This window comes from Euphorbia lathyris, chromosome 8 (assembly GCF_963576675.1).
Source record: "Euphorbia lathyris chromosome 8, ddEupLath1.1, whole genome shotgun sequence".
Classification (NCBI taxonomy): Eukaryota; Viridiplantae; Streptophyta; class Magnoliopsida; order Malpighiales; family Euphorbiaceae; genus Euphorbia; species Euphorbia lathyris.
In genome coordinates this window covers 66,829,550-66,973,728 of record NC_088917.1, presented here as the reverse complement: position 1 = coordinate 66,973,728, position 144,179 = coordinate 66,829,550, and positions in this window count along the sequence as shown.

The window sequence follows — 144,179 nt, the reverse complement described above, 5'->3', positions numbered from 1 at the left end:
CAATTTCTGCACGAGTCCTGTAGCCACTGAATCTGGTTTGTTCGCCTTCTGGCTGAGCACTTAGCATGAAAATAGTCGGTGTTGCGATCCCCTCCAATTAGCCATTCAGACTTGGCTCGTTGTCTCCATTTCATCTCCTCGCACTTTTCTAACTCAGCGACTTTAGACAGTAGTTCCCTTTCACGTTCAATATTCGCGCCTGAATCGGACCTATGTACCCTTTCAATTTCCCGTGACACACTCTGAATCTGTCCATGCAGATCATTAAAAGATTTCTTGCTCCAAACCTTTAGACGACGCACTACTGCTGCAATTTTACTAACAGCTGTGTTCCCCGACGTCGGACTAGCCCAACACTGTTCAATTAACGGTTTACATTCATCGCTGCGCAACCACATGGATTCAAATCGGAAGATTCAGCGTTGGTTGTGCCTTGCGCTATTAGGCGAGCAGTTTATTAGCAGCAGGTTATGGTCCGAAGTAATTCGTGCGAGGGTGCTGACCCAGACTGTGGGAAATAAATTAATCCATTCGGCCGTGGCAATCGCACGATCGAGACGTTCCCAAATCGTTGCTGAACCCGCTCGCTTGTTGCACCAAGTGAATCTGTCGCCAGCTGTATCAATTTCCTCTAGGTTACACGATTCTAAGCAATCATGAAAAGCTCGCATTCCCCTGTCATCCCGGTGTCGGCCCCCCTTCTTCTCAGATTGCCAAAGGATCTCGTTAAAATCACCAAAGCATAACAGTGGCAGCGTATCCATATCATAAAGGTGTTTCATTAGATCCCATGTATGCTTCTTATTCGGCTGTTTCGGCCACCCATAGATTCCCAAACCTCTCCAAAATGGGCAATTATTTAAACTACAACTGAAATAAACACAATACAAAGAAAAATGCGTAATTGAAATATCCAAAAATTTCTTCCAACCAAAAATAAGGCCACCGCTCATACCTAATGCATCCACCACAAAGAGATTGTAATCTGAATAGGTTCGGTATAGGCTGGCACAGTCGTTTTTCTTCATTCTAGTTTCCATCAAGAAAAACACGTCTGGATAATGGTCCCTCATTAACCATCTGAGGTTACGGAACGTCCAAGTATTACCCAGACCTTGGACGTTCCAATTGAGAAACTTCATAACGTAGGGTGGGGCCTCTCCAAGACCTCCACCCTCTGTTCACTGTAGTAAGCTCTTTTCTGCTTTGTTGTAGTAAATTTGCCCCTTAGCTCATTTGTTACTTCCTCATCCCTGCTTCTTTTTGTACCCAACTTTTGACCCCCCTGGTAATCAGAGTCCATAGGTTCTGGTGTGTTGCTATGAGGGTTCTGCTTTCTGGCTAAATTTTTTAGCTTAATTTTTCTACCAGGTCCCACCCTAATGTTTATTGTTTATTGTTTCCAAATAACATCAATTTTAATATTACGTTATTAAAAATTTGAAAAATTTAGTTATATATGACACTTATTATAATCGTATTTGTCTAAAATATTTTTTTATATCATTAATATAAGGCAAATGATATATACAACCCTAAGGGTTGTATATAAGCATTAATTCTCCACATGTTTTCAATAAAATAAAATAAAAATCTTAATTCTAAAGCATTTATTTGTATTGAAAAGATAATTAATTTACTAGTTTTTATAAATATTTAATAAGGTATTAATAAATTTTATTATAAAATTATCTTGAAAAACCAAATTAATACTAATAATAATAGTAATTAATGAATTTTTATTTACAGCCCTTAGGGCTGTAAATATCAGGACCCTTAATATAATTACAAATAAACTAAAAGAACAAATACAAAATTAATTCAGTTTATTAATAAATTTATTTGAAATATATGATAGTTAAATAATAGACAATTAATATTTTTTAAATTTTTTACAACATAGAGTTATAACTAATCTTTATTTTAATATATTAAAATTTAATGTATTTTTATACGTTAAAATTAAATATTTATTTTTTTAATTGACGTTTCAACTTTCATGTGTCTATGAATACTACATTCAAATATTTTCCAAAATGGAAAATATATCTCCTCATGAATGGATCTGAATCAGATCATATTAAACATCAAATAATATCCAAATCCAAGCCATGAGGGGTGGATTTGGACATATTGGGAACATGTGTAACGATTACAAGCAATCCGAGCTTATATCAAACTCGTTAAGGGTTATAATGATGTGGAGCATTTCCGACACGGGCCAAAGAGAATAACCATTACGTCGAAGCCAACGACACGCCCCAAGCAAACCCATGAAAGGTGGTTTTTCAGCCCGACACGCCTTGTCAAGTAGTGACACCCCGTGTCGGGTTCCTCCAAACTTTCTTCCTAACATTTCACACTTGACACGCCGTGTCAAAAAGGTGACACGTCGTGTCATCTAACTCCGACCATTTTCAGCGATAAAAATTTCTCTTTCTGTGACAGAATGCTAATCTTTAGGATGACGAACCAGATTTCAGCATTAGAAGAAAATAAACAAGATTATAGGGGACAGGGGGGACCATGGCTGCCTCAATCTCTTACACCTCTTATTTACAATTATGTCATTTTTACTTTATTATTTATCTTGTAGTGTTAATTACCTAAGTGCCATTTTGACATTTCATTCCTATCTTACCACTATCACTCTTAGTTAATTGTAACCCTAGTTAGGACATTTATGTCTTTTACATTTCCCTAAAAAATGCTATATAATGCCCCTTATTTGTAAGAATCACTAACTTTTATCAATACAATTTCTAATCTTCTCCTTTGTGAAGTTTGTTAAGGTTTTCTAACCTACAACAATGGAGATTTCATTATTCCTACAGGTTTAGCCCGTAAAACTCGGGATTCACTTCTTCAAGTTTAGCTTGAAAAGAACTTATTTGTTAGTTTAAGATTAAAACTAACACATTCCGAGACCGATCCATATTATATAATTTTGGATGTGATAAAATCTTATTATGCAATATATGTTTTATATGATTATACATAATACATATGTAAATGATAATGTCTAAATTTGTCCCTCTCGTTTTTTTAAGTTCAAAATTAGAGCATGTTTGGTTCAGCTGTTAGCTAATAGCTGTTGCGGTTGCTGTTAACTGTTTGTAGTTGCAGTAAGCTGTTAGCAGTTGCTGTTAGATGTTTAATTACTAGTGTTTAGTAAAATTATATTGAACGGTTGTTGTTCGGATTTAAAATGTCTAAAATGGACATGTTTTAAATTAATCAACGATTAAATTATAAAATGAAAAATGTGAAAAAATGCTCATAAGGTTTACAATTAGGAATAATTTTACTCTTAACATCTAAAACTGTGCAATTTTACCCCTAATATTAGCAAGTTGGGTCGATTTTTGTGATTTAATAATAAAATTGAAAATTAATATTATAAATTTGGTAAAATATTTGAATTTTTTTTGTCCAACTCTTACAAAAGATAATATATATATATATATATATATATATATATATTTATATATATATATATATATATATATATATATATATATTATTTTCTTAAAAAAATCACGTCTAATCATATGTTTGTGATCTGTTACTAATGATGATAAAATGGTGCACGTGTGAAGTGTAGATGACAATATTAATGACAAAAAAAATAGTTTAATAAATTATTTCTCAAATTGACACAACTTGTCGATGTTAGGGGTAAAATTGCTTTTGGCCACCAATATTAGGGGTATAAATGCACCATTTTAAACGTTAAGGGTAAAATTACTCCTAGCTATAAATGTTATAGGTATTTTTTGCACCTTATTCTACTATAAAATAAAAAATGTGTTACACAAATTAATAAAATTAATCTATATAAAAAATAAAAAAATTTATTTAACACAACAAAACTTTATTCTTCCGATATTATGTTGTAGAAATATAAATAATGTTAAAGAATAAACATATTTTGTGGAAAAAAGAAGGATAATATTGTCAATAACAAATAACTACAAACAGTTGTTTATGAAAAGCTCCAAATATGAGCTTTTCGTAAAACGCTCCAAAACGCTGCAGTTTTCAGAGAAAACGCTAAACACTGCGGTTATATAAACCTAACCAAACGCTATATTTCCTGCGGTTTGGAGTGAAACGCTAAACACTCCTCCGAAAAGCTAAAACAAACACCCACTTAATCCATAATGCACGAAATGATATAAATTTGACTAAACTCGTTAGAGTTCATTCATAGGAAACTATTTGATTTTCCGTGAATGTATAGTCATTACTCTCTTGATATGTGCAGTGTCTGACCAATCTACACATGTAAAGTTGAGTGATTTTTATATTTGGTTTTGAAGTTTAGTAAATATGATATTAGTTGAGATAAAGTTAACATGGCTTAAATTTACCTCCTAAGGATTAAAGATGTCATTTGGCTTCCTAGAATTCGAACCCATGACCCTTACACTAAAACATAGCGTATTAAACTATTATAAAATAAAACATATATATTAGACCAACTCAACTATTTTAAAATATTATAATTATGATAAGGGTAAAGTCCAAAAGAAACTTATCTGCTTTCATTTTTTCCAAACTGGTATCTGAAAAAAAATTTGTCCAGACAAACACTGTGATTTTCGTTCTGCTAAAAACGATGATCGTTTAGTTTGATACTATAAAAATGACTGTTAACGACCTCAAAATGGAAAATTCCATAAATTAAAGTTGTTTAGTAACACATTTACTATGAACCAAATTTTTTATTTTCCAAACATGATTTTCGGAGCTTTCTCTCTCTAAACATTCATTTTCACTTTTCTCACCAAAAAACACTTAAATGACCGCAAAATTAAAAAGTTGAAGATTTAAAGTTGTTTAAAATATCATCAAGTCTTCTTTGAATTTTTCAATTTAGAGATCGTCAACGCTCATTTTATTTTTGAGGTTCTTGTTCTTAGTAAAACAAAAAAAGCCGCAATCATCTCCTGGTCGCAAACGAAAATCACAGTCTTCGTCTAGATAATTTTTTTTGTTTCAGATACCAGTTTGACAAAAAGTGCAAGCATATGAGTTTTTTTAGACTTTATCGTCATAATAATAATAATAGGTATAGAGTGGGCACCACGGTCTAGAGTGGGTGGTGTCGGGGTAAATGAGTGATCTAAGGAATGTTGAGTGACATGAATGAACTAAATTCCAATAAAAAAAATGGAGAGAGTGACATAAATGAGTGATCTAAGGAATGTTGAATGACATGAATGAACTGAATTCCACGTAAAAAAAATGGAGAGAGTGACTCAATCTTATTACTAGTAAAGTGAATTTTTATACGTGTAAAATGCATTTTAAAGTCATGAGTCAAAGATGTTAGATTTGGATCAAAGCGGACAATATTTATGTGATGTTGAATCATGCTGTTACTATTGGTATTCGAGCCGACTCTCCACTGTACTCTATCTAGAACGAACCAAGAGGAAGCCGGTGACCTGTAACGATGTGGTCCAAAGTCTTGAGCAAGGAGCGGGAATCCCTCATTGGAAATGGAGAGTGAGTGAGCGAGGCTTAATAATCCTTGACCAATAAATCCATGTCATATGTATATTTTTTTTCTTTACACCAATCATCTCTTATATAGTGATATGCAAAACGATTTTTATTGGTCAGATATATTACTTTCGGATTACTGTGATAAAATTTCTCTGAGATGGAGGCATCAAATTCAGGTAACTATATTATCCAATCTAAGGTCCCTGGCTGTAGTTGTATTGAGATTGGTGCTTTCATGCTGGTGATGTTTTACACTATTCTGCAACATAAATTATCAATTACTGATTGAGGAAAATGAAATTTTATAGAGATTATGTAAATAAGTACTAAACCTATTAAAAATCTATGTTATTTAGACTACCAATTAAAGAAATATGATACTTAAACTAACTTATAAACAAAAAAAAAAAACACTTAAAAATAAAGTTATACACTTGAAAATATGACGTTGGAACTCAATATTAATGGAAATTAGGACATTTGGTTTCACTTCAAGTTATTTATTCTCTAACGAGCAGGGAGGATTTAGAGGGGGACCCCACTGGTTGTCAGAAAACACTAAAAATTCTATGAAAATTGTGTACGAGTTTTTAATTTTTTTATGTAAAAATACAAAAAATATCAATTTAGCATATATAAATATCCGGTTTCAAACCCTTGACCGCTTAGTGTAGGAGACTCTGATACCATGTCAATGAATCACTTGATCTAAAAGTTTAAGCTAATAATTAAGGTCCAAGAATATCTTTTATATTAATCACTAATATATTGAAGGCTAAAAAAAAAATTAAGAGTACTCCATTTAAAAGGAATAGACATCTTTGATGTTTTATAAATTCCACTGTTAATTTTTTTAAAATTACAAAATTTTTATATTTTTGTTATAAATTTCTTAACAATGAAATTATTTAGTTATTTCAGTTTCTAAATTAAATAATTGATTTGAAAAAAAAAATACTTTAAAAGGGTTAAGAGGATAAAATGTGTATAAAAAATATTAACAATGATAACATAGTTTATTTAGAAAATAAATTTCTTATAAAATAAAAACTTAATAGCATTTGAATTTATAACCTTTTACATTAAAACATACATTTTAAATCAATTTAATTATTTTAAAATATAAAAATAATATTACAAATATATTAACATAAACTAAAATTATAAAAGTCTGCTAAGAAGAAAATTGTCGTTACTTAAAAGGTGGAGCGGGCAGCCGGAGGGGCTCCGCCTTGGCTTGGAATTTTTGCTACATATTTTCTTGAATTTTGGCTTAGTTAACCCATGGGCTTTATGAGTTGGATTATAACTCGGCAAGCCATCTTTCGGTTTTATATAAATATCCACAAATAAGCCCAAACTTATTGAAATGTCTAAGAAAACATAAAAATAGGCTAAAAAGGTTACATGTTTGCATGAAATTATACTAAAACTAGTAGAAAACCCGTGCGATGTATGGGATACGAAATTTTTATATAATTTAGATAAATAAATAAATTGACATATTTACTTTAAGTAATTTTATATCATGCTATGAATTTTTTTATATTATGTATATTTGAAATTAATATATATTTTTTATTGGTAATTCAAATTAAATTACTTTTGAAAATAATTGATTAATTTTTTATAGAATTTTAATTAAAGGTGAATGATTTATTTATTTTTACAAAATTCAATGATTTGTACTTTTTAGTAATTTTAATACATTTTCATATTTTGGAATTTTATGAAACAATAATAATAAAATAGGAGATTAATTAAAAAATATATTAGAATATAATGAAAAACCAAAAATTAAATTAAACTACAATTAAAATTAAATAATATATTTACGATACAAAAGAATTACAATATATGTTAAACAAAAATTGAATTAAACTACAATTAAAATTAAATATTATATCTACGATACAAAAGAATTATAATCTATGTTAAAGTGGAAGCAACATCAATATATTATGCTATAAACTATTACAATCTCCTACAAAAAAAAAACTATTACAATCAATACTTTTCTAATGTTGCACATGAAGAAACTTTATCAATTCAATATGTTACCTATAAAAAAATAAAATTCATAAGAATTAGGGTAAATTCCAAAAACAACCCCTGTGGTTTCATGTAATTCAAAGAAAACCTGTGGTTTGTTTTTACCAAAAAAAAGGACCGTGTTATACGCCGTTACACGAAATAAGGAAAATGACTTAAGAGTGTTAAATCTGATGACGTGGCAAGGGATAAAAATGGAAAATCAAAATTTTTTTTTCTTTCTCTCTCTCCCTTCTCTCTCCTTCTTCTTCCATGGATGTTCTTCTCCTTCTTCTTCTTTCTCTCCTTCTTCTTCCATTCCTTGTCTTCTTCCTCTTCCTCCTTTCTTTTCTTCTTCTTCCTCCTCCTCTCTCTCTTCTTCTATTTTTTTTTAATTCTGATGAAACAGATTCCGGAGATTTCCCGATTTCTGGACAGTTTTCTCTCGATCTAGAACCGTTTGGATTAAAAAGAAATCGTTTATTAGTTTTCAAAAAGTTGGAAACCGTTTGAATTTTTATGATATTGAATTTGAATTCCATCTCTCATTATTTCATTTAGAGCAATCTTTATAATCCTTTGATTTTGAAATGTGATGTGTATTAATTTTTGACAGAAGAAAATCGTGAAACCCAGCAGAGAAGATGAGCTAGAACAGGGACCAGCAAGAGCTCGAGCTTCAATTCATACGACAGCTTCATCAGTTCAAGAACTCTCAACCATCATCCATGGAAACCAAACCGACGACGTATTAAGCGGAAGAAAACGGTAAAGCATTTTACCAGTGAGTTTCGCTTATTCATCTAAACTAAGAGATTGGTGGCGACGAAGAAGGGAATGGTGGCGACGAAGAAGGGAATCGGCATGGATGGACGGAATTAGGAATTTCCAGAAATCTGGAAATTTCTAGATTCCGTCCATGAAGAAGAAAAAGATAGAAGAAGAAGAAGAAAATGGTGGAAGAAGAAGAAGAAGAAGAAGAAGAAAATGGTGGAAGAAGAAGAAGAAAAAGAAGAAAAAGAGAAGAAGAAGAAGAAGAAGATGGTGGAAGAAGAAGGAGAAGAAGAAGATGGTGGAAGAAGAAGGTGAATTTTTTATCTACTTTAATTTTAATTTTATTATTTTGTTTTTTTTATTTTTTTATTTTAATTCGGACAGTTTTACCCCTTGCCACGTCATCAGATTTAACACTGTTAAGTCATTTTTCTTATTTCGTGTAACGGCGTATAACACGGTCCTTTTTTTTGGTAAAAACAAACCACAGGGGTTTTTTGTGAACAACATGAAACCACAGGGGTTGTTTTTGGAATTTACCCTAAGAATTAGTCACAAATTCATCTTGATGATAGTCATCTTGCTTGATGGAATTTCATGATAACCAAGTATTCGAATTCAATTATTCATTCTGCTACAATAACCCAATATATCCAATTGAATCAGCTGAAGGTGATGATTTCTTATATTTTCATCTCGTAATATCTCATCAAGACATTCAATCAATTTGTTCTTCATTCTTTCACTATATAGAATATCAGTCACGCTCACAGATATCACTTATTTGATTTCATTAATATTTTCTAATAATTATATATTCTTGAATTTTGTAAGCAAGAAAAACAAATAAAAGAATAGAAAACAAAAATGAATGGACAAAAAAGATAATTAGGAGAGAACTATCCTCCTCTCGTTTTTTTTTTTTTTGAAAATAAAAGAGAATGTCAAGATAGAAGCATATAAAGAGGAGAGTGGAAATATTTTTGCCCATTTATTAAAAAAATTATTTTTTCTTAATGAAGTATTAAGTCTACTCAATACAAAAAAAAAACGTTTTATCATTAATGTGAAATTAATGCTATTAATTAGAATCATTATGTTCAATATTTGAGAATTTAAAGAGATTCAAATAATAATATTTTTTTAATTAATATTTTCCAACAGCTTGTCCTATGACCATGTTTCATTTTTATATGTTAAAAATTCTTGAAATACTAACAATTTTGTACAAACCATAATATAATAGTTAGAAACTATATAAGCCAATGTTGCAAAATCAATTATCTCAATATTCCATAATTAATGTACATTTTTAGGATTTTGAGCATCAAAATTTATTTTTATTTACCTTCATTTTGAATTCGTATCTAGCATAATCCAAATTCTTCAAGAATAAATATCTTATCAAGTGTATTAGACGCTCACAATCTCTTTGTCCAGAGAACTGGAAAAAAATAACTTCTTGCTAATAATAATAATAATAATAATAATAATAATAATATAACATAATTTATAATTGAAATAAACTTTCTTGTAAGTATAATATTTCAATACCTCTTTAATATTTTATTCAATATGTCTCAAACTTCAATGAACAATTATTGTGTGAAACTTTATATCTATTTGTACCAAAATACATAAAAATAAAAAATACAATCCATATCAGTTAGATAAACTTAAACTAAAAGAATGAGTGGATTTCAACAGGTTTCGAATTAGAAAAATTAATCTAACTTCAATTAAAGCTAAAAATTGAGTTCATATAAATCCGAAAATCTAAATTTAGTTAGAGTTAACAATCGAAACGATAACACCTAGCAACATATACTAAAAAAGAATGCAAATATACAAAATCTTTATTTTAGTCATGTTGAAAAAAAAAAGACAAATAAAAAAGAAAACATGGATAAGGTAGCGAGAGGTATGGAACTTGGGTAACGACAGAAATGGAATTTCATCTCTAAAAGATGAAACTATAACAACTATTGTTTAATAAAAATAAAACAATAACAAAATTGAGAACAAAAATAACAACAACATGTGAAAAAAATCGAATAATTACCTTGAGAAACGTAAGAATTTCTTGTAATTTTTGACACTTTTCTGTTTTCTGATTTTAGTTGTCCATGCATCTTCTATTTCTATCGGGTTTCTTCAATTGGAGATATCAGTTGAAAAAAAAAGACAAATAAAAAAGAAAAACATGGATAAGGTAGCGAGAGGTATATAACCTGGGTAACGTTAGAAATGGATCTGAAAGATGAAACTATAACAACTATTGTTTAATAAAAATAAAAGGCTTAAAACATTATGTGGCCCCTGATCTATCTAAAATTGTCATTTGGCCACTGACCTATTATTTGGTCACATTTGGCCCCTGATCTATCCCAAATTGGTGAACTTTCACCCAATTTGGATTCAAACTTAACCGAATCATGATCTCATTGATAAGTAACGATATTTTGACACTTAAACTTGAAATATGATATTTCTCAAAGTTTTTTTTCCACATTATGTGGAAATAATTAATTAGATTAAAAAAACCAAAAAACAAAAAATAAATCCTAAACTAAAATCTATTAAGTTTAAGTGTCAAAATATTGTTACTTATCAATGAGATCATGATTCGGTTAAGTTTGAATCCAAATTGGGTGAAAGTTCACCAATTTGAGATAGATCAGGAGCCAAATGTGATCAAATAATAGGTCAGAGGCCAAATGATACAATTTTGGATAGGTCAAGGGCCAAATAATGCTTTAAGCCAAAATAAAACAACAACACAATTGAGAACAAAATAACTACAACATATGAAAAAATCGAATAATTACCTTAAGAAATATAATACTATCTATCATGACCAATGAATATAATGGCGGAATACTATCTATCATGCTTTATATAGAAGTTTATTTGTGACTTTTGGATTTCCTTTGCTTTGTGTTTTTTCATCTTCCCGTAACTCTTACTTTCTTTTATTATTTTAATTAATGGGCTAATAATTGTTTAATTTATCATAAATATAAATATGTTATTTTTTTAATTAAATCTTTTTAATCTTGATTTTTTACTACGTTGACAACTCATCAAAAATTCCTCTAAAACACTTCTCCTTATTTCTCTCTGCTTCCGCTATTATATATATAGTATAGATAAAAGTAAAAAAAAAATATGAATTATCAGCTTAGTCATACGTTTAAGTTTTGATTGTCTTTAAACAAGAATCCAAACATGGAATTCAAAAACAAAAATATTAAAACTTTTTCTCTCATAAAATACGCAAATGTAAATATTCTCAAGTAACTAACAGTGTGAACCACATCTCTCTATTAGAGTTATTAAATTAGAGCTCGTTTGGTTCTCTTATTTCCTATTTGATGTTTGCTATTGTTGATATCTAATAGATATTAGTTTTTTTTTCTTTTTTGTTCTTTTTTACTAAAAGAAGTTATTTCGAAATTTTACTAAATAAAAAAATAACCATGTGATAAAAAATCGAAAAGAAAAGGAATAGATAAACTGACAAACATCGAAACTCATGCAAAATTGCAAGGGTTAGTGGTACAATAAGTTGTGGGAATTGAAAATGGAAGGGCATAATTCCAGAGCATGTAAATAGCCTTGTATCCAGTCTAATGTGTTGTGCCATTCCATTTAAAAAGTATATCCAGTCTAATTTGTTGTGCCATTCCATTTAAAAAGTAATCATCTAATCCTATTAGTGGACTTAAACGAGAAAAGCATTCATATCTCTTTGCAGTAAATCAGAGGTACATATATTATAACACCACAATCTCTACACTAATTTTTGAACTTGCTTCTATTGCATCTTTTTCAAACAGTAATTTGAATCTTAATCGTTTTTATTGGATTTGCTTTCTCCAATATCTCTGTATAATCGTAATACAAGGGCTTATATTGTTCCTTAAAATCTCCTTCAAAATATGTGGTTGCACTTCTCTTTGCCTTATAACATCTGGATGGTCTCAACTCTGCCCCCAACTCTATCTGAATTTTCATTTGCATTGACTCCACATTCCAGTCTCGATTTTCTCTAAAATCTTCCATATACTTTTCTACTAAATAGGATGAACCAACCAATCTATTTACATTGCCCGCCCTAGTACACGTATGCTTTGGTTTGAAAGTTTTTATTTGAAATTTCTTTGCCTCCTCATTATGGATGCATGAACTTTAAAACCACATTTGACCTTACATAATGTAGTTACATGCCTTGTTGTGTTCTTCACCAAAACATAATCAAATCTTTGTCTAATTTGCCACTCTTTCAAAGCTTCCTTGAAGAGGTACATATTTGAGAACCTCATTCCTAAGCATGGTTAAGGATTGCCCATGCCTGTTACCTTATTGAATTCATCAAACTTAGGTTGTCCTTCATCAAATGAGCCATTTATACTATGTAGATCATGTTCATTACACGGGTTCCCATTAGATCATCTTGATGGAATACTCCTTCATCATTTCTATTTCCCCTCGTACCTCTAAAGATGTCATCATCATGTCTTCAAATTCCTCACTCACATCCAAATCAACATCAGTATTTGCACTATTATCAATAACATCATCTCTCTTATCATAATCTTTACTATTTGAGTCATCATCCTCACTACTTAAATCGGTTCCAAGAGGTTGATGTGTTTTAGGAGGTGCATGTGTTTCTATTGTCTATGTTTCGGGAGGTGGATGTGTTTCATTGGGTGGTTGTATGCAATTTACCCCATCAATAGAAACATGAACTATCTCAATGAAATGTAATTCATATGACTGGTATGACTTATTATATTCCAACATGTTGACCACATCCTTGTCCGTAAGTATCTCCTTATATCCTAACTTCCTAGAATTTCCTAAATTTTAAACCACACCTGACATGTATTAACATATCCTAAAACTAAACCAATGCTTGTAAAGTAAACAACAATAGATAATTAATATATGTCTTCTCAATTATCTTTATTTTACCACCAACGTATATCATGTCTTTCCAACTCATCTCCCACTAACGACTAATTTCATAAATTCGGTCATTCTTGCAACCTATACTCATAATATAAAACACTTAATGAAAACACAACCAACTATTGTAATTCAATACAAAACAAAGAAATCAAACAAGAGAATTTAAAAGACAGCAAAGAAGAGTAATTAAAATAAAACGGTCAAGAGTGGAAGAATAAAAGAAGCACACTATAGTCGAGAAACCAAAACAAAATTAACTTGTAACTCAAACAATGTTCCCCTAAATCTAACTCCTTCCTCCCATAAACCATATCCAACAATCCGTAAGTTCACTTATCGCCTTATTTTTTTCACAAACTAAAAACCCAACAGCTCAGTTTTACAATGAAAATAAGTGAAAAAAAGCGAGGATGTGTTGATGTTCTTCCACCTTTGCTCAACTCAAACCATCCGCTATTCCAATTTGTTCTTCGTAAACATTGGGTGGGCTTGTTCATCGACTTGTCGAAATACTAAATTTTTACTTATGATTTACAGATTGCAGTCTAAATTTGTTTGAATTAAGAGAGAAATGGGTTAGGGTTCTAATTATTGAACTTGAAATGAGAGAGGAGATGAAGTTTTGTCTTTTCATTTTCCATCTGAATTTTGGAAGGACACAAATACCCCTCCATCTCGCGTGATATTTTTTACCACGTTAGCAAAATTTAACATCGTTGCTCATTTGGACTGTATTTACTAACATATTAAATCTCATATTTCGTTCTTAAACTACATAATTTATATTTGAAAATCGATGAACTCACGAGGTTTATTTTTATAATTTTGTCTTAATTAAATGATGGAATGATTTAGTATGTCGGTTGCATATCTCCCAAAATGCATGGTAGGGACAATTAGAGGTGTTATTAGCCTTAGAGAAATAATATAGATATAGTTAGTGCAATTAGATAGGAAATTGACCTTAGAGAGACTAGTGTAGTGTGTGAGTGTCCACTATAATGCAATTGCTTATTCATTTCATGACATAATTTCTTATATGGATTTTACATGTTCAACCAAAATTGGATTTATGTCACTATTTCATTCTTTAAAATCCACCACTTTCATTTATAAAGTTTCATATATTTTTAACTTGTTTTTTTTCATTGTAAAGTTACTCAAAATGTTTGGATTTTTTAGTCAAAAGTACCTTTATTTAAAATAATCCAAGACCCTTTTTTATATAGTTTTGTTTGTTTGTCTGTTTTTTAATAACAATATATTATTATTATTATTTTCTAAAGTAGTAGATCATGGGTTAATTATATCTATGATTCTCCAAGTATCGGGAATGAAACAATAATATCGCAAAACCTAGTTTTGTAATATAAAAAATTATCAAACTTTACATTTAGTTTCTCTTATGGTCCTTTTACTCACTGGAAAATACACATAGACGGCACATAAATCATATTTTTATATATGGATCAAAAAGTAAATACATATCATTAAACCCGGCACAGTCAATTTCATGTAACCCGTCCCATTCGATTTCTCACATCAACATAGCGTAGCAAAAGCTAAACTGGATATTTTTTTTATCTTTTAATCCACATACAAAAATCTAATTTGCATGGTGTACATGTGTCCTTTTCGGTGACTGTTATTTACAGAATCTGGATAAAATGACTACATGAGAACTAAAATACAAAGTTGGATGATTTTAGTGTTAAAAAATTAAGTTTTATAATATTATTATTCCATTTACGATACTTTGAATACCATCGGTATGATTAACCAAGTAGATCATACATTGAATATTAGGTTTTTAAATTTCTGAATTCGTTATATATATTTATATTTCAGAATGTGTGTCTTTGTTTTCTTCTTTTATTTGTGGTTCTTTTCTTGTTCAGATCTAGTTTTGTTTCACACAACTTTTGTGGAAAAAAAATTACATAACAACAATCAACAACATACTCAAAATCTTCATTGTTATTTCAATTAATCTACTTAGAGTTAATTATGAGCTTAAAGCTTTGTTTTTTTTTTTTTTTTTTTTTTTTTTTTTTTGTCTATTTCTAGTTTTGGTATGATTGCATCTGATTGTAAATCCATATTATTGGATCTTGAAAATAGTAATGTATCTTTTATCAAGCGGTTGTTCTATGTCAGATTGGTCTGCTAACAATGTTAAAAAAATTCGAGGTTGTGCTTAGCAATAGTGAAGGTCATTTCTGTGGTGCGTTTTCTAAGCTTGTCGCAGGAAACTATCAAGTCAGAGATGAAGAACTAGTGGGTATAAGGGAATCACTGAGTTGATTAAAAAATAAAGGTTTGAGAAGATGTGAGATTGAATCAGATGCTGCTACGGTAGTTAATTTTAGAAAATGACTTTTTAGATCTGCTTATGGTTCTATATTAGAAGAGTGCAAATCTTTGTTAAGTTTTTTAAATGACGTTAGTGTCAATTTTATTAGCCATCCTACGAATAGTGTAGTTCATGAGTTTGTCTATATCAGGACTAATGAAATGGTTCTTAAAACCTCCTAATTTTATTTGTTATATATTGTATTCTAACTTTGTCGTTATTTTTTATTTTAACATATAATTGTTTTAGAAGTGAGGTTTAATAAAAATAAGTCATCTTTATCTTCTCTAACTATCTTGTATCTAGACTACTTCATGTCTACATAGATCTCCATCTTTTATTTTTTTTTTATTTTTTTTTCCCTAGAAAATATGTGATCACTTTTATTATAGAAATGAAAAAGAAAATCTATAGATTAGCAAGTTGAAGGTTCTTTCAATCATTACATATCTTATGGATATAAAATGCTAATTACTAATCAAATTTTACATCATTGCCCACAATATTGTTAAGATAATATTGGTAACCACCTATATTAATATTTGGACAAGTCAAATAAGTAATACTTATATTTAATTCCAAATATCACCCATTCACAAGAAATTAAACATTAGTAATAGAAATTGGAATTGTTGGAATTGTTGGGAATAAAATTATCCAATTTTTACAAATAAAATTGGGAATTTTTATATCAGCTAAATAAATTTTGTGTTTTGCCATTTTAATGTAAAGTGATTGTGATATTTTAGTTATTTATTTTAGAAATAATGCTTATGGAAAGGTGAATTTGCTCTAATAAATAAACCATTTGATTGGACCCAAATGAGTCATTTGATGGTTTAAAATTCCAAAAGAAAAAAAAATCTTATTTAAACAAATCATATGTGTTTATGGGTTAATTACTTAAGTAATATACAAGTCATTCTTAATTTAGATATGACAAAAATAGCAGTCTACACTAAAGTAATTAACCCAATTTAATCTAAGATAAAAAGGTATAGCACTAATAATATTTTACCCTTTTTATATATAATTTTCACCTTTTTAAACAAAAGGGTTTTAATTAAAGAATTTAATTAGGCCACCATTAGTACTCAAAATAGAAAAAAGAAAAGAGAGAATTAAAAACTAAGATTCAAAGCCTAATTATGCAAAAAGCTTTCATTAATGGGTAAAAAACAGAAAAAAAAAAAAATTAAAGTTGTTATTGAGGTGATTTTATATTCTTTTGGGGGTAAGCTTTGCCGTATAAGTTTGGGGAAAAGCACTCTTTGCACCTTTTTGAGGAATTGAGGAAGAAATAACTTAAAAATGTTGAATCCCATAAGCAAACAACTTCAATTAATGCATGTCTAATGTAGGGAGGGATTGGGGAAAAAGGAAAGTTAAAAGCTTTGACATAAAACTAACAAAGATTTATGAAAAATCAAGACTAGCTATTAGGGTGCAAACGAGTATTGGTAGTTCGCAAACTATTCGAACTCGGTTCGGTGAAAGCTCGATCAAAGCTAGGTCGATAGGGCTCGACTCGAGTTCGGGATCGGCTCGAGCACTAATGAGCTGAGTCCGAGCTTCCTCAGGTTCGGCTCGAAAGCTCGCGAGCATGCTCGATTATTTTTAATTACTATATATATTTCATTATATATATATTTAATATATATTTCATTGGTTATTATTAGTTTTCATCACAACTCAAATAAGATTTAACACATACAAAAAAAATAACACAAAAAAAAGCTTAGACATTTGAGTCTTTAGCGAGATAATTAGATTCTGATAAAGAATAAAATATATTACAAAGTTTAATATATATGTCATTATTTGAAATTTTTCTTCAAGCTTGTGTTTTCCGGTCACAAATACCATATACTGTTATGGAATCTCGACAATAATATGATTGTTTTTCTTTATAAATATTTTAAACTCATATGGAGTATGTTATAAGGCTTTTCTATTTTTTTGTGCTACTTATTCTATGCATGTATGATGAATTTGGTTAAAGCTCGTTAGAAGCTCGATAAAAGCTCGGCTCGGTCAAAGCTCGGCCCGGTCAAAGCTCGTCAAAGCTCGATTCGAGAGGGCTCGGCTCGAGATATTAACGAGCCAATACCGAACCTACCTAGGGTTTGGCTCGGTTCGGCTCGGTTGCACCCCTACTAGCTATGGCTGGATAGGTCATCACACTCTTAGATAACTATCTAATGGGATCAAAATTGGTTAGAATGCTTTAAATGAGAAATTAGTTTACTTTAAAAAAAAAAAAAAAAAAAACTAAACAACGTTTATTTGGGTAAGACGTAGTAATTAGAGATAAAAAAAAATCCTGAAAAATACATGTTGTTTTAAACTAATTGAAAAATCTTCTAAAACTAGCATTTTCAAAATTAAAGGTTTGAACGTAATAAGCTCCTTCAAATCCCTTTTCAAAGTGGTCCAAACCTCTAATTTTATTTCAAACCTCTCTTTGTCAAATAAGAAAGTCGTTACCGGAGAAAAAAGACTTTGAAATCGAATTTGAATGGAGTGTGTTTTCCAAAATTGTGTCTACTATTGCTTATTGATCATCGTGAATCTATAAATTTGCAGATACAAATTATTTGTTGCAGTGGAATTAATTAAAGACAATAGAATTTCCAAGAGAATAAGAGTTTGTTTTCTCTGTATATTATATCATAGGAACTCAGATGCTTACAATTAAATTATAACAAATTTATACACAAATAATGTAACACCCTGCACAATCTAGGTAGATGTTGAACTCTTTGGTCCCAAATCCAATACCAATTAGACGGAAATTAGTGGGTCTGTAATGATCCGGTCTAGAGTGAGTGGCGCCGGATAGAACACCTGAGCAAGGGGATAGCAACGGGATAGGAATGAACTGAATCCCACGTCGGAAATAGAGATAGAGTGACCGAGACTTATTAGTAAGATGATGATCCAATACATGTAGATACATTTTAAAGCCGTGAGATCTAAGATGTTAGATTTAGACGAAAAGCAGAATGTTACATGTAAACCCATAAAATGAATTTATTTCAAACAAATGTGGCATGAATTAATAAATGGGTAAATTTCAAATAAAACTCATATGGTTTCACTAATTTTCAGATAAAGGACTATGGTTTACTTTTTGTCAAAACGAGGATTGAGGTTTTCAACTTTAGCAAAATAAGGACTTTTTCGGTTAATACTATTAAAATCACTCTTGACGACTTCAAAAATGATATATTTTAAGAACTACTAATATTCTAAGCAACTTTAATTCTTCAACTTTTTTATTTTGAGATTATTTAGATGAAGTTTGGTAAGAGAGAGAAAGTTAATGTTTAAAGAGAGAGTTCCAAAAAATAAGATTTTCGAAAATCGAAAATGTAGTTCCATAGAAAATATGACATTGAACAACTTTAATTCTTGAAATTTTTCATTTTTAGGTCGTTAAAGATGGTTTTAATAACATTAATCCCAATGCGAAACCTCAATCCTCGTTTTGACAAAAAGTAAATCAGAGTTCTTTATCTGAAAATTAGTAAAATCATAGGGGTTTTATTTGAAATTTATCCTTAATAATAATAAGATGTTGGAAATTGAGATGGTGGGATTTGATTGATGATTGCTTTAAGAAAGAAAGAGAGATGATTGGAAGGAATGGTGGAATCCATGATAACAATAATTGGATTTTTTGATACCAAAAAGTTCATACAAACTTCAGTGCCATTCTTTGCTGTATATCACCTCAACCTTATTACTATTAAAGACTTTGCATGTTTTCCTAACTTTTACGGTTTTTTCGAGTCAATTCAGGTTGTATTTCTATGCTTCAAGAACTCATTTTCACAATTTGGCTAGTGTGAGATGTGTGCGGGCGAAACAGAGAAGTGAATTCTCGGAATATCTATATTGAAGGCTCTAATAGTTGTTATATATTATCTTTAACATTAAAGGAACATGTAATGAACCAAGATCTATCAATAAATAATAGATTTAGAGTTACCTTTTTGTAGCGTAGTTCTGTTGAATAGCAGCGAAAAATTGATATTGGTTCTATATCACCGATCTAGAAGAATGTCACACCAGAGGAGCAATCAAAGTTGTTCCACGAACTAAGAACGTATTCCAATGATAGAGGGGGGAGGCGGCTAGAGTGTGTAGGGAAAGAGGAATTGTCTTTTATAGTATTCTTATTCTCCGTATCTTATGCTTAGGGTGTTAGGTTTAGCCTTCATAGCTATCTAATTATAACTAGGCTACACCTAAAGGCCTAATCCTAACTGATTAGGTTACGAACGGGCCTTAAATGGATCGGTAAATGGGTCAGACTCGTTTACTCCATTTAATCATACATCTCACACTCGCGCGTAACAGAAACATATATACTCCATTACACTGTCTCGTTTATATTCGCAAATAGTTCGTACGGCCGATATACAATCGAGAACTCAAATGATGTATACTCATTGGAAATATACAATCCCTCGAATTACATGTGTAATTAAGAAAAAATATGTTTTATCCTAGACTTTATATCATATCCACTGTAACCATTATCATCTCAACAACTTATCTATTTTAAGAAACGTGCATATATGCAAAACTCTGGATTTACGAAACATATAACTACAAGATATGAACTTAATAAAGTATTTCCCTTTTACTACGTTCTTTCTATATAATTCGTTTTACTTGCCTAGTCAGCCCTTTCCAAGCTGAATTAGCACCTAGCTCTTGAGAGCATATCCTTCTAAGGTAGCCAAAATGAATTACACTTTTTGAACTAGTTAAGTGTATCAACGATAACGTTTCGAGAAAAACATGATTTTTACAAAGTGAGTCTCACACTAGGAAAACATGAGATTGTCCTTTTTCCAGCTCTTGGTTACTAAGCACACATGGTATGAAAAATATGTGCTATGGTGTTCAAATCCTTCCATCTGAAGGAAGCACATGTCTGTGTTCCAAACAGAACAATACGAAGGTTTCAATTTTTATGTTCCATAACATCTAACCTTAGACTCTCTCATTATACGACTATGGCTGTAAATGAGCCGAGCCGCTCATGAGTGGCTCGGCGTTCGGCTCGATAAAAGCTCGACTCGATTTGTAAACGAGCCGCTTGTGAGCACAATTTTCAGGCTCGGTTTGTAAAACGAGCCGAGCTTGAGCAAACTAAAGCTCGGCTCGAAAGCTCGATTAGAGGCTCGTGAACAAGTTTATGAACAAGCTCGATTAGAGGCTCGTGAACAAGTTTATGAACAAGCTCGATTAGAGGCTCGTGAACAAGTTTATGAACAAGCTCGATAAAAGCTCGTAAATAATACAAATTATATTTACATACAATAAAAATGATAATTTAAGGCCCATCATCTCATTAAAAAGAATTAATTAAAAAGAGCAGCATAGGATCATGCCTAGGGCTGTAAATGAGTCGAGCCGCTCATGAGTGGTTCGATGGTCAGCTCTATAAAAGCTCGGCTCGATTTATAAACGAGCCGCTCGTGAACATGATTTACTGGCTCGGTTCATAAACGAGTGAGCTTGAGCAGACCAAAGCTCGGCTCGAAAGCTCGATTATAACATTTATAAACAAATTTTAGTTTTGTACAAAACTATATAGTTTTGTGTTAGTTCACAAATATCTAAACTTAATATTATTTCATTTGCTATTAGATTATTAGTTCGTTCACAAATATAATAAATGAGTAATAGACGAACTATTTGTAAGCATCTTGTTTATTTATTTACGAACTTTGTATGTGAGCTTGTTTATGTACACAATTAAAGAGTTATTTGCGAGCAAACTTTACAAATATAATTAACGATTTACTCACAAACAATTCATGGTTAGATAATTTTCTTAATGAACCAAGTCCAAAAAGGATTTTGGGCTCGAAGCTCGGCTTGAGCTCGTTGAGCAAGCCAAAGCTCGGCTCGGGCTTGAGCTCGTTAATTTTATAGCAAGCTCAGATTTATATTTTTATATTTTTCATTTGTTAATCAACAAATTGTTATATAAATTCAATTAAAATATGTATTATACTATCTAAAAGCAATAATATAAAATTATTTAATATAGAAAAATCAAATAGATTTGTAACATATATTTTTTAAAATATGTAAACCTCAACATTTTAAAAACACGTTGAAACAACTCAAATGTGAATTATAATAAAATATAAAATAAATTCACAATAAAAAAATATTTTTGTTCATCATTAATTAGGCGGCTAAAAATCGCCTAGGGGCCAACAAAACACCTAGAGAAACTAATCAGAAAAAATCAAAGCGGATTCTCAATTTCAAACGCTTAGACAATCTATGAAGCCTTGGTTTTGAACATTGTTTTTGTTACGGTGATGAATTTAATTTTTCTTATTCCTAATAATTCATTTATCTCTAGTATTCCTAACAAAATAACAACAATTCATACCTAAGCATTAACCCTACTTGACTCTCCCTAATTCCATCCATACACAGTATACTAAGTATGCATTGTGTAATAATGAATAATGAATAATTAATAATGAATGCTATATAATCATTACTAGTTACGCTAAATTCTTCCATTACAATGAATTTAGCTGCAAATATTAATAATAATTCAATTTAGGATGTAGAAAATGTAATCTAGATCACAATTATTCATAGAATGGAGCTTGATCCACAAATGCAACATGACAACATTCTTCATTTTTCTTTTAGGAATATCTCACATATTTTCACACACTATTAATTTTTTTTATTGCAATGATTTGAGGCTCGCCTTAAAATAAGAAAAGTTATATATATATATATATTGATTGAAGGCCGGTTAGCGAGAGAGTCAGGGCCGTCTTTAACATTTTTGGGGCCCTGTGCTAAATGAAAGAAAAAATTAGGCCATATTATTAAAAATAATTAATATTTTTAACATAATAAATAAAATAAAAATAATTAAATTAGATATTGTATAATAATAATAATAATAATAATAATAATTGGGCCCTTAAAAACTCTTAGAGCGTTAATTTTCTAGATAATTTAATATTCACTTAATTTTTCACATAATAATTAATAACAATAACTTATTTAGATTTATATAATAAAAAAAATTGGGTCCCTTTAAATTTGAGACCCTGTGCGGAAGAGTTTCTTGTACACCCTTCTCCTACTCCCCTGAAGAGAGTGAAAAAAAAAAACAGGCATCCCAGCTATGCTGACACCTCTGAAAATCACAGCAACCCCAGAAGAAAAGAAAAGTTACAAAGAACCAAACACAAAAGTTCAAAACAAAACCATGTCAAGCGAAGCGATAAGAACCACGCCCCACAAGATCATGCAAAAAAGTCGGGCAACAAAAATCAGGAATTAAATTCCACCAATGCAAATTATCAACCATACGACCAAAAGAGGCAAGAGAATCAGCAACCGCATTTCCTTTACGATAAGTGTGAGTATATATATATATATATATATATATATATATATATCATGGATACACAAGCCACATAACACGATCCGGGCATTGTAATAGATCTCGCCTAGAATCAAGCCCTTACAACACATCACCACAACATGTCACCACCGATCTCGTCCATAACGGAGCAAGAAGTTTGAATCATATTTATTCTCGTTCGGTGACCAACACAACTCAGCCTGTAAATAAGCAACATGTGTCTCCACTGTTGAAACACCTTTCCACATGATTTTGATTTGACAAAATTATTTAAGTAAAATTAAATATATTCTAAACACACTAAGTTTAAATGTTTTGATTTATTACACTAATGTGTTTATTCAATGTTGAGTTAAATTGTTTATAAGACATAAAGACTAAAAGGCTTAAAGCCCAATACGGAAGTCAAAGCCCAAGTCAAACAGATCAAGATCACTCGGCCCGCGTGTGCAAAACGCTGTCGTTGTGTACAAAACGCAGCTCAGTGAAAGAAGGATCGAGAAGACCTTCGTTGAACAACTTCGGAACGAAGCTGCTGAGTTGTATCGACAAAGAGTACAAGACAACAGCTGAGCAAGAACAACTTTCAGACAAAGTATTTCTACTTTGGGTAAAGTTCAGAAGACACAGAAAGCTGTCTAGTTGACCTTACCATAAATGGAGAGACATTCTGCCGGACTGACTAAAAGCTGCTCAGTACTGATCGAAGACAGAAGATACTTGAATCTGATTGGCCAAGAGCACTGAGCAGAACTGAGTGACAACGACAGGAAGCCGTTTCCCTCCAACGGTTATTTCGAAATTCGAAATGACTAATACCTCAGACGTCTCTATAAATAGGGCCTTTTAGTTGCTTCATTCGATGCAGATCTTCACCAAGCCATTACGATGACCAAAATTCTACTCGAAGTTCTGTAAGAAAAAGCAAAGCAAATACTTACACCAAATTCTATATCTTTCGTGTAAAAGTCTAGCGTGATTATTCAATCATCTAAGGTGTCTTAGCAATTGTTGTTTAGGACAAATCTTTATCATTTCTAGAGATTAGAAAAGAGAGGCTGAGTACTCGGTTATAGTACTCAGCGAGAGATTAGGAGTGAGTAGAGGTATAGAGGAAGGTACTCTTGTTATACTCAGCTTCTAAGTTGTAAAAGGTTTGATGCTCTACCGTTAAAGAGCTCAGTAGAGAATTCGAAAGCTCGGAACGTGTTCCGGGGACAGGACGTAGGCTTAGAGGCCGAACTTGGATAAATCTGCTGAGTAACATCTTTCTAACCTTAAACTCCTTAATATATATATTGCTTGCTTAAACAAAACTGACCAAGTAAAGAGGTCACGCTGAGTTGTGTGTATTGAGTATCTGAGTTCAGGAATAGACTCAAGTGCTATCTCCTGACTCAAAGAAAGAAGCCGACTTAGTCACCAGTTGACTAAGCGAGTGTCTTAATTTACTCAGCGCGTTGTGTAATCCTTTTTCAAAGAAAAAGAAGTCAGCCTTAACGTACTAAAATTTTAAATAGTTCCTATCCCCCCCCCCCTTGGAACTAACTTGTTACGTTATAAGGGACCAACAAGTGGTATCAGAGCTTAAAAGCTCACTATGAAAGGTTTAACTACCTTGAGCTGATCCCCACTATGGCTGAAAACAGCACTCGGTTTCTCCCAGGAAATCTGACAACTCAGATTCTACTTGAGGGTCTGTCCATAACTCGGCCTCCCCTATTCTTCGGGTCTAACTATACCTTTTGGAAGAATAGGATGAAAAATTTCATTCAGGCTACAAATATGAGTGCCTGGCTATCTATAGTCCAAGGCCCATTTGTTCCTGTTGAAACTGTTGATGGCCAAACGGTTGTCAAATTTGAGACCAATTGGACAGAGGATGATCTCAAGAAGCTACAAAATCATGCTTCGGCTATAAACATGCTTCACTGTGTGCTCGATGTTGCAGAATACAACAAGATTTCAGGTTGTGAGTCAGCGCAGGAGATCTGGAAGAAGCTGGAGGTCACCTATGAAGGAACCAACAAGGTGAAAGAATCCAAGGTGAACCAGCATATGAGATTGTACGAGCTGTTCAAAATGAACGATGATGAAAGGATCTCAGACATGAATGCAAGATTCACAAACATCATCAACGAGCTCAAGAGACTTGGGAAGATCTTCACTGAGGAAGAACAAGTCAAGAAGATTCTTAGGAGTCTTCCTAAAAGCTGGCAAGCAAAGAAGACCGCTGTTGAGGAAGCTCAAGACTTAACCACCTATAAGTATGATGAACTCATCGGCTCACTGCTGACCCATGAGATCTCGATGAAGAATTTCGAGGTGAAGGAAAAGTCTGAAGACAAGAAGCAAAAGTCTCTTGTCATGAAAGCTGACTCCACTGATGAGAGCTCAACAGACGATGAAGAGATGGCTATGTTTACCAGAAAGATGAAAAGGCTGTTCAAAAAGAATGACAAATATTCTAAGAAGCCTTATAAGAAGTTTGATAAGTGCAAAGCTGACTCCAGCGACATCAAGTACAAGAAGGACAACTCAAAGCCCATAACTTGCTTTGAATGTCATCAAACTGGCCATATCAAGTCAAGCTGTCCCTCGCTAAGGAAAGAAAGAAAGAACGGCAAGAAGGCAATGGTGGCAACCTGGAGTGATAGTGATGATTCATCTTCATCTGAAGCTGATGCCACTGAGTCAGCGAAGATTTGTTTCATGGCTGACGAACTTGCTGAGCCATGTGTTTCTGAGCATGCTGACCCTTCCATTGCATCTGACGATGAGGAACATTCAACTGAGGTAATATCACTACCCTTGCTCAGAAATGAAATGGTTAATGCCCTGAGTGATCTCTACACACTTGTCAAAAAGTGTAATAAAAAGGTTAGAGCACTCAGCAGATGATGTGACGAGGTTGAGGAGGTCAAACTGAGTGACCTTCGATATCTTCTTCAGGACAACTCAGATTTGCATAGTAACATTGGAATTATGCAAAAGCTTGTTTCTGAGGTCCAATTAGATTCTAAGAAACTGAGAAAGGACGTCACATCTATTCAGAACCAACTAAAGGTTCCAAACAAAATAAATATTCCTCTGAATACTCAGTACCGAAGTACTGGTCAGCAGAGATGGAATCCTCAGCGGAATGTCCAGTGTGACTTCTGTGGGAAGAACGGACACACCACAAAGGTGTGCTTGCATGCTCAGCACTGGGGTGCTGACTAGTCAGTGAGATATCCTAAACGAAAAGTCAGTTGTGACTTCTGTGGAAAGAATGGCCATACCGTCCAAGTATGTCGCCATAAAATCAAATATGATGCTCTACCTGTTGAACCTAACAAACCAGGACCCAAAAAGAATTGGGTACCTAAAAGCAACTAGTTACATTGCAAGTAAGCCTGAGGTGTGCTGAGAAGTCAAAAATGTGGTATATTGACAGCGCATGCTCGAGGCATATGACTGGTGATGAAACTCAGTTCATCACATTTGAGCGTAAACGAGGAGGAAGCGTAAGTTTTGGAGACAACAAAAAGGGCAAGATAGTAGGGTCAGGAACCATTGGAGGTAATCCTACTATTGAGTCTGTCTCCCTAGTCAGCGGACTCAAATATAACTTACTCATCGTAGCTCAGCTATGTGACAATGGGAGAAAAGTTATATTTGATGACACTGGATGTAAAATACTCGAGGGTAAAACTAATGAGTTAATTTTAACTGCCCCTCACATTGATAATGTCTTCATGCTGAACTTAGAGAAAAAGTTTTCAAAAACTGTATGCTTAGTATCAAAGGAAGAAAATTCCTGGCTATGGCACATGAGACTTGGTCATGTAAGCATGGACCTCCTGGCCAAATTAGCAAGAAAACAATTGGTTGAGGGACTGCCAGAACTTAAATTTGAAAAAGATCAATTATGCCACGCTTGCCAAGCTGGAAAACAAACCAAACAATCTTTTCATAGCAAAAACATTGTCTCAACTAAGCGTCCATTAGAGTTACTACACTTGGATCTCTTTGGTCCAGTCCAGCCGCTGAGTCTGGGTGGAAGAAGATTTTCCTTGGTCATTGTAGATGACTTTTCTCGGTACACTTGGATCATCTTGCTGAGTAGCAAGGATGAGACCTTTGAGACATTTTCAAATTTGGTTAGAAAACTTGAAAATGATAAAGACCTAAAATTGGCTCACATCCGAAGTGATAATGGTGGAGAATTCAAAAACAAACAGTTTGTTGAATTCTGTGAAGCCAGCGGCATTGACCATAATTTTTCTACTCCTAGGACGCCTCAACAAAATGGGGTTGTTGAAAGGAAGAACAGAACCTTGGTTGAAATAGCCAGGACAATGCTGAGTGAGCATAGGCTTCCAAAGTACTTTTGGGGAGAAGCTGTTAACACAGCGTGCTATATTCTTAATAGGGCTCTTGTTAGACCTATACTAAAGAAAACCCCCTACGAACTTTGGAAAGGATGAAAGCCCAACATTGGATACTTTCGAGCCTTTGGCTGTAAATGTTTTATTTTAAACACCAAAGATAGCTTAGCTAAGTTTGACTCAAAAGCTGATGAGGCTATCTTTTTAGGCTACTCAACAAACAGCAAAGCATACAGAGTTTTCAATAAACGAACTCAAGTTTTAGAAGAGTCAGTACATGTTGAGTTCGACGAAACTAACCATGCAGGAAGATATCAGCCGCTGACTGAGGATGATCCACACTCAGTATCCGCTGATCAAGATCCTGCCGCTGAGTCATTCCCTCAAGGGCTGACCAAAGGTAAAAGTGAACCTCAAATTGTTTTCACTGACCAATCTACACCTGCAGAGATTGTTGAAACACAGACAGCACAAGACATCAATCTACCAAAGGAGATAAGGATACTAAGAGGACACTCAGAGAGTGCTATTCTTGATGCCGATGAGAATACCCTGATGACAAGAAATCAAATCAGGAGATACCTCAGCAACGTAGCCTTCGTCTCAGTTCAGGAACCAAAGAACTTCGCTGATGCTGAGCACGATGAATTCTGGATGAGCGCAATGCAAGAGGAACTTGATCAATTCAGAAGAAACGATGTATGGGAGTTAGTGCCACATCCAAGGAGTCAGAAGACCATTGGAACAAGATGGGTCTTCCGAAACAAGCTGGATGAACAAGGAAATGTAGTCAGGAACAAAGCAAGACTTGTAGCTCAGGACTACAGTCAGTAAGAAGGTATTGACTACGGTGAGACCTTTGCCCCAGTGGCAAGGCTAGAGGTTATTAGAATTTTATGCGCTTATGCAAGTTATATGAACTTTAAACTGTTTCAAATGGATGTTAAGAGTGCATTCCTTAATGGAGTTATAAACGAGGAAGTTTATGTTAATCAGCCTCCAGGGTTTGAGGATCCTAAATTCCCAAACCACGTTTATAAACTCAAAAAGGCTTTGTACGGCCTCAAGCAAGCACCACGTGCTTGGTATGAGAGGCTGACCAGTTTCCTGCTGACTAGAAATTATGTCAGAGGCAAAGCTGATACAACCTTATTCATTAAGAGAAAAGGTAAAGACACCCTGCTGGCTCAAATATATGTTGATGATATTATTTTCGGTGCTACTAATGAGTCAATGTGCAAGGAATTTAGCAAGCAAATGCAGACTGAGTTTGAAATGTCAATGATGGGAGAACTCAACTTCTTCTTTGGACGTCAAATCAAACAAGGGAAAAATGGCATCTTCATCAGTCAAGCTAAATATGCCAAGGAGATATTGAAGAAATATGATCTTGAAAATTACAAGCCAATATCCACTCCTATGGGCACTGACATTGTCCTTTGTGCTGACGAGAATGGTAAGTCGGTAGATAGCAAATTGTATCGAGGTATGATAGGCTCTCTACTTTACTTAACAGCGAGTAGACCGGATATTCAATTCTCAGTATGCTACTGTGCAAGATATCAATCTAACCCTAAGGAATCTCATTACATAGCTGTAAAAAGAATCCTTAGATATTTGCAAAGCTCAGTGAACACAGGTTTATGGTATTCCAACACTCATGGTTTTACACTCGTTGGATACACTGATGCTGACTATGGACGAGACAAGCTTGAATGAAAAAGCACCTCTGGAGGATGCCACTTCCAAGGAAGCTGTCTTGTATCCTGGTTCAGCAAGAAGCAGGCGTCAGTAGCCTTGTCTACCACTGAAGCTGAGTACATTGCTGCTGGACACTGTGTTGCTCAAGTCCTATGGATTAAGCAACAGCTTGAAGACTATGGTGTTCAAACAAAGACAATTGAGGTCAAATGTGACAACAAAAGTGCAATTGATCTATCAAAGAACCCAATTCAGCACAGCAGGATGAAGCATGTCAGCATCAGACATAACTTCATTAGAGACCATATACTCAAAGGTGAGATCAAGCTGACCTATGTCCCAACGGATGAGCAGCTTGCGGATATCTTCACGAAGCCACTGGCTCGTGAGCAGTTCAGCATACTGAGAGAAGCCATTGGTATGTTTAATCCTCTTCAGTAAATTCCAGCTCTTAATATATATTCATGCTGAGTGAATTACCATGCTGAATGACTTATGCTATTACTTGCTGAGTGGATAGATGTATGCTGAGTATTTAATGCTAAATGAATGAATATCACATACTGAGCAAATATTGGCACCGAGTAGTTATCTCAAACTGAGAAATCAATTACTTAAATCATCCGTTTGTGTAAAACTGACTACTCAGAATATAAAACGTTTAGAATTCTAAACGTTGAGTATAAGATCCGTTGCATTTAATGCTAAAGCACGCGAATAGCCACCTAGGATGACGTATGCGCCGAATGTGTCATAAAAGCCAGGATCCTTGTCGGTTGACAATCCCAAGGCAAAACTGACACATGGATTCGATAAGATCCACCTCTCACAGCTATAAATAATGGGCAAATCCCTATTTTTTTTATCTCTTTACACTTACCGAATTCTCTGGCATAGATACTTTCTCTCTAAAAACTCTCAAAACTTCCAAACCCCTCTCTGAAACTATGACTAAGATTTCCTTGAACATCTCCGGTGCCGGTCACTCTAAGACCAGTTCCGATGAACCTTCCAGGCATCCTACTCCTCTTGGAACGACTGAGGCCACTACACCAAGCAAAGGCAAAGCTGGCCAAACCACCTCCTCTAAAGGAAAGCCGGCCAAAGTCAGAACCTATACTAAGGTCTTCGAAAACGTTAGAGAGTGGAAGATTGACCACTCAAGGTGGTTCTCTGAGGCTTTCGTAGAAACCGAGCAACCATTCTGTGAATGGATATCGAAGAATGGCTGGACCGAGCTGTTCTCAATCAGAGATCCAACTTACCCTGACTTAGTAAGGGAATTCTACCATAATCTGTGGGTTGCTGACGATAACCAGGACCACCTAGTAACTGTGGTAAAAGAGAAAACAATTTTTGTCAACCCTACCTACCTTGCCAACTTGCTGAAACTGAAGAATGAAGGAACAAAACTGAGGAGGACTGGTGATCATGAAGGAACTGGGTACTCTGCCACCTTCTGCAAGCCCGATGGCCATTCTGGAGAAATCTCCAGTTCCTCAATGGGCCAGCACCAAAAGATGGCACACTACCTGCTGACCAATTATATCTTCCCAAAGATAAATTGCACCAGCTCAGCAACAAACTTTGAGCAATGCTTCATATGGCATATGTTGACCTAAAAGCCCATCAACATGCCAGTATTCTTAATTGCCGGCTTCCAAAGGAGCACTGGAACTCTAAGGCTGGGCTCACTCATTACCAGAATACTCATAGACCATCAGATTGACCTATCCGAGGAAACTGAGGCCCAAGGCTCTGAGATCACAACTGCTGCGCTGCGTGCCTTGAAGTTTGACCAACCGATTAAGAAAGCCAAAGGTGCTGATCAGCCTGCTGAGGAGACTGTCCCAAATAAGGGCAAAAGAACAAAGGCTCCAGCTGCCCGTAAAAGGAAAGCTGTTGGGACTCCTTCAAAAGATGCTGAGTCTCCGGCCAAGAAGCTGAAGTCAGTTGCTCAAAAAGGTCAGGAGAGACCTAAGTCAGCTGAGAAGAGAAGCAGGTAAGATGAGCCTGATACAGAAGAAAGAATGGATGCTGATGAGCAACCTCTGAAGAAGAAGAAGTCTTCAGAGCTGACCCCTATTGATGCTATCCCCACTGACTTCATTGTTCCTGGTGATTCTCACTTCACACAATGTCAGGGAACTGAAGCTGAGCATCAAGAAGACGATGTGCAACTGGATGATCAGTTCATCACACAGCTTGAAGAAGAGCTAGAAGAAAATGAAGGGAATGATCAACAGGAGGAAGAAGAAAGTGGTAAGGATGACACTGAGGAGACTGCCAGTGAAGAGGAAACTGCTGACCCAACTAATACTGAGTTGGCTGCAGATGAAGAACAAGAACAAACTGACCAGCTCAATGCTGATCAAGAAGAAATTTCTCCTCCTCACTCAGTAGAGTCTATCCCAACTGACATTACACCTCCTCGAAGAAGAAGACTAGTAAAGGCAAGTCAGACAACTGTCATTGACCTTCCTATCCAGAAGCCGACCAAAGACCCTTCTACACTTAAGCTAAAAAATTTCAGGAAACAAACTTCTTCTTCTCTGACATCTTCTCTTGAAAAGCAAGCCTCTGTTTCTTCACTACAGGAACAAGCCGACTTGAATGCTTCTGCCAACCCTACAAGCCAAACCGAGCAAGTTCTCGCTAATGTTGCTGCTCGAAGCACTGTGCTGACTCAGGAAATTCCTGCCCCTGTCAGCACTGAACCCATTCAGCCTACTTCTGCACCAACAATCATTCCTGCCGATCAATCATCTCTACAAGAGAACCAAGTGCAGATTGAAAACCCCCTTCCAGTCACTGACCATGTCGTCACGGAGAAAAATTCGACTCCTCCATCAACTGGTCACACTGAGGAAACTAGGCAACCTGATGAAGGATCACTCAGCTATCTGCATGCCACCGAGTCTGGTAGACAAATCATCAGCTCGGTGCAATCATTAATCAAAAATCTTCATCAAAATTCTGAACCTACTGCTGGGTCTACCAATAATAAGTGTTATGATCTCAATTCAATCACAACAGCCCAAGAAGGACTCAATAACGAAGCTAGCTGAGCTCCAACTGACAACGGTTCAACATCTCAACACTCTTCAGGGACAATTCCAAACCTTGTCAGCTGCGAACACTCAATATGCAACTTCTGCTGAAGTTAAGATGCTCTTTTCCCAGCTTCACACTGAGCAAAACAAGACCAACCATCAGCTGGCTTCCTACTCTCAATGCTCGGTGGGGCAAATTAGCGAAGCCGTTCGTTTGCTGAACTTGAATAAGCAAGAGATGGACACTGACCAAATGAAGCAGAATGAGATATTGGTCACTACCCAAAAGACTTTCACCCATGTGCGTCACTACAATATCCAGCGTCAATATTATGACTCAACCTTGCTGAAGACATTTCATCAAGTTTTTGCTGCACTGACAGATACCATTACTTGGGTGGGTAAGTCTCAAGCCTACATACTGAGCATGCTCAGCGCAGCTGAACTTAGTATACCTTAAGAGGTCTTGGATGATGGCGTTATTGTCTTCGACGGCATCAATGAAAGTGCCGACAAGCTTAAGGAGTTGTCCGCCTTACTGACCAACGCGGCCTTAACCGACTCTTTAAAATCTCCAGATGCTGACAAAACGGGGGAGAAAGAACAAGCTAAAACTCGGTAGGAGGCTGCTAGAAGTAGTCAGTCTAAGCATAAGAAGAAGAAATAGAAATAGGCTAACTCAGTCTTGTTTATTACTTTGTAGTTTCTATGTTTCTTTTTGCTTATCTTTTTGCTGTATATGCTGACTACTTTATTTCAATACAATACTTGCATCTTTTATCCAAACTTGAGTTATTTTATATGATGCTGAGTATTATGTTATTATGTATCTTCAAATACATCAATTGTGTTTACTGTTTATAATACTTGTTGATTTTATGCTATGCTGATAAAATGTTTGACATTATCTTGTATGTTTATTAAACACTGTCTCATAAGACCCATTGAACAATAAAATACTCAGCACTCTCTGAATGTTAAATCTTCCGCTTTACACTGAGTAAAATAGAATATGTTTCATGAGGTGACCTATATCTGAAAACTGACCTTAGACTTACTCGATTAAACCTTAAAATGTTTAGAGTAAAACTAAGTCAGTAGCTCAACCCTGACGGGGGAGTCTGCTAAGTAATATTAGGACAACTATCATGGGGGAGCTCAACACTGAGTTCTTCGCTGAATAGTTTTGCCAACATCAAAATGGGGGAGTTTGTTGAAACACCTTTCCACATGATTTTGATTTGACAAAATTATTTAAGTAAAATTAAATATATTCTAAAGTTTAAATGCTTTGATTTATTACACTAATGTGTTTGTTCAATGTTGAGTTAAATTGTTTATAAGACATAAAGACTAAAAGGCTTAAAGCCCAATACGGAAGTCAAAGCCCAAGTCAAACAGATCAAGACCACTCGGCCCGCGTGTGCAAAACGCTGTCGTTGTGTACAAAACGCAGCTCAGCGAAAGAAGGATCGAGAAGACCTTCGTTGAACAACTTCGGAACGAAGCTGCTGAGTTGTATCGATAAAGAGTACAAGACAGCAGATGAGCAAGAACAACTTCTAGACAAAGTATTTCTACTTTGGGTAAAGTTCAGAAGACACAGAAAGCTGTCTAGTTGACCTTACCATAAATGGAGAGACATTCTGCAGGACTGACTAAAAGCTGCTCAGTACTGACCGAAGACAGAAGATACTTGAATCTGATTGGCCAAGAGCACTGAGCAAGACTGCGTGACAACGACAGGAAGCCATTTCCCTCCAACGGTTATTTCGAAATTCGAAATGACTAATACCTCAGACGTCTCTATAAATAGGGCCTTTCAGTTGCTTCATTCGATGCAGTTCTGTGAGAAAAAGCAAAGCAAATACTTACACCAAATTCTATATCTTTCGTGTAAAAGTCTAGAGTGATTATTCAATCATCTAAGGTGTCTTAGCAATTGTTGTTTAGGACAAATCTTTATCATTTCTAGAGATTAGAAAGGAGAGGCTGAGTACTCGGTTATAGTACTCAGCGAGAGATTAGGAGTGAGTAGAGGTATAGAGGAATGTACTCTTGTTATACTCAGCTTCTAAGTTGTAAAAGGTTTGATGCTCTACCGTTAAAGAGCTCAGTAGAGAATTCGAAAGCTCGGAACGTGTTCCGGGGACAGGACGTAAGCTTAGAGGCCGAACTTGGATAAATCTGCTGAGTAACATCTTTCTAACCTTAAACTCCTTAATATATATATATTGCTTGCTTAAACAAAACTGGCCAAGTAAAGAGGTCACGCTGAGTTGTGTGTATTGAGTATCTGAGTTCAGGAATAGACTCAAGTGCTATCTCCTGACTCAAAGAAAGAAGCCGACTTAGTCACCAGTTGACTAAGCGAGTGTCTTAATTTACTCAGCGCGCTGTGTAATCCTTTTTCAAAGAAAAAGAAGTCAGCCTTAACGTACTAAAATTTTAAATAGTTCATATCCCCCCCTTGGAACTAACTTGTTACGTTATAAGGGACCAACATCCACAAATCCTAGGGTTTGTAGCCCCTTCAGTCAGCCCAAATACGCTATAAATAGAAGGAGACAATATCCAAGTTACGCTTTCAAATCATTAGGTCATTTTTCATAGCTTTGGATGATTATTGTGTTCATCCTCATCACATCCCTAAAAACTTACTTAGGCATCATAGTGGGATCGTCAATCCCCGACCTCTCATTTGATCTCTCTTTCTGTCTTATTTCATGCTTGCTCAATGGTCTGTGGGATTCAACAACATCAGTTTGGTGAGATGAGCGTGGACTGACAGGAAATCATGGCTCGCTTGAATAGTTAAATTGCCTTCCTCTCCTCTAACAAAATATATGGGGCCTAGAGTCATGAGGCAAAAGAGGAAACATGTCGACTCCTACAGGTCAATAACGACTTAGATCAAGAGATGGAAGATAATATTGACGCCCTAGAGTCACAACAACAAAAGGCTCTTGGATGAAATCTCTAAATGATAGGCAGCGAACTTTGGATCTGTCTAAGAAACTATCAATGAAATGCGAGAAGAATATGCCTTCAAAATGGCAGAAATAAAGCAAAAACTAGCGATAGCTGAAAAAACAACCGATACAAGAATATAGCTTGTTCCACTGTATACCACACTAGTGCAAAAACATGCTTTAGTGACACTTTATTTGTGAGGTTTTTAATAAACAACTGATGCCAATGGTCATTAGGATCGGTTGTTACTAAGAACCGGCCCCAATGATGCATTATTGGCCATGGTCCTTAAGATAAACAAAAGTCAAACACCATATTTTTAGATGCGTGGTAAATTAAGGTTCTTTACGTCAATTCTTTTTATATAAATAACGGTTTATTGGCGTCAGTTCCTTAACTGGTGTAAATAAGAAAAAAATAATCGTGCCTAAAGACAATTTTTATACTAGTTTTATACCATTCGTAGCTGCCAATGCCACTAGGATGGATGTCCAGTTTACCAATCTAAGGAGTCTAGTGGTCGGTCGAGAGAAAGAGAAGGCTCGTCCATGAGACAATACAAAGCAAGGACCCCATCGAAGTGTTATATAAAGAAAACTAAATAATCAATCCCCTCAAAGATCAAACCGGAAGAGAGATGAGAGGCATTCCTCCCCAAGTAGGAGGACCCCGAACTCGGGTCGTAGAAGACCTAGGCACAAGTTAGCTGAATCTTAATGCATAAATCATGAAAAGAAGAAGAAAGCGACCAAACCGAGACCTCGTGATTGATGGCCACCAATCACGAGAAGCACCCCAGAAAGAGTGGGAGATTCTGAACCCCATATCAGGCAATTCATAAGGAACTCAAGAACACTATACACAAAGCGAGCATTGACTCGAGAGTCCCCGAAGTGACTGAAATTTCAACACATATATCTACAAGCATCATGATAGAGCTGATGTCGAGAGGTTTACATACCCATTATTGAAGGAGTACAACGGAGCATGATATCCTACAACTCATGTGAAGAACTTTGGACGCTCCATGGATACAACCACAACCACTAATGTCGTGATGTTTCGCATTTTTCTTACCATCTTGAAAGATGTCCTTTCCTTCTGGTATGGAAAACTTCACTCATGTTTGATTACAAGCTTCATACAAATAGCAGTACAATTTGTAGAGCACTTTGTCACATCCATCCTATAGAGTAAAACCATGGAGGTCCTCAACCACCACGTCCAAAATGAAAAAGAAAAGGCTGAAAGAATAGAATGCTTCCAAGAGGTCACGATTCAGGTTAAAGTTCTAAACATGGAAGGTACATGACGCATCGTGGCAGCTAATTTCCTGAACAAAGAGTTGTAGTGGGATTTGACAACCAACCAACCCTGAACTTTCGAAGATCTGATGACCCGGGTCAAAGATGTTTAGAGATGAGACGCCCACAAATTTTATATATATATATATTGTAAGTGGACTATAATTATTTGACACTTCTTTGTCTTTTAATAAACCCGCATTGCTTATCATGTGGAGTGTTACGACTAACACTATGGGCAGGGCTTTTGCTATATCCACTCTCCACTTTCACATGCTCGGAGGATGATGTTTTGACTTTAGCTAAATAAGCCCATAATTGTTGATTATCATGTTGTAATTCTAGTTGTGTCTCAACCATTTGAGATTGAGTTTCCTGCTTGTGATATCTAATCTCTATATGAGTCTCAACAATCCCTTGCTTCACTTGTAACTTCTAAGCATGACACACAGTACACCTGACTAAAACCATACTTGGCACCTTGTTACAAGCTTGTTAGGCGATCAATCAAAGTACACTACAAGCCATCTAGGCCCTGTAGTGAACTTGGTCTAAGGATTCAGCTTAGAGTGTTACAGGAGAACCACCTATAATTGTTCTAACCATGTGGTGTTCTCATAGAGGATCAATCCAGAGTTTATTGTTTTATAAACCTTAATGCACTTGATTTGACATCTAATGTCTGCAATCGGTGAAACACCACTAGAATCACTATACATACTAGTCTTTAGTTAGGTATCGTTCCCACGACAGTAACATACAAAGGATATTCATATTAGTATCTTGTTGCCTCACGACTTCACTTGATCAGTTAACATAAGTAAGCTGACTTAACAAATTGTTATCTTACGGTTAATAGTTCCGTCAGATATAACGTCTCAGGACTACAACATACTCCAACAGTGTCATCCTCAAGGTTATGAATTTTAAGGTCTTTCTCATCACTAGTTGGTAGTCTTCTGCCCTCCTCCCCCCAAATGTAGAGTAAGTTACATCTTTCAAGCTCTCAAGTCGTGAGGTGAGTTTCTTTCTACTAGAGTCTTCAAACAATTTTTGCTCTATGCTGTCGAGAAATGTTTCAAACTTGGAAAAACTTAGATATGAAGGTTGAGAAGTAGGTTCCACACTCACCTCACTAAGTGTTGGGTCCAGTCCAACTTCTGAGCTAACTTTTCTAACTGTTCATTAACATGCGCCGAGATGGACCCCCTAGGTACACTACAATACTAAAGTTAGTGACCAATTAGAGTAAAGAACGTGATATATATCATAATAAAGAGAAAGAAAGTAAAAGTACATATTTAGGCCTAACCCCTTCCCAGCCCCTTAAACTTGTAACTTTTTTTCATTTAGCCACCTAAACTTAGAGTGTTCCCATTTAGCCACTTAAACTCAACAAAGGAGACACCTTTAGCCCTTATAAGCCTACATGGCACTTACGTGTCACTTGTTTCATTCCCAACCCTTTAAACTTGTAACTTTTTTTCATTTAGCTACTATAACGGTAAAATTTCACCACTTAAAGTATCACGAAAACCCTCAAATCCGGAAAGATTGTTTTATGGATGTCCAAATTATGGGGTTAGTTGTTTAATAACTTAATTGGTTATGATAAATTAATAACTGCATTTGACGAATTGCTAATTTTTAAAATTTTGATTTGGAAAAAGAGGCCAAAAGAGTTACAATGTTTGAGTTTAAGTGGCTAAATGGGAAGACCTAAAGTTAAAGTGGCTAAATGAAAAAAAGTTACAAATTTAAGGGGCTCGAAAGGGGTTAGGCCTTGAGTTTAAGTGGCTAAATAGGAAGACCTAGAGTTAAAGTGGCTAAATGAAAAAAAGTTAAGTGGCTAAGAAGGGGTTAGGCCTACATATTTATAAGCTTCCAGTAGCGTGAAAATACCATTTTATCCCTAACCTAAACGGTTGGATGATTTCTCATTCATTTACACGCCTTCCTAGTGGAATAAATTTTTAAGTATATATGTTTGGACTTAGTCCAAAACAAGTTGTATTTAATGGAAAAAACATATGATATTACGTGGAATTATAAATATTTGGATTTGAGGATTTTAAGTGTCCAAAGTGCAACTTCTCATTTATTTCATGAACAACATTGAAATTTAATTTAGTTTGAAATGAATTATCATACATAAAATAAATAGGAGGCAACCCAACTCAAATTGGCATGCCCTACACTACACCTGCAATACTTTTTAAATTTAGTGGATATGATATTCATGTGTGCACATTATTCTTTTCTTCTTAGAGAATATTCTCTTTTATTTTATTTTTAATTTTTTTTATATAACTTGATTTGGTTGGTATTAATGCATTTGTCACTAGTGATGTATATATAATTGTGGAATATTTTTAAAGGTTGTGATACTGATAATATATTTCATATATATATTTAGTTACTGGACTATTCAGATCTTATGCAGATTATTGGGGATATTATTAAAAATGTCTTATTTTTAGATATCATTTATTTGGAACATGTGATTTCAATAATTTCTTATCCTGGGTATTCAAAATATCAAATTTTATTTTTTATTTTATATTTTATATTTTTATTTTCTACACCATTGTTACTATTTTCTTCATTCTTTCTTTATTTTTTTTTCATACTTAATAAGCATAAACATATTCTATTTTTTCCTTTTTTAATTAATAAAAATGACAATTATCGAAAATTTAAACTTTTGTTCTAGTTGAGATATCTAATATAAAACAGTAACGATAGAGCTGATGTGTCACTTACTCCTTTTTTAGTGATAAAAAATATAATATAGTATATAATATATTAATTTTAATTATATTATTATATTTATCTATAAAAAAATTATTTTATCCGTACTATATCTAAGAGTTCTACAGAATTTAAATTAATCCCTAAAAGTTCTCTAATTCTTTGTATATTAATTATATTATTATATTTATTTATAAAAATATTATTTAAAGTAAATATGAAAATAAAATAATAATATTTAATTTATATAGCACCTTTATATCATTAATTATAATTATTAGATTATATTTTTATTAATATTTATATGTTAAGATGAATCCGTGCATCGCACGGGCCAAAAACTAGTTATATATAATATTAGTTAAAACTTTAATTAGGTTATAAGATTAGTTAATTGTATTAGCTCTACAATAATATTAATATCATACTATGAAAACACAAAATAATAAGATGGATAAAATTGTACATATAGGTTTAAAACTAACATACAAATAATCATTTTTAGGTAAGCAATGTAAGTTGAGTTAGTATTACTTCAAAAAAATTATACAAAAAATTGATTTAAAAAATTAAACAAATTGGAATTATACAAAAAAAAAAAAAAGGAATCTTCTTGATTTTTGGCAGAAAATTATAGATTCGAATGTGCTTCTGCTTGTGGTTTTGTTGTGGTGTGAGGTTTATGTTGTCATTTTTTTCCACTTACCTATATGCTCATCATTGCATATTTTCAGTGCAGGAAACTATTGGTTGAAATTGGGGACTATTGAGATTAATTTCTTAATACAAAATCAGACCATGGCTTGTCATTTTAAATGATTATTTGGATTTGGTATTCCTAGCCACATATGTAATATATGATTATTACTTTGTGTTGTTGCCCACAAATGAAAAGAATAGAATTATCGAATAGAATTATTGAATAAAATTATCTGGCATGAGTCGCAGATGAGATCATTCTTTTTTGACACTGTCTCTAATATGCGTAAACAATTTAGAAATCGATCGCTTCCAAAATGTAACAACCCGGTTAAGAATGTGATTTTGAATTGCACAATACAGAACCAGTCTAAATACACTAAAAGTATGGCTGAATTTCGTAATTTGATAAGAAATTTCGGAAAAAAGCCGGGAGAAGATAAATGAAAGCCTAAAACAAAAGTGTTGTTCTTATCTGGTTTTGAAGAAGAAGAAAAAGCGTTCAATTTTTTTCTGAAATCAAACGTGTTGATGAACTTATCAATAGGGAGAGAAAATAGGGTACAAACCCAGGAAGGGTTGTAAATAAAATGTTAAATATTAAAAAAAATTAAGTGTCTACACCAATATGTCCTGGTCCAATTCAATCGGATGGCGCCGGCGCATATGGTGGGCAATTATCGTGGGGATCCTCATTTTTTATAAAATTTGGGTACCCTTGAAGTACACCTAAATATATGAGGCGTCCCAATATAAATACTTGAAACAAGTTACAAGTTTTCCATGTGAACTTTGACACTTTTTATATCCTTTCTTTGAGACTCAAAAAAGACTTAAAATCTTTTTAGTCTCAATATGAAAATTCATATAAAGGCCTAGCCTAACACTTTGACATTTTATTACCTATAGTTATAGATCAAAGAGGTTACGAGAGAGAGTGGAAGACATGATATATAAAATGATTGGTAAAGTGGACAGTCGAGAGAAATCGAGTTATTATGGATATAAAATAAAGCAATTGTGAAACATTAAAGATTATGATAAGAACATTAATATGTGTGGTGTGATTAAAGAAACAGTCAGAGTGCACCAATATTATAACTAACGGATAACTTTATTGTAAAATTCATATGTTTGGCAATTATATTGATTTGGTCAGTAAGTGATCAAAAGAATTTAGTCAATCATTGTTAGATCTTGAGGAAATAACAATATGTTGAATTATACACACCAATCACAGATTGAGTTAATATATATAATGAAATTTATATTATAAACATATATTATAAATACATTTATAATTATTAGAAAATATAAAATACATTGATAATTTTATACACACCAATCACAAACTCAATGTATCTCCAATCCATCAATTTTTTAATCTCCATGCTTATTATCTTCTGCCTTTCAAGATCATGGTTTCTTTTCTTTTGGCAAACACTTCTACGGATTTGTCAATGTTTAGGAGTGCATCATGGCCTTCGAGGATATGTTTGTGACATCCGATGGGCACCAGTCGAATGTGTCACTATTGTCTTTTAGACATTTGGTGATGTTTGCTTTGACTGGTTTAGCTAGTTCTACCGCTATTTGGACGGATTTGCTTTCTGTTAGCCATATTGTTTCTAAGGAGCCTATGGGGTTTGCTCTTTCTCTCTCTTTCTCATCTTCCACCTAAGGTTTCATGCTTAAGGATACCACGTACGTTTGGTGAGCCACCAACTAGTTACCTTGAGCAATGGCCATGCCTTCCTCTGTTGGAACTTTCACGCTAAGTGCCGGATAGACAGAGCCCTTACTAAGATAAGGGTGGCCTTCCTACGATAGTATTGTAAGGCAATATGGTATCTACCATCAGGAATTCTGCCTCGCCTCTCCATTTTGATCCGCAGTCTCCTATCTCGACTTCTAGGTGAACACTACCTAGGAAAGGTATTGTATACCCACTAATTCTAACTAAGGGAGCCATATTTGTGTTAATTGATCTTCCCCAATAGAAAGGCTCTCAAATACTTTTCTCGTGATAATGTTGATCGAGCTACCTATATCAACAAAGACCTTTCGGACTTTGAAGTCTGCTACCATCATCTCTATCACTAAAGCATCGTCATGCCATTCGTTTGGCTTATTTTCCAAGTTACCGAAATAGAAGTCTGACCTCACCTCCTTCATACTTTCTAGGCTGGAAACTTCTTCCCTTTTCCTCTTGGGATATGATCCTTATGCTATAACATTTATAACCCCTTTGGGGACGCGCCCTTCGGTCTTCTTCTCTTTTATCGAGTCTTCTCTGTATTTTTTAAGAAAGCGGTCTAGCTTACCGCTTTCAGCCATTTCTCTAGTTCTATGATCAATTGCCTGTAATCCTCTATCTCATGACCTTTGCTTTTATAAAAGTGGTAGTACCTTTTTTTCCTTTGACTAATCTTGAGCTTGGGTGGATATTGGACCCGCATTTTATTGTTTTCTACCTAGAAGAGCATTCCTTTCCTGGGAGCATTAAAGATGACAGGGGCTTGGTCACTTTGTTCTCGATGTTTTGATTTTTCTCTTTGCGCTTTTTTCCCTATGGTCTTTTTCCCTTAATGACTTGTTGTCATTATTTGGGCTTGGCTGGTATTTTTAATAGAGGATTCAGTTTATGCTCATCCCAATGAGTGTAACTTCTTGCCCTCTTTATCAATTCTTGAAAATCTTTAGGCCTGAAGGTGATGATGCTTCATTGTAAGGCGTGACTACAACAATTGCTAGCCATTGTGTCTATTTCTCCTTTAACCCTGAATTCTTTTATCCGAATGATAGGGCCTGAAATAACTCAATGAATTAGGCTATGGTTTCCTCATTGGCCTGGACTGTTCTATTTAAGTCCTGCATTGTTTTTCCTTTCGATATGGAGGTTACAAAGTGATATCGAAGGATGTCGTCATTTAGTTAAAATTGTGGATATATCCTAGGAGTAGTTGCTCACACTAGAAGGCTTCCGAATCCTTTAGGGTTATGGGGAAAAGACGATAAAGAACATCGTTGGTATCTGTTATTACTTTTGTGATTCTTCTGAAATTTTTGACGTGGGTTACGAGATCCCTACTGCCCCTATATTGGCTGGAAGTAGGGATGTCAAACCCCCTAGGTATTGGTTGTCGCTGGATTACTATTGACATAAGTGTACATGTGCCTATTAAGGCCGAAGGTCTAGTGCTCGTATCAAATTTATCCTTGGTCTCCCGAACCTCCTTTTAGATGATCTCATACATCTTCTTTTTGCTGATGGGCTTCCCTTCATCATCCTCTTTTGGTTTATTTTTCTCTCCATGTCTTCTATGGGATGATTGATTATGGGAAGCTTGCTTATCGCTTCCACCCTTTTGTTTTGAATGATGCCACATACTTCTTTTAGAAATTCCTGAATCTTCCCTTCGCTTGGAAGGGCTACGCGATCTGGACTATTTCCTTTATGGGAATGGGCTTCTGCAATATTTTTTTGCTGGTCGAGATAGGCGGTAACTATATTCTCTGGTGTTCTCTTGGTTATCGCGCATGATTTCTTCTTCCTTTTTCAACTTTTATTTTAACTCGGTCATCTCCAATGCATGTGCTGCTCTAATGTCATCCATCTCTTTCTATATTTCATCTAAGTTTTGGGTGAAACGGCCGATAATCTCATCTACTAGCCTTTGATATTGAGTTTACAATGGCTCCTAGTGCCCAGATTCTGTCTCAGATTCCTCACTATTTCTCCATGGATTTATGATAAGATGGGCCTATTGACCGTAAGTTGTTTTGTGTGATTTCCTCCCAAAATCATTGCTTTTTTATGAAAGTCGTGTGTTTGTTTGTTCCACGTTCACTGCACCAATGTTATCTCTGTTTCCGAAGTGTCCTTCGTATCTCTGAAGTACCTAAAAGAAAGATTAGACAGTTTGGTGAATCTGAAGACCTCTGGTGTTCCATGTGGTTGCTGGATCTAAAGGATATCATCACTCCACGTGTCAATGTTTATTTCCTACGGTATCAAATACAAAAAAAAATCATATTCTATGTATCGTACGAGTTTTCGACTAGTTTAAATAATTAACGTGACAATTGCCTTCGTCTATTATTCCCACCCTAAAGATTGCAAACATACTATCGAATTCTCAAAATGTTCAATGTTGCTTTATTCTAACATGTGAAAAATTGGATTTATATTCAACCAATCACATGATTTTTTTTTTTTGTCGGAATTGTAAATCCACAAAGTATAAGCATGAAAGCTCATCGATGCGGAGAATCATATCTAATCGGAATTATTCCATAACAAGTTAGGCCAAAATGTTCATATATGATTCCTTATCAAAGGACCAACAAGTTTTAATAAAACTTAGGATCCAAGAATAAATTTTTCATGTTCTTTTGATGCCCTTGGAACAAGTTTTTTTGGCAGAAAAAATTATATTATGAAGTCATATATCTTTGTGCTTTTTTATGGTTGTTTTTATGTTCACAACTAAGATTTTTAGTATCATATATGACGTTCGAGTATGTGCAATTATAATGGATGAATAACTCAATATGCCAAATTAAAATATTAGAACAAAATTTTCAAATTCAGAAACCTCAACATGTTTTTTTATCTAAGATACTAAAAACCTTATTTGTCATTAAAAAAAAACAGCATGAAGAAGCTAGACACGTGGACCAATGCAATACCTTATGTGAAAATCATAATTGTCACGATATATGTCTCAATTATATTGTTGGATTCTAAATATATATTCACAATTCTTAAGAAGTGTTGTGATTTACGGTAAAGGGAGACATGCAATATAAAGCAATCAGGCATTGACACATGGAGAGTCAGTCATCAGTAGGTATCTTTTATTTGCATCTATAAATAGTCATTCTTAAATAGACATAAAGTACACAATCAATTTTGTCTTTACTCTGCTTTCCAAGTCTTATTTCATTCTTAGTAAAATCATTGACTTAAGCATCAATGAAAGGATGTGGTACACCGGTTCCTTTCTAACAGTTTGCTAAATCCTCATAGGATGACTCTAGCTCTGCCTATTAAGCCTACTTTGTAGATTGAATGACATTACCACCAAACTTGTTTCCAACCTTACCTTCACCTCTAAACACCTAACCAACATAGTGTTATGAATACTGGCGCTACTGGTCATTGTCTCCTCAAAATTATAAAGTATTGCTATTCATTCAGAGTATCAAGAACTTGAAGAATGAATAATTTGTAATGGCTATTGTGACAGACTGTTCCAATATAATGTACAAATCCAAATCTTATATATTGGATCTCACGTCTTTAAAATGTGTCTACCTTTATTGGTTACACGTTTTACTAATATACCATAATAACTTTCTGTCAATTTTCGATCGTGAGATTCAATTTATTTATCCTTCCAAAGTCATACCTTAGGATCACTTATTGTTAAGGTACTCTACGTATCCTGATGTCGTGCACTCTAAAAATAGGTTGTGACAGGCTCACAAGATTCTTCCTAGTTCATCCGTGGGACAACACATTGTACATAGAGGGTCGCATTTGATACCAATTGTAACAATCTGGTCCTATATTATATATATTGCCCGCTTTGACCAAATCTAGCTTATTAGGCCTCGTGCTCTAAAATGCATCTACATGTATTGAAAACACACCTTACTAATATACTCCAACGACTGTCCATTTTCGATTTCAGATTCATTTCATTTTTGCCCCCATCACCGTTCCTTAAGATCAATCTTTGCTCAAGTTTCTAATCCCGGTGCTACTCACTTTAGACCGGATTGTTAAAATTCTAAACTCCTAATTCATTCTAGTGGTTCGTTTAACTATTTCTTTCCTGAATAGTAAAGCTTATATATTATTTGTTTCATCAACATGTTAAAATTAACAACCCTACATAACAAGATAGCAATCAACAAGTTCTCGGTGTGTTAGTAGAAATTTCTTTATTTTTAAGGAAAATATCAATTTGTATATAACTATAAAACAATTGTTAGATGATGATTTTAAAATTCAATATGTTAAACAATGACATTAATAGAAAAAGAACAATGAGGTATCATGTTTTGACCAAGTGATGTTGTAAACCCTAAAATTATTTAAATATAATATTTGATCCAATAAAAGAACTCCACAAGTGAAGCTACCTATAAAATTATTGTGGAATTGACCAATATTAAAAATGATTGAAAGAATTAATGTAATATATATATAGGTATTTCCAAGAAGATTGGAATGCATGGAAAGTAGATGAATTTGAAATTTTATTATTGGTACTTTGTTGCTTAAGTGGTCAATTTAAACAAGTATTGTTGGCAATTCCTTATACAATATATTTTTATTTGCTCCACCGCCTGCTTCCATGATAGAGACAAAGGGACCTAGCTCCTTTTTGTCTCTCCTGTTTTGCAACTATTGCATTACTTAGTCAATATATATATATATATATATATATATATATATATATATATATATATATATATATATATAGTGATGCAATCTCTTTTGAAACACTTTTCATACAAAACTTCATTCTCAAGTAACCAAAACATGTTTTTTTAAAAGAAAAAAATTGACTATTATTAAAAAATAGAAACATTGTTAAAATAAAGAGCATCATGTAAATAATTAGAAGCAATAACATTACTAAAGAAATTAGCATTAGAATGGGAATGATGAGTCATTGAACGGTCCACACTTTTTACTATTCTAGAGAGAAAAGACATGGAATAATCTGGGCATATAAGTAACAAATCTTGAATTTCTTCTATAACAACCCCGAACTTAGTAATATCATGGACCTTTGTTAAACTGTGATCTACCACTCTTTTGGCATCTGTTTCAAACTGAACATTCTGAAAGTGGAGTGAAACTACCTAGAGTATCGTGTCACGGAAAGCAATGCCTAAGGTAGCAAAACTTGAATACTACATGCGACAAAAGAGTTGCAACACGCAATAAAAGTGTTGGTACAACCCCAAAGAACTCCTCTCATACTGAAACTATTCTCTGATTGAAACACGGTTGCATCAACATTACATTTAACATAACAAGCAGATGGCTTCTGCCAATGGACCGCATTGTCCCAGTTCATACCGAACCTCCTGAACTTAACAAGCCCCCTCCTTTCGCGCCTCTTTCCATTCGGACAGAAAATGATATGCACTTGTAACAGCAGACATGGGAGACCGACACTTCCACATCCACAGCTTGCATTATGTTGCTGCGAGATTTTCCACAAAATACCAGCAGACATGCTCGCTTCCTCACTACCCACTATTGACAGCATATTCAAGACTCAGTCCTCCACCCAATCCCATTCGGGTCTATGAGCTTGCAAACCAGCCACTTCCCAACATGCCTTGGCATAATCACAACTTGAGAATAAATGTCAACCATGTTCAATATCCGATAAGCATAATAAGTAATTACTTGAAATAATAACCTATTATATCAGTCTTAGACTACGAGGCAATAGTTTAGCACATAATTTCCATATAAACAATTTGATTTTAGCCAGAATGTGAAGGCTTCATAATCGACTCCAACCTGCACTAGTTAGGTTCCTCATGCGTGTATCTTCAAACAAATGATAATCAGATTTAGACGGGTACAAACCACCTCTTGAAAAATGTCAAATGAGCTTATCATCTCTAGCTGCCGCAGACACCATTATGTTAGAAATAATGTCGACTTCCCGAGGTGAGAACCATTCAACCAACCTACTCTAGTTCCAAATGTAAATTCCCGGTATAAAAAGATCAAAAAATCATCGCATCTTTGTTTTCATTAGTGCAAACAGAGGTGATGTGACAGCTTCTTTATTTATTAACCACATATCATGTCGTACTGAAACCGAATCTCCTCTCCCAATCCTCCAACAAATATACCCTTTTTGATAACTTTAATCAAACTCCATACGCTCCTCCAAACAAAACTAGGGTTATTACCCAATTTAGAGGAAAGGAAAGACCCACGAGCATATATAATATTAAGAATAAGACGTGGAAGTTAGTTCCCCATCCTCCTAATGTAAATGTCGTTCATGTTATATGGATCTTTAGACATATAAAAAATTTACTTTTGAGAGGCACAAATCGTTTATCGTTGGTGATGGCAGGCCTTGGCAAGTGGGAGTTGATTGTGATGAAATATTTAGTCATGTTGTTAAGCCACCCACCATTCAGACTCTTTTAAACCTAGCTTTATCTAGCTCTTGGTACATTCATTAATTGGATGGTTAAGAAAAAAATTATGCATGGTCAGCTTCATGAGACAGCGTACATGCATCAACCTTTGGGCTTCTAAGATCGAGTTCTTCCTGACTATGATTATTTATTCAAAAAGTCTTTATATGATCTCAAGCAAGCTCCTCATGTCTTGTATCAATGGTTTGCTGATTTTTTCTCTACTATTGGTTTCTCTCATAGCAAATCTGATTATTCCCTTTTTATTTATAGAAAATGCAATGATATGCCCTATATTCTTCTCTATGTGGATCATATTATTCTAACTGCTTCATCTCTTCAACTCAGACAATCTATCCTGAAACTTCAAATCACAAACTTTGACATGAAGGACCTCGATCTTTTAAGCTATTTCTTGAGTATTGTAGTTGTTCACCATTCAAATGGCATATTTTTATCTCAAAGAAAATATGGTGATGAGATTATTGACTGTGTTGGCATGTCATCATGCAATCCTGCTCATACACCTGTCGACACCAAAACAAAACTCAACAACTAATCAGGTTTGTGTTATGCTGATCCACTCAATATTGATGTCTCGTTGGTGCTCACCAATATCTCACCTTCATTAAACCCGATATACCCTATGTTGTCCAACAAATTTGTCTTCACATTCATGGCCCAAAGGGCGACCACATGTTTGCTTTAAAACGCATCATGTGTCACATACAAGGCACTCTTGACTATGGTTTAAATCTTTACAAATCCTACATCTCTAGTCTTTTATCTTACACTGATGATGATTGGGGTGGTTGTATAGACACTAGATGCTCTAGGTACCCTTTTTTCTTGGAGATAATGTAATATCTTGGTCATCCAAATGCTAGCCAACTTTATCTCGCTCTAGTCCGGGGCCAAATACATAAGGGTGGCTAATGTTGTCTCTGAATCTTGTTGGCTACACAATCTTCTATTGGAGCTGCATTGTCTATCAACAAAGCCACACTGGTTTATTGTGATAATGTTAGTGTAATTTACCTTTCTGAGAATCGAGTTCAACATCAATATACTAAACCACTGTTAAAAAAATAAGATTGTTTGAACCGCCTAGGCCCCATCTAAGCGCTCAAAATCGAGAATACATTTCAATTGTCCCCGCCTAGGCCTCCTAGTCGATTTTTGGCCCTTGGTCGTCTTATGAACGCCTATAGGACATCTTGAGGCCGCCTTAGCGGTAATCAAATAAAAAAATATTTTTTCATTATTATTTTGATTTTTTTCGTTGTTATACTTCACGTTGGACATTGTCGCATTGTTTTTAGGACAAAAAACATTATTGGGCCCCCTGATCTTTCATTTTTTGGTTCATTAAGTCTTTGATCTTTTATTTGAATATATTAAGCCCCTAATCATTTATTTTTTATCTCATTAAGCCCTTGAAGACCAAAAAAAGTAATTTTGAACATAAAATTCGGTTAACATACTGTTATTCAAACTCTAAATTTTTTTTTTAATAATTTTAAATATATATGAAGTTAATAACGTTTTTTTTAACAGAATTTCATATCCACAACTTACTAATTTGGTCATCAATGGCTTAATGAGACCAAAAATAAAAGATAAGGGGTTTAATGTATCAAAATAAAAGATCAATGGCTTAATGAACCAAAAAATGAAAGATCAGGGGCCTAATGATGCTTTTTGCCTTGTTTTTAGTGTGTTGTGTTTATTATTTTTATATATTTTTATTTAATTGTGTTTTCTACTTGTTTCCATGATATGGTTGAAGACTTTAATGACATTGTTTCATAGTTTTCAGTTAAGTATATTGCATATGGATTTTTTTTTTCACTTGTTTCAGTTATATTGTTCTTGAAATATATTTGTTTACATGTTTTTAAAGATATATGTTACAGTTTTACAAATACACATGTTTATGATAAATCATTTTGTATTATTGTTTTTAGATAGAATAATACATATTTTAATTGCACTTATATAAAAAAATACAAAAATACAATTTTGATTAATTACCGACTATTTCCCAATTAATCTCTAAGGGTCCTAACCGCCTAAACACAATGAAATGGACATTCATTTTGTTCGTGAAAAATTCGCCCGAGAACAAGTTCGTGTTTATCAAAACATAAACTGAGAATGAAGATCATAAAAGATCTAAAGATGACAATGAAAGAAGAAATTGATTAACCCAAAAGAAAGTATACGATTTACAAGAAGTGAGGAAGAACTGATTGCTATCTTGTTTAAATAACCCCTAATCCTTCACTTATCCCCTCTAACTAACTAACCAATTAGTTAACAGCTGTTGTTAACTTTTCAACTTAACCCCTCATTTATTTACATATTACATAATGAATACTATACTTATATATAACTAACATCCCCCTCAAGCTGGACTGCATATGCTATGAAGTCCAAGTTTGTGTACTAAATCAATGAACAATGGTTTGGGCAAAGGTTTAGTCAGAAGATCTGCTAGCTGCTGCTGTGTTGTCACTGGCAGTAAATGTATGACTCCTGCTTGAACTTTCTCCCTTATGAAATGACAGTCTAACTCTATATGCTTCGTTCTCTCGTGGAAAATTGGATTTTTGGCAATGTATATTGTTGACTGGTTGTCACAATATAAAGCCACAGGCTGCTGATGCAAAATTCCTATGTAATCCAGCATATACAAAAACCATTGTATCTCACAAGTGGTTAGAGACATAGCCCTATACTCTGCTTCACTGGAGCTGCGTGCAACTGTTGGTTATTTTTTACTTTTCCAGAAAATTAAAGAATTTCCCAAAAACACGGTAAAAGCTGTTACTGATCTGCGAGTATCTACACAGCTCCCCCAATCAGAATCACTGAATGCCCTTAGTTGTAATTGTGAATTGGCTGGATAAAAAAGACCTTGTGCTGGAGACTTCTTTAAATATCTTAAAATTCTGTGCACAGCCTGCAAGTGAGTATATGTGGGACAGTCAAGGAATTGACTAAGATTATTGACAGCAAAGGATATATCTGGCCTTATGTTTGTCAAGTAAATCAGCTTTCCCACCAGTTTTCTGTAACATGTTTTGTCTGCCAGAAGTTGTCCAGAATCCTTTGATAATTTGACAGATGCATCCGTGGGAGTGTCTGCTGGTTTGCAAGCTAAAAAACCTGTTTCTGTAAGTAAATCTAGTACATATTTCCTTTGATAAATAGTAATGCCATTCTTGTTCCTTGCTGCTTCTAACCCTAAAAAAAACTTTAATGTTCCAAGATCTTTAATCTTAAACTTATTATCCAAAAATAACTTGATAGATTGAATTTCATCAAGGTCATTACCAGTAAGAATTATATCATCAACATAGACTAATAACAAAGTAATCTTATTATTAACCTTTTTAACATAAAGTGAATGATCAAAAGGGCACTTTTCATAATTACACTCAAGTAAAGCTTCTGCAAGTTTAAAGGACCATTGTCTACTTGCTTGTTTTAAATCATACAAAGATTTAGTGAGTTTAAAAACAGGATTAGGAATAGATGTTTTAAAACCTGGAGGTAAAGACATGTAAACATCTTCATCTAAATCAGCATGTAAGAAAGCATTATTAACATTCAACTGATATAAGCCCCAGTTTTTAATGCTAGCTAATGATAAAATTAATCTTACTGTTGTCATTTTAACAACAGGTGAAAAAGTATCTAAAAAATCTATACCTTCTCTCTGTGTATATCCCTTTGCAACTAATCTACCTTTATATCGTTCTAATGTACCATCTCACTTATATTTAACTTTAAAAACCCACCTAGCACCAATTGGTTTTACATTTTCAGGTAAAGGAACAACTTCCCATGTCTTAGTGTCTTCTAAAGCCTTAATTTCTGCTTCCATAGCCTTAACCCAACACTCATCTTGAATTGCTTCATTATATGTTTTAGGTTCAGGTATGACTGAAATGTTTAATAAAAACTTTCGATGAGTATCAGACAAGTTTTTATAAGAAATAACAGAAGATAAGGGATATTTGGGACTTATACTATGATTGTTATAACTAGATATCACTTCTAGTTGAACAAAAGTAGAGACCTGATTTAAATGAAAAGCACTTAAGTAATCTGGTGCCTTTCTAGCTCTAGTAGATTTCCTAACAGGAATAACAACACTAAGTTGCACAACTTCTTCACGCATTGAATGTTCCTGTTCCTGTTCAGGTACTAAAGTAGTATCAATAACATCAATAACATCCATCCCCTGATGAACAGGAATACTAGAAACAGGAACACCCTCAGGCATAACATAATGCATTTGAGCCTGAAAATCTATCTAGGGAACTACTGGTTTATGCAAGCCCTGTTGTTTGATTAAATAGGGAAAATAAAATTCTTGAAATGTGACATCTCTAGAAACTATTATTCTCCTAGTAACCAAATCATATAATTTGAAACCTTTGGTATTTGCCTTATACCCTAAAAAAACACAAGGATGAGCCTTGGCATCAAACTTAGTGTGCTTAGGTGTCAAAATAGTAGCAAAACTCAAACATCCAAAGACCCTGAGAGTGGCATAATCAGGTTTTTCTTTATATAATTTCTCAAAAGGTGTAGCATTGTCTAATATAGGTATGGGTGTGATGTTTATCAAATGGACTGCATGAGTAACAAATTCAGTCCAAAAACATAATGGTAAACCAGATTGTATTTTAAGAGATCTAGCAATATTCATAATATGTTGATGTTTTCTCTCTACCACACTATTTTATTGAGGTGTGTAAGAGCAACTGGTTTGATGTACTATACCTTGATCTTGATAAAAATCATGCAAATGCAATTCATAAGCATTATCCGTCCTAATGGTTTTAATAGACATATGGAAATGATTGTGCACAAACACACAAAACCCCTTAATAGCTTGTGTAGCTTCAGCTTTAGTTTTAAGTAAAGTCACCCATGTGTACCTACTGAAATCATCTACCACAGTCATGAAATATCGATGGCCTATCAAAGAGGAAACTTTAAGGGGACCCTAAACATTAATATGTATTAAGTCAAAACATTCTTTAGTTACAGATGTGCTAACAGGAAAAGGCAGACACTTTTGTTTAGCCAACGGGCATACTGCACAAGCAAAATCTGCACACTGACCTAATACACTATCTAAACCATCCAAAAACTTCAATCTACTTGAATGTAAATGACCTAACCTATAATGCCAAAGAGGAAAAGAAGTTGGTACAGACTGAACAATAGATTGAGCTTGTACATGGTTAACACGAATAGAAGAATTCAAATGTTGCCTAAGAATATATAAGCCCTGTTTTAGCTCAGATGTACCAATCTTCTTCTGGGTTGTATTGTCCTGAAAAATACACATTGCATCTTTAAAAACTACCTCACACTGTGCATCTAATAACAACTTACTAATAGATAGCAAATTGAAATTAAATCCAGGTATAAACAATACACGTTTAAGCACAAGAGTATCTGAGATACGCACAGACCCAACAATATTGATAGAAATAACATTTCCATTAGGCAAAGTAACATGAATATTCAGAATATGCATTTGATCAAACAATAAATTCAAATTCATAACCACATGATCAGTGGCCCCTGAATCAACAACCCATTCAACACAATTTCCATGGTTAGAAATGCATGCCAAAAGAGAAAAGTTAAAATTGATACCTGCATAGTCAATATTGTTGGTCCCGTGTAATTAGTTCCAAGGGGGGGGGGGGTTAGGAACTAATATAACTTTTTCGTTAATTATTTATGCTGACTTATATGTTTTAGATGAATTGGTCAACTCAGCTTTTGGTCAGTGATGCGCCCTCACCTAAGTTGGGATGAAGACTCACTAAGGGATAAGTGTACCCCGTCGTTATCAAGTAATAAATTTCTGGTTAAGTCCAGGTTATCGTCCACAGGATTTATTTCTGCAAGTATCGAGCTACTCGATTTCAGGTGTTATCTAGGCTTAGGGGGTTTTGAGTTTGTTTGTTTAAGTTAATCTACTCCTAGGTTGAATTATACTAATCCTAGCTAAGTTATCTGATTCTAACTAAGTTATTCTATGCCTAATTAAGTTACTCTACCCCTAATTAAGTTAAACTACTCCTAATTGATCTTTCACTAATGCAATTATCCGAAGGAACATGGTATGAACGATAATAATGAAGATAGATTATTAGGTCTATTGATTAAAAACCTAATCTGAGTCACTTGTATTCAAGGCGATTAACCCTACTTACCCTCCTGAAGTTCCTAGCGCGTGATTCCCTAAGGCCGAAACTAGGTCTAAGGCTCAGTAAATTGGTGCTTAATCAACTAAGAGGTCGTCAATCTCCTACGCTCTGACTAGGTCAGATTCAGCTCGCAATATGTGCCTACTAGATTTTGGGGCTTTTGAATGAGTTAAACCAATTGAATAAAGCGTAAGACAGAGATTAGACAAATAATCATAGAACAAAACAAGAGCTAAATTATTATTAAAGGCGAAGATAAATGTCACAAGATACAATAAGCTAAGTTCGGCAACTGTATCAAAGAGTACAAACAAGGAAAGATAAAAGGAGATACAAAAATCCCTTTCAGGGAACCTGTTTACTCTGCAGCCGGCGACCTAATCTTAAAGACGAACCTTGATAATTCCTCGAGAAAAGCTTTGAAGGAGCTTCAATGGAGGTTTGAAGAAGATGGAGGAGATGGAGAGGAATTACAAGGGGAAAGCTAAGATAATTTACAAAAAATGAAAGATACTAATTTACATTGGAAAAACTCTATTTATAGGCGTGGCTCGGCCCTCTTTTTGACCTATTTTCGTGTCCTTATGCAGGTAGGAAGTCGTGGGGTCCGTCGTGGCATCGTGGGGACGGAATTGGTCTTTTTGACCAATTCCCGCAGGTCTGCTCGCCGAGCAGGGCGAGCTGATCGGCGAGCAGGCGCTACTCGCGACGAGCAGCGCCCTGCTCGGCGAGCAGGCCTCTGGCGGCCTGCTCGGCGAGCAGGCATCCTGCTCGCCCGAGCAGGCCTCTGGTGGCCTGCTCGGCGAGCAGGCATGGCCTACGGAGACCCGCTCATCGAGCATTCTTGCCCGGTATGCCCCCGTGTGCTTGCCGACTGCCGTCGATGCCTTTTTCGTCCGAACTTATACCTGCGCATGTACAGAAACTCCAGATAACATTAGTCCAAAGGCTAAATTGACCCGCCAATCGCTTATTTTGAGCAAACGCTTCGTTTGGTGCGACTTTTGACGGACCAATTAGCTTCAAAAGATAACGGAATTATACTATGCATGCTATTTTGGCCGTAATTGCCTAAATTGGTCATAAAACGAGCCTAAACAACGAATAATAAATAAAACGTTTCCAATTCCTAACTAACTCACACAAAAGCATTTAAATGCGAGAAATGCTCGCTTATTAACTAAATAATGCTAAAACCCATCCTAAAACCGTACCCAAAGATAGGGGTTTTTGACCCCTATCAAACCTCCTCGCACTTAAAACTTTACTTGTCCCCAAGTAAACTAAAAAAACTAAACCCGCAATCACAAGCAAGCTAGAAAACCTCCCGGTTTGACTAGGTGCTTGACACAATTTCGAGCATCTGTAATTACATGCATTCGGAAATACAAAGTAGAGACACGATATCCAAAAGCCGCATTTCAATTATCATAGGCCATAGTTTTAAGAAAAAGGACACATGTTCAATTAAACGAGCTTGAGGGGATCGCTAAGTAAAACACCTCACCATAGGTAGTTCACTCAATTCACACAATTTTGGTGGCTAAAGTGTTTACTCTCGGCTTATGTTCTTGCTTAGGATTACGTTGATTTTGCACGTTCATCCGAGTTCCTCTACTATGCTATATGACTCCGATGATATCAAAAACAGCCTCGAATTTGGGTTGTAATGTGGTTAGAGGGTTAAAGGTACAACAAGGGTTAATAGTTCTAGCGCTAGAAAAACAAAGTTCAAATGGCTTTAGCAAATATGAAGTGACTGAGCTTTTTATTCATAAAATTTTTTTTTTCTTTTTCTTTTTTTTTTCTTTGAGACGTTTTGATTTTAAGAACTGGGGAACGAAGTTCTCCTCTTTTTGTTCGTCTCTTTTCTTTTCTTTTCTTTTTCTGTTTTTCTTTTCCTTTTGGATAGTAATGCTCATTCACTTCTTAGCCTTTTGGCTTGCTACTTTGATGCCATAAACAAAGATAAAGCGCTAGAAGAAAACAAAGGCTCAATTTGAGCTTTGCAAAAATTTTGGGTTAAGTAGCAAACCAAGTTGTGGTTTGCAAAAATAGGTTAGAACGAAAGAAAAATCTATAAACTACAAAAATATAGGCTCAAAGGGGCTTCCTAGAGTGGATGAAAAAGAGAAAATAAGGTAAAGAAAAAGGGTTAATTCTAATGAGGCTGATTCATCGTTTATCATTTCAAATCATTGCATGTAGGTTCAACACAGTATTAGGTGCAAAATCTGTAATCTTTCCACAAGTCAAAGCATTCACACAAAAATGTCAAGAAAAAGAGCTTTTTGATGTTCGCTCTTAGGCTCAAATTCAACTCACAATTCTTTGGGTTTCAATTTTGTGTTTACTAGTTTTCCCCAAACTCAAGTTCAACATCACATGCCTTCAATTCTTAAGTTATCTACCTAAGTAATGATTTTAGCATTTCTTCAAAAGTAGGGTCTAAATGCAAACTTTAGCTCATGCTCTTACAGATACAAGGATTATGTCCTACACCTAAACTAGTTGTCATGCAATATTAGATTCGGTTCTCAGTCCTCAAGGATGAATAACGAAGTTTAGATTCGAATGAGGTTCACGGTTTTAGGTCCTAAATATGCAAAAACATAAATAAAACCCGAAAACGCTAAACTAAACTAGACACGACGCAACAAAAATTAAAAAATTTATACAATTTTTGTAAGTTTGTCTACCCCTCCTCCTCACACTAAAAGTATGCAATAAGTTCCAACATTGCATCACAAATCATAAAGTACGAGTGTAAAAAGTTAGGGTGGAGAAGACAACTTACTGATCGGCCTCCCATTCTATGCTTGTCTGCAGGCGCAGAACTTGTACGTTCGAATCATCTTTGCCAAGATAAAGCTTTAGGCGGTGCCCATTTACCTTTTGGGTGGCCCCATCCCTTCCTTTGATTTCAACCATTCCGGAGGGGTGTGCGTTGATGACCGAGAATGGCCCGTGCCATCTACTTTTGAGTTTGCCCGGGAAGAATCTCAATCGGGAGTTGTACAGTAGTACTTGATCACCTATTTCAAAGGTTTTCTTTTGTACTTTCCTATCATGCACCCTCTTGGTTCGTTCTTTGTATAGTTTGGCATTTTCGTAGGAATTGTACCGGAGCTCATCCAGCTTGTGCAGCTGAGTTAGCCGTAGTTCACCTGAAAGTTTTGGGTCAAAATTCAAATATTTCAGTGCCCAATAAGCCTTATGCTCTAGTTCAACCGGTAAGTGACAAGATTTTCCAAAAACTAAATGATAGGGGGACATTCCTATTGGGGTCTTGAAAGTTGTCCGATATGCCCAAAGAGCATCATCCAGCTTAAGGCTCCAGTCTTTTCTAGCATTCCCTACTGTTTTTTCAAGAATACGTTTCAACTCTCTATTTGACACCTCTACCTGGCCACTCGTTTGAGGGTGGTAGGGTGTTGCAACCCTATGAGCTACGCCATACTTTTGGAGCAACATGTCAAATTGCCTATTGCAAAAATGGGATCCCCCATCACTGATGATGGTCCGGGGGGTCCCGAATCTAGTAAAAATATTCTTTCTCAGAAATCTCATCACTACTCGAGCATCATTTGTGGGTAGAGCTTCTGCTTCTACCCATTTGGAAACATAGTCAACCGCCATAAGAATGTATTGGTTATTGTGTGACATGGGGAAGGGTCCCATGAAATCTATGCCCCAAACATCAAATAGCTCACATACGAGTATACCTTGTTGAAGCATCTCATTTCTCCTAGAGATATTTCCCACTCTCTGACATGCATCACAGTATTTAATATAGCTATTAACATCTTTATGCATTTGTGGCCACCAAAACCCACTTTGGAGGATTTTTGCCACTGTCCTATCTGGCCCGAAATGGCCACCTGGTTCCCTAGAATGACACATATTAATCACCGAATCTACCTCCTCTTCGGGTATACATCTCCTAATCATGCCATCAGTACAGAATTGAAACAGATATGGTTCTTCCCAAAAATATTGTTTGTTTTCAAACATAAACTTACGTTTTTTTCTTGCATCTAAATCAGGGGGAAGAATGTTACCGACTTTGTAGTTTGCGATGTCTGCAAACCAGGGGAGAGATCGTACCGAATACAATGTTTCGTCCGGGAATACCTCCTTGATTGCCTCATGTTCTAAAGCTTGTTGATCTGACTCTAACCTGGATAGGTGGTCTGCTATTGAGTTTTCCACCCCTTTCTTGTCTCTGATCTCGATGTCAAATTCTTGGAGTAGTAAGATCCACCGAATCATCCTAGGTTTTGCATCTTGCTTGCTCATCAAATATCTTAGAGCTGCATGGTCAGTAAAAACAATTACCTTAGATAGCACCAAATAAGATCTAAATTTGTCAAAGGCAAAGACTACGGCTAGCAATTCCTTTTCAGTTATTGAATAATTTTGATGTGCATCATTCAAGGTTTTGCTAGCATAGAAGATTGGACGAAAAAGTTTATCCACCCTCTGCCCAAGACAGGCTCCTACAGCCAGATCACTGGCATCGCACATTAACTCAAAGGGAAGGGACCAATCCGAGCTTACCATAATAGGTGCTTCGATTAATTTCTTTTTCAGTAATTTGAATGCAGACATACATTCTTCATTGAAATTAAAATCAGCATCTTTTAGTAATAATTGAGTGAGGGGTTTAGTGATTTTTGAAAAGTCTTTTATGAACCGTCTATAAAACCCCGCATGTCCTAAAAAGCTCCTAACCAATTTTACGTTGGTAGGAGGTGGCAGTTTCTCAATCACCTAAATTTTTGCCGGATCGACCTCAATCCCATTTCCCGACACCTTGTGTCCTAACACTATGCAGTTTTGGACCATAAACTGACACTTTTCCCAATTGAGTGCCAAGTTTTTGTCTTCACAGCGTTCTAAGACTCGGTCCAAGTTTTCAAGACATTGGTCGAAAGTAGGTCCTACAACATTAAAATCATCCATGAAAATCTCTAGGAATTCTTCGACCATGTCAGAAAACATAGCCATCATACAGCGTTGGAATGTGGCAGGGGCGTTACATAATCCGAAAGGCATCCGTCTATATGCAAAAGTCCCGTAGGGACAAGTGAATGTGGTTTTCTCTTGGTCCAAAGGGTCCACGGGGATTTGCATATAACCGGATAGCCCATCTAAAGTACAGAAAAATTCATGCCCTGCCAACCGTTCCAACATTTGATCAATGAATGGTAAAGGAAAGTGGTCTTTACGGGTGGCCTCGTTTAATTTCCTATAATCTATGCATACACGCCAATCCGTAACCTTTCTAGTTGGGATTAATTCCCCTTTTTCATTTTCCATTACCGTTGTTCCCCCTTTTTTGGGCACGCATTGAACCGGGCTTACCCATTGGCTATCAGAAATTGGAAAGATGATACCTGCGTCGAGGAGTTTTATAACCTCGGCTTTTACCACCTCTTTCATGTTAGGGTTGAGCCGTCGTTGAGGTTGAGCAGATGGCTTGATCTCTTCCTCAAGGAAAATCCTATGCGTGCAGATCTTGGGGTCGATGCCTTTGATGTCGTGGATTGACCATCCAAAGGCCCCTTTATGTTGCATCAGCACCTCCACCAATTTTTCTTCCTGTTCAACTGTCAACAAAGAAGAAATAATAACGGGTAAATCTGTGGGAGGTTGAAGAAAAACATATTTCAGATTGTTGGGCAAGGGCTTAAGCTCCAATTCTGGAGGTTCCTCTAACGAGGTTTTGGGTTTAGGTTTGATCTCATGATCAAGGTCCTCTTTTCTACCCTTGACCCAATAACATTTTTCAGGTGGGAGATCTTCAAATGGTTCATTCGAGTTTTCACATTCCTCACCACCTAGACCGAGTTCTAAAGAGGTATTTCTCATGTTAAGGTCAACTTCCTCAATACATTCATCTATTAGCGCATCTACAAAGTTACAACTTTTGGAGCGTTCTTGAGGAAATTTCATAGACTCATAAACATTAAATGTTACCTCTTCGTCCTGCACCCTTAGGACCAATTTACCTCCATGGACGTCTATCAGTGTCCTACCGGTTGCAAGGAACGGTCTCCCAAGAAGAATGGGGACGGAGTCGTCTTCTTCCATGTCGAGGACCACAAAATCGACCGGGAAGATTAGTTTGTCCACCTTCACCAATACATCTTCAACTATGCCTCTAGGCCGTGCGATCGACCTATCCGCTAGCTGCAGTGTCATGTTTGTAGGTTTAGGCTCTCCGAGTCCCAATTTCCTGAAAATTGATAAAGGCATAAGATTAATACTTGCTCCTAAATCGCATAATGCCCTATCTATGTGCATGTTGCCTATCCTACACGGGATGGTAAAGCTCCCTTGATCTTTAAGCTTGGGGGGTAATTTATGGGTGATTATGGCTGAGCATTGTTCTGTTAAAGCCACTATCTCATTTTCCCCAAACTTTTTCTTTTTCGACAACATGTCTTTAAGAAATTTTGCATAGTTCGACATTTCCTCTAGTGCTTCCATTAATGGAATATTGATTTCTAATCTAGTAAGGATTTCCGAAAACCGAGCAAATTTCTTATCTAAGTTGGCCTTTTTCTGTTTCTGAGGAAATGGCAGTTTTGGTGCATAAGGCCTAACTACTTTTTCTACAGCTACTTCAGGAGCTGGAGTTTCAGATGCGGGACCGGGGTTGCTTACCACTTCCGGTTCCCTACTTACCTGAGGTGACGGATGTGTTTGCGATGGAGGTGCCACGAGTGTGTCCACTTCCTTGCCGCTCCTTAGGGCGATGGCTTGAATTGCCTCCTCTTGTAAGAGGAACGCCTCTTGGCATTCCCTTTCTTCTTGTCTGATTGCGGCAAGCTGGTTGCTCAGGGTCCTGCATGCCTCCTCGTTGCTGTCAGTCGGACGGATATCTCTCTTAAGAGGGTCATTATTCCTTCTGAGCACTCTGTTCGCCTGCCATAAAAATCAGAGTTAGAATGGGGACATGGAAGGGTATCCACGGGTGCCATGTAGGGTGCCGGTGGATATCGTGTATGCTCCTGATCGTAATAGTTGTAAGTTGGGGGTTCAGAATTATACCTTTGATGATTACCCAAGTAACTTACATTCTCACCTCTAGGTACGTAGTAGTTGACGTGGCATACCTTACCGGGGTGATTCTGGCCACATCTCTCGCAAAATGGTGTCCTTGGTTGGTTATTACGGCTGTATGAAGCCACAAGGAAATCCATTTTTGTGTTGAGATCGTTCATGGACGGATTTGAAGCTCTGTTGTCCATAATTGCTGGAAGAACGATTTTACAAGTACAAGTAATATTACAGAATTGAAGTAATAGTATATCAACAAGTATTTGTATATACAAGTGTAAGTTATAGTCAAATATAAGCAAGTATGATATAAACAAGTATATATATATATATATACAATGATATGAATAAGTATAAGTATGAATGATATAAACAAAGGTATTCACAATGAATGCCTAAACTAACAAATCGACCTTTGGTTCGATATTGCAGAAGAAATAAATCCCCGGTAACGGCGCCAAAAACTTGATGTGCCCTCACCTAAGTTGGGATGAAGACTCACTAAGGGATAAGTGTACCCCGTCGTTATCAAGTAATAAATTTCTGGTTAAGTCCAGGTTATCGTCCACAGGATTTATTTCTGCAAGTATCGAGCTACTCGGTTTCAGGTGTTATTTAGGCTTAGGGGGTTTTGAGTATGTTTGTTTAAGTTAATCTACTCCTAGGTTGAATTATACTAATCCTAGCTAAGTTATCTGATTCTAACTAAGTTATTCTATGCCTAATTAAGTTACTCTACCCCTAATTAAGTTAAACTACTCCTAATTGATCTTTCACTAATGCAATTATCCGAAGGAACATGGTATGAACGATAATAATGAAGATAGATTATTAGGTCTATTGATTAAAAACCTAATCTGAGTCACTTGTATTCAAGGCGATTAACCCTACTTACCCTCCTGAAGTTCCTAGCGCGTGATTCCCTAAGGCCGAAACTAGGTCTAAGGCTCAGTAAATTGGCGCTTAATCAACTAAGAGGTCGTCAATCTCCTAGGCTCTGACTAGGTCAGATTCAGCTCGCAATATGTGCCTACTAGATTTTGGGGCTTTTGAATGAGTTAAACCAATTGAATAAAGCGTAAGACAGAGATTAGACAAATAATCATAGAACAAAACAAGAGCTAAATTATTATTAAAGGCGAAGATAAATGTCACAAGATACAATAAGCTAAGTTCGGCAACTGTATCAAAGAGTACAAACAAGGAAAGATAAAAGGAGATACAAAAATCCCTTTCAGGGAACCTGTTTACTCTGCAGCCGGCGACCTAATCTTAAGGACGAACCTTGATAATTCCTCGAGAAAAGCTTTGAAGGAGCTTCAATGGAGGTTTGAAGAAGATGGAGGAGATGGAGAGGAATTACAAGGGGAAAGCTAAGATAATTTACAAAAAATGAAAGATACTAATTTACATTGGAAAAACTCTATTTATAGGCGTGGCTCGGCCCTCTTTTTGACCTATTTTCGTGTCCTTATGCAGGTAGGAAGTCGTGGGGTCCGTCGTGGCATCGTGGGGGCGGAATTGGTCTTTTTGACCAATTCCCGTAGGTCTGCTCGCCGAGCAGGGCGAGCTGCTCGGCGAGCAGGCGCTACTCGCGACGAGCAGCGCCCTGCTCGGTGAGCAGGCCTCTGGCGGCCTGCTCGGCGAGCAGGCATCCTGCTCGCCCAAGCAGGCCTCTGGTGGCCTACTCGGCGAGCAGGCATGGCCTACGGAGGCCCGCTCGTCAAGCATTCTTGCCCGGTATGCCCCCGTGTGCTTGCCGACTGCCGTCGATGCCTTTTTCGTTTGAACTTATACCTGCGCATGTACAGAAACTCCAGATAACATTAGTCCAAAGGCTAAATTGACCCGTCAATCGCTTATTTTAAGCAAACGCTTCGTTTGGTGCGACTTTTGATGGACCAATTAGCTTCAAAAGATAACGGAATTATACTATGCATGCTATTTTGGCCGTAATTGCCTAAATTGGTCATAAAACGAGCCTAAACAACGAAAAATAAATAAAACGTTTCCAATTCCTAACTAACTCACACAAAAGCATTTAAATGCGAGAAATGCTCGCTTATTAACTAAATAATGCTAAAACCCGTCCTAAAACCGTACCCAAAGATAGGGGTTTTTGACCCCTATCAGTCAGCTTGGGCGAGCTTAGTGCGAAACAGCTTTAGTCCGATGTTGACTAAAGCTATCAAGCTTGTGAGTTAAGAATTGACGCTTTAAGGGGTCAACTTCTAACTCAGCGCCTTAATTTACTCAGGGTCAGCTTAGGCAATTTATATGCTGAGTAAATATGTCAAACAACACATGCAATATATGTATATATATTTTGAGAGAGAGTTTAGAGATTACTCAGTATCACTTATCCTGGTTCGGTCTCTCTGCCTACATCCAGTCCCCAGAGTCCTCCGGGCTTTTTGAATCCAATACTAAGCTCTTTAAAGGTAGAGCACAAACCGATTACAAGGCAGTTGAATATGCAATAGTACCTTCCTCTATCCGTCTACTCAACTCCTACTAAGTGCTACAACCCAGCACCTAGATTTCTCTACCACTGAATGTTTACAACCAAACACTCAGCACAATGCTCTCAATGTTACAATTGATAAACTCTTGTTCCTTTTCAAATAAAGAACACTTTAGAAGATTACAAGTAATCACTCTAGCATTTACACAAAGAATGGAAGATGAGTGTATGATTTTGTATCTTAAGTGCTTTTGTATCTTTTCTCTCTTGTATTTTTCTTTTCTGTCAATCGGCAATGATCCAAGGAGTTTGATTGTCCTTATATAGGGGAAAATCTGTGTTGGATCATTTTGAAATGATTTAACCATTGATGTCAAAAACGGCTCTTTTAGGGGATAGCTTCTGGTCAGCTTCAGACTGTTCCGGCCATTCCCTTCCTCGGTTTTCCTTCAGATGCCAGGCTTGTCTTTTTACGTCAGGCTTGTCTTTTTATTCCAGTTGTCTTTTACTAATAATCCATTGACTCATACATCTCGGAATGTGTCTTTTGTGTAATTCCAAGGTTTCAATTATTGGTGCAGAGGTGTGGCAATCTTTGTCTTATAGCAAACGACTCTTTCATGCTATCTTGAGGAATCACTCAGCTTCTACTGCGTAAGTCTTTGCCTTCGGCAATTTCTAAGCTGAGTATATTTTTAGTCAGCTCAGCTTCGTAAGACAATTGTTGTTGCGGCTTCTGATGCTGAGCTTTATTTCGCTTCTCTTTGTTGGGCGTTTATGTCTTAGTCTTTTGATGCTAAGTTTTATTCCACTCAGCTTGATACTTTAGACTTCTATGCTGACCTTCATTCCACTTAGCTTGTTTTGTTCATCTCATGCTGACTTCGTCCTGTCTTGCTTTTTATATTTATCTTTATTTATATTTATACTCAACATTGAACAAACGGATTAGTACAATTAAAATAAAGCACTTAAATTTAATTGTCTCTTAATCATGGATGATTTTGTCAAATCAAAATCTTGTGGAAAGGTGTTTCAACAAACTCCCCCATTTTGATGTTGGCAAAATGCATAATTATGGAACTCAGTTTTGAAATTCCCCATGATTGATTTATTTTTCATATTTCTGAAATTGCTCCCCCGTAAGGGTTGCATTTGTTAATTTACCTCTAAACCTTCCAAGATTTATTTGAGACAAACTAGGAATGTGTGTACTGACTAGATTCAGTTCTAATTTATTTTGAGTCTAGGTCCGTTTTCAGAAATGCTTGAATACTCAGTTTGATTTATTCATTATTATGTATACTGAGTATTTGTTTGTTAAATTTGCTTATGTTAATGTACATTGATAAGCATGGCATTTGGACAGAATGAAAGACAAAGTTCATTTGATAGATAATGAGACATACAAAATATTTGTGCCTACAGAATAGAAAATCTTAAGTTTCACTGGTCTTTCTTCTTTAGATTCACTTGTGCTTCATGCACAGCCTTACCCTTTCCTTTCTCTTTGCTTCCTGATGTACCTGCCCTTTGTTGAGTTCCATCTTGAGTTCTCTCCCCCGTTTTGCCAGCATCGGGGGTATAGATAAAGGTGTTATTTCTCGCAGCAGAGGATAGAACATTTGAATAGCGCTGTAATCTCTTCGTGCTTTCACTCAAGCCATCAATCACCAGAACACAATCATCTTGAACGTGTCGAGGAACTGGTATTGACCCAGTGATCAGGCTGATAATGCACTCATGGGACTTACTAAGACAAGTAAGAGAGCTGGTAATCTGAGCAAAGGATTGGTGATACATCTTTAGTAGGGCAGAGTCATAGAAGATGCGTTGAGCATTGTCGATGCGCATGGCCTGCAGAATACCTTGTGAAAATTTTGACAGATTATCATTTGTGATGGGGTCAACATCCATCTGAGCGTTGTTGACATTGAGAAGACTCACGGCTTCACTCAGTTGATCAATTGTACATTGAGAAGTGGAGGAAACGAGTTCACATATACAAGTGAGATCAGCAGTCAGCTTGGCAAAGCATTCGTGCAACTCAGCAGATGTGGCATACTCAGGAGTGACCGTTGTCCCAAGGTTGGGCAGTTCTGTTCTCAGTTTGGCAAAGTGTTGATCTAACTCAGCCGAAGTTGCATATCCTGGAGTTGGTGCAGAGAGATTGTTGATTTTACCTTCAAGGGAATTCATGTGGTTTATCATCAGAAGTAACAGCTCAGTCAGTTTGGCGATGTGATCTTGCTTAGGTTGCTGTGTTTGGACGGAGGTCATAACACTGATAAGATCCTTGAGTCCTTTAATTTCAGTAAGAAGTTGAGTGATGGTAGAGACATTTAGTGACTCGGGATGAGCAGACCCAGCAGCATCAGAAGTGGTGAACTCCTAGAGAAGAGATTGAGTAGTTTCTATGATTCGACGACCAGACTGAGTTGCACTAAGATATGCAAATTGACCAGTGGAATTTGGCTCAGATGCAGGAATGGAGGTGGAGCTGGATGGTGGTGGAGTTGGCTGCTTATTAGCTTGAGTAATTGGTTCTTAATGTGGTTCAGTACTAGGAGCTGAGTGTTCTGCATGAGGTTGAAATTGAGTGGGTGGATCCATAGTTTTCTCCCCGTGTTGAGTGGCTGGATCTTCGAGCTCTTGCTTGGCAGGATTTGGATTCTGTGGAGTCTTGGCATGTTCCTCAGTACGAGTAACAGAGGCTTGATTTTGCTCCGGTTCCTTAGGAGGAGACTCAATATGATGGGAAAAATACTCGAACTGGATATCGGATAGATTCGTAAGTTGCTCCAGAGGTGAAGAATCTGCCAAGAGGTCAATAAGAGGAGCTTTAGAAGCTTTCTTTTTCAGTCTTTCGAGGGACTTAGTTTTTGGAGGTGAAAGGTCAGTTTGAACATTTATGTCCTCAACCTCGGCTTCAACATCCAGATCCTCTCTTTGCGTATCTTCTTCTGCTTGGTCAGCATGTACCTCCTGATGTTGCTCAACATCATCAGACTTAGCATGATCTTTTTCTTCAACATGAGTCTGAGTATTATCCTGTCTTTGTTCTTCCCCTTCATCCGCTTGCTCAACTGGAGTTTTCTCAAGATCAATCCCAATGTTCTGAGTGCAGTGAGATTTGGGTGTCACAACCCAATCAATGGGATCAGCTTCAACAATTTTCAACCCAGAGTTTCGACTTTTCTTCGTTCGAGGTTGTTCTGGGGATTCTTCACTTTCTTCTTTGGGCTCAGCTTGCCCTTTCCTTTTCTCTGCTGACTCAGGTGTAACCTGAGGTTGGTCAGCATCTGCGTTCTTTCCTCTGGTCATAGCCCGCTTCTTCCTGGGCACAGCTTCAATATCCTTTGCACATGTTGCAAGTGCTTTTCTCTTCTTCTTTGCCTTAGGGTACTCAGCAGGAACCTCCTTCCCTTTTTCAGGCTCATCTTCAGGCTCTACTTCCTGCTCAGCATCATCAGCTTCTTCTTCTTCCTCAAGTTCTTCAACCCCTTTCAATGGCTGGTTGAAGATTAACCCAAACAGTAGAGCTGCGGTTATTTCGGTTCCCAAACTCTTAGTCTCATTGATTGTCTCTATTTTGTGATCTTCAAGAATTTTGGTGATTAGAGAACCCAGTCTGAGTTTCTTACCTCCTCGTTGAAGTGCACCAACCAGAAATACAGGTAGATTGAGTGGGTTGTAGGTCAGCATGTGCCATATGAAGCACTGTTCGAAGTTGGATGCCGATGAGGCTGCGTTGAGTTTGGGGAAGATGAAGTTGGTCAATATGTAGTGCGCCATCTTCTGGTTTTGCCCCATACTAGTGCTGGGTATTTCTCCTTTATGATTTTTAGGTTTGCAGAATCCCTTCATCTGGTCAAGCTGTTCTGTTGATACCTTTTCCTTTGTTGTTCTAAACTCGGTTCGTTTGTTAGGCAAGTTGAGTAAGGTTGCCAAGTAGGATGGAGTGATTGCAATCTTGTGACCCTTAACGTGCGTCTCCAGATAGTCAGCATCGTCCTTATCAAGATGGAGACCGGAGTAGAATTCCCTAACCATCCGAGGGTATGTGGCTCCGGGGAGAGAGAAGAGGCATGTCCACTCGTTCTTCTCAATCCATTCACAGAATGGCTTTTCGGTGGTGATGAAGCTGGGAGAGAACCAGCGGCATTTTAGGACTTCTAGGTTGTTGACTTTCGTGTGAACCTTTACCATGGTTCTAGCCTTGGGTTTCTTTTGTTTTGAGGAGCTTGCTGGGTCAACTTGACGGCGTTTGCTCGGAGTTAGGTTAGATTGAGGAACAGATCTGGGGCTTTCATCGGTGATCAATTTGCCGGAATTTTCACCGGAGATGTTCTGAGTGTTAGACATTCTCAGAGATTTTTGTGGAAGTTTTGAGAGAGAGAGAGATTCTGAATACCAAAGGATTTACGCGTGAGGAGATTTGAGGAGTAATTCTTCCATTATTTATATAGATCTAAAACGGCCCCATTCATTGGACTAGCTATTTTTCCTTGGGGCGTTCAACCGATAGAGATTCTGTCATTTATGACATTTTCGACGCATGGGTTATCTCATAATTGTTTGCCTTTTCCAGGTGCTATTTATTACACGTGTTGGCATTTAATGGTGCAAGTGGGTTTTAGCGCAGTTTTCCTAAAAAGTGAACCGTTTGAGAACCTAGTTCCATCAAGGTGAATTTCCTATCTCTAAGCAACTTAGTATATGATAATTGCTCAGTATATGTACCTACTCAGGATAATCACTCAATATGTACGTCAACTTAGTATAGGGTGATTTTTCTACATTTCAAGTTCAGTAAGTAGTAGTTACTTAATTTACTCAGCATGGCATTTGCACAACGTTCAAATTTTCACTCAACATGGCAATCACTCAACATTCACTAGAGAATTATTGAAGGGGATTAGACATATCGATAGCTTCCCTTAGTATGTTGAATTGTTCACGTGTCAAGGGCTTGGTGAAGATATCTGCAAGCTTTTCATTTGTTGACACATAGGTCAGCTTGATCTCATCTTTTAGTACGTGATCTCTGATGAAGTGATGCCGCATGCTGACATGTTTCATCCTGCTATGTTGGATTGGATTTTTGGACAGATCAATGGCACTCTTGTTGTCACATTTGATCTCTATTGTTTCAGTCTTCATTCCATAATCCTCAAGCTGTTGCTTTATCCATAGAACTTGAGCAACACAGCTTCCAGCAGCCACATACTCAGCTTCAGTTGTAGACAGAGCTACAGATGATTGCTTCTTGCTGAACCAAGATACTAGACAGCTTCCAAGGAAATGACATCCTCCCGAAGTGCTCTTACGTTCTAGCTTATCTCGTCCATAGTCAGCATCAGTATATCCAATGAGTGTGAAGTCATTTGAAGTTGGATACCATAGACCTGCATCAATTGAGCTCTGCAAATATCTAGAAATTCTTTTTACAGCTGTTAGATGAGATTCTCTGGGGTCAGCTTGATATCTCGCATAATAACATACTGAGTACTGTATATCAGGTCTACTAGCTGTGAGATAAAGTAACGAACCTATCATACCTCGATAGAGTTTAGTGTCTATTGACTTACTTTTCTCATCTTTGCATAGGACAGTATCAGTACTCATAGGGGTTGATATGGGTTTGCAGTCCATCATATCGAATTTCTTCAACATTTCTTTGGTGTACTTGGACTGGCTTATGAAGATGCCATTCTTACCTTGCTTGATTTGGAGTCCAAGGAAGAAGTTGAGTTCCCCCATCATGGACATCTCGAACTCAGTTTGCATCTGTTTGCTAAATTCTTTGCACAGAGATTCGTCAGTAGCACCAAATATTATATCATCTACATATATTTGTGCAAGTAGGGTATGTTTCCCCTTTTTCTTAATGAACAAGGTTGTGTCAGCTTTTCCCCTGACATAGTTCCTGGTTAGCAAGAAGTTGGTCAACCTCTCATACCAAGCTCTTGGAGCTTGTTTCAGGTCGTACATGGCCTTTTTGAGTTTATAAATGTGGTTTGGAAATTTTGGATCTTCAAACCCAGGAGGTTGATTGACATATACCTCTTCGTTTATGAAACCATTAAGAAATGCACTTTTAACATCCATTTGGTATAACTTAAAGTTCATGAAACTGGCATAGGCACACAACATACGTATTGCTTCTAACCTAGCAACAGGTGCAAATATTTCCCCATAGTCAATACCCTCTTGCTGACTATAGCCTTGGGCTACAAGTCGAGCTTTGTTTCTTATTACATTTCCATGCTCATCTAGTTTGTTTTTAAAGACCCACTTGGTTCCTATAGGCTTTTGATTCCTAGGTTTAGGCACTAGATCTCATACCTCATTTCTGGTGAATTGGTCAAGCTCTTCTTGCATGGCATTGATCCAATATTCATCGTACTCAGCATCAGCAAAGTTCTTTGGTTCATGCATTGAGACGAATGCAACATTGCTGAGGTATTTCCTAAGCTGATCTCTGGTCATCAGCTTGTTGTCAGCAACATCAAGAATGGACTTTTCTGAATGTCCTCTTGGGATTTTTATTTCTTTGGGCAATGTTGAGTCAATTGGAATAGGTGTTTCTACAATCTCTACAGGAATAGATTGGTCAGTAAATGTTATTTCAACTTCTTGCTTACCTTTGGTCAGCCCTTGTATAGATGACACAGAGGCTCCATTTTGATCAGCGGAAGCTGAGCTTGGTTCATCTTCAGTGAGCTGAGTTGACTTTCCTGCAGGGTCAGCTTCATCGAACTCAACATGGACGGACTCTTCTACAACCTGAGTTCGTTTATTATAGACTCTATATGCTTTGCTGTTTGTTGAGTACCCTAAGAAGATCGCTTCGTCAGCTTTAGCATCAAATTTTGCAAGATTGTCCTTTGTATTGAGTATAAAGCATTTACACCCAAAAGCACGAAAGTGCCCAATATTGGGCTTTCGTCCTTTCCAAAGTTCATATGGGGTTTTCTTAAGTATAGGTCTTACTAGAGCCCTATTCAGTATATAGTATGCTGTGTGGACAGCTTCACCCCAGAAGTACTTTGGAAGCATGTTTTCACTCAGCATGGTTTTAGCAATTTCGACAATAGTTCTATTCTTCCTTTCAACAACCCCATTCTGTTGAGGTGTTCTAGGAGCAGAGAAATTGTGGTCAATACCACTGGTTTCACAGAATTCGTCAAACTGTTGGTTTTTGAATTCTCCACCATTGTCACTTCTAATATGAGCTACTTTTAGGTCTTTGTCAATTTCAAGCTTTTTAATCAATGTGGTGAACATCTCAAATGTTTCATCCTTGCTACTCAACAAGATGATCCAAGTGTACCGAGAGAAATCGTCTACAATGACTAAGGAAAATTTCTTACCTCCCAAGCTGAGTGGCTGGATAGGTCCGAAAAGATCCAAGTGTAGTAATTTCAATGGTCTCTTGGTTGAGACAATATTTTTACTATGAAATGACTTTTTAGTTTGTTTGCCTTGCTGACAAGCTTTACACAGTTGATCTTTTTCAAATTTTAATTTGGGTAATCCCTCAACTAATTGCTTTCTAGCTAATTTGGCAAGAAGGTCCATGCTGACATGCCCAAGTCTTCTATGCCATAGCCAAGAGTTATCCTCTTTAGACACCAAGCATATGTTTTTGGAAAATTGTTTTTCTAAATTTAGCATGTACACATTTTCTACACGAGAGGCAGTTAAAATTAATTCATTTGTATTTCCCTCGAGTATTTGACACTTGGTATTATCAAATACAACCTTTCTACCACTTTTGCAAAGCTGATCTACACTCAGTAGATTGTATTTGAGACCTTTGACTAAGGAGACAAACTCAATAGTTGGGTTACCTCCGATAGTACCTGAGCCGACTATCTTACCCTTCTTATTGTCTCTGAAGCTTACACTTCCACCTCGTTTAAGCTCTAGTGTGATGAATTGTGTTTCATCACCTGTCATGTGTCTTGAGCATGCGCTTTCTATGTACCAAAGTTTTGACTTCTCCACGCATGTCAAGCTGACCTGCATTTTAAACTATTCATCTTTAGGTACCCAATTCTTTTTGGGTCCTTTCTTGTTAGTATAAACAGGTGCAAAGTCATATTTCAGTTTGTGACGACATGCTTTTATAGTGTGGCCATTTTTACCACAGAAGTCACAATAACTTACTCTTTGAGGGTGATGCTGAGTGTGGTCAGCATTGTTATGTTGAGCATGCCAACATACCTTAGTGGTATGTCCTTTTCTTCCGCAGAAGTCATATTGGACAATCCGCTTGTTGAACCAACACACATCTTTTGTGTGTCCCCTTTTCCTGCAACAGTCACACTGGGTGAGCTGTTTATGCTGACTAGTACTTGAGTACTCAGCATGGGATTTATGTTTATTTGAGCCTTTTACTTGACTTTGTAGGGTTGTAACGTCCTTTCTAAGTTTCTTTGACTCAGATTGAACCTCCGTGACAAACTTATGCATTATTTGTATATTGGTGTGTAAGTCTGAGTTGTCTTGGAGGAGATGTCGGAGGTCACTCAGTTTGACCTCTTCAATCTCGTCACATCGCCTTCTGAGTGCCTTTATTTTCTTATTGCATTTCTTAGTTAGCTTATATAAATCACTCAGGGCGTTTACCATCTCATTTCTAAACAGTAGTAAGGGAGTTACCTCATTGTTGTGTACCTCTTGGTCAGTTTCATCAGAGAGGTCAGCTTGCTCAGATTGAGATTGGTCAGCTCCATCATCTGCCATGAAACATATATTGGCAGTTTCATTTTGCTCAGCTTCTGATGAGATTGACTCATCACTATCACTCCATGTTGCCACCATTGCCTTTTTGCTTCCTTTCTTTTCTTTCTTCAAATTAGGACAGCTTGACTTGATGTTAGGCATGAAATTGACTAAGTTTAACATAGTATTTATAAGGAAATTTCGGTGTTTTATTATGTCATTTGGTAAGAAATAAGGGTTAATTACTGTCCTTGTGCAGATAAGCAAAGATAAATGCCAAACTCGTTGGAAACAGCTTGTTTTGCTAAAGCCAAGAGGAGTGGAGCCTTACTTGTATCCAACGGTCAAACGCCGGATTATCCAATGATGGACAGCGACAGATCGTGGTGGCAGTGGCAGAGAAAGTGGCAGAGCGGCAGGTGAAAGTGTGTGGCGATGGGATAGCCTAAAGAAGCAAGATGACTTGAAGTATCACCCCCTTGAGTGTTCAAGGGTTAATCGAAATTTAATCTTTTTAGTTTATTTTAGTCGTAGTTGGTAGTTGACTTATTTTGTAGAAAGGGTACGAAAGTTGTACCGATTTTGGCCTTTGTCTTCCCCTTTAAGTAGGTGAAGCAGAGAAAAGTTTAGGAGTTCGGATTTTTAGTAATTTCTTTAGACAAGTAGAATAGAAGAAAGAAGAGAGCTCCCATGGAGTCTCAAGCTGTATCAAGAACCATCGACTGCTCACTACTCGATATGAGTGAGTAGTCCATTTTGAACGGGCACGGCCTGGCCGACCCGGTGATGTAAGTGTTACAATGTTTTAATGAATATTTAGTATTTTGCCAATGTTGTGGTCAATGTGGATTTAACTTTCATGCTTAGGCATTTATGTATGTGTTAGATGAATGATATGACACTGCTTTCATCTTCACTGATATCTCTATTGATCTCCCAACTTCGAAGCTGACAAGTTAGAGGGTTGTGTCAAGGGTTTTCTCATCGAGAAATGCAGTTTTGTTCTTAATGCTAGAAAGAATGTATCTTTAGGATGCTAAAGGTGTTAGTAAATCTTAGGAGTTTGAGAACACACGAAAGTTGACTCAAACTCACTTCAAATTGAAACTTTGGCTTCATTGGCATTGTCTTGTATTCATGGAATGTTGTAAGACGTAGCACACCGTGTTCGGCCATGTCGAGCCTGTTCTATTCTCTAAAACCTTTGCAAAGTTATTTCATTTTCTTGTTTCATCAGTCTGCCTGAATTGTTAAGTAACCAACATCAAACAATCAACGATAAAAGAAGACACTGTTGTGACACACACTGTTTAGCAACGATTTCTAATATTGATTTGAATCACAATCCCTGTGGAGACGATACTCACTTATCACTTTATTACTTGTATCTAGTGCACTTGCTAGAGTCTAATCTGAGGACAACAAGTTTTTGGCGCCGTTGCCGGGGATTGAGAGCAACAAATTTATAGCTGAAATTTCTGTAAAACATGGTGTTTTTAATCTGTGTGTTAAGGCGTGCAGGAACAAAGAAGTTAATTACCCGTTTATGCGTGGAGTTGCACCTCCTGTTTTTCCTATCGATCTCGAATTAGAGAGAACATGTAGATGAAACAGAGCGGGAGCTCGACGTGCTAGACAGAGAGAAAGGCAAAGAGAAAGAAGAATGGCTGGAAGGGAAGGCCCAAAACAGCCAGTTCCACCAAACCAAGAAGAAGAAGGAGAAAACAATAACCCTCCTGTTATGAGAATCAGAGACTACTCCAGGCCAACTACCGAGGGACACTCATCGTGTATCGTGTTGCCCAACGAGGGGAACAACATGTTCGAAGTAAAAGGGTCCATGATACAGATGATCCAGGCCTCAGTGCAATTTAATGGGTTTCAATCTGAAGATCCAAATGGGCATCTTCAAGAATTCATCACATTGTGCAACATATTCAGGTCGAAAAGGGGTGTCTCTGACGACGTGATCAGATTGAAGCTGTTTCCTTTTTCCCTGAGGGATAAAGCGAAAACCTGGCTGCGAAATTTACAGCCGGGAACGATCACGAGTTGGGAAGAGATGGCAAGATCTTTTCTGATGAAGTATTTTCCGCCTCGACAAGCCATCAAGCTACGGAATGAAGTGTCACGCTTCATACAGGACGAAGATGAGTCGCTGGCTGAAGCATGGGAAAGGTACAAAGAGCTGCTCAGAAGGGTGCCAAATCATGGTATCCCTATGTGGATGCAAATGCAGAATTTTTACAATGGCGCGACCAACGTTTACAAAATCCAGATTGAATCTATCGCGAATGGTAACCCCGAAGATCTAGAGCCACAAGCTTTATATGACCTAATAGAGAAAGTGGTCAGCACGAGTTACAACTGGCACTCGTCCAGAAGTGAAGGGGAAAGGATAGGAAACGAGGATGTCGTGTCGAAATTGACAAGCCAAGTAGAACAGCTTACTCGACAGCTGGGAAAGATAAATGTCTCGTCCATTCACAATGAACCGCCATTCAAGGAACCACCATTTAATGACAGTTGTGGTTTTTGCGGAGGAGCTCATTTCAATATCAACTGTCCCGGAGTTAAGCAAGGAAAAGGCACACGGGCTGAATGCGACTACGCAGGGTACAATCAGAGGAACCAGCCTAACCGTTATTCTAACACGTACAACTCTGAAACCAGGAACCATCCAAATTTTGGATGGACAGGCCAACCGGACCAGCTGGGACACCCACAGTATCAAGATCAGTCTAGGTATCAACAACAACAAGGAGGACATTACCAAAGACAACCTCAGCAGCACTATAAGCAACCTGTGCCACAAAAGGAAGATGTCGAACCAGATATGAAAACAATGATGATGCAGTTCATGAAACAGACGCAAGCATCAATCAAGAGTCTGGAAACACAAGTTCACCAGATAGCTGCGTCCACATCAAAAGGAAAGGGGATAATGCCGAGCAATACAGAGCCAAATCCTAAAGGCGACGTCATGGCAATCACCCTAAGGTCTGGTAAGGAAACTCAACCTGTAGTTTTATCTGATAAGAACGATGAGTGTGCAGGAACGTCCAAAGAAGCTGAAGGAGAACAGGAACAGGCTGTTCCTAGAAATAAAGAAACAAGGAAGGCTAACCGAGCAAGTGAGCCAGATCAAAAGGAGGAGGAAAGAACGTATAAACCACCACCACCGTATGTTCCACCTGTGCCATATCCAACGCGTCTAATCAACAAGAAGTTGGAAGAGCAGAATTCGAAGGTGTTGGATACCTTAAGGAAGTTACATATAAACATTCCTTTCGTGGAAGCACTGGCACAGATGCCGACATACGCCAAATTCCTCAAGGACATCTTATCGAACAAGAAGAAACTAGAGAACATTTCCATGATACAACTCAACAGAGATTGTTCGTCAATACTCCAAAACAAGCAGCAACTGCCCAAGAAGCTAAAAGATCCAGGGAGTTTTTCGATACCTTGTTCTATTGGAAAACTAAATATTGAAAATGCACTGTGTGATTTAGGGGCTATCATAAATCTCATGCCATATTCTGTGTATGCAAAACTTGGACTAGGAGAACCCCAACCTACTCGCATGTCTATTCAGTTAGCTGATCGTTCCGTATGCTACCCTAGGGGGATTGTGGAAGACGTGCTAGTAAAAGTAGGAAAATTCATTTTGCCCGTTGATTTTATTATAATGGACATAGATGAAGACTTGAATGTTCCTATCATCCTAGGAAGGCCATTCTTAGCAACAGGGAAGGCATTGATAGACGTGGGTGAGGGGCGCTTATTTTTAAGAATTAATGGGGAAGAAGTTATCTTTAAGATGAACGAGGCTATGAGGCGTGCGAATAATAATGATGACACATGTTGTTTCTTAGATGATTTTCAAAGTCTTTCTACTTTGCAGGAACATGACACATTAGAAACTTTATTGGGAGAAGAGGTGAACATATGCGCGGGAACAGGCTGTTCCATTGAGTCCAACCTTCCGGCACCTCTGTTCGACCCTACTGTTCCAACTCATCAAGAACCACCAGAGGTACCAACTGTGCCTGTGTCTAAACCAGAATTGAAGCCGCTTCCTGAACATCTCGAGTACACATTCCTTGAACCACCCAGCGGACGTCCGGTCATCATATCTTCAAAGTTGACTCTCGATCAAAAGGCGCAACTCATGGCGGTTTTGCGAAGAAACAAGGCTGCAATCGCGTGGAAAATTGATGACATAAAAGGTATTAGCCCGGCAGTCTGTGTTCATAGAATCTTGATGGAAAAGGAGCATAAACCAACGGTCCAGCCGCAACGCAGATTAAATCCCCACATGAAGGAGGTTGTACATAAAGAAGTAATCAAGCTTCTCGATGCTGGAATTATCTACCCAATATCCGATAGTGTGTGGACAAGCCCTGTTCATGTTGTGCCAAAGAAGGGAGGAACGACAGTAGTCCTCAATGAGAAAGATGAGTTGGTGCCCACAAGAACAATCACAAGATGGAGAGTTTGTGTTGATTACAGGAAGCTCAATGAGGCGACAAGGAAGGATCATTTTCCGCTGCCCTTCATTGATCAGATGCTAGAGCGTTTAGCGGGCTATGCATTCTACTGTTTTCTTGACGGATATTCAGGATACAACCAAATCGCAATTCATTGTGAAGACCAGGAGAAAACAACGTTCATATGTCCATATGGGACTTATGCTTACAGAAGAATGCCGTTCGGGCTGTGCAATGCTCCTGCCACTTTTCAGCGATGCATGATGTCCATTTTTCATGACATGGTGGAGCGAACAGTAGAAATATTCATGGACGACTTCTCGGTTTATGGAAACTCTTTTGATAGTTGTCTAAACAACCTCGAAGCTGTGCTTGTGCGATGCAAGGAAACTAACTTGGTCTTAAATTGGGAGAAATGCCACTTCATGGTCACGAGAGGAATTGTCCTTGGGCATAAAATTTCAGAAAAAAGGGATGGAAGTGGACAAAGCTAAAGTCGAGGTGATAGAAAAGCTTGGTGTGCCCACCAATGTAAAGGATGTGCGAAGTTTTCTGGGGCATGCAGGGTTCTATCGCCGGTTTATCAAAGATTTTTCAAAGATTGCATTACCCTTGTCTGCCCTACTTCATAAGGAAGCTGAATTCTCATTCTCCGCAAGCTGTGTGCAGGCATTTGAACTCTTGAAGAGCAAGCTGATCAACTCACCAATATTAGCGGGATCAGACTGGGAACACCCTTTTGAAATAATGTGCGACGCAAGCGATACTTGTGTGGGAGCTGTCCTTGGACAAAGGATTGAGAAGAAGTTCCGACCCATTTACTATGCAAGCAAGACATTAAATGAGTCTCAGCAGAACTACACAACTACCGAGAAGGAACTTCTTGTAGTTGTATATGCCTTCGACAAATTCAGACCTTACTTAGTGCTATCCAAGGTGGTTGTTCACACAGACCACGCTGCACTACGGTACTTGTTCGCGAAGAAAGATGCTAAGCCAAGGTTGATCCGATGGTTGTTATTACTCCAGGAGTTTGATCTGGAAATTAAGGATAAAAAGGGAACGGAGAATGTTGCAGCTGATCATTTGTCAAGGATTGATCACCAGGGCAGTATGGAACAAGCAGAAATTGTTGAGAGGTTTCCTGACGAGCATCTATATGCAGCACAGTCTACGCCATGGTTCGCCGATATAGCTAATTACCTTGCAACTTCGATCAAGCCAAATAACCTGTCCACGAAGCAAAGAAGGAAGTTTTTCTCCGAAGTCAAATATTACTTTTGGGATGACCCTTACCTTTTCAGGTTGTGCACGGACCAAATCATTTGACGATGTATATCGCAAGAAGAGGGACAGGTGTTAGACGAGGTGCCGCGGCCTAATCTCCCGGGCGGACCGGGGGGTGGACACCTCATGGCGACGTAAGCGGTGATTGGCGCCGAAAGCAATCAATCGTGGAATCAAGCTGCTCGGTAGGACCGGAGCTCGGAGATATGGAAGAGTCGCCACCCACGAATGGGAAAATGAACACCGATCCCTTGCGGGAGACCGGTGTGGGTTCGGGAAACTTAGGTACGAGCCGAGAAGGCTAGCTCCTTTCCGGAGAAAGGCTACTAGGCACCCCGACATCGCCCGGTTATGAACCACCGGCCTCCTACTCAGCATGTTAGGCGATAACGGACTAATCGTATACTTCTTTAAGTTTAAAATTCATTTGAAACCTTTTCTTTCTCTTTTTAGAAACCGTTTTGAGCATATATTATTGGAAAGCCACATTAGTAAAGAATCACCCATTTATATTATACATACACAGAGAAGGGGGAAGAAAGAAGTGGTTTACGACTTTGTTTAAATGTCATGTTGTGTGTTTACTCTATGCTAACTCATTTCCCCAAAACGAGTTCATTTACATGGTTCGCACCTTAATCGCTGTTGGAACGATTTAGGAGCGTTTTAAAACCCCGCTTGATGAAGTTCACCCGAATCGCCATTGGAACGACTCGAGTGTTGGAAAACGTTAGGATAAAAACCTTTTAATAGGAAAACATGATTAAACATACAAGTCAATTTTATTTTGTACAAACCCTTTTAGAAAATAATTCAAAAACTCTATTATTCACAAAGAAAACGATTTTAATTATAATGTTCGCTTAATCCGCCTTTGGAACGGATTAAGGTTTTAAAACGTGATGTTTTGGAACCAATTTAGAAATATTAACAAAAATAACTCCATTTATTTACATTAGGAATCTCTAAAAATTCATTAGTGTAAATGATTAAATTGAAAACTCTCTTTTTGTGATTTATTTTCCCCTCTTACTTAATGGACTCTTTACCTATTATGATTATAATAATAAACCCATTTAAATCAAGATTCACACTCAAATAAAGCCCATTTGAAACCCGAGCCCATGGATGGGCCAAAAGAATAAAGAAAACAATTTAAGCATATATATATACATTTAAATCAAAAAGAGAATATGAGAATGAAAGTTAATAAAAAATGAACTATATAATACATGTATGAAAATACTAGATATAATACATTTATACTTTAAAAATGTGAAAATAGTAAACAAATCTCATAAATAAGAAAATAATCTTTTATCCAAAATAGTTTCATATAATAATCAATAACATAACCCATATACCCCAAAACTACATATATACACAACTAATAATTTTAAATATCAAAAATAACATATACCAATATCTACTAATTATTTCCCAAAATACCCAAGTAAATAACCTTTAAAATAGGATCTAATATAACTCAAATGAATAAAAAGAACATATATATACATATACTTATGTTTAAAAATTAAATAAAGAATGATATACAAACATCCTAAATAATTATATACACTACATATCTAAAATAGTTTGAAAAACATATATTACATAACTATACGTATATATATTAAGGATTAAAAGCTTAAAAGTTAAGAAAAAGGGACTGAAATGGCATTTTTTACGTTTTGGCAGATTTACCAACGGAAAATCCGTCGGTAAACAGCAGTTAGTGACAGAAATGGCATATACAGCAGCACTCCAATTATTTCCAGATTTATTCAAAAGCTTTAAATTAAATCTAATTCAACCGCTTTGGATTTCCGAACTACCAAAAATGGATCATAGTCAACAACGGAAATTCCTAAAACGATGTTTTTTATTTAAAAACATTATTTGGAAATTTCTTTTAGATAAAAAAAAAACTTATAATCTCAACGTTTTTCGATACCCGAACTACCTTTTTATCGGATCATGGTTCGTATTGGGATATCAAAACGAGGTTTTTTATTTTAAAACAAAACCGAATTTTATTCAACACGAAGCGAAAATTAAATAAATGCGTTAATTAAATAAAAGGCGACCAGATAAATGAATAACTAAATAAATAAAAACTATAGCATAAAAATAAATAGAAGGAGAAGATAAATAAAATAAAATAAAAGAGTCTAGTCCTCGGATAATACCTTAAATTCGGTATCTGACAGTCGAAGCCGATTGATTCCACGAGTCGCCTTCTTCCGTTTTTTATATTTTTTAGTAAAAATTTAACTTTAGGAAATTCGGAATTTTTGAGAAAAAAAATATTTTTCTCAAAAAAATTCACTCTCTCTCTAAAAATGTTTAGAGTGAGAAAGGCTCCAAAATTCCTCTCTTCTTCATTGGGATCCGTGCCCCTTTTTATAGGGAAACGGGTCCCGGATCAATGGGCGACGCCCGAGTAAAATCGGGCGTCGCCCAAAGCCGTTGGGCGGCCGCCCAAGGCTTGTTGGGCGATCGCCCAACAATTGTTGGGCGGTCGCCCAACGCGAGGTTGGGCGCGCGCGCCCAACTGCCGTTGGGCGTCCGCCCGACGCGGTTGGGCGCTCGCGCCCGCCTACCGTTGGGCTTCCGCCGGACGTGATCGGGCACTCGCTCAACTGCCGCCGGGGCGCGTCTTACGTCGTCGGGCGTGCACGCCCCGCGGCTGTCGAGCTCGCGCTCCGCGTCGTCGAGCGTTCATGCGTCCTGACCGCCCTACCGGGCGCACACGCCTCGTGGCTGACGAGCGCGCGTCCCGTGCCGCCAAGCTCGTATCTTGCTCGGACACCGAGCGTGAACCATTCATGGTTGGATGCGTGCGTCCGACAGACGTCGAGCGCGCGCTTCACGTCGTCGAGCGCGCGCTTCGCCTCGTCGAGCGCGCGTCCGACTGTCGTCGAACGCGCGCCAGCCGCCGCTAAGCACTCGCACCGTGCTGTTAAGCATTCGCGAGCTATCCGATCGACAACAGCGACCGACCGTAACTTATTTATTTTATTTATTTATTATTATTATTTTTTTTCTTTTTGAAACTTTCAGAATCAATCGCTTCCACCATCTTGTTTCCAAGTTTTCGTCACAGGTCCTCCGACTCGGTGTCTACAGTTGCCCCTACTTTTCTATTTTGACAGTGATGTGTGTGTTTTGAAAACGTTTTTTGCTAACGTAACACATGCAATGTAAACATATAAAAGTAAAAGACACGTAAAGAGTAGGAGGAAGCATACCTGACCTTCGCGCTACGCGCTCTGGTGTCGTTCTCTGATTCCTTCCGTCGTCGCCTCTGGAGCGGCCGTCGACGAATGTTCTTTTCTCGGAATTTAGCGTACGTTGGTTATGGGTAAGAATGGCTCAAAAGCAATTTCGGTCTACGATTGTAAGTGAAATGGCTCAAAGGCAGCTCCGGTCTGCAACCGTAAATAAGATGGCTTAAAAGCGACCCTGGTCCATGACCGCGGGTAAAATGGCTCAAAAGCAACTCAGGTCTGCGACCGTGAGTAAGATGGCTCAAAAGCGACCCTGGTCCACGACCGCTGGTAAAATGGCTCAAAAGCAACTCCGGTCTGCGACCGTGAGTCAGATGGCTCAAAAGCAACTCAGGTCTGCGACCGTGAGTAAGATGGCTCAAAAGCGACCCTGGTCCACGACCGCGGGTGAAATGGCTCAAAAGCAACTCCGGTCTGCGACCGTGAGTCAGATGGCTCAAAAGCAACTCTGGTCTGCGACCGTGAGTAAGATGGCTCAAAAGTAACCTTGGTCCACGACCGCGGGTAATATGGCTCAAAAGCGACCCTGGTCCACGACCGCGGGTGATATGGCTCAAAAGCAACTCAGGTCTGCGACCATGAGTCATATGGCTCAAAAGCGGGGATTGTTTCCGGATTTTCATACAACACTGTTGTCTATATTTTCTCACTGGAGCTATCATCTCGGAGGTTCAATGGGAACGTGTTTTAGTCTGAAATGATATAGACTAATGATTGTTTTTCTGTTGACTGTCGTCTGTACTTTGACTAGTGTCACTGTTCTATAAAAATTGACTGTTGTCTGGAGTTCATGTCTTGACAATATTGGTCGCTGTCTGGGAGAAATGCAGGCTGAAACGGACTGCAAATCGGAGGTCTGTGCACCTAGTAATTAATTACTCCCTCCGTCCAACTTTGATAGGCAATATTTTCATTTCACGGGAATTAAGAAAATCAGTTAATTGGGTATATTTTTACCATAATACCCTCATTTATTTGGTTAACTAAAAAAGGTGAGAATAAGTATACTCCACTATTCAAAATACTCCACTAATAAATGTTGGACAAAACATTAAATGTGATTGCATTTTTCTAGTTTTCTATTGAAAATAAAAATTCAGTTTTACTTTCACATATTGAGTTGGCGGCAAGAATTTGACAAAAATTCCAATCAAAACATTTAGTTTTAAATTTTAAAATTACCATAATTACCGCCACTAAAATTGGACCCAAATTTTTTTGATTTAGTCCCGCCAATTATGGTTATAAAAGCCATACATTAGGAAGTGATTTCTCGATCACGTTCTTGAGCCGAAGAGATAAATCCATCTTCTTTTGGAGGAAGATTCAAATTAAGAACTGACTTTGATTTCTTGATTTGATTTTTTGTCTTCAAATTGGAATTTTGATTATCTCCTTCCATTTCAAGGTTTTAATCTGAAAGTTTTTTTTGCTTTCCAAAGGGTTTTAATTGGTTCAAATAAGAAGGGCAAGGGTTGGATAATTAATTAGAAGCATGATTTTAACTTTCTTGATATTTGAAGGGTTAGATAAAATTAATTGTGCATAAAAACTCTTACTCGTGAATCAAAGAAGAATAAGTTTGACTAATTAATGGCAAGTGATAAGAGTAGTTATTGGCAAGGATATTTTGGTATATTTATCATTAACTAACAACCAAAAATGGAAAAATGTCTATCTTTTTTGGACACCCAAAATGGAAATATTGCCTATCAAAGTTGGACGGAGGGAGTATTTACTTTTTACCTTTATGTCACATCGTACTTTTTCACTATTTACGGGAATGCCATTCCTTCTTCCTATATAAGGTGGTGGGGTTTCATTTCAACCCCACACCTTCTCTCTCTTCTCTCTCTCTATAGACTTTGATTTGGATTATCCTCGGGATGGATTTGGATGAATGCGATGGCACGAGAGGCATGGATGAGGTTTACGTGAACCTAGATAGAGTGGACCCTTTCCACGACCCTACGACGCATCTGAGCCGGACACGCTGCAACGAGGTAAGTGATTTCTCACTTTTGTTTGATTCAAATTCTAGGCTTTAGTATTCCTATCCGAACATGATTTGCATGCTAACTTTTAGATTGCCTTAGAGGACTTTAGCTAGAAAACATGAATTTCTTCACTTACAAGTAACACTTGTTTACTTTTGCGTAAGAATGCGCGCTATATGCATGTGAATAGTAATCCTACGAATTTCTGCATGCTAACAGTAAAAATAACATGAATAGTAAAAAAACGTGAATAGTGCACGTGAATAGTAGAAACGTGAATAGTGAAAACTTAACTAATGCACGTGAATAGTGCACGTGAATAGTAAAAAAACGTGAATAGTGAAAACTTAACTAATGCACATGAATAATAAACTTAACCTATGCTCCTTGTCAATGCGGACGAGAGTGGATTAAAGAATTAACTAAACCTTACATGAGCGACCCTAAAGGAGAGACTTTTACAGAAAGTTGGCCCTAATTGACCAGATGTCTCTAGGTTAGATAATGAAAGAATGCCTAGTCTTAACGCGTCCTCACTAATTGCATGCTTTAGGAACTGTATTTAAATTTTCTTGTCTTGTTCTTTCTAGTTTAATGAGATTTCTGGGACCACTGCCGAGATTCACTCGTGGTATGCTAGGCTGGGTGCCGCGGCGAAAGCCCGCGTGCGCGAGTTGGGCTTCGAGCCTTTTATTGCAGCGTTGCCCCGCACCAACGGGGTATGCGACCGCTTTGGCTTACGCGCCTTATGTGAGCGGTGGGTTGACTCGACCCACACTTTCCACCTTTCTTTCGGGGAGATGACCATCTCGCCCAGGGATTTTTCACTGCTGACAGGGTTGCGAGGGAGCAGCACTCCCGTTCCCTTTTATTTCGATATGATGCGACCACGGGTCGACCTTACTAGGCTCGCTGCCTTGATTGGATCGGGGGTTCGCCCATGCGCCAAATCTACTCCGGCGAAGTTTATTTCCCCCGCAAATGTATTTTCGAGGGAGGCTGTTTCGGCAGTCTTTGGTCAGGAGGAGGTCCCGGTAAGTGGTTCCGCCCCCTTTCTCATTTTACCATTTCATTCATGAGATGTTTAGAGGTTTTTATTGTGTGTTTTTTGCAGGAGGGATCCTAGAGGAGTGCCCATTTATCCGATTTCTTTGACGGCACTCGAGCTCAAACGCCTGTGTGCGAGCAGCCCTACTATGTCGGCGAGTCCTCTAGCGCTCCCCGACCGGAGAGGTCTTCCCTAGGTGTGCCCCTACCAGACTACGGGCGAGATTTTGCCTCGATTTGTTATGAAAAGTCCGGGGCAGCTTATGCGGGATTTGAGACAGTTCCTCCTATCTTCACCTCGAGGGTCCCCTTTGATCCCTCAGATGCTTCTCTGACTACGAGGGAGACCTGCACGGATTACGTGGGGCTGTCTGGTTATCTCCGAGATCGCCTCAGCTTGCGCTGCACCGATCACCTGGTATGTATCATTATTTTACTTTAGTGTAGTGGAATGTATGCATGTATGTATGATTTATGTTCGTGCCTACGCTGCTTCTTATTTTTATCTGTTTTTCCTTTCTTTTGCTTTAGAGCGATCTGCATGCCCATGAGCGGAGGCAGAGCGAGTTGGTGCGGGAGGCCGACGCCCGGGTCGGTCAGGTGTATCAGGAGAGAAATGACCACTGGTCAGGGATGATGCGACGGGAGACTGAGGGTCGCCTTGCCATCGAGGAGAGGGCGCATGATGAGTCGATCGGACGCCTCGCTGCCGAGGAGAGAGCACAGGTCACCGATGAGAGAGCACGAGTTGCTGATGAGCGAGCGCGAGCTGCCGAGGAGGCACTATCTGCGGAGCGGGCATCACACTTGAGAGATTTTGAGGACTATTGGGATTTCCCTCCGTATTAGGCTCGTTATGTATTGCTTTGTAGCTTTCATTATTGCTTTGTAGCTTTTATTGGAGTTTCCCCGCTGTATAGCTGATGTATAGGGAGTGGGGTGGATAGTAGGTAGGCTTTTTGTGAAAAGTAGGATAGGAAATGTATAACTCGCGATTCATATTACCATGCTTTCAGTAGATTATGATGATTCCAATCATTCTCATCAAATATATTCATGCCTTTATTTATTTACAAACAACAGAAATACTTAGTCTCTTATACCTTGTTTTTGTAATTGCTCAAGTCATAACTATTGTTACCAGGACCCGCCTTTCGGTTTTCGGATCCCTGCGATTTTTCTCCTCTCCTTTTACTATCCCGAAATTTTTAAATGAGTGCCCTTTCGAGTTTTCACCCATTGGGATTTCCCTTATTGTTGCATAGGTCGCCCTTTGCGGGTTTTCAACCTATCGGGAATTTTTCTTTCTTTTTCTTCTTTTTTTTTTTTTACGAAAAGTATTTCTTAAGCCTATCCAGGTTGGTAGGTTCGGAGAATTCCATGCCGTCCATTGTAGTTAACTTCACCGCTCCTTTGCTTAGTATCTTCTTCACGACGAATGGCCCTTCCCAGTTAGGCCTAAACTTCCCCCTTGGGTCGGTGTGCGTCACACGGATCTGTTTCAGCACTAAATCTCCTTCTTTGATAGGGCTGGTCTTGACTTTTTTATTGAAAGCCCGAGCCATTCTTCTCTGGTATAACTGTACATGGTAAAGTGCTTCCATCCTTTTTTCGTCAACTAGAGCCAACTTCTCACATCGCCTCTTCACCCATTCCGTCTCGGGAATTTCTGCCTCCACTGCGATTCTCAATGATCGCTTTTCGATCTCAATCGGCAAGACTGCTTCTGTTCCATACACCAAAGAGAATGGCGTTGCCCCAGTTGAGGTTCTAATTGTCGTGCAGTAAGCCCACAACGCGAGTGGGAGGTGCTCATGCCAATTCCGATGTGATTCCACCGTTTTTACGAGAATCCTCTTAAGGTTCTTATTAGCTGCTTCTACTGCTCCATTAGCCTGTGGATGGTACGGAGAAGACCTGTGATGTTCAATGCCATATTCTCGGAAAAGATTCCTTACTTCCCCCTGAAACTGGACCCCGTTATCCGTAATCATGTGATGAGGCACTCCAAACCTGGTGATCAAGTGTTTTTCAATGAACTTTCTCATCTGCTTGGATCCCAGTTTGCTAAACGACTCTGCTTCTACCCATTTGGTGAAATAATCGATGGCGACAGCAATAAACTTATGTCCATTTGAAGCGTTAGGCCTTACTTCGCCGATGATGTCAATGCCCCAAGCAGCGAATGGCCAAATACGTGCTAGCACATGTAGTTCCATGGCCGGAAGATGACTGCAATCGCCGTGGATTTGACAATCATGGCATTTCTTTGCATACTCGTTACAATCTCTTTCCATGGTGAGCCAATAGAAGCCTTGCCTAATAATTTTCTTAGCTAGTACTGCTCCCCCCATATGGGCTCCACAAATTCCTGAATGTACTGATTCCATTGCCTCGCGGGCTTCTCCCGCATCCAAGCATCTTAATTGTAATCTGTCCATGTGCCTTTTGTAAAGCAAGTCGTTGTGGATGACGAACTGACGAGCTAGCCTTCTAATCACAGCTTGATCCCTAGGTTCTGACTCTGCCGGATATGTTCCATCTTTCATGAAGTTCACGATATCGAAATACCACGGTTTTTCATCTGCCCCTAACAGCATTACGTCTTCGTAGCACGGTTTGTGAGATCTTCTCAATACCAACGGTTTCGAAGCAAGGTTCCGGGGATTGTCCCAAACTGACACCAAAGTGGCCAAGGCATCCGCCGCCTGGTTCTGTGCTCGAGGAATATGATAGAAACGACATTCTTTGAATCTTTGTGCCAACCCTTCTAGCTGATCGAGGTACGGACGTAGTCTTTCTTCTCTTACCTCCCAGTTTCCTTGTGCCTGTTCGATGATCAACTTTGAGTCACCCCAAATTTCGACATATGACGCTCCCAGTGCTGCTAATGACTCTAAACCATAAATGCACGCTTCATATTCGGCCATATTATTGGTGAGAGGGAAGGATAACTTCTTGGCCATCGGGATCCTTTCTCCTTCCGGTGAGGTAAGTAGTACTCCTACTCCGGCTCCATTCGAATTAACTGCTCCGTCGAAGAACATTTTCCACGGTATAACTTCGATTGCGTTTAAGTGCTCATCGGGGAAATCATAGCTTATCTCTTCTTCCTCTGCATCCAAGGGTTGGTTGGCCAGAAATTCTGCCACGGCCCTCCCTTTGATAACCTTCTTCGTCACATATTCAATGTCAAACTCGGACAAAAGCAACAACCATCTGGCTAACTTCCCCGTCAATAAGGGAGTTCGGTATAGGTACTTCACGGGGTCCATTCGAGAAATAATGATCACTTTATACGATTGGAAATAGTGCCGTAGTTTCTTTGTCAACCATACTACTGCCACACATGTCTTTTCGATCATGTTGTACTTGAGCTCGTACTCCAGGAATTTCTTACTCAAATAATACACCGCGTGCTCCACACCGGTGTCTCCCTCTTGAGCCAACATTGCCCCAATAGATCGCTCCTCAATTGCTACATAGAGGAGAAGCGGCTTTCCCAGTTTAGGCGGTCTCAGCACTGGCGGATTAGACAAATAGTTCCGGACGCTCTCCAGAGCTTGCTGACACTTATCATTCCAAGTAGCGGGTTGGTCTTTCCTTAGAAACTTAAAGATTGGCTCGCAGATTGCGGTGAGTCTCGCTATGAACCGACTGATATACTGAACCTGCCCCAGAAACCCTCTCACTTCCTTCTCATTTCTCGGCGCCGGCATCTCCTGTATTGCCTTCACTTTATCAGGATCCACCGCGATTCCCTTATTTCCGATTACATAGCCTAAGATTTTCCCCGACGAAACACCAAAAAAGCACTTCTTCGGGTTTAACCTTAGCTTGAATTCTGCAATTCGGGCCAAAAACTTCTCGAGCGCGGCAAAATGCCCTTCTCTTGTCTCTGATTTGACCATCATATCGTCCATGTAGACTTCTACCTCCTTGTGTATCATATCATGGAACAGTGCTGTAGCCATTCGCTGGTAAGTTGCCCCGACATTCTTCAAACCAAACGGCATTACCCTGTAGCAGTATGTTCCCCACTCAGTTGTGAACGAGGTTTTTGCTTTGTGCTTTTCGGCCATCTGAACTTGCATGTAGCCCATGAAACCATCCACATTCGTGTGTAAGACGCTTGACGCTGCACTGTCGATCAATACGTCGATATGAGGCAATGCGAACTCATCCTTGGGGCATGCCTTGTTAAGATCTCTGTAATCAATGCACATTCTTACTTTGCCGTCCTTTTTTGCGATTGGCACCACATTTGCGACCCAAGGGGGATAGTCGATCACTTCGATAAATCCTGCTTCTAACTGCTTCTTCACCTCCTCCCTGATCTTATCTGCCCATTCGGGTCTCATACGTCGGAGCTTCTGCTTTACGGGCTTTGCTTCGGGATAAGTTGGAATGCGGTGAGTTACGATAGATTGATCAATTCCAGGCATGTCTTCGTATGTCCAAGCGAATACAATTTTGTATTTTTTAATTATTCTCTCAAATTCTTTTCTCTCTTCAATAGTTAATTCTTGAGCAATTTGTATAAGTTTAGGATTTTCATCCGTACCAAGATTGAAAGTTGACATTTCTATTGCATTGATTTCAAATGTAGGCATGTTATATGAATGAGAATGCATGGAATGATCATGATCAACATCAAGCAAGTAAGCAAAATCAGAATTCATTTCATTGATAGCATGGGTGATTACATCATCTGATTCAAACAAAGCAGTAATACAATTTTCATCATCGGGGTCTTCGGACTTCTCATGAATTTTGGAGGTACTAGGCTCATCTCCCGCTCCTGCAGTTGCTTCAATGGTGATGACTTGCTCCTCGGCATTCAAATCCAGCATCATAATCTCCTCGACAAAGCAGCTCGGCTTTCCTTTGCCCCAGTCGGCAACATCATTGAAGATTTCAAACCCCGGCAGAATCTTTCCTTCTGTACTAGTCCATGCCTCGGGGGTCCCTGAATACGCCTTTCCATGCCCCTCGTTCACGAAGTACTTCCTTAGGCCCACTTTTCCTTCACCACTCACGTTGGACGGACCTCCCTGCTCATATCCCAAACCCCTCCGGGTTTTCTGACTCTTAAAGTCCAGAAATTCTGGCAACCCCTGATGGTGTGCTCCTAAGCCCATTCCTGGGATGAAACCTCCCTTCATCATCTTCACCACATCGGTGGTCATGCTGGACTCATAAATCCCGGAGACTTGGAATCCGGAGAAAAGTTGAGGCTCAATTCCCAATGCCGCCACCGAGCTCAATTTCTCAGCTCTGATTGTCACTATCTCCTCCCCGAAGGGGAATTTAATCATTTGGTGGAGCGTGGAGGGCACACCTCCCAACTTATGGAACCAAGGGCGTCCCAACAGTACATCAAAGGTTACCGGTATATCCAGCACGGTGAACTCAGTTTCTTCTTCATGCGGCCCTACTTTCAACTTGGCCTTGAAGACTCCCTCAATGTGCCTACGGCTGTCATCATACGCTCTAATCACAGTTTCAGAGGCTGTCAGGTCTCCTCTCTCCACTCCCAACTTTGACAAGAGTTTCAAAGGACAAACGTTAATGGCCGATCCATCATCGACCATCACGCAACTAGTCTTCTTTCCGTTAATTTCCGCTCGGATATACAAAGGCTTATTGTGAGCCTTCCCCTCTTCTGGGAGATCCTCGTCAGTAAATGTGATCTCAGTCTTCTTTCGGGCCATAATTGCCCCTACTAGCGCTGCCGGCTCAGTATCGGTGGAGATAACCAGATTCTGCAATTCCTTCATCAAGTTCTCACGATGGTACTTAGAATGGCATAGAACTTCCCAGACTGTGGACTTAGCTTGTGTCTTCTTCAACTGCTCCAGAACTTGGTCATCGGGCTTAGGAGCCGACCCTTCTCCAATCTCAGTTTCTATCATAGGTGCCTTTCCCTCGGCCACACGACCTGATCTCGTCATTACCGCGATTTTCGGCTCATCATCCGATTCGTCCCAAATGTTAATAGGAATCCTCTGATTGGCATCTTCCCCGTCCGAAGAACTCTCCCAAATGTCCACGACCATTAAATCCATGACGTGAGGAACATTCGGATTCAAGTAAAAGGGATCCGCCGATCCATACAAAGCCCAACCTATCAACTCATCATAGTCACGGAGGGACACTCTGCTCATCCTTCTTGCGGCCAACGGAATAGCACCTCATTGTATGCACATAAGCTGCACCTTATCGCTCATTGTTTCATGACACTGCTCATAACGGTGCCTCCACCTTCTAGCATAATCCACAAACGGTTCCTCGGGGAATTGCCTAATCCTATCCAGATCGTCCAGGGATCCCGTCCATGGAACATACATCTCATATCTCGCCACAAAAGCACTTCTAAGCGGTACCCAATGACCCATTTCTTCCTCTGATAGACCTTGATGCCATAATAAGGCTTCACCCATCAAGGTTTCCGAAAAATGTTCATGCAACTCACATTGCGGAAATTCGGCGTCATACATATGATTGCGGAATAACCTCGCGTGCTCAACAGGATCCTGGTATCCACCATACCTAGGCATCGCTAATACCGCATCAGGCGTTTGGTAAGACGGGGAATTAGGGGTTTGCTCCGTCAGCATCCATACTGTATACTCCTTGATAAATCTTTTCGTTATTGCCGCCCAATCGGTCTTAACATACATCGGCAACGACATGTACCACATTAACGGTTCACCCATCAATGAATTGCAAAACAAGCTAGTGATCTCTTCCTCTTTAAAACCCAAGGGCGCCATAGCCGACAAGTAGAAGTGAAGGTGCTCCATAGGGTCCTTATTGCCGTTATACTTGCTAACCCCCGGCAACGGACGCTTGATAGGTCCAATCTGCATCACAAAGCGCTCCGCAGTTCTGTCTTCAGCTCTTTGGTACTTTTCTAAAAACAAATCCGACAACCGATCCCAATCATGCTTGCAAGGGTCGGGTAATGAGTAAAACCACCCCAAAGGCTCGCCTATCAGTGAATGGTGAAACCACTGAGCAATCTCGTCCACTCCGAAGGATTCAACAAACATATCGCGCATATATTCACGCAAGTGCACCTCGGGATTTCCCCCTCCACTAAACAGGCCCAAATTAGGCACAATAGTTCGAGACGACCCTTCTCCGGTCTCTTCGGCACTATCTTCATCATACGGTGCTCCACCATCCAATCCCTCTTCCATCGGTTCATCCTCTTGTTCCTCGCCAAGGAAGGACACATATAGACCATTTCCTACATTGTTCCTTTCGTCGGAATCCAGCAACTCCTCTACGTTCTCTTCGAAGGATTCCATCACTACACGTTCTGTCAGACCAATTCCGATCATGCTTACCCTATGATTAGGCAATGGATTATGCCTAGTGGAAGGGTTCGCTGACGAAGGATCAGCTATCTTTTTCTCCTCGATTAAATCCTGGATTTCGTGTTTGAACCTCTCACAATTCTCAATTGTATGCCCATAACTGCTATGGAACTCACAATACCCTCTAGCCTGTATCTGCGGAGTAGGTGGAGCTTTGTTATACGGGGTAAGGGCCTTCAACAATCCCTTTTTCTGCAGACGCTCAAAAACTTTTGCGTAAGTCTGATCGAACTTGGCGAACCGCCTCTTTTCAATAGCATTAAGATCAACCACTTTCACTGCTGCGGATTCCGTACTCGCACTTGGCCCTCCGGCACTATATCCCGACTTCGTCCACTTGGTATAAGCTTTCTTCGGCTCTCCATCCCTGATAACACTGGAGAAAACTTCTCGATCGGATCCCGTCCCTGTGAGGCGCCGCTGGGATCGGCCGGGGACACTCCGATGCCAAAGTCAGTAGAATATATGAAGAGTAAATCGTATTGACAAAGCTTAGAGAATGTAAAAGTAAGTGTACCTTGATAGCCTAGAAAGGTAGGCTATATATAGTTGAGGAATTCGTAACCCCTAGGTAACTAGAAAGCCTCCATTAATGCTCATTTAATGGCGGTTACAAGTTACTCTTAATTTGGCGGTTTGAGACTATTAATGATTCATTTAATAATCATTTATGGCCGAGACGGCGGCCAGCCGTTATCTAGGTAAATGGAGAGATTCGCCTAAGAGATCCGCCAGCGGATCTCTTAGAGCTGATCTAGGGTGATCCGCCAGACGGCTTCCTTTGCTACGTGGCAATTATCTCTTTTGGTCCTCATGATAATATCCTAATGTTATCAGAAGCCCCCCCCAAAATGCCCTTAAAGTCCTTTAGGGCTTTTGGACTTCTGCGCGCCGTCTTATGCTTCCGCATTTAATGTGCACTCTGTCCAACGTCCTTTGATGGCCGACACGTGTAATAGCACACTGCCCTAAAAACGTTTCAAAAACCATCTTCATCTTTCGGAGTTTCTCTTTCTTTCTCATTTTCCATCCTCTCCCGTTTTCGAAGCCTTTCCTCAGAAACTTCAAAGATCCTACCCAGGCTTCTGCATTTCCATGTAAGTGCTTTTTATTTTACTCTGAATGTTTAGAAGTTCATCTTCATCCTCTGGGTCAACTTCCGAACTCTTTAATTCGACGTCTTCTCCTAAGATTGAAGTAGATTTTAGTTGGACCACATCCTCATCGGAAAATTCCCAATCTTCTGTTGGCGAGATTAATTCTGGTCCAACTGAGTTCAATAACTCGGCGCGTAACCCTTACCAGACTCGTTCCACCGGAAACCCTTCTTTCTTTTCCGGTTTTACTCCGGCCGGTGCCCGTAACCGGTTTCTGAGTTTGATGGCTTCTTCTTCTGTTCCTGTTAGAAAAAAGAATCCTCGAGCGGAGTCTACTTCGTCTCGTATGAGTGCCGCGGATTTGGCGAGTCTATCGGATCGCTTTCTATGGATCAAAAATTATGAAACCCAACTCCCAGCTTCTCATCAACGCCCCTCCAATCCGCCAAAGGGCTTTTTTACTGTATTTTGTAGTCATATTGAGAGAGGGTTTTGCCTTCCTCTTCCCCAGATGTTGGCGGATATCCTCTCGTATTTTGACATCGCCGTCAGCCAGCTACACCCCAACGGCTGGCTTGACATGGCGTTAGATTGTTATCTTGCATCAAATTTAGGCGTAGTGTATAATGGCCGAATCTTTAGAGCCTTTCACAAACCCTCCAGGAGGAAGTCGGAGTCTTATCTTACATTCGCCAAATTTGGTGTTTATTCGCCCTTTTACGACAAAATGTCCAACGTTCATAGCTGGGATGAGAGTTTCTTCTACGTGAAGATAAAGGAGGACGAACCGTTAGGTTTTCCTTCTGTCTGGAACTCTCGTCCGCTACATATGGCGGGTGACATGCGAATCTTAACACACAGTGATGAAGAGGTGGCGGATCTCATGAAGCAGATTAAGGCGGATGCATGGACGTATGCGGATGCCTTAGCCTTCATGATGAGTGAAATTCCTCTGATCCGCTGAGTGGAGGATCAATTCATTTATTCAAAAATTACTCAGTTTGATCAAGGTACTTTCTATAATTCAGGAGCTTTAATTATTCTGATATATTCTTTGGCAGGGGTGTGTCTAAGGCAAATCGTGCTCTTGCAGAGACGCGCAGGATGTTTCAAGAAGAGGAAGCCCGCAAGAAGAATCAGGCGGCTAACCCTCAACCTGATACGGGCAAACGCCCTATGGAGATGGCTATCGATCCGCCGCTGAAGAAGAGGCGGCCCAATACTATTGGGAGTACCAAGATAATGGCGGACGCGATTAAATCCGCCAAACCTACTAAGAAAGTGGTTCAGGTAATTCGTCTCTTGATTTTGTTTCCTGCTCATCTGATTTTAAAACGGCGTATGGTTTTTCCTGTTTGCGCAGATGGCGAAGCCTGATATCGGTGGATATTGGTCCGCCAAGTTTGGGGTTCAAGGAACTTTTGAGAATGAATCTCTCTTGAATGACTTGGACGAAGCTTTAGGACAGGTGGGAGAAGTACAAAAGGATTACGACCAAATCCCCGAATCGATCCATGTCCATAAGGGAAAGTCTGAGCTTCTTTCGGTGAGTATTAAAAGAATATGATGATTTGTTTCGTTCTTAGACTAAATCCTTTTGTTTTCCTCAGCTGTATGCCCGCTTGCGCACTTTGGAGAATGGAGTTCTTCAGAATGTGGCGAATAGGGCGACTATTGAAAAGTTAGAGAAAGAGATAGCGAATGCCAATTCCACTATTGCCACCGCCAACGTGAACCTAGCTTCCGCCACAGCTGCTTTAGTTCTCCGAGACGAGGAGATACAAAATCTGAAGGCAAAAATAGCTTCTGATGCTAAAAGCCATGAAGATGCTCTTGGGGAAGCGGAATACACGGCGGGCGAACAAGCATTCTTTTATGGAGAGATGCTTATAGCGTACTTCTCTTTAGCCCATCCTGAAATTGATTTCACAGATCCTGAGTTCGCTGTCCCCGAACCGGAAGATGTGGCAAGGTTCAAGAAGATGCCCAATGCCAAGGAGTACCTTCGCAACTATGTGCGAAAATGGATGAAGGGAACCTTGCCGGATGCCAAACCTTCTACCACAGTTGTGATGGATGACCTCCAGGAGATGCCGTCCAAAGCTGATTCTGAACAAAAAGGGGATAAGGAAGTATCTCTTGAAGGCGGATCACTGACTGTGGATAAGAAAGACCCTCAAGCGAGCGTTGGGGGCGAAGGAAGCACAAAAGAAGATGATCCTATTATCATTTAGTTAGCAATTTTTGTAAAAACTTTTCAAGTATAATTTCAAACATTGCTATGTATAAACATTATTTTACTTTTATCCCTGCGCAGGACAGTGTTTGAGTATGTTTAGGATTTTTGTTTAAAGTAGGTGGCCAGCCATACTTCATTGTATGAACCTTTGTGAAGGTTTGAAGCTGTTCTATTCCTTCTTTAGAGGAAGTAAAGCTGCCCAGGGGTTCAATTTGCTACCTATCTTTGAGGTGAAATGACCCACCCGTAGGACTTGTGAATTCCTTTTTGAAAAGGATAAGAGAGTGTAAAGACCTTGCGTCCAAGGATCGTTTTACCTCTTATTGGAGATTGGGATCCGCCCGGAGACGGATCCGCCCATAAGATTAATCCTCTTATGTGCTTTAGGATAGCGATATATTGCGAATGTGGAGAGCGTTGGGTGCCTCCCCTTCTTTTTAAGACTGGAATATTGATATTGCATCAGTAAACTATAAAAAGAACATGAATAATAAAACCAACGATATTTATTAAGACTCGAGATTGGACTTTATCAGCCTTGCGAAGCACAAGATCTCCCATCTTTAGATCCACAATCTTGGCATTTTTATCATGATAGGATGCAATCCGCTGTTTATATGCTGCCATGCGTACATAGGATTGATCCCTGCGATCCTCGACCTGATCCAGACGTTCCCTCAGTCGTTTATCGTTGTCTTCTTCACAATAAAAGGCCACTCGATCACTGGGGACTCGTATTTCCACGGGGATTACGGCCTCCACTCCATGAGAAAGGGCAAACGGCGTTTCTCCCGTAGCGGTTCTTGGGGTTGTGCGATAAGCCCATAAAACACTTGTAAGTTGATCCGCCCATTTATTGTCATGTTCTCCCAACCTCTTTTTTTATCCCCTTTACAATCGTCCGATTGGTCACTTCGGTCATTCCATTGGACTGAGGATAATAAACGGAGGCGAATCTGTTCATGATGCCCAATCCCTCACAAAAAGCCTTGAATTTGCCACAGTTAAACTGTGTCCCATTATCAGTGATGATGGTGTGTGGAATGCCGTATCTTCCCACGATGTTGTCTTTGACAAACTCCACTATCTGCTCTGCTGTAATGGAGGAAACAGCCTCGGCTTCTACCCATTTGGTGAAATGGTCCACCGCTACTATTACGTACTTCTTTTGCCGGCGAGTTGGAGGAAATGGTCCAACGATGTCTATTCCCCAAAGGGCGAACGGACGGCCTTCAATGATTGGCCTTTGAATGTGCTTGGTAGTGTGTGACTCATTTGCGTGAATCTGGCAACTATGACAAGATTCTACCAAACTCTGGGCATCTAACTCGGCTGTGGGCCAGTAGAACCCTGCTATCCTTGATTTCTTCAAGATCGCGGCGGATGCCTCATGTGACCCGCAAGACCCCTCATGTAGCTCTTTGAGGATCTGTTGCCCTTCTTCTGGTAGAATGCATTTCATCCAAGGATGACTAAAAGACCTTCTATAAAGACCATTATTGATCAAGGAGAAGTAAGTCGATCTCCTGACAATCTTCCTCGCCTCTTCCTTGTCTTCAGGTAATGTTCCATTCAGTAGGTATTGGCGAATGAATGTCCTCCAATCATCCTCCATTGTTGTAAGTACGGACACTTCTTCAGCAGCAAATGCTGGAGCCATTTTTACTTCGAAAGGACAATCTAGATCCGCCCAGTTTACTTCACTAGAAGCCATTTTGGCCAATTGATCAGCCTCTGTATTGGATTCCCTTGGTATGTGAACCAATTCCCACTTAGTTTCTTTAGCTTCAAGGTTATCCAGAATCTTTTTGACTTCTGCTACATACTTGGCCAGAACCTCGTCCTTCACCTCGTAATTCTTGATTACTTGGTTGACCATTAGTTTAGAATCGCTGTAGATCACGATCTGCTCCGGGGTGATTTCTTGGAGTAGACGTAAGCCCAATATCAGAGCTTCATACTCAGCAGCATTATTAGTAGCATGGAAATTTAACTTTGCGGCGTATCGCAGCCTTATGTAGTGGGGACCTTTGATCACAACTCCCACACCAGCTCTATCTGCAGAAGAAGCTCCATCTGTATACATTGACCATTCTTCTAACGGAGGCTTGGGATGAGATATCCCCTCGTCAGTGAATTCATTCACGAAGTCCGCCAGGACCTGACTTTTCAAAGATGACCTGCTCTCGTATCTTACATCAAATTCACCAAAGCGAATCGCCCATTCCATCAACCTTCCCGAAGTGTTCGGCTTCTGCAATACCTTTCTCATCGGTATATGGGTTCGAACTATCACGGTATGCGCCTGAAAGTATGGCCTAAGGCGGATGGCCGTGGTCACGACAGCAAGTGCCATTTTGTCCAACTTCGAATATCTGGTTTCAGCATCTTTCAAAACTTTGCTCACGTAATAAATGGGGAATTGTTGGGCATTTTCTTCTCGCACCATGACCGTGCATACGGCTTTATCCGTAACTGACACATACATGTATAGATCCTCCCCCTTCATAGGTCGACTCATCATGGGTGGCTCTGTAAGGAACCGCTTGATTCCTTCGAATGCATTTTGGCAATCTTCATTCCACTCAAACGCCTTTTGTCCCTTGATAACTTCGAAAAAAGGCTGACATCTACGAGCTGAGCAAGAGATAAACCTGCCCAAGGCTATGATACGCCCATTGAGGCGTTGTACTTCTCTGATATTCCGAGGAGGTTGCATTTCTAGGACTGCTTTGACTTTGTCAGGATTTGGGCTAATTCCTCTTTCACTAATCATGAATCCTAGAAATTTGCCATATGTTGCCCCGAAAGTACATTTCTCTGGATTTAGCTTGATGTTGTGATGGCGAAGTATTTCCAGTACCTCCTTTACATCTTCTGCATGCTTTTCCGCAGTTGCACTTTTAATGATCATATCATCTACATAGACAGAATAATTATCATTCTTACTGTTCGAGAATATCTTGTTCATCATCCTCTGATAGGTAGCACCTGCGTTCTTGAGCCCGAAGGGCATAACTTTAAAACAATAAGTAGCTTGATGTGTCACGAACGAGGTCTTGATTCTATCTGAGGGCTCCATAGGGATTTGATGATAACTTGATTTCACGTCAGTAAAGGAATACATTGCATGACCGGCAGTTCCATCTACAAGCATGTCTATGCATGGCAAAGGATAGTTATCCTTGGGGCAAGCTTTATTAAGATCTGTGAAGTCAATGCACATGCGGTAGGATCCGCCAGCCTTCTTGACTAGCACGACGTTCACCAACCACTGAGTGTAAAGTACTTCCTCAATGGCATCCACCTTCTGGAGCTTGGTAATTTCCTCCTCTATCACTTTTTGTCTTTCTGGACCATGATTCCTCCGCTTCTGGGCCACAGGAACTGCATCTTTATCAATGTTGAGTTTGTGGGTGATTATGTCCGGACTGATTCCAGGCAGAATTTCATCCTTCCATGCGAAGACATCTTCGGCCTCACAGAGTACCTTGGAGATTGCATCTCTGATATTGCCCTGTAGTCCTTTAGCTATCCGTACCTGCTTTTCTTCTGACATCAGGTACATTTCGGTTTCGCCTAAGGCCATTGTGACACGTTCTTCTTCATCTTCCTCCTTAGATTGAGGGCGAATCATTAAGGAAGCCGAATATGTCTCTTGGGCTACTTTTTGACAACCTCTAACCATCACGCCCCCCTTGACCGTGGGGATGTAAAGCGTTAAATGGCGAATAGAGATAAGAGCTGCAGCTTCGGAGATGAAAGGTCGCCCGAGGATAATATTGTAGGCTAATTGTCCATCCAAGACCGAAAACTCCAAATCTCCTTGCCAAACTTGATCATCATCAGTAAGCTCGCAATTCAGAGTAACTTGGCCTTTCGTCCGGATGGTATGACCTGTCACTCCCAAAATGTCCACCACAGTTGGTTCTACCTGGACAGGATCAATCTTGAGTTTGGCGAATGCTCCTCGGGTAATGACATTACATGAACTTCCTGTATCAATCATTACCCTCTTCATCTCCCAACCCTCAACCATCATAGTGACGACCAATGCGTCCGCATGGGGTGGAATTTCAGGACCTGCGTCTGAGAAAGGGCGATTTAGTGATGTCCTGTCAAGGGTGGTCGTCTTCGCCTTTTTCAATGTTGGCTGATAGCCAGGCCCACCTGCTATGACGTTAATGGTACCCTTTCCTTTCTTCTTTTGGTCCTCTTTGGATTTGTCATCTTCCTTTCCTTCCGTTTGGATGAACCGATCCAATTTTCCTCTCTCAATGAGTCGCTCAATTTCTCGAGCCAACTCCCAGCAAGCATCCGTATCATGACCATTCTTCCTGTGATACTTGCAATAATTTTTAGGATTCTTTCCTTTGTTGGTGTACTCCCCCCCCTTTTGGCTCGAGGTATGAAATGCTCCGTTTGTGCTGGCTGTTCTCGATCCACATAAGAACTTCACTTTTAGAAGCATTGAGAGGTGTGAAGGAGGTGACAAACGTTGATTTGTTCCTAGAATCCCTTCGTTTGTTTCTAGAAGAAGAATCTTGACGTTTGTCTCTATCCCGGTCCTGAGGGCGGGACTCGCCTCTATCCTTCTTTGGCGATGATGGTGTACCTCGGCGAATATCATCAACCTCTATAAAGTCTTTACAGCGCTCCATCAACTCTGCCATGCTGGTGGGCTTTTTACGAATGAGGTCTTCTTGCAAACTTTTACAAGTAGTGTTTCTTACAAAGCACTCCACAGCTACGGAGATATCTACATCAACGATTTGTATACACAACTGGTTGAAAGTGTCCACATAATCTCGAAGTGGTTCATTCGCCTTCTGTTTTAACTCAAAAAGTTTCCCAGATTTCACCACTGCAGGGATGCAGCCAGCAAATTTTGCACAAAATTCCCTGCTTAATTGATCGAAGCTATTTATGGAGCCTGGAGGTAGAGATTGGAACCATAAATAGGCTGGACCTCCCAAAGTGGTGACAAACATCTTGCAAAGTACAGGTTCGGTGGCTCGATTGAGTCTGGCCAAGATTCTATATTTTCGAACATGAGCCTCCGGATTGTCTTTGCCTGTGTAAATTGCAAGATTAGGGATTTTAAACGCCCTTTCAGTTTCCTCTGCTTCGATCCAGGCCGTAAAAGGCGAATCTCTATTGGCGAATGGATTATGCCTAGCATTTTCCTCATTCATTTGGAGCACTAGGGCCCTTACTCTATCATCAAAATTCTCCGGATCCGCCCTGGGATGATCTCTTCATGGCGATCTGCTTGGAGAGGAAGAAGAACTTGATTCTGACGATGAATCCAATGGCGAATGTCTGCCTCGTCCGCCTCCCCTTCTTCCTCCGTCGCCTCCCCCTCCACTTCCTTTATTTGGAGGAATAGGACCGTTTCCTCCTTGCTGGCCTTCTGGCAGAGTGTGTCCAACAGTTCCTGAAGATGGATGGGGTGGTGGTCCACCTATATGAGACGTTTTTTCCGGTCTTTTGCTCCTTTTACGACCAGTAGATGGAGCCGATCTGCCACGGCGTGGAGATTTTGTTTGCCTTGGCGAAGCAGATCTTGCCTGCTTAACTTTGTTCTTTTTATGCTTTTTACGAACGGGCTCTTTAAATCCACCATGGGACGAATTCGTCCGCGGGCGCCTGGGTACATTCGGCCCATCACGATTAAACCTTGGAACTTCTGATCCGCCAGGAGGGACCGTATTGTTCCTGTGGCTTCCTTCACCAGGAAACAGCTCCCTGATAACCGGTCGCGCTCCACCCGGCGCCGTGGTAGTTACCGTAGAGTCAACGTTGTGAGCTTGAAGGAATGAAGAGTTACGAGCCCTAGGTCCCAGACCGAAGTTTAACGGAGGTAGAGATGAGACAACTGATGTAGGTACCGTACTCCTATGAGGAGGAATAGTCATGAATGCCCGAAGGCGGTTTCCAATTTCAAGCCCATATCACGCCTCGATATCCTGAGCACACATATCAAGGAAGGATGTCGTGGGCATATTTCCATCAATATTCATCGTAGGGGCGATTGTGCTTGTGCATCCAACGCTAGATGGTGTAATTATTGGCGATTCGATCCCTGAGGAGGGATTTTGTATTTCATCATTCATGATGTTTCAACGTGAACGAAAAATCCTTTATTTGGTCAAGGATTCCACGCTCACCGCACCAATTGATAACACTGGAGAAAACTTCTCGATCGGATCCCGTCCCTGTGAGGCACCGCTGGGATCGGCCGGGGACACTCCGATGCCAAAGTCAGTAGAATATATGAAGAGTAAATCGTATTGACAAAGCTTAGAGAATGTAAAAGTAAGTGTACATTGATAGCCTAGAAAGGTAGGCTATATATAGTTGAGGAATTCGTAACCCCTAGGTAACTAGAAAGCCTCCATTAATGCTCATTTAATGGCGGTTACAAGTTACTCTTAATTTGGCGGTTTGAGACTATTAATGATTCATTTAATAATCATTTATGGCCGAGACGGCGGCCAGCCGTTATCTAGGTAAATGGAGAGATTCACCTAAGAGATCCGCCAGCGGATCTCTTAGAGCTGATCTAGGGTGATCCGCCAGACGGCTTCCTTTGCTACGTGGCAATTATCTCTTTTGGTCCTCATGATAATATCCTAATGTTATCAATCCCCTTCAACAGTCAAGGCACAACTATACATCTGATTGAAAACAGTAAATGGCATATACCGCAACTCATTCTTGATATATGGCAAAGTGTTGCCAACCATCATTCGGATCTGATCCTGCTCGAGCGGCTTTTGTTTCATCACTGCGGCCTTAGCCCTCCATCTTTTCACAAAATCGGAAAAGGATTCCCCAGCCTGTTGCTTAGTGCTCTCTAACTCTTTCAAAGTGACCTCCAGCATGGTGTTAAAGCTATACTGAGCGATGAATGACTTCGCTAATTCCTTCCAATCCCTCTTTGTTACCATCGGCAATGTATGAAACCATGTGAGGGCAGCCCCCTCTAGGTAGGTGTTAAACAACCTTAAGACCTGATCCTCAGTCAGGATCATGTGCTTCATCACCGCAACATACTGATTCATGTGAGCGGTGGGATCTCCAGTTCCATTGAACTTTTTCATGTCAGGGAGATGAAATTTCAGAGGCAAAGCTGTTGCCGATAAACAATTCTTCAAGTTATAGAAGTCCTGACTTCCGGAACTTCCTCCGCAAGTCCTGCACTTCCTGTGTGATGTTTTGCTTCCACTCCTCTTCCTTAGCTTTCTCCTTTTCCAGCTGTTTTCGGATATAATCCTGATAATCCTCCTCATTCCCAAAGCGAGGGCCATCGTTCACCTCATTCTCAGCACGCTTACTACCACTCTTGTTGTCCTTCAGTGCTAGCTCAGTCAGCTGGGCCAAAATTGCGGCCAGCTGATCATTGATATTGTTGACACAGTTTTCCAATTCAGCCACTTTCTCGTCGGTCGCAGACATACTGACGGAGGACTGAGTATACCCAGACGAAGATGATTCAGAAGCCACAACTACCGATTCGGAACTGTCTACTCGTAACTGATCAAACTGTCTGACAAGCCGATTACTCTCGCGAACCCACAACCGCTTAATGATGACGTCTGCGCGAACGGTATCCATTAGTATGTATGCATGATTTTATATGCATGATTCGTGGTGTGTGCGTTTATTTATTTACGATTATAAGATAAGAAGAACAAACGTTAGTTCTATTTACACGTATCACAACATCTCTCTTCCACCCTTATTCCTCCACACACTCGTCGGTCCAGGTCTCTTTTCTAGGATTTTGGTTTTTGGCTCACATTGCGGTCCAGGGGACGCGTGATGCCGTCGATTATTGCGGAAAAGTAAATCACCCATCAGACAATACAGTTCGTTTTTGACGTATCCACGTTCAGTGACTAAGAAATCGACCAAGTTGGATTGTCCTTTCAGAATAACTCGTCTTTTGTCCTTTCGCGAGACGCATTAATTCGGGTTTTGACTCCCTTTGAGCGCGTCTCGGTTTTTAAACGTGGTACGAGTTATTCTTTTATTCCAATCGTTTGTTATTGCAAATGACTCGTTCCCTTTTTATTCACGTGGATTCGTGTCTCGATTTTTGGATTACAATGGGATCTTTTTGGATCTATCGAGAGACATAACCATGCGTTTATTTAGTGATGGAATCACTTTTTGGATTTTATTTTAGGGAACGGACTCATTGCGTAACGTGTTTGTTCTTAGCGTCGAGGATTCGTTTGCTCATTTTGCTACACGAAAAGACGGCGAGTCTTATTTGAGCGCACGGTAATCTTTCGGCTAACAACAATCTCTTATTCTTTCCGATCTACGGGATATATCACCTTAGTGTGGTTATAGAAAATCAACGTTTCGTTGAATCACATGTTTATTCGAGGCGAGGATATCACCGTTCTCTTTCCTTTAGGCGTGAATTAAGCAAACACGTATATCGGGCCATATTTCTTACAGTTTTGGTAACGGTTGAAATGATCGAGTCGTTAGTCAAAACCCGCAGTCTCGTCCATATGGCGCAATTATATGGTTTGGCTTAATTCGGCTTCAAAGTTTTAAACGGGGTATATACTTGTTCGAGACACGTATTCAACGGCATTGGTTTATTTTCTTTAACTACTCTCGGGATTGAAATATATCGTAGACTTGGAATGATTTTGGTCGTTTAGTTTTTTCTTTTCTTTTATTTTCTTAGTCACCTTTGCGGACACATCCATTTCTCTTAAGAACGACACGAGGCATAACGTAAAAAAGCTCGTCTTTTATTCGGAAGGGACGGGCTACTTGTGCGAAACTTTTCACGTTACGACAGGGCCATTCAAGACAGAAATGTTCTGCGTTTTCGTTTCGTCATGATCTCGTTTTATCCCAACTTATTTAAAGAATGTGAATAACGGCTACTGTTAATATAGTCTTTTGTATCGAGATGTAACTATCCTTAACACCGAACCGATTCATACTAATACGTGCTTACGTCATAACACATTTTCTGAATATGTGCCTTCGTCGGGACACCGAAAGGGACAAGGTGGGTCGCACATGTTCATTCATATGAGATGACTAAGTCGTCTTTAGTTCAAATTGTTTCGATGTTTTAGGGTAATTAGTATGTCGATTCACGAGTATATATTAACACATCGTCTCATTTTCTTTACCTACTTTAGGATTAGACACGTATCGTGGCGGTTTGAAAACACGAATTGATTCATTTATCACATCAAAAATAGTAACGGGTAATCCTATGGAAACTTCTAAGGCTACTATATGCTGACACGGCTGACCGCGGGACCTCACAGGACCGCACAAATTCGCCCCTAACGAATGGATGGGGACCCTTTGGCGCCTTACTGTAAGGGGGAACTTACACTAGCCTCTTTCGAGCGACGAATGGACTCTCGCTAGAGGTTTCGCGGAAATTACCCAAAGGGTTTGCAATAATGCACATGAATGCATACGAAAAGAAGTAAAACGATCCGTCCCCGTTAAAGGCTTAATACACGCCTTCCGGAATCAAATTTCTCGCTTCCCCAGCAGAGTCGCCACTTGTTAGACGAGGTGCCGCGGCCTAATCTCCCGGGCGGACCGGGGGGTGGACACCTCATGGCGACGTAAGCGGTGATTGGCGCCGAAAGCAATCAATCGTGGAATCAAGCTGCTCGGCAGGACCGGAGCTCGGAGATATGGAAGAGTCGCCACCCACGAATGGGAAAATGAACACTGATCCCTTGCGGGAGACCGGTGTGGGTTCGGGAAACTTAGGTACGAGCCGAGAAGGCTAGCTCCTTTCCGGAGAAAGGCTACTAGGCACCCCGACATCGCCCGGTTATGAACCACCGGCCTCCTACTCAGCATGTTAGGCGATAACGGACTAATCGTATACATCTTTAAGTTTAAAATTCATTTGAAACCTTTTCTTTCTCTTTTTAGAAACCGTTTTGAGCATATATTATTGGAAAGCAACATTAGTAAAGAATCACCCATTTATATTATACATACACAGAGAAGGGGGAAGAAAGAAGTGGTTTACGACTTTGTTTAAATGTCATGTTGTGTTTACTCTATGCTAACTCATTTCCCCAAAACGAGTTCATTTACATGGTTCGCACCTTAATCGCCGTTGGAACGATTTAGGAGTGTTTTAAAACCCCGCTTGATGAAGTTCACCCGAATCGCCGTTGGAACGACTCGAGTGTTTGAAAACGTTAGGATAAAAACCTTTTAATAGGAAAACATGATTAAACATACAAGTCAATTTTATTTTGTACAAACCCTTTTAGAAAATAATTCAAAAACTCTATTATTCACAAAGAAAACGATTTTAATTACAATGTTCGCTTAATCCGCCTTTGGAACGGATTAAGGTTTTAAAACATGATGTTTTGGAACCAATTTAGAAATATTAACAAAAATAACTCCATTTATTTACATTAGGAATCTCTAAAAATTCATTAGTGTAAATGATTAAATTGAAAACTCTCTTTTTGTGATTTATTTTCCCCTCTTACTTAATGGACTCTTTACCTATTATGATTATAATAATAAACCCATTTAAATCAAGATTCACACTCAAATAAAGCCCATTTGAAACCCGGGCCCATGGATGGGCCAAAAGAATAAAGAAAACAATTTAAGCATATATATATACATTTAAATCAAAAAGAGAATATGAGAATGAAAGTTAATAAAAAATGAACTATATAATACATGTATGAAAATACTAGATATAATACATTTATACTTTAAAAAGGTGAAAATAGTAAACAAATCTCATAAATAAGAAAATAATCTTTTATCCAAAATAGTTTCATATAATAATCAATAACATAACCCATATACCCCAAAACTACATATATACACAACTAATATAGTTTTAAATATCAAAAATAACATATACCAATATCTACTCGTTATTTCCCAAAATACCCAAGTAAATAACCTTTAAAATAGGATCTAATATAACTCAAATGAATAAAAAGAACATATATATACATATACTTATGTTTAAAAATTAAATAAAGAATGATATACAAACATCCTAAATAATTATATACACTACATATCTAAAATAGTTTGAAAAACATATATTACATAACTATACGTATATATATTAAGGATTAAAAGCTTAAAAGTTAAGAAAAATGGACTGAAATGGCATTTTTTACGTTTTGGCAGATTTACCGACGGAAAATCCGTCGGTAAACAGCAGTTAGTGACAGAAATGGCAAATTACAGCAGCACTCCAATTATTTCCAGATTTATTCAAAGGCTTTAAATTAAATCTAATTCAACCGCTTTGGATTTCCGAACTACCAAAAATGGATCATAGTCAACAACGGAAATTCCTAAAACGATGTTTTTTATTTAAAAACATTATTTGGAAATTTCTTTTAGATAAAAAAAAACTTATAATCTCAACGTTTTTCGATACCCGAACTACCTTTTTATCGGATCATGGTTCGTATTGGGATATCAAAACGAGGTTTTTTATTTTAAAACAAAACCGAATTTTATTCAACACGAAGCGAAAATTAAATAAATACGCTAATTAAATAAAACGCGACCATATAAATGAATAACTAAATAAATAAAAACTATAGCATAAAAATAAATAGAAGGAGAAGATAAATAAAATAAAATAAAAGAGTCTAGTCCTCGGATAATACCTTAAATTCGGTATCTGACAGTCGAAGCCGATTGATTCCACGAGTCGCCTTCTTCCATTTTTTTATATTTTTTAGTAAAAATTTAACTTTAGGAAATTCGGAATTTTTGAGAAAAAAAATATTTTTCTCTAAAAAATTCACTCTCTCTCTAAAAATGTTTAGAGTGAGAAAGGCTCCAAAATTCCTATCTTCTTCATTGGGATCCGTGCCCCTTTTTATAGGAAAACGGGTCCCGGATCAATGGGCGACGCCCGAGTAAAATCGGGCGTCGCCCAAAGCCGTTGGGCGGCCGCCCAAGGCTTGTTGGGCGGCCGCCCAACGATTGTTGGGCGATCGCCCAACAATTGTTGGGCGGTCGCCCAACGCGAGGTTGGGCGCGCGCGCCCAACTGCCGTTGGGCGTCCGCCCGACGCGGTTGGGCGCTCGCGCCCGCCTACCGTTGGGTTTCCGCCCGACGCAGTCGGACACTCGCTCAACTGCCGCCGGGGCGCGTCTTACGTCATCGGGCGTGCACGCCCCGCGACTGTCGAGCTCGCGCTCCGCGTCGTCGGGCGTTCATATGTCCTGACCGCCCTGCCGGGCGCACACGTCTCGTGGCTGATGAGCGCGCGTCTTGTGCCGCCAAGCTCGTGTCTTGCTCGGACACCGAGCGCGAACCATTCATGGTTGGATGCGTGCGTCCGACAGACGTCGAGCGCGCGCTTCGCGTCGTTGAGCGGACGTCCGACTGTCGTCGAACGCGCGCCAGCCGTCGCTAAGCACTCGCACCGTGCTGTTAAGCATTCGCGAGCTATCCGATCGACAACAGCGACCGACCGTAACTTATTTATTTTATTTATTTATTATTATTATTTTTTTTCTTTTTGAAACTTTCAGAATCAATCGCTTCCACCGTCTTGTTTCCAGGTTTTCGTCACAGGTCCTCCGACTCGGTGTCTACAGTTGCCCCTACTTTTCTATTTTGACAGTGATGTGTGTGTTTTGAAAACGTTTTTTGCTAACGTAACACATGCAATGTAAACATATAAAAGTAAAAGACACGTAAAGAGTAGGAGGAAGCATACCTGACCTTCGCGCTACGCGCTCTGGTGTCGTTCTCTGATTCCTTCCGTCGTCGCCTCTGGAGCGGCCGTCGACGAATGTTCTTTTCTCGGAATTTAGCGTACGTTGGTTATGGGTAAGAATGGCTCAAAAGCAATTTCGGTCTACGATTGTAAGTGAAATGGCTCAAAGGCAGCTCCGGTCTGCAACCGTAAATAAGATGGCTCAAAAGCGACCCTGGTCCACGACCGCGGGTAAAATGGCTCAAAAGCAACTCAGGTCTGCGACCGTGAGTAAGATGGCTCAAAAGCGACCCTGGTCCACGACCGCGGGTAAAATGGCTCAAAAGCAACTCCGGTCTGCGACCGTGAGTCAGATGGCTCAAAAGCAACTCAGGTCTGCGACCGTGAGTAAGATGGCTCAAAAGCGACCTTGGTCCACGACCGCGGGTAAAATGGCTCAAAAGCAACTCCGGTCTGTGACCGTGAGTCAGATGGCTCAAAAGCAACTCTGGTATGCGACCGTGAGTAAGATGGCTCAAAAGCAACCCTGGTCCATGACCGCGGGTAATATGGCTCAAAAGCGACCCTGGTCCACGACCGCGGGTGATATGGCTCAAAAGCAACTCAGGTCTGCGACCATGAGTCATATGGCTCAAAAGCGGGGATTGTTTCCGGATTTTCATACAACACTGTTGTCTGTATTTTCTCACTGGAGCTATCATCTCGGAGGTTCAATGGGAACGTGTTTTAGTCTGAAATGATATAGACTAATGATTGTTTTTCTGTTGACTGTCGTCTGTACTTTGACTAGTGTCACTGTTCTGTAAAAATTGACTATTGTCTAGAGTTCATGTCTTGACAATATTGGTCGCTGTCTGGGAGAAATGCAGGCTGAAACGGACTGCAAATCGGAGGTCTGTGCACCTAGTAATTAATTATTTACTTTTTACCTTTATGTCACATCGTACTTTTTCACTATTTACGGGAATGCCATTCCTTCTTCCTATATAAGGTGGTGGGGTTTCATTTCAACCCCACACCTTCTCTCTCTTCTCTCTCTCTCTAGACTTTGATTTGGATTATCCTCGGGATGGATTTGGATGAATGCGATGGCACGAGAGGCATGGATGAGGTTTACGTGAACCTAGATAGAGTGGACCCTTTCCACGACCCTACGACGCATCTGAGCCGGACACGCTGCAACGAGGTAAGTGATTTCTCACTTTTGTTTGATTCAAATTCTAGGCTTTAGTATTCCTATCCGAACATGATTTGCATGCTAACTTTTAGATTGCCTTAGAGGACTTTAGCTAGAAAACATGAATTTCTTCACTTACAAGTAACACTTGTTTACTTCTGCGTAAGAATGCGCGCTATATGCATGTGAATAGTAATCCTACGAATTTCTGCATGCTAACAGTAAAAATAACGTGAATAGTAAAAAAACGTGAATAGTGCACGTGAATAGTAGAAACGTGAATAGTGAAAACTTAACTAATGCACGTGAATAGTAAAAATGTGAATAGTGCATGTGAATAGTAAAAAAACGTGAATAGTGAAAACTTAACTAATGCACATGAATAATAAACTTAACATATGCTCCTTGTCAATGCGGACGAGAGTGGATTAAAGAATTAACTAAACCTTAAATGAGCGACCCTAAAGGAGAGACTTTTACAGAAAGTTGGCCCTAATTGACCAGATGTCTCTAGGTTAGATAATGAAAGAATGCCTAGTCTTAACGCGTCCTCACTAATTGCATGCTTTAGGAACTGTATTTAAATTTTCTTGTCTTGTTCTTTCTAGTTTATTGAGATTTCTGGGACCACCGTCGAGATTCACTCGTGGTATGCTAGGCTGGGTGCCGCGGCGAAAGCCCACGTGCGCGAGTTGGGCTTCGAGCCTTTTATTGCAGCGTTGCCCCGCACCAACGAGGTATGCGACCGCTTTGGCTTACGCGCCTTATGTGAGCGGTGGGTTGACTCGACCCACACTTTCCACCTTTCTTTCGGGGAGATGACCATCTCGCCCATGGATTTTTCACTGCTGACAGGGTTGCGAGGGAGCAGCACTCCCGTTCCCTTTTATTTCGATATGATGCGACCACGGGTCGACCTTGCTAGGCTCGCTGCCTTGATTGGATCGGGGGTTCGCCCATGGGCCAAATCTACTCCGGCGAAGTTTATTTCCCCCGTAAATGTATTTTTGAGGGAGGCTGTTGCGGCAGTCTTTGGTCAGGAGGAGGTCCCGGTAAGTGGTTCCGCCCCCTTTCTCATTTTACCATTTCATTCATGAGATGTTTAGAGGTTTTTATTGTGTGTTTTTTGCAGGAGGGATCCTGGAGGAGTGCCCATTTATCCGATTTCTTTGACGGCACTCGAGCTCAAACGCCTGTGTGCGAGCAGCCCTACTATGTCGGCGAGTCCTCCAGCGCTCCCCGACCGGAGAGGTCTTCCCTAGGTGTGCCCCTACCAGACTACGGGCGAGATTTTGCCTCGATTTGTTATGACGAGTCCGGGGCAGCTTATGCGGGATTTGAGACAGTTCCTCCTATCTTCACCTCGAGGGTCCCCTTTGATCCCTCAGATGCTTCTCTGACTACGAGGGAGACCTGCACGGATTACGTGGGGCTGTCTGGTTATCTCCGAGATCGCCTCAGCTTGCGCTGCACCGATCACCTGGTATGTATCATTATTTTACTTTAGTGTAGTGGAATGTATGCATGTATGTATGATTTATGTTCGTGCCTACGCTGCTTCTTATTTTTATCTGTTTTTCCTTTCTTTTGCTTTAGAGCGATCTGCATGCCCACGAGCAGAGGCAGAGCGAGTTGGTGCGGGAGGCCGACGCCCGGGTCGGTCAGGTGTATCAGGAGAGAAATGACCACTGGTCAGGGATGATGCGACGGGAGACTGAGGGTCGCCTTGCCATCGAAGAGAGGGCGCGCGATGCGTCGATCGGACGCCTCGCTGCCGAGGAGAGAGCACAGGTCACCGATGAGAGAGCACGAGTTGCTGATGAGCGAGCGCGAGCTGCCGAGGAGGCACTATCTGCGGAGCGGGCATCACACTTGAGAGATTTTGAGGACTATTGGGATTTCCCTCCGTATTAGGCTCGTTATGTATTGCTTTGTAGCTTTCATTATTGCTTTGTAGCTTTTATTGGAGTTTCCCCGCTATATAGCTGATGTATAGGGAGTGGGGTGGATAGTAGGTAGGCTTTTTGTGAAAAGTAGGATAGGAAATGTATAACTCGCGATTCATATTACCATGCTTTCAGTAGATTATGATGATTCCAATCATTCTCATCAAATATATTCATGCCTTTATTTATTTACAAACAACAGAAATACTTAGTCTCTTATACCTTGTTTTTGTAATTGCTCAAGTCATAACTATTGTTACCAGGACCCGCCTTTCCGTTTTCGGATCCCGGCGATTTTTCTCCTCTCCTTTTACTATCCCGGAATTTTTAAATGAGTGCCCTTTCGAGTTTTCACCCATTGGGATTTCCCTTATTGTTGCATAGGTCGCCCTTTGCGGGTTTTCAACCTATCGGGAATTTTTCTTTCTTTTTCTTCTTTTTTTTTTTTTTTACGAAAAGTATTTCTTAAGCCTATCCAGGTTGGTAGGTTCGGAGAATTCCATGCCGTCCATTGTAGTTAACTTCACCGCTCCTTTGCTTAGTATCTTCTTCACGACGAATGGCCCTTCCCAGTTAGGCCTAAACTTCCCCCTTGGGTCGGTGTGCGTCACACGGATCTGTTTCAGCACTAAATCTCCTTCTTTGATAGGGATGGTCTTGACTTTTTTATTGAAAGCCCGAGCCATTCTTCTCTGGTATAACTGTACATGGTAAAGCGCTTCCATCCTTTTTTCGTCAACTAGAGCCAACTTCTCACATCGCCTCTTCACCCATTCCGTCTCGGGAATTTCTGCCTCCACTGCGATTCTCAATGATCGCTTTTCGATCTCAATCGGCAAGACTGCTTCTGTTCCATACACCAAAGAGAATGGCGTTGCCCCAGTTGAGGTTCTAATTGTCGCGCGATAAGCCCACAACGCGAGTGGGAGGTGCTCATGCCAATTCCGATGTGATTCCACCGTTTTTACGAGAATCCTCTTAAGGTTCTTATTAGCTGCTTCTACTGCTCCATTAGCCTGTGGACGGTACGGAGAAGACCTGTGATGTTCAATGCCATATTCTCGAAAAAGATTCCTTACTTCCCCCTGAAACTGGACCCCGTTATCCGTAATCATGTGATGAGGCACTCCAAACCTGGTGATCAAGTGTTTTTCAATGAACTTTCTCATCTGCTTGGATCCCAGTTTGCTAAACGACTCTGCTTCTACCCATTTGGTGAAATAATCGATGGCGACAGCAATAAACTTATGTCCATTTGAAGCGTTAGGCCTTACTTCGCCGATGATGTCAATGCCCCAAGCAGCGAATGGCCAAATACGTGCTAGCACATGTAGTTCCATGGCCGGAAGATGACTGCAATCGCCGTGGATTTGACAATCATGGCATTTCTTTGCATACTCGTTACAATCTCTTTCCATGGTGAGCCAATAGAAGCCTTGCCTAATAATTTTATTAGCTAGTACTGCTCCCCCCATATGGGCTCCACAAATTCCTGAATGTACTGATTCCATTGCCTCGCGGGCTTCTCCCGCATCCAAGCATCTTAATTGTAATCCGTCCATGTGCCTTTTGTAAAGCAAGTCGTTGTGGATGACGAACTGACGAGCTAGCCTTCTAATCACAGCTTGATCCCTAGGTTCTGACTCTGCCGGATATGTTCCATCTTTCATGAAGTTCACGATATCGAAATACCACGGTTTTTCATCTGCCCCTAACAGCATTACGTCTTCGTAGCACGGTTTGTGAGATCTTCTCAATACCAACGGTTTCGAAGCAAGGTTCCGGGGATTGTCCCAAACTGACACCAAAGTGGCCAAGGCATCCGCCGCCTGGTTCTGTGCTCGAGGAATATGATAGAAACGGCATTCTTTGAATCTTTGTGCCAACCCTTCTAGCTGATCGAGGTACGGACGTAGTCTTTCTTCTCTTACCTCCCAGTTTCCTTGTGCCTGTTCGATGATCAACTTTGAGTCACCCCAAATTTCGACATATGACGCTCCCAGTGCCGCTAATGACTCTAAACTATAAATGCACGCTTCATATTCGGCCATATTATTGGTGAGAGGGAAGGATAACTTCTTGGCCATCGGGATCCTTTCTCCTTCCGGTGAGGTAAGTAGTACTCCTACTCCGGCTCCATTCGAATTAACTGCTCCGTCAAAGAACATTTTCCACGGTATAACTTCGATTGCATTTAAGTGCTCATCGGGGAAATCATAGCTTATCTCTTCTTCCTCTGCATCCAGGGGTTGGTTGGCCAGAAATTCTGCCACGACCCTCCCTTTGATAACCTTCTTCGTCACATATTCAATGTCAAACTCGGACAAAAGCAACAACCATCTGGCTAACTTCCCCGTCAAGGAGGGAGTTCGGTATAGGTACTTCACGGGGTCCATTCGAGAAATAATGATCACTTTATACGATTGGAAATAGTGCCGCAGTTTCTTTGTCAACCATACTACTGCCACACATGTCTTTTCGATCATGTTGTACTTGAGCTCGTACTCCAGGAATTTCTTACTCAAATAATACACCGCGTGCTCCACACCAGTGTCTCCCTCTTGAGCCAACATTGCCCCAATAGATCGCTCCTCAATTGCTACATAGAGGAGAAGCAGCTTTCCCAGTTTAGGCGGTCTCAGCACTGGCGGATTAGACAAATAGTTCCGGACGCTCTCCAGAGCTTGCTGACACTTATCATTCCAAGTAGCGGGTTGGTCTTTCCTTAGCAACTTAAAGATTGGCTCGCAGATTGCGGTGAGTCTCGCTATGAACCGACTGATATACTGAACCTGCCCCAGAAACCCTCTCACTTCCTTCTCATTTCTCGGTGCCGGCATCTCCTGTATTGCCTTCACTTTATCAGGATCCACCGCGATTCCCTTATTTCTGATTACATAGCCTAAGATTTTCCCCGATGAAACGCCGAAAAAGCACTTCTTCGGGTTTAACCTTAGCTTGAATTCTGCAATTCGGGCCAAAAACTTCTCGAGCGCGGCAAAATGCCCTTCTCTTGTCTCTGATTTGACCATCATATCGTCCACGTAGACTTCTACCTCCTTGTGTATCATATCATGGAACAGTGCTGTAGCCATTCGCTGGTAAGTTGCCCCGGCATTCGTCAAACCAAACGGCATTACCCTGTAGCAGTATGTTCCCCACTCAGTTGTGAACGAGGTTTTTGCTTTGTGCTTTTCGGCCATCTGAACTTGCATGTAGCCCATGAAACCATCCACATTCGTGTGTAAGATGCTTGACGCTGCACTGTCGATCAATACGTCGATATGAGGCAATGCGAACTCATCCTTGGGGCATGCCTTGTTAAGATCTCTATAATCAATGCACATTCTTACTTTGCCGTCCTTTTTTGCGATTGGCACCAAATTTGCGACCCAAGGGGGATAGTCGATCACTTCGATGAATCCTGCTTCTAACTGCTTCTTCACCTCCTCCCTGATCTTATCTGCCCATTCGGGTCTCATACGTCGGAGCTTCTGCTTTACGGGCTTTGCTTCGGGATAAGTTGGAATGCGGTGAGTTACGATAGATTGATCAATTCCAGGCATGTCTTCGTATGTCCAAGCGAATACAATTTCGTATTTTTTAATTATTCTCTCAAATTCTTTTCTCTCTTCAATAGTTAATTCTTGAGCAATTTGTATAAGTTTAGGATTTTCATCCGTACCAAGATTGAAAGTTGACATTTCTATTGCATTGATTTCAAATGTAGGCATGTTATATGAATGAGAATGCATGGAATGATCATGATCAACATCAAGCAAGTAAGCAAAATCAGAATTCATTTCATTGATAGCATGGGTGATTACATCATCTGATTCAAACAAAGCAGTAATACAATTTTCATCATCGGGGTCTTCGGACTTCTCATGAATTTTGGAGGTACTAGGCTCATCTCCCGCTCCTGCAGTTGCTTCAATGGTGATGACTTGCTCCTCGGCATTCAAATCCAGCATCATAATCTCCTCGACAAAGCAGCTCGCCTTTCCTTTGCCCCAGTCGGCAACATCATTGAAGATTTCGAACCCCGGCAGAATCTTTCCTTCTGTGCTAGTCCATGCCTCGGGGGTCCCTGAATACGCCTTTCCATGCCCCTCGTTCACGAAGTACTTCCTTAGGCCCATTTTTCCTTCACCACTCACGTTGGACGGACCTCCCTGCTCATATCCCAAACCCCTCCGGGTTTTCTGACTCTTAAAGTCCAGAAATTCTGGCAACCCCTGATGGTGTGCTCCTAAGCCCATTCCTGGGATGAAACCTCCCTTCATCATCTTCACCACATCGGTGGTCATGCTGGACTCATAAATCCCGGAGACTTGGAATCCGGAGAAAAGTTGAGGCTCAATTCCCAATGCCGCCACCGAGCTCAATTTCTCAGCTCTGATTGTCACTATCTCCTCCCCGAAGGGGAATTTAATCATTTGGTGGAGCGTGGAGGGCACACCTCCCAACTTATGGAACCAAGGGCGTCCCAACAGTACATCAAAGGTTACCGGTATATCTAGCACGGTGAACTCAGTTTCTTCTTCATGCGGCCCTACTTTCAACTTGGCCTTGAAGACTCCCTCAATGTGCCTATGGCTGTCATCATACGCTCTAATCACAGTTTCAGAGGCTGTCAGGTCTCCTCTCTCCACTCCCAACTTCGACAAGAGTTTCAAAGGACAAACGTTAATGGCCGATCCATCATCGACCATCACGCAACTAGTCTTTTTTCCGTTAATTTCCGCTCGGATATACAAAGGCTTATTGTGAGCCTTCCCCTCTTCTGGGAGATCCTCGTCAGTAAATATGATCTCAGTCTTCTTTCGGGCCATAATTGCCCCTACTAGCGCTGCCGGCTCAGTATCGGTGGAGATAACCAGATTCTGCAATTCTTTCATCAAGTTCTCACGATGGTACTTAGAATGGCATAGAACTTCCCAGACTGTGGACTTAGCTTGTGTCTTCTTCAACTGCTCCAGAACTTGGTCATCGGGCTTAGGAGCCGACCCTTCTCCAATCTCAGTTTCTATCATAGGTGCCTTTCCCTCGGCCACACGACCTGATCTCGTCATTACCGCGATTTCCGGCTCATCATCCGATTCGTCCCAAATGTTAATAGGAATCCTCTGATTGGCATCTTCCTCGTCCGAAGAACTCTCCCAAATGTCCACGACCATTAAATCCATGACGTGAGGAACATTCGGATTCAAGTAAAAGGGATCCGCCGATCCATACAAAGCCCAACCTATCAACTCATCATAGTCACGGAGGGACACTCTGCTCATCCTTCTTGCGGCCAACGGAATAGCACCTCGTTGTATGCACATAAGCTGCACCTTATCGCTCATTGTTTCATGACACTGCTCATAACGGTGCCTCCACCTTCTAGCATAATCCACAAACGGTTCCTCGGGGAATTGCCTAATCCTATCCAAATCGTCCAGGGATCCCGTCCATGGAACATACATCTCATATCTCGCCACAAAAGCACTTCTAAGCGGTACCCAATGACCCATTTCTTCCTCTGATAGACCTTGATGCCATAATAAGGCTTCACCCATCAAGGTTTCCGGAAAATGTTCATGCAACTCACATTGCGGAAATCCGGCGTCATACATATGATTGCGGAATAACCTCGCGTGCTCAACAGGATCCTGGTATCCACCATACCTAGGCATCGCTAATACCGCATCAGGCGTTTGGTAAGACGGGGAATCAGGGGTTTGCTCCGTCAGCATCCATACTGTATACTCCTTGATAAATCTTTTCGTCATTGCCGCCCAATCGGTCTTAACATACATCGGCAACGACATGTACCACATTAACGGTTCACCCATCAATGAATTGCAAAACAAGCTAGTGATCTCTTCCTCTTTAAAACCCAAGGGCGCCATAGCCGACAAGTAGAAGTGAAGGTGCTCCATATGGTCCTTATTGCCGTTATACTTGCTAACCCCCGGCAACGGACGCTTGATAGGTCCAATCTGCATCGCAAAGCGCTCCGCAGTTCTGTCTTCAGCTCTTTGGTACTTTTCTAAAAACAAATCCGACAATCGATCCCAATCGTGCTTGCAAGGGTCGGGTAATGAGTAAAACCACCCCAAAGGCTCGCCTATCAGTGAATGGTGAAACCACTGAGCAATCTCGTCCACTCCGAAGGATTCAACAAACATATCGCGCATATATTCACGCAAGTGCACCTCGGGATTTCCCCCTCCACTAAACAGGCCCAAATTAGGCACAATAGTTCGAGACGACCCTTCTCCAGTCTCTTCGGCACTATCTTCATCATACGGTGCTCCACCATCCAATCCCTCTTCCATCGGTTCATCCTCTTGTTCCTCGCCAAGGAAGGAACATATAGACCATTTCCTACATTGTTCCTTTCGTCGGAATCCAGCAACTCCTCTACGTTCTCTTCGAAGGATTCCATCACTACACGTTCTGTCAGACCAATTCCGATCATGCTTACCCTATGATTAGGCAATGGATTACGCCTAGTGGAAGGGTTCGCTGACGAAGGATCAGCTATCTTTTTCTCCTCGATTAAATCCTGGATTTCGTGTTTCAACCTCTCACAATTCTCAATTGTATGCCCATAACTGCTATGGAACTCACAATACCCTCTAGCCTGTATCTGCGGAGTAGGTGGAGCTTTGTTATACGGGGTAAGGGCCTTCAACAATCCCTTTTTCTGCAGACGCTCAAAAACTTTTGCGTAAGTCTGATCGAACTTGGCGAACCGCCTCTTTTCAATAGCATTAAGATCAACCACTTTCACTGCTGCGGATTCCGTACTCGCACTTGGCCCTCCGGCACTATATCCCGACTTTATCCACTTGGTATAAGCTTTCTTCGGCTCTCCATCCCTGATAACACTGGAGAAAACTTCTCGATCGGATCCCGTCCCTGTGAGGCACCGCTGGGATCGGCCGGGGACACTCCGATGCCAAAGTCAGTAGAATATATGAAGAGTAAATCGTATTGACAAAGCTTAGAGAATGTAAAAGTAAGTGTACCTTGATAGCCTAGAAAGGTAGGCTATATATAGTTGAGGAATTCGTAACCCCTAGGTAACTAGAAAGCCTCCATTAATGCTCATTTAATGGCGGTTACAAGTTACTCTTAATTTGGCGGTTTGAGACTATTAATGATTCATTTAATAATCATTTATGGCCGAGACGGCGGCCAGCCGTTATCTAGGTAAATGGAGAGATTCGCCTAAGAGATCCGCCAGCGGATCTCTTAGAGCTGATCTAGGGTGATCTGCCAGACGGCTTCCTTTGCTACGTGGCAATTATCTCTTTTGGTCCTCATGATAATATCCTAATGTTATCAGAAGCCCCCCCAAAATGCCCTTAAAGTCCTTTAGGGCTTTTGGACTTCTGCGCGCCGTCTTATGCTTCCGCATTTAATGTGCACTCTGTCCAACGTCCTTTGATGGCCGACACGTGTAATAGCACACTGCCCTAGAAACGTTTCAAAAACCATCTTCATCTTTCGGAGTTTCTCTTTCTTTCTCATTTTCCATCCTCTCCCGTTTTCGAAGCCTTTCCTCAGAAACTTCAAAGATCCTACCCAGGCTTCTGCATTTCCATGTAAGTGCTTTTTATTTTACTCTGAATGTTTAGAAGTTCATCTTCATCCTCTGGGTCAACTTCCAAACTCTTTAATTCGACGTCTTCTCCTAAGATTGAAGTAGATTTTAGTTGGACCACATCCTCATCGGAAAATTCCCAATCTTCTATTGGCGAGATTAATTCTGGTCCAACTGAGTTCAATAACTCGGCGCGTAACCCTTACCAGACTCGTTCCACCGGAAACCCTTCTTTCTTTTCCGGTTTTACTCCGGCCGGTGCCCGTAACCGGTTTCTGAGTTTGATGGCTTCTTCTTCTGTTCCTGTTAGAAAAAAGAATCCTCGAGCGGAGTCTACTTCGTCTCGTATGAGTGCCGCGGATTTGGCGAGTCTATCGGATCGCTTTCTATGGATCAAAATTTATGAAACCCAACTCCCAGCTTCTCATCAACGCCCCTCCAATCCGCCAAAGGGCTTTTTTACTGTATTTTGTAGTCATATTGAGAGAGGGTTTTGCCTTCCTCTTCCCCAGATGTTGGCGGATATCCTCTCGTATTTTGACATCGCCATCAGCCAGCTACACCCCAACGGCTGGCTTGACATGGCGTTAGATTGTTATCTTGCGTCAAATTTAGGCGTAGTGTATAATGGCTGAATCTTTAGAGCCTTTCACAAACCCTCCAGGAGGAAGTCGGAGTCTTATCTTACATTCGCCAAATTTGGTGTTTATTCGCCCTTTTATGACAAAATGTCCAACGTTCATAGCTGGGATGAGAGTTTCTTCTACGTGAAGATAAAGGAGGACGAACCGTTAGGTTTTCCTTCTGTCTGGAACTCTCGTCCGCTACATATGGCGGGTGACATGCGAATCTTAACACACAGTGATGAAGAGGTGGCGGATCTCATGAAGCAGATTAAGGCGGATGCATGGACGTATGCGGATGCCTTAGTCTTCATGATGAGTGACATTCCTCTGATCCGCCGAGTGGAGGATCAATTCATTTATTCAAAAATTACTCAGTTTGATCAAGGTACTTTGTATAATTCAGGAGCTTTAATTATTCTGATATCTTCTTTGGCAGGGGTGTGTCTAAGGCAAATCGTGCTCTTGCAGAGACGCGCAGGATGTTTCAAGAAGAGGAAGCCCGCAAGAAGAATCAGGCGGCTAACCCTCAACCTGATACGGGCAAACGCCCTATGGAGATGGCTATCGATCCGCCGCTGAAGAAGAGGCGGCCCAATACTATTGGGAGTACCAAGATAATGGCGGACGCGATTAAATCCGCCAAACCTACTGAGAAAGTGGTTCAGGTAATTCGTCTCTTGATTTTGTTTCCTGCTCATCTGATTTTAAAACGGCGTATGGTTTTTCCTGTTTGCGCAGATGGCGAAGCCTGATATCGGTGGATATTGGTCCGCCAAGTTTGGGGTTCAAGGAACTTTTGAGAATGAATCTCTCTTGAATGACCTGGACGAAGCTTTAGGACAGGTGGGAGAAGTACAAAAGGATTACGACCAAATCCCCGAATCGATCCATGTCCATAAGGGAAAGTCTGAGCTTCTTTCGGTGAGTATTAAAAGAATATGATGATTTGTTTCGTTCTTAGACTAAATCCTTTTGTTTTCCTCAGCTGTATGCCCGCTTGCGCACTTTGGAGAATGGAGTTCTTCAGAATGTGGCGAATAGGGCGACTATTGAAAAGTTAGAGAAAGAGATAGCGAATGCCAATTCCACTATTGCCACCGCCAACGTGAACCTAGCTTCCGCCACAGCTGCTTTAGTTCTCCGAGACGAGGAGATACAAAATCTGAAGGCAAAAATAGCTTCTGATGCTAAAAGCCATGAAGATGCTCTTGGGGAAGCGGAATACACGGCGGGCGAACAGGCATTCTTTTATGGAGAGATGCTTATGGCGTACTTCTCTTTAGCCCATCCTGAAATTGATTTCACAGATCCTGAGTTCGCTGTCCCCGAACCGGAAGATGTGGCAAGGTTCAAGAAGATGCCCAATGCCAAGGAGTACCTTCGCAACTATGTGCGAAAATGGATGAAGGGAACCTTGCCGGATGCCAAACCTTCTACCACAGTTGTGATGGATGACCTCCAGGAGATGCCATCCAAAGCTGATTCTGAACAAAAAGGGGATAAGGAAGTATCTCTTGAAGGCGGATCGCTGACTGTGGAGAAGAAAGACCCTCAAGCGAGCGTTGGGGGCGAAGGAAGCATAAAAGAAGATGCTCCTATTATCATTTAGTTAGCAATTTTTGTAAAAACTTTTCAAGTATAATTTCAAACATTGCTATGTATAAACATTATTTTACTTTTATCCCTGCGCAGGACAGTGTTTGAGTATGTTTAGGATTTTTGTTTGAAGTAGGTGGCCAGCCATACTTCATTGTATGAACCTTTGTGAAGGTTTGAAGCTGTTCTATTCCTTCTTTAGAGGAAGTAAAGCTGCCCAGGGGTTCAATTTGCTACCTATCTTTGAGGTGAAATGACCCACCCGTAGGACTTGTGAATTCCTTTTTGAAAAGGATAAGAGAGTGTAAAGACCTTGCGTCCAAGGATCGTTTTAACTCTTATTGGAGATTGGGATCCGCCCGGAGACGGATCCGCCCATAAGATTAATCCTCTTATGTGCTTTAGGATAGCGATATATTGCGAATGTGGAGAGCGTTGGGTGCCTCCCCTTCTTTTTAAGACTGGAATATTGATATTGCAGCAGTAAACTATAAAAAGAACATGAATAATAAAACCAACGATATTTATTAATGGGATGAACACCTTATTACAGCGGACAGGTCTTTATAGATGAGCCTCATCAAAACCCTTAACAAGAAAAACCCCATGGAAAAAAGCTTGTTAAAGGAAAAAGTGTACTCAAGACCGTACTTTATTTTCTGACAAAGTATTTGCGGAGATTTTGGAGATTCCACGTGCGCGGCAGCGTGTTGCCCTCCGTATCTTGTATTTTGAATGTGGCTGGTCCCACCTTCTCCACTATCTGGTATGGACCTATCCAATTGATCCCCAACTTGCCTTTGCCTTCTCGAGATTGGACTTTATCAGCCTTGCGAAGCACAAGATCTCCCATCTTTAGATCCACAATCTTGGCATTTTTATCATGATAGGATGCAATCCGCTGTTTATATGCTGCCATGCGTACATAGGATTGATCCCTGCGATCCTCGACCTGATCCAGACGTTCCCTCAGTCGTTTATCGTTGTCTTCTTCACAATAAAAGGCCACTCGATCACTGGGGACTCGTATTTCCACGGGGATTACGGCCTCCACTCTATGAGAAAGGGCAAATGGCGTTTCTCCCGTAGCGGTTCTTGGGGTTGTGCGATAAGCCCATAAAACACTTGTAAGTTGATCCGCCCATTTTTTGTCATGTTCTCCCAACCTCTTTTTTTATCCCCTTTACAATCGTCCGATTGGTCACTTCGGTCATTCCATTGGACTGAGGATAATAAACGGAGGCGAATCTGTTCATGATGCCCAATCCCTCACAAAAAGCCTTGAATTTGCCACAGTAAACTGTGTCCCATTTTCAGTGATGATGGTGTGTGGAATGCCGTATCTTCCCACGATGTTGTCTTTGACAAACTCCACTATCTGCTCTGCTGTAATGGAGGAAACAACCTCGGCTTCTACCCATTTGGTGAAATGGTCCACCGCTACTATTACGTACTTCTTTTGCCGGCGAGTTGGAGGAAATGGTCCAACGATGTCTATTCCCCAAAGGGCGAACGGACGGCCTTCAGTGATTGGCCTTTGAATGTGCTTGGTAGTGTGTGACTCATTTGCGTGAATCTGGCAACTATGACAAGATTCTACCAAACTCTGGGCATCTAACTCGGCTGTGGGCCAGTAGAACCCTGCTATCCTTGATTTCTTCAAGATCGCGGCGGATGCCTCATGTGACCCGCAAGACCCCTCATGTAGCTCTTTGAGGATCTGTTGCCCTTCTTCTGGTAGAATGCATTTCATCCAAGGATGACTAAAAGACCTTCTATAAAGACCATTATTGATCAAGGAGAAGTAAGCCGATCTCCTGACAATCTTCCTCGCCTCTTCCTTGTCTTCAGGTAATGTTCCATTCAGTAGGTATTGGCGAATGACTGTCCTCCAATCATCCTCCATTGTTGTAAGTACGGACACTTCTTCAGCAGCAAATGCTGGAGCCATTTTTACTTCGAAGGGACAATCTGGATCCGCCCAGTTTACTTCACTAGAAGCCATTTTGGCCAATTGATCAGCCTCTGTATTGGATTCCCTTGGTATGTGAACCAATTCCCACTTAGTTTCTTTAGCTTCAAGGTTATCCAGAATCTTTTTGACTTCTGCTACATACTTGGCCAGAACCTCGTCCTTCACCTCGTAATTCTTGATTACTTGGTTGACCATTAGTTTAGAATCGCTGTAGATCACGATCTGCTCCGGGGTGATTTCTTGGAGTAGACATAAGCCCAATATCAGAGCTTCGTACTCAGCAGCATTATTAGTAGCATGGAAATTTAACTTTGTGGCGTATCGCAGCCTTATGTAGTGGGGACCTTTGATCACAACTCCCACACCAGCTCTATCTGCAGAAGAAGCTCCATCTGTATACATTGACCATTCTTCTAACGGAGGCTTGGGATGAGATATCCCCTCGTCAGTGAATTCATTCACGAAGTCCGCCAGGACCTGACTTTTCAAAGATGACCTGCTCTCGTATCTTACATCAAATTCACCCAAGCGAATCGCCCATTCCATCAACCTTCCCGAAGTGTCCGGCTTCTGCAATACCTTTCTCATCGGTATATGGGTTCGAACTATCACGGTATGCGCCTGAAAGTATGGCCTAAGGCGGATGGCCGTGGTCACGACAGCCAGTGCCATTTTGTCCAACTTTGAATATCTGGTTTCGGCATCTTTCAAAACTTTGCTCACGTAATAAATGGGGAATTATTGGGCATTTTCTTCTCGCACCATGACCGTGCATACAGCTTTATCCGTAACTGACACATACATGTATAGATCCTCCCCCTTCATAGGTCGACTCATCATGGGTGGCTCTGTAAGGAACCGCTTGATTCCTTCGAATGCATTTTGGCAATCTTCATTCCACTCAAACGCCTTTTGTCCCTTGATAACTTCGAAAAAAGGCTGACATCTACGAGCTGAGCAAGAGATAAACCTGCCCAAGGCTATGATACGCCCATTGAGGCGTTGTACTTCTCTGATATTCCGAGGAGGTTGCATTTCTAGTACTGCTTTGACTTTGTCAGGATTTGGGCTAATTCCTCTTTCACTAATCATGAATCCTAGAAATTTGCCATATGTTGCCCCGAAAGTACATTTCTCTGGATTTAGCTTGATGTTGTGATGGCGAAGTATTTCCAGTACCTCCTTTACATCTTCTGCATGCTTTTCCGCAGTTGCACTTTTAATGATCATATCATCTACATAGACAGAATAATTATCATTCTTACTGTTCGAGAATATCTTGTTCATCATCCTCTGATAGGTAGCACCTGCGTTCTTGAGCCCGAAGGGCATAACTTTAAAACAATAAGTAGCTTGATGTGTCACGAACGAGGTCTTGATTCTATCTGAGGGCTCCATAGGGATTTGATGATAACTTGATTTCACGTCAGTAAAGGAATACATTGCATGACCGGCAGTTTCATCTACAAGCATGTCTATGCATGGCAAAGGATAGTTATCCTTGGGGCAAGCTTTATTAAGATCTGTGAAGTCAATGCACATGCGGTAGGATCCGCCAGCCTTCTTGACTAGCACGACGTTCGCCAACCACTGAGTGTAAAGTACTTCCTCAATGGCATCCGCCTTCTGGAGCTTGGCAATTTCCTCCTCTATCACTTTTTGTCTTTCTGGACCATGATTCCTCCGCTTCTGGGCCACAGGAACTGCATCTTTATCAATGTTGAGTTTGTGGGTGATTATGTCCAGACTGATTCCAGGCAGAATTTCATCCTTCCATGCGAAGACATCTTCGGCCTCACAGAGTACCTTGGAGATTGCATCTCTGATATTGCCCTGTAGTCCTTTAGCTATCCGTACCTACTTTTCTTCTGACATCAGGTACATTTCGGTTTCGCCTAAGGCCATTGTGACACGTTCTTCTTCATCTTCCTCCTTAGATTGAGGGCGAATCATTAAGGAAGCCGAATATGTCTCTTGGGCTACTTTTTGACAACCTCTAACCATCACGCCCCCCTTGACCGTGGGGATGTAAAGCGTTAAATGGCGAATAGAGATAAGAGCTGCAGCTTCGGAGATGAAAGGTCGCCCGAGGATAATATTGTAGGCTAATTGTCCATCCAAGACCGAAAACTCCAAATCTCCTTGCCAAACTTGATCATCATCAGTAAGCTCGCAATTCAGAGTAACTTGGCCTTTCGTCCGGATGGTATGACCTGTCACTCCCAAAATGTCCACCACAGTTGGTTCTACCTGGACAGGATCAATCTTGAGTTTGGCGAATGCTCCTCGGGTAATGACATTACATGAACTTCCTGTATCAATCATTACCCTCTTCATCTCCCAACCCTCAACCATCATAGTGACGACCAATGCGTCCGCATGGGGTGGAATTTCAGGACCTGCGTCTGAGAAAGGGCGATTTAGTGATGTCCTGTCAAGGGTGGTCGTCTTCGCCTTTTTCAATGTTGGCTGATAGCCAGGCCCACCTGCTATGACGTTAATGGTACCCTTTCCTTTCTTCTTTTGGTCCTCTTTGGATTTGTCATCTTCCTTTCCTTCCGTTTGGATGAACCGATCCAATTTTCCTCTCTCAATGAGTCGCTCAATTTCTCGAGCCAACTCCCAGCAAGCATCCGTATCATGACCATTCTTCCTGTGATACTTGCAATAATTTTTAGGATTCTTTCCTTTGTTGGTGTACTCCCCCCCTTTTGGCTCGGGGTATGAAATGCTCCGTTTGTGCTGGTTGTTCTCGATCCACATAAGAACTTCACTTTTAGAAGCATTGAGAGGTGTGAAGGAGGTGACAAACGTTGATTTGTTCCTAGAATCCCTTCGTTTGTTTCTAGAAGAAGAATCTTGACGTTTGTCTCTGTCCCGGTCCCGAGGGCGGGACTCGCCTCTATCCTTCTTTGGCGATGATGGTGTACCTCGGTGAATATCATCAACCTCTATAAAGTCTTTACAGCGCTCCATCAACTCTGCCATGCTGGTGGGCTTTTTACGAATGAGGTCTTCTTGCAAACTTTTACAAGTAGTGTTTCTTACAAAGCACTCCACAGCTACGGAGATATCTACATCAACGATTTGTATACACAACTGGTTGAAAGTGTCCACATAATCTCGAAGTGGTTCATTCGCCTTCTGTTTTAACTCAAAAAGTTTCCCAGATTTCACCACTGCAGGGATGCAGCCAGCAAATTTTGCACAAAATTCCCTGCTTAATTAATCGAAGCTATTTATGGAGCCTGGAGGTAGAGATTGGAACCATAAATAGGCTGGACCTCCCAAAGTGGTGACAAACATCTTGCAAAGTACAGGTTCGGTGGCTCGATTGAGTCTGGCCAAGATTCTATATTTTCGAACATGAGCCTCCGGATTGTCTTTGCCTGTGTAAATTGCAAGATTAGGGATTTTAAACGCCCTTTCAGTTTCCTCTGCTTCGATCCAGGCCGCAAAAGGCGAATCTCTATTGGCGAATGGATTATGCCTAGCATTTTCCTCATTCATTTGGAGCACTAGGGCCCTTACTCTATCATCAAAATTCTCCGGATCCGCCCTGGGATGATCTCTTCATGGCGATCTGCTTGGAGAGGAAGAAGAACTTGATTCTGACGATGAATCCGATGGCGAATGTCTGCCTCGTCCGCCTCCCCTTCTTCCTCCGTCGCCTCCCCCTCCACTTCCTTTATTTGGAGGAATAGGACCGTTTCCTCCTTGCTGGCCTTCTGGCAGAGTGTGTCCAACAGTTCCAGAAGATGGATGGGGTGGTGGTCCACCTATATGAGACGTTTTTTCCGGTCTTTTGCTCTTTTTACGACCAGTAGATGGAGCCGATCTGCCACGGCGTGGAGATTTTGTTTGCCTTGGCGAAGCAGATCTTGCCTGCTTAACTTTGTTCTTTTTATGCTTTTTACGAACGGGCTCTTTAAATCCACTATGGGACGAATTCGTCCGCGGGCGCCTGGGTACATTCGGCCCATCACGATTAAACCTTGGAACTTCTGATCCGCCAGGAGGGACCGTATTGTTCCCGTGGCTTCCTTCACCAGGAAACAGCTTCCTGATAACCGGTCGCGCTCCACCCGGCGCCGTGGTAGTTACCGTAGAGTCAACGTTGTGAGCTTGAAGGAATGAAGAGTTACGAGCCCTAGGTCCCAGACCGAAGTTTAACGGAGGTAGAGATGAGACAACTGATGTAGGTACCGTACTCCTATGAGGAGGAATAGTCATGAATGCCCGAAGGCGGTTTCCAATTTCAAGCCCATATCGCGCCTCGATATCCTGAGCACACATATCAAGGAAGGATGTCGTGGGCATATTTCCATCAATATTCATCGTAGGGGCGATTGTGCTTGTGCATCCAACGCTAGATGGTGTAATTATTGGCGATTCGATCCCTGAGGAGGGATTTTGTATTTCATCATTCATGATGTTTCAACGTGAACGAAAAATCCTTTATTTGGTCAAGGATTCCACGCTCACCGCACCAATTGATAACACTGGAGAAAACTTCTCGATCGGATCCCGTCCCTGTGAGGCACCGCTGGGATCGGCCGGGGACACTCCGATGCCAAAGTCAGTAGAATATATGAAGAGTAAATCGTATTGACAAAGCTTAGAGAATGTAAAAGTAAGTGTACCTTGATAGCCTAGAAAGGTAGGCTATATATAGTTGAGGAATTCGTAACCCCTAGGTAACTAGAAAGCCTCCATTAATGCTCATTTAATGGCGGTTACAAGTTACTCTTAATTTGGCGGTTTAAGACTATTAATGATTCATTTAATAATCATTTATGGCCGAGACGGCGACCAGCCGTTATCTAGGTAAATGGAGAGATTCACCTAAGAGATCCGCCAGCGGATCTCTTAGAGCTGATCTAGGGTGATCCGCCAGACGGCTTCCTTTGCTACGTGGCAATTATCTCTTTTGGTCCTCATGATAATATCCTAATGTTATCAATCCCCTTCAACAGTCAAGGCACAACTATACATCTGATTGAAAACAGTAAATGGCATATACCGCAACTCATTCTTGATATATGGCAAAGTGTTGCCAACCACCATTCGGATCTGATCCTGCTCGAGCGGCTTTTGTTTCATCACTGCGGCCTTAGCCCTCCATCTTTTCACAAAATCGGAAAAGGATTCCCCAGCCTGTTGTTTAGTGCTCTCTAACTCTTTCAAAGTGACCTCCAGCATGGTGTTAAAGCTATACTGAGCGATGAATGACTTCGCTAATTCCTTCCAATCCCTCTTTGTTACCATCGGCAATGCATGAAACCATGTGAGGGCAGCCCCCTCTAGGTAGGTGTTAAACAACCCTAAGACCTGATCCTCAGTCAGGATCGTGTGCTTCATCATCGCAACATACTGATTCATGTGAGCGGTGGGATCTCCAGTTCCATCGAACTTTTTCATGTCAGGGAGACGAAATTTCAGAGGCAAAGCTGTTGCCGACAAACAATTCTTCAAGTTATAGAAGTCCTGACTTCCGGAACTTCCTCCACGCAAGTCCTGCACTTCTTGTGTGATGTGTTGCTTCCACTCCTCTTCCTTAGCTTTCTCCTTTTCCAGCTGTTTTCGGATATAATCCTGATAATCCTCCTCATTCCCAAAGCGAGGGCCATCGTTCACCTCATTCTCAGCACGCTTACTACCACTCTTGTTGTCCTTCAGTGCTAGCTCAGTCAGTTGGGCCAAAATTGCGGCCAGCTGATCATTGATATTGTTGACACAGTTTTCCAATTCAACCACTTTCTCGTCGGTCGCAGACATACTGACGGAGGACTGAGTATACCCAGACGAAGATGATTCAGAAGCCACAACTACCGATTCGGAACTGTCTACTCGTAACTGATCAAACTGTCTGACAAGCCGATTACTCTCGCGAACCCACAACCGCTTAATGATGACGTCTGCACGAATGGTATCCATTAGTATGTATGCATGATTTTATATGCATGATTCGTGGTGTGTGCGTTTATTTATTTACGATTATAAGATAAGAAGAACAAACGTTAGTTCTATTTACACGTATCACAACATCTCTCTTCCACCCTTATTCCTTCACACACTCGTCGGTCCAGGTCTCTTTTCTAGGATTTTGGTTTTTGGCTCACATTACCGTCCAGGGGACGCGTGATGCCGTCGATTATTGCGGAAAAGTAAATCACCCATCAGACAATACAGTTCGTTTTTGACGTATCCACGTTCAGTGACTAAGAAATCGACCAAGTTGGATTGTCCTTTCAGAATAACTCGTCTTTTGTCCTTTCGCGAGACGCATTAATTCGGGTTTTGACTCCCTTTGAGCGCGTCTCGATTTTTAAACGTGGTACGAGTTATTCTTCTATTCCAATCGTTTGTTATTGCAAATGACTCGTTCCCTTTTTATTCACGTGGATTCGTGTCTCGATTTTTGGATTACAATGGGATCTTTTTGGATCTATCGAGAGACGTAACCATGCGTTTATTTAGTGATGGAATCACTTTTTGGATTTTATTTTAGGGAACAGACTCATTGCGTAACGTGTTTGTTCTTAGCGTCGAGGATTCGTTTGCTCATTTTGCTACACGAAAAGACGGCGAGTCTTATTTGAGCGCACGGTAATCTTTCGGCTAACAACAATCTCTTATTCTTTCCGATCTACGGGATATATCACCTTAGTGTGGTTATAGAAAATCAACGTTTCGTTGAATCGCATGTTTATTCGAGGCGAGGATATCACCGTTCTCTTTCCTTTAGGCGTGAATTAAGCAAACACGTATATCGGGCCATATTTCTTGCAGTTTTGGTAACGGTTGAAATGATCGAGTCGTTAGTCAAAACCCGCAGTCTCGTCCATATGACGCAATTATATGGTTTGGCTTAATTCGGCTTCAAAGTTTTAAACGGGGTATATACTTGTTCGAGACACTTATTCAACGGCATTGGTTTATTTTCTTTAACTACTCTCGGGATTGAAATATATCGTAGACTTGGAATGATTTTGGTCGTTTAGTTTTTTCTTTTCTTTTATTTTCTTAGTCACCTTTGCGGACACATCCATTTCTCTTAAGAACGACACGAGGCATAACGTAAAAAAGCTCGTCTTTTATTCGGAAGGGACGGGCTACTTGTGCGAAACTTTTCACGTTACGACAGGGTCATTCAAGACAGAAATGTTCTGCGTTTTCGTTTCGTCATGATCTCGTTTTATCCCAACTTATTTAAAGAATGTGAATAACGGCTACTGTTAATATAGTCTTTTGTATCGAGATGTAACTATCCTTAACACCGAACCGATTCATACTAATACGTGCTTACGTCATAACACATTTCCTGAATATGTGCCTTCGTCGGGACACCGAAAGGGACAAGGTGGGTCGCACATGTTCATTCATATGAGATGACTAAGTCGTCTTTAGTTCAAATTGTTTCGATGTTTTAGGGTAATTAGTATGTCGATTCACGAGTATATATTAACACATCGTCTCATTTTCTTTACCTACTTTAGGATTAGACACGTATCGTGGCGATTTGAAAACACGAATTGATTCATTTATCACATCAAAAATAGTAACGGGTAATCCTATGGAAACTTCTAAGGCTACTATATGCTGACACGGCTGACCGCGGGACCTCACAGGACCGCACAAATTCGCCCCTAACGAATGGATGGGGACCCATTGGCGCCTTACTGTAAGGGGGAACTTACACTAGCCTCTTTCGAGCGACGAATGGACTCTCGCTAGAGGTTTTGCGGAAATTACCCAAAGGGTTTGCAATAATGCACATGAATGCATACGAAAAGAAGTAAAACGATCCGCCCCCGTTAAAGGCTTAATACACGCCTTCCGGAATCAAATTTCTCGCTTCCCCAGCAGAGTCGCCACTTGTTAGACGAGGTGCCGCGGCCTAATCTCCCGGGCGGACTGGGGGGTGGACACCTCATGGCGACGTAAGCGGTGATTGGCGCCGAAAGCAACCAATCGTGGAATCAAGCTGCTCGGCAGGACCGGAGCTCGGAGATATGGAAGAGTCGCCACCCACGAATGGGAAAATGAACACTGATCCCTTGCGGGAGACCGGTGTGGGTTCGGGAAACTTAGGTACGAGCCGAGAAGGATAGCTCCTTTCCGGAGAAAGGCTACTAGGCACCCCGACATCGCCCGGTTATGAACCACCGGCCTCCTACTCAGCATGTTAGGCGATAACGGACTAATCGTATACATCTTTAAGTTTAAAATTCATTTGAAACCTTTTCTTTCTCTTTTTAGAAACCGTTTTGATCATAAATTATTGGAAAGCAACATTAGTAAAGAATCACCCATTTATATTATACATACACAGACAAGGGGGAAGAAAGAAGTGGTTTACGACTTTGTTTAAATGTCATGTTGTGTGTTTACTCTATGCTAACTCATTTTCCCAAAACGAGTTCATTTACATGGTTCGCACCTTAATCGCCGTTGGAACGATTTAGGAGCGTTTTAAAACCCCGCTTGATGAAGTTCACCCGAATCGTCGTTGGAACGACTCGAGTGTTTGAAAACGTTAGGATAAAAACCTTTTAATAGGAAAACATGATTAAACATACAAGTCAATTTTATTTTGTACAAACCCTTTTAGAAAATAATTCAAAAACTCTATTATTCACAAAGAAAACGATTTTAATTTCAATGTTCGCTTAATCCGCCTTTGGAACGGATTAAGGTTTTAAAACGTGATGTTTTGGAACCAATTTAGAAATATTAACAAAAATAACTCCATTTATTTACATTAGGAATCTCTAAAAATTCATTAGTGTAAATGATTAAATTGAAAACTCTCTTTTTGTGATTTATTTTCCCCTCTTACTTAATGGACTCTTTACCTATTATGATTATAATAATAAACCCATTTAAATCAAGATTTACACTCAAATAAAGCCCATTTGAAACCCGGGCCCATGGATGGGCCAAAAGAATAAAGAAAACAATTTAAGCATATATATATATATACATTTAAATCAAAAAGAGAATATGAGAATGAAAGTTAATAAAAAATGAACTATATAATACATGTATGAAAATACTAGATATAATACATTTATACTTTAAAAAGGTGAAAATAGTAAACAAATCTCATAAATAAGAAAATAATCTTTTATCCAAAATAGTTTCATATAATAATCAATAACATAACCCATATACCCCAAAACTACATATATACACAACTAATATAGTTTTAAATATAAAAAATAACATATACCAATATCTACTAATTATTTCCCAAAATACCCAAGTAAATAACCTTTAAAATAGGATCTAATATAACTCAAATGAATAAAAAGAACATATATATACATATACTTATGTTTAAAAATTAAATAAAGAATGATATACAAACATCCTAAATAATTATATACACTACATATCTAAAATAGTTTGAAAAACATATATTACATAACTATACGTATATATATTAAGGATTAAAAGCTTAAAAGTTAAGAAAAAGGGACTGAAATGGCATTCTTTACGTTTTGGCTGATTTACCGACGGAAAATCCGTCGGTAAACAGCAATTAGTGACAGAAATGGCAAATTACAGCAGCACTCCAATTATTTCCAGATTTATTCAAAAGCTTTAAATTAAATCTAATTCAACCGCTTTGAATTTCCGAACTACCAAAAATGGATCATAGTCAACAACGGAAATTCCTAAAACGATGTTTTTTATTTAAAAACATTATTTGGAAATTTCTTTTAGATAAAAAAAAAAACTTATAATCTCAACGTTTTTCGATACCCGAACTACCTTTTTATCGGATCATGGTTCGTATTGGGATATCAAAACGAGGTTTTTTATTTTAAAACAAAACCGAATTTTATTCAACACGAAGCGAAAATTAAATAAAACGCGACCAGATAAATGAATAACTAAATAAATAAAAACTATAGCATAAAAATAAATAGAAGGAGAAGATAAATAAAATAAAATAAAAGAGTCTAGTCCTCGGATAATACCTTAAATTCGGTATCTGACAGTCGAAGCCGATTGATTCCACGAGTCGCCTTCTTCCGTTTTTTATATTTTTTAGTAAAAATTTAACTTTAGGAAATTCGGAATTTTTGAGAAAAAAAATATTTTTCTCAAAAAAATTCACTCTCTCTCTAAAAATGTTTAGAGTGAGAAAGGCTCCAAAATTCCTCTTCATTGGGATCCGTGCCCCTTTTTATAGGGAAACGGGTCCCGGATCAATGGGCGACGCCCGAGTAAAATCGGGCGTCGCCCAAAGCCGTTGGGCGGCCGCCCAACGATTGTTGGGCGATCGCCCAACAATTGTTGGGCGGTCGCCCAATAGCGTTGGGCGAGCGCCCAACGCGGTTGGGCGCTCGCGCCCGCCTACCGTTGGGCTTCCGCCCGACGCGGTCGGGCACTCGCTCAACGGCCGTCGGGGCGCGTCTTACGTCGTCGGGCGTGCACGCCCCGCGGCTGTCGAGCTCGCGCTCCGCGTCGTCGGGCGTTCATGCGTCCTGACCGCCGAACGCGTGTTCCGCGCTGCCGGGCGCACACGCCTCGTGGCTGACGAGCGCGCGTCCCGTGCCGCCAAGCTCGTGTCTTGCTCGGACACCGAGCGTGAACCATTCATGGTTGGATGCGTGCGTCCGACAGACGTCGAGCGCGCGCTTCGCGTCGTTGAGCGGGCGTCTGACTGTCGTCGAACGCGCGCCAGCCGCCGCTAAGCACTCGCACCGTGCCGTTAAGCATTCGCGAGCTATCCGATCGACAACAGTGACCGACCGTAACTTATTTATTTTATTTATTTATTATTATTTTTTTTTTCTTTTTGAAACTTTCAGAATCAATCGCTTCCACCGTCTTGTTTCTAGGTTTTCGTCACAGGTCCTCCGACTCGGTGTCTACAACAGGATGTTCTAAGCCACTGTCATAACCGTGAAGCCGGAGGACACCATAGCGCAAGCAGAACTGCGGCTAAGGTTCTTCAATCAGGTTTTTTCTGGCCAACACTCTTTAAAGATGCCCATCTATTCGTTAGCACTTGTAATGAGTGCCAGCGAACGGGCAACATCTCGGCTCGAAATGCTATGCCCCTCAACAACATAGTTGTGTGCGAAATTTTTGACATTTGGGGCATAGATTTTATGGGACCATTCCCTACATCCTTAGGAAATAAATACATCTTAGTGGCTGTGGATTATGTGAGCAAGTGGGTCGAAGCAATGGCTAGTCCCATCAATGATGCCCGTGTCGTAGTAAAATTTCTGAAAAGGTTGTTCGCCAGATTCGGGGTCCCGCGAGCGATCATCAGTGATCAAGGGACCCACTTCTGTAATGCGAAATTTGAAAAATTAATGGGGAAACTTGGAGTCTCACACAGGGTTGCCACACCATACCATCCACAAACCAGTGGACAGGTAGAGATCTCCAATAGAGAAATAAAAAGAATTTTAGAGAAAACTGTTGGCAACTGTCAAAAGGATTGGGCAAACAAGCTCGATGATGCTCTATGGGCATATCGTACCGCTTATAAAACACCGATTGGAATGTCTCCGTTTCGTTTGTTATACGGGAAATCTTGTCACCTACCGGTGGAAATGGAACACCGTGCATTTTGGGCGTTAACATTTTTAAATTTTGAGACACAGGCTATTGGTGAACAGAGAAGTTTACAACTGAGCGAAATGGAGGAATTCAAACTGTTCTCGTACGAAAATGCGGTAAATTACAAAGCCAGGACCAAGCAGTGGCACGACAAAAAGCTACTGAACAAGGTGTTTCATGAGGGACAAAACGTCCTTCTCTATAATTCACGATTGAGGCTCTTTCTAGGAAAGCTCAAGTCAAGATGGTCAGGACCATTCATAGTGAACCGTGTATTCGCACATGGAGCTGTTAAAATTTTCAAGTACGGGGGTGATCCTTTTAAGGTGAACGGGCAAGGATTAAAACCATATTTAGAGAACGATAACACAAGGAAGATCGATACTGTTCATTTCCAGGATCCCCCAAGTCAGTAACAGCGGGAGAACAAGGTGTCCGCTACAAACACCAATTGTAGCACAAGTAACTCTGTATTTTAAATTAATTTTAATTTTGTTAAAAAGTGTCAAATGTGTTGAGCTTTGGCTCAAAATGAGTATCTTCTGGCCAGGCACAATCGTAAAACCCAAGACTCATTTCAATGGGTGTGGTAGTACAATTGTACCTGTTTTGTAGGGAAGGGATTATCGTAGAAATTAGGGCGGTAGAAAATTTTTTAATTAAAAGCTAGGAAAAAGTGGAACGTCCACTCCTATGCCCATAGGCAATCATACCGCCTGTTTTTCTCCTCGATACGATTGAACGGTTAGGGGGAAATAAATGCTAAAATCAAATCTTGACCGTTCATCACCCCTCGTTCTAATTCGAAAATACGCGCCTTTCTGCCAATCTGTCTAGGTGGCCGACTCTGATTCGACCTCATAATGACAGATTGGCGAGAAGACGCCTCGTTTCCCCTACTTAAAGAAGATTTATCTCATTTCAGTCCGTCTTTCACCATATTTCTTTCTTTTCTTTGAGATTTCTTTTCACAAAGGCAGTTCATGATCTGTACCCTGTACCACTGGAAAATCCTACTTAAACTAGAAAGCGAAATGAGAACCCGAGGCTCGGGCAAAAACGTGAAAATAGAGGGTTCTCCCAAGAAAGAAAAAGCAAAAGCAAAAATGGCGGAGCAGAGCACTGTGGCTTTTGTCCCGGATGAAAAGCTGGTCAAGAAACTCTCCCAGTTTAAAGACGCCTCTGTACAGGCGTACTATGATGAGTTAGCAAAACTTCAGTTCGGACCCATCCGAACAGTTTGCTGGGAAACCCTAAAGAGGCTGAAGCTCGAGGATCGTGTGCGCACCCTCATGAAGGCCGAGCATTTTGAATGTTTCTTTGAAATGACGGAACCTGCCTATCGGGAACTGACACTCAAGTTCTTGGCCACCTTTAAGCACAACCCTGAGATAACCGAACCTGACGAAGAGGGAAAATTTAGCTTCAGGCTCATGGGTCACTCCCAGAGGCCTTCGCTTAACCTTTTTAACCAGATGCTAGGTGCTGCCGACGATGACGATCTAGAATCCGAGAGCTATAAAGAGGCATTCACCATAACTCCTGATGTTTTCGACCCTGTGGCCTTCTGGGAATCACTTTCAGGACAGAAACATTATGACGGCAGTTCGTCCAAGGCGTCCAATATCGATGATTACGTTGTTCGGTATTTGCACAAGTTGATCTCCGGTACAATCTTCGCCCGGGAAAACCAAGCCACCATGCCACATGCAGATCTCACTGCGTTGTGGAGTATGGCAGTTAGACCGAGAATGAATTTGGGATTCTGGTTCGGAGAATACATCAGCGCTTTTTCCAAGAAAAACTCGTCGATCATCTGTTGTGGAAGCATTGTCACCAGGATTGCGGAGTCAATCGGGGTTTTTAAACCAGAAGACCGCTCTCATCTCACGATTGTGAATCACCCTGACCCGATTGATCTCAAGAGCCTCCAAAAGATGTTGTTCGAAAAACTGATGAACGGGAAGTGGGTCTGGATGTCTGACTTTGTTACATCTCGGTAGACGGAGAGCCGAAAATGGAAAAGCGAGCCTACTGTATCAGTGTCGTCAGATTCCGAGCAAGTCGAGAAGCCAAAGGACTTAGATTTTTACAAGAAGTGTGCAAAGCTGTCCAGCGAGGATATAATGGATCGATTCAATGCCCTGTTTGCCCAAAATCTGGCAAACCGCGAGATGATATTTGCCATAGAGCAAAAATACGCGTCGCAACAAGGCGAGATCGATATGCTCAAGAGCCTTTGCATTGAGGAGCCTGCCAAGGAAAGTCCTTCTGGTTTCTCTGTAAAAATTCCGGTAAGACAAATGCCCGAAACACCTGCCAGTGCTAATGTTAAGGCTAATGCTGCTGCCTCCTCGAAAGAGGAGGGCATTCCTGCCCCTGTGGATAGAGAGGTTAACTCCTCTCTCTCCCATCACGCCTGATCTGTACCGATAGTCGCTGTCCTAGCATCTGGTAACCTCTAAACACCCTCACTCTATCATGTTATGGTCTGCCTGTTTTATTGTCAATTATCTTCCATCTGCTGTTGTGATTAATAACATTGAGGACAATGTTTTGTTCTCATTTGGGGGTGGGGATTGTGTGTATCACAATTTATGCATAAAATAACATGATAAATGCTTTTAATCTGTTTGTTAAATTAGTAATTTCATGTAGAACAAATATCCCTTGAGAATTTTTGCACAAGTCCTTGGTAATTATTGTTTGGTTCCATATTTTTCTCTCCGCTTGTGTTTGCACCGTCTAGTAAATTGTTTGGTGTTCAGTAGGAATCAAAGAACAGACTGTGCATGCTTTGGTGTAATAGTTGTGTTACTCGCTTGTTTGCACCTCGTGTCCCTAAATTTCAGGAAGTTCCAAGAATTTTGAAATTTTTAATTCCTCTTTCAAAATTAGTAACCACTGCCTTACTGCATTTCCCCAAAAATAGTGAGAACTTGAGCCTTAAAATGCATCTTTGCTATGCATTAATTTTTATGAGTGGGCCAGCGCTCACTATCTTTAGGGAGAATTTGCCTTGGTGCCCTGTTGAAACGGTGATTAGTTCTGATCCTCATAGGAGGAAAAAGGCATTTAGTTACCCTCTCCGCTACACAAAAGGCACATGTGCTTTGTACCCCAATGATTAGGATAACCAAGTCAAGCCATGACCTGCTCTTTCTGAAAAACCACGAATGATAGCCCTCTCCCTTCACTTATAACTCTAAAACACCCTGAGTTCTGTCTTATGCATCGAAATACCAATTGTTTAAAATAAAAATCATGTGCTTAAGTTATGCGAAAATAAGCAATTGAGCAAACAATGCTTAAGGAAAAGATTGAAAGAACTGGGGAAAATAATGTGGGGAGGAAGGAACCTTAATGAAAGTTCAAAAGAGTACCGGGTTATGAGTAAACAGGTTGTGTAGATAAAGAGTGTGTAAACAGCAATCATTATAGGCTGCGTATGTTAAATAAAATTGCAAAAAGACAGAATTCATACACTGAAATAGCCTTTCACTGTCAAACCAGAGCCTAAGCCTGAACATTACAACCTCTATAAAGTCCTTTGGACTATGGCTGGAGGAACTTTGAACCTTAGATTCGGGACCAATAGGCAAACTCGCACCCTAAGGGCGTGGTGTCTGAGCTGAGGAGTGAAATCGCATTCTTGTACCTATGGCAAGTAGATGCCACACGAGAGTGAGTAAATTATTTTATTCCTTAGTAAGGCATGTCTGGCAGTTGGTGACTCCTGGTGAAAGAGGACGTCTAAATTTTAAGATTTAAGGAATTTCTTGAGCATAAAGGACACACTTCCTAAAACAAGCTTTGGCTCTTCGATGAAACCTTAGCATGCATCTGTTCATTTCCTCATTATGCCAAACGTTCTATGTTTGTGTATTCCTTTTTCTCATTCCCTGAAACTAATTTCATTCCTAACTTCCTTTTCTGATTCCTTCTTACAATTTGTTGCTTGAGGACAAGCAAAGGTTCAATTTGGGGGTATTTGTTAGGCATGAAATTGACTAAGTTTAACATAGTATTTATAAGGAAATTTCGGTGTTTTATTATGTCATTTGGTAAGAAATAAGGGCTAATTACTGTCCTTGTGTAGATAAGCAAAGATAAATGCCAAACTCGCTGGAAACAGCTTGTTTTGCTAAAGCCAAGAGGAGTGGAGCATTACTTGTATCCAGCGGTCAAACGTCGGATTATCCAATGACGGACAGCGACAGATCGTGGTGGCAGTGGCAGAGAAAGTGGCAGAGCGGCAGGTGAAAGTGTGTGGCGATGGGATAGCCTAAAGAAGCAAGATGACTTGAAGTATCACCCCCTTGAGTGTTCAAGGGTTAATCGAAATTTAATCTTTTTAGTTTATTTTAGTCGTAGTTGGTAGTTGACTTATTTTGTAGAAAGGGTACGAAAGTTGTACCGATTTTGGCCTCTGTCTTCCCCTTTAAGTAGGTGAAGCAGAGAAAAGTTTAGGAGTTCAGATTTTTAGTAATTTCTTTAGACAAGTAGAATAGAAGAAAGAAGAGAGCTCCCATGGAGTCTCAAGCTGTATCAAGAACCATCGACTGCTCACTGCTCGATATGAGTGAGTAGTCCATTTTGAACGGGCACGGCCTGGCCGACCCGGTGATGTAAGTGTTACAATGTTTTAATGAATATTTAGTATTTTGCCAATGTTGTGGTCAATGAGGATTTAACTTTCATGCTTAGGCATTTATGTATGTGTTAGATGAATGATAGGACACTGTTTTCATCTTCACCGATATCTCTATTGATCTCCCAACTTCGAAGCTGACAAGTTAGAGGGTTGTGTCAAGGGTTTTCTCATCGAGAAATGCAGTTTTGTTCTTAATGCTAGAAAGAACGTATCTTTAGGACGCTAAAGGTGTTAGTAAATCTTAGGAGTTTGAGAACACACGAAAGTTGACTCAAACTCACTTCAAACTGAAACTTTGGCTTCATTGGCATTGTCTTGTATTCATGGAATGTTGTAAGACGTAGCACACCGTGTTCGGCCATGTCGAGCCTGTTCTATTCTCTAAAACCTTTGCAAAGTTATTTCATTTTCTTGTTTCATCAGTCTGCCTGAATTGTTAAGTAACCAACATCAAACAATCAACGATAAAAGAAGACACTGTTGTGACACACACTGTTTAGCAACGATTTCTAATATTGATTTGAATCACAATCCCTGTGGAGATGATACTCACTTATCATTTTATTACTTGTATCTAGTGCACTTGCTAGAGTCTAATCTAAGGACAACACTTGATATGCCCAGTTTGGTGACACTCGAAGCAAGTGACAGACTTGGAGCTATCTTTCTTATATCTGTTGTCACTTGGCTCAGCTTTATACCTATCACCTCTTTTGTATGGCCTTTTGCTGTTCCTGTCATTTCTTCTGAACAGCTTCTTCATCTTTCTAGTGAACATAGCTATTTCCTCATCATCAGTTGACTCAGCTTCTGTGGAGTCAGCTTTCATCACTAGAGATTTCTGTTTCTTATCTTCAGATTTTTCTTTTGCCTCAAAATTTTTCATAGAGATCTCGTGGGTCAGCAGGGATCCGATCGGCTCATCATATTTGTAAGTAGTCAAGTCCTGAGCTTCTTCTACAGCTGTTTTCTTTGCTTGCCAACTCTTAGGTAAACTTCTCAAGATCTTCTTCACTTGTTCTTCTTCAGTGAAGTTCTTTCCAAGCCTTTTAAGCTCATTTATAATAGTTGTGAATCTTGAGTTCATTTCAGAGATGTCTTCGTTCTCGTTCATCTCGAACAGCTCGTAGAGTCTCATATGCTGATTAACTTTGGACTCCTTAACTTTACTAGTGCCTTCATAGGTCACTTCAAGCTTTTTCCAAATCTCCTGTGCTGACTCACAACCTGAAATCTTATTGTATTCTGCAGCATCTAACGCACAGTGAAGCATATTTATAGCCGAAGCGTTATTTTGTAATTTTTTAAGATCATCCTCTGTCCACTCAGCCTCACTCTTAACAACTTTCTCATTGTCAACAGTTTTGTATGGCACATGTGGACCTTGAACAATTGCAAGCCATGCACTCATGTTTGTGGCTTGAATAAAGTTCTTCATTCTATTCTTCCAGAATGTATAATTAGACCCAAAGAATAAAGGAGGTCTAGTGATTGATAATCCCTCAGGGAGTATCTGTGTTGTTTGGTTTCCTGGAAGGAAACGAGTGCTATTCTCACCCATTTTTCGGGATCAGCTCAAGATTGTTAGATCTTTGAGTAGTGAGCTTGGGCTCTGATACCACTTGTTGGTCCCGTGTAATTAGTTCCAAGGGGGGGTTAGGAACTAATATAACTTTTTCGTTAATTATTTATGCTGACTTATATGTTTTAGATGAATTGGTCAACTCAGCTTTTGGTCAGCTTGGGCGAGCTTAGTGCGAAACAGCTTTAGTTCGATGTTGACTAAGGCTATCAAGCTTGTGAGTTAAGAATTGATGCTTTAAGGGGTCAACTTCTAACTCAGCACCTTAATTTACTCAGGGTCAGCTTAGGCAATTTATATACTGAGTAAATATGTCAAACAACACATGCAATATATGTATATATATTTTGAGAGAGAGTTTAGAGATTACTCAGTATCACTTATCCTGGTTCGGCCTCTCTGCCTACGTCCAGTCCCCAGAGTCCTCCGGGCTTTTTGAATCCAATACTGAGCTCTTTAAAGGTAGAGCACAAACCGATTACAAGGCAGTTGAATATGCAAGAGTACCTTCCTCTATCCGTCTACTCAACTCCTACTAAGTGCTACAACCCAGCACCTAGATTTCTCTACCACTGAATGTTTACAACCAAACACTCAGCATAATGCTCTCAATGTTACAATTGATAAACTCTTGTTCCTTTTCAAATAAAGAACACTTTAGAAGATTACAAGTAATCACTCTAGCATTTACACAAAGAATGGAAGATGAGTGTAAGATTTTGTATCTTAAGTGCTTTTGTATCTTTTCTCTCTTATATTTTTCTTTTCTGTCAATCGGCAATGATCCAATGAGTTTGATTGTCCTTATATAGGGGAAAATCTGTGTTGGATCATTTTGAAATGATTTAACCGTTGATGTCAAAAACGGCTCTTTTAGGGGACAGCTTCTAGTCAGCTTCAGACTGTTCCGGCCATTCCCTTCCTCTGTTTTCCTTCAGATGTCAGGCTTGTCTTCTTGCATCAGGCTTGTCTTTTTGTGCCAGTTGTCTTTTACCAATAATCCATTGACCCATACATCTCGGAATGTGTCTTTTGTGTAATTCCAAGGTTTCAATTATTGGTGCAGAGGTGTGGCAATCTTTGTCTTGTAGCAAACGACTCTTTCATGCTATCTTGAGGGATCACTCAGCTTCTACTGCGTAAGTCTTTGCCTTCGGCAATTTCTAAGCTGAGTATATTTTTAGTCAGCTCAGCTTCGTAAGACAATTGTTGTTGCGGCTTCTTATGCTGAGCTTTATTTCGCTTCTCTTTGTTGGGCATTTATGTCTTAGTCTTTTGATGTTAAGTTTTATTCCACTCAGCTTGATACTTTAGACTTCTATGCTGACCTTCATTCCACTTAGCTTGTTTTGTTCATCTCATGCTGACTTCGTCCTGTCTTGCTTTTTATATTTATCTTTATTTATATTTATACTCAACATTGAACAAACGGATTAGTACAATTAAAATAAAGCACTTAAATTTAATTGTCTCTTAATCATGGATGATTTTGTCAAATCAAAATCTTGTGGAAAGGTGTTTCAACAAATATGACTAAAGTCAGACTATAAAGTAGGCCCTGTAGTAGTAGCCAAAGCATTGATAGAAGAGTACTGCCCAGTAGATCGACCAGGTTGTTGTTGTGCTTCAATCTTTTGCAAATAGGACATTAATTTCTGATATTGTTCATTAGAAACAGGTGCTGCATCATTTGATTGTTCTTGCCCATCTCTTGTAGTGTAATCTTCATCGCTAGCAGTAACCATATTTGCAACTATACTCTTCTTTTTACCATTAGTAAATTTGAAGTTTGGAGGATATCCATGCTTTTTGTAGCATTGGTCTACGGTATGCCATTCCTTCCCACAGAAACTACACTTCTTGACAATTGAATTGCCTTTCTTGTTGTGGGAACTAGTTTGGGCAAAACTGACCAATCCTGATGTAGTTCCTAAAGAAGTGAAATCCACACCTTCATGAACCTGTCGTTCATGTTGAATAACCATATTGAACACTCTTTCAATAGTTGGGAGGCTATCCATCATAAGAATTTGAGCCTTTATGACAAAAAAATTTCCATTAAGCCGCCTCAAGAACTTAATGACATAATCTTGTGTTTGTTGTTCTTGAACCTTCTTAACGACCACACAATTCTCAGCATTAGGCACACAAGCACAAGATGGAATTGACCTAAAATGCGCCAATTCTTCCTATATTACTTGCAAACGAGTAAAGTAATCAGTTATTGATAAATCACCTTGTGAAAGTAAAGCAATTTCATCTTGTAATTCTGCAATCCTCAAAAGATCTGACTGAGAGAATCGATTCTTCAAATTATCCCAAACTGCAGAGGCTGTTTCAAACCAAGTAATACTTTGGGAAATTGAAATGGAAACTGAATGATTCAGCCAAGATAAAACCAATTGATTGCAACGATTCCAAGATTGTAAATCTGATGCTGCCACTGTCGCCGGAGAAAGAGACCCATCAACAAATTTGAGTTTGTTCTTTGCAATTAACGATCGTTTAACTGCTCGAGCCCATGAATGATAATCTTTGGCTCCATTTAAAACTTGTGATACTAACGATTGAGAAGTATTCTCACTCGGATGTATATAGTAAACACTCGCCGGATTAGAAGAAGGTTCCACCGGTGGTGGAGTAGAACTAACATCAGTGGGTGCCATTGAAATAAATTCTCAGATAGAAGAAGAGAAAAAGAAATTTGCGGAAATTACTGCTCTGATACCATATCAAAACATAAACTGAGAATGAAGATCATAAAAGATCTGAAGATGACAATGAAAGAAGAAATTGATTAACCAAAAGAAAGTATACGGTTTACAAGAAGTGAGGAAGAACTGATTGCTATCTTGTTTAAATAACCCCTAATCCTTCACTTATTCCCTCTAACTAACTAACCAATTAGTTAACAGCTGTTGTTAACTTTTCAACTTAATCCCTCATTTATTTACATATTACATAATGAATACTATACTTATATATAACTAACAGTGTTCTCCATGTTCTCTCTCGATACTGGATTGCTGATATCTTCACTGAAGGGCTTCCTCGCGTCCTTTTCAATGGTTTTCGAGATAGTCTCAATGTTCGGAAACCTCCCGTTTCGACTGTGGGATGTAACAGAATATGTGCCAACGGTTTTTGTATATATTATTATTGGAATGTGATTATTGTGTATCTTTTATCATTAGGAAGTTGCATACTTTATAGTGTAAA